Genomic DNA, 144179 nt, shown 5'->3' with positions numbered 1-144179 from the left:
ACGTAAAACTTTTACTAAATTCTTTCATAGATACAAAGATTTGACTAGTAAATTTGGTATTACCTGTAGAAAACTGATTAAAAACGGTATTTCACATCCTAAATTTTACAGTAATATTGTACTTAAAGCGCGGAAATCAATATGTGATCCGTGTAAACTCATCGAACTTTTAAACAAACTTATTAGTAAAGGTTATCTTACCAATGTTGTAATCAGATCTTTGAATATAGTTTACATTGGCACTAACATCGATTTTATCATCAGCAAATTAAAACATAACTAAATTTATATTCTTTTCAAACGGGATGTATAAAGACACACCCACGTTCATTTTTATCTATAAAGAGGTTAACTCCTAACTATCCTACTACCTGTCGATACATTTATTTTTGGCATTGCACAAGTCATGTCTTCTTTGACTGTCCATGACGTAAAAATACTTAATCCCTGGGATGTGTTTTAGTTGATTTTAGTCTCTGATGCATAATTTTTCATTATTAATTGTTTTTGGCTTTTAACTAGCTGTCAGTAACTGCAAGTACTCTCAAATCGTACTTTCTTGTTTATTTGACCTGTTGATACTAATTGTAATGCTTTTTTGTTATTTAATGTTATTCAGGGTTATATTTGGTCTATATACCAGCTTTGATAAGTGTTTGGATTTACTATAAATTTTCACTTCTTCGTACTATGAACATCAAAATTATTTATTTTGTAAAAATATTTCCTTTCTCCATTTGAACTGTTCACGTATGCCTAACAACAAAATTAATTTCATTTACCTGTGTTTAAAGTGATTGCAAATGGCTGATATTTTTGTTCAAACATATTGTTTTTTAAATTGTTAAACATTTCACAGCGGTATAACATGTTACTTTAATTATTCTTCCCTTAGTTTATTTATTTTGTATTTACATTGTATCATAGATCAAATTTATTTGTTCAGTGTATGTTCACTGGTGTTAATATGTCTTTTGGTTGAGTTAAGCCATTTCAATTGATATTTAATAGTGTGTCTTTCTATGTTGTGATGTCACACTATTGTTTCAGATAAGGGCAAAGGTTTAGTTCCATTAAATCGTTTAAACTGCAATTGTTTGAACCTGTCCTAAGTCAGGAATCTGATGTTCAGTAGTTGTCGTTTGTTGATGTGGTTCATAAGTGTTTCTCGTTTCTCGTTTTTATATAGATTAGACCGTTGGTTTTCCCGTTTGAATGGTTTTACACTAGTAATTTTTGGGGCCCTTTATAGCTTGCTGTTCGGTGTAAGCCAAGGCTCCGCGTTGAAGACCGTACTTTGACCTATAATGGTTTACTTTTATAAATTTTGACTTGGATGGAGAGTTGTCTCATTGGCACTCATACCACATCTTCTTATATCTATGTAGTACCGTGAAAGTTTATATGTGTATAACAATAATATTTAGTATGGTTTTAATTTACTGATAACAAAATCAAAATTTATACTAAAAAAAAAAAAGATTTAATTACAGTTTTGAATAGGTAAACTTTAAGAATAAGTTTATCTAAATTTCCGGGTTCGGTTAACAACATCGCCGTAAAATTTAGGATGTGCTATTCCGTTTGAAATAAGTTAATAATAATCCGTATTCTTTAAAATGTTCATGCAAACGATTTTACAATTAAAATTTTCTGTAATTAGATGATTTCTAAATCGATACGTCGTTCATTTCTGTAATAATGCAGTATTATTATTAAATAATTCTTTTATTTTCTACTGTTATTCCTTATACTTTTGCACCCCATTATTCTCTATTCTTTATACTTTTGTACCCCATTATTCTCTATTCTTTATATTTCAGTACCCCATTATTCTCGATTCTTTATACTTTTGTACCACATTATTCTCTATTCTTTATACTTTGTACCCCATTATTCTCTATTCATTATACTTTTGTACCCCATTATTCTCTATTCTTTATACTTTTGTACCCCATTATTCTCTATTCTTTATACTTTGTACCCCATTATTCTCTATTCATTATACTTTTGTACCCCATTATTCTCTATTCTTTATACTTTTGTACCCCATTATTCTCTATTCTTTATACTTTGTACCCCATTATTCTCTATTCTTTATATTTCAATACCCCATTATTCTCTATTCTATATACTTTTGTACCCCATTATTCTCTATTCTTTATACTTTGTACCCCATTATTCTCTATTCATTATACTTTTGTACCCCATTATTCTCTATTCTTTATACTTTTGTACCCCATTATTCTCTATTCTTTATACTTTGTACCCCATTATTCTCTATTCTTTATACTTTGAACCCCATTATTCTCTATTCATTATACTTTGTACCCCATTGTTCTCTATTCTTTATACTTTTGTACCCCATTATTCTCTATTCTTTATACTCTAGCACCTCATTATTCTCTATTCTTTATACTCTAGCACCCTATTATTCTCTATTCATTATACTTTTGCACCCCATTATTCTGTATTCTTTATACTTTTGTACCCCTTTATTCTCTATTCTTTATACTCTAGCATCCCATTATTCTGTATTCTTTATACTTTTGTACCCCATTGTTCTCTATTCTTTATACTTTGTACCCCATTGTTCTCTATTCTTTATACTTTTGTACCACATTATTCTCTATTCTTTATACTTTGTACCCATTATTCTCTATTCATTATACTTTGTACCCCATTATTCTGTATTCTTTATACTCTAGCCCCCATTATCCTCTATTCTTTATACTTTGTACCCATTATTCTCTATTCATTATACTTTGTACCCCATTATTCTGTATTCTTTATACTTTTGTACCCCATTATTCTCTATTCTTTATACTTTGTACCCCATTATTCTCTATTCTTTATACTTTTGTACCCCTTTATTCTCTATTCTTTATACTTTTGTACCCCATTATTCTCTATTCATTATACTTTGTACCACATTATTCTCTATTCATTATACTTTGTACCCCATTATCCTCTATTCATTATACTTTTGTACCCCATTATTCTCTATTCTTTATACTCTAGCATCCCATTATTCTCTATTCTTTATTCTTTTGCATCCCATTATTCTCTATTCATTATACTTTTGTACCCCATTATTCTCTATTCATTATACTTTGTACCCCATTATTCTCTATTCTTTATACTTTGTACCCCATTATTCTCTATTCTTTATACTTTTGTACCCCATTATCCTCTATTCTTTATACTTTGTACCACATTATTCTCTATTCTTTATACTTTTGTACCCAATTATTCTCCATTCATTATCCTTTTGTACCCCATTATTCTGTATTCATTATACTTTGCACCCCATTATTCTCTATTCATTATACTTTGTACCCCATTATTCTCTATTCTTTATACTTTGCACCCCATTTTTCTCTATTCTTTATACTTTTGTACCCCATTATTCTCTATTCTTTATACTTTGCACCCCATTATTCTCTATTCTTTATACTTTTGCATCCCATTATTCTCTATTCTTTATACTTTGTACCCCATTATTCTCTATTCTTTATACTTTGCACCCCATTATTCTCTATTCTTTATACTTTGTACCCCATTATTCTCTATTCTTTATACTTTTGCACCCCATTATTCTCTATTCTTATTACTCTAGCCCCCCATTATTCTCTATTCTTTATACTTTTGTACCAAATTATTCTCTATTCATTATACTTTGTACCCCATTATTCTCTATTCTTTATACTTTTGCACCCCATTATTCTCTATTCTTATTACTCTAGCCCCCCATTATTCTCTATTCTTTATACTTTTGTACCAAATTATTCTCTATTCATTATACTTTGTACCCCATTATTCTCTATTCTTTATACTTTTGCACCCCATTATTCTCTATTCTTATTACTCTAGCCCCCCATTATTCTCTATTCTTTATACTTTTGTACCAAATTATTCTCTATTCTTTATACTTTGTACCCCATTATTCTCTATTCTTTATACTTTTGCACCCCATTATTCTCTATTCTTATTACTCTAGCCCCCCATTATTCTCTATTCTTTATACTTTTGTACCAAATTATTCTCTATTCATTATACTTTGTACCCCATTATTCTCCATTCTTTATACTTTGTACCACATTATTCTCTATTCTTTATACTTTTGTACCCAATTATTCTCCATTCATTATCCTTTTGTACCCCATTATTCTCTATTCATTATACTTTGTACCCCATTATTCTCTATTCATTATACTTTGTACCCCATTATTCTCTATTCTTTATACTTTGTACCCCATTCTTCTCTATTCTTTATACTTTTGTACCCCATTATCCTCTATTTTTTATACTTTTGTACCCCATTATTCTCTATTCTTTATACTTTTGTACCCCATTATTCTCTATTCATTATACTTTGTACCCCATTTTTCTCTATTCTTTATACTTTGTACCCCATTATTCTCTATTCTTTATACTTTGTACCCCATTATTCTCTTTTCATTATACTTTTGTACCCCATTATTCTCTATTCTTTTTACTTTTGTACCACATTATTCTCTAATCATTATACTTTGTACCCCATTATTCTCTATTCATTATACTTTTGTACCCCATTATTCTCTATTCTTTATACTTTGTACCCCATTATTCTCTATTCCTTATACTTTTGTACCCATTATTCTCTATTCTTTATACTTTGTACCCCATTCTTCTCTATTCTTTATACTTTTGTACCCCATTATTCTCTATTCTTTATACTTTTGTACCCTATTATTCTATATTCTTTATACTTTTGCACCCCATTATTCTCTATTCTTTATACTTTTGTACCCTATTATTCTATATTCTTTATACTTTTGCACCCCATTATTCTCTATTCTTTATACTTTTGTTCCCCATTATTCTCTATTCTTTATACTTTGTACCCCATTATTCTCTTTTCATTATACTTTTGTACCCCATTATTCTCTATTCTTTATACTTTTGTACAACATTATTCTCTAATCATTATACTTTGTACCCCATTATTCTCTATTCATTATACTTTTGTACCCCATTATTCTCTATTCTTTATACTTTGTACCCCATTATTCTCTATTCCTTATACTTTTGTACCCATTATTCTCTATTCTTTATACTTTGTACCCCATTCTTCTCTATTCTTTATACTTTTGTACCCCATTATTCTCTATTCTTTATACTCTAGCCCCCATTATTCTCTATTCTTTATACTTTTGTACCCCATTATTCTCTATTCTTTATACTCTAGCACCTCATTATTCTCTATTCTTTATACTCTAGCACCCTATTATTCTCTATTCATTATACTTTTGCACCCCATTATTCTGTATTCTTTATACTTTTGTACCCCATTATTCTCTATTCATTATACTTTGCACCCCATTATTCTGTATTCTTTATACTTTTGTACCCCATTATTCTCTATTCTTTATACTTTGTACCCAATTATTCTCTATTCTTTATACTTTTTTACCCCATTATTCTCTATTCTTTATACTCTAGCATCCCATTATTCTCTATTCTTTATACTTTTGTACCCCATTATTCTCTATTCTTTATACTTTTGCACCCTATTATTCTGTATTCTTTATACTTTTGTACCCCATTATTCTCTATTCATTATACTTTGTACCACATTATTCTCTATTCTTTATACTTTGTACCCCATTATTCTCTATTCTTTATACTTTGTACCCCATTATTCTCTATTCTTATTACTCTAGCCCCCCATTATTCTCTATTCTTTATACTTTTGTACCAAATTATTCTCTATTCATTATACTTTGTACCCCATTATTCTCCATTCTTTATACTTTTGTACCCCATTATTCTCTATTCTTTATACTTTTGTACCCCATTATTCTCTATTCATTATACTTTGTACCCCATTTTTCTCTATTCTTTATACTTTGTACCCCATTATTCTCTATTCTTTATACTTTGTACCCCATTATTCTCTTTTCATTATACTTTTGTACCCCATTATTCTCTATTCTTTATACTTTTGTACCACATTATTCTCTAATCATTATACTTTGTACCCCATTATTCTCTATTCATTATACTTTTGTACCCCATTATTCTCTATTCTTTATACTTTGTACCCCATTATTCTCTATTCCTTATACTTTTGTACCCATTATTCTCTATTCTTTATACTTTGTACCCCATTCTTCTCTATTCTTTATACTTTTGTACCCCATTATTCTCTATTCTTTATACTTTTGTACCCTATTATTCTGTATTCTTTATACTTTTGCACCCCATTATTCTCTATTCTTTATACTTTTGTTCCCCATTATTCTCTATTCTTTATACTTTGTACCCCATTATTCTCTTTTCATTATACTTTTGTACCCCATTATTCTCTATTCTTTATACTTTTGTACCACATTATTCTCTAATCATTATACTTTGTACCCCATTATTCTCTAATCATTATACTTTTGTACCCCATTATTCTCTATTCTTTATACTTTGTACCCCATTATTCTCTATTCCTTATACTTTTGTACCCATTATTCTCTATTCTTTATACTTTGTACCCCATTCTTCTCTATTCTTTATACTTTTGTACCCCATTATTCTCTATTTTTTATACTCTAAACCCCATTATTCTCTATTCTTTATACTTTTGTACACCATTATTCTCTATTCTTTATACTCTAGCACCTCATTATTCTCTATTCTTTATACTCTAGCACCCTATTATTCTCTATTCATTATACTTTTGCACCCCATTATTCTGTATTCTTTATACTTTTGTACCCAATTATTCTCTATTCATTATACTTTGCACCCCATTATTCTGTATTCTTTATACTTTTGTACCCCATTATTCTCTATTCTTTATACTTTGTACCCCATTATTCTCTATTCTTTATACTTTTGTACCCCATTATTCTCTATTCTTTATACTCTAGCATCCCATTATTCTCTATTCTTTATACTTTTGTACCCCATTATTCTCTATTCTTTATACTTTTGCACCCCATTATTCTGTATTCTTTATACTTTTGTACCCCATTATTCTCTATTCATTATACTTTGTACCCCATTATTCTCTATTCTTTATACTTTGTACCCCATTATTCTCTATTCTTTATACTTTGTACCCCATTATTCTCTATTCTTATTACTCTAGCCCCCCATTATTCTCTATTCTTTATACTTTTGTACCAAATTATTCTCTATTCATTATACTTTGTACCCCATTATTCTCCATTCTTTATACTTTTGTACCCCATTATTCTCTATTCTTTATACTTTTGTACCCAATTATTCTCCATTCATTATCCTTTTGTACCCCTTTATTCTCTATTCATTATACTTTGTACCCCATTATTCTCTATTCATTATACTTTGTACCCCATTATTCTCTATTCTTTATACTTTGTACCCCATTCTTCTCTATTCTTTATACTTTTGTACCCCATTATCCTCTATTCTCTATACTTTTGTACCCCATTATTCTCTATTCTTTATACTTTTGTACCCCATTATTCTCTATTCATTATACTTTGTACCCCATTTTTCTCTATTCTTTATACTTTGTACCCCATTATTCTCTATTCTTTATACTTTGTACCCCATTATTCTCTTTTCATTATACTTTTGTACCCCATTATTCTCTATTCTTTATACTTTTGTACCACATTATTCTCTAATCATTATACTTTTGTACCCCATTATTCTCTATTCATTAGACTTTGTACCCCATTATTCTCTATTCTTTATACTTTGTACCCAATTATTCTCTATTCTTTATACTTTTGTACCCCATTATTCTCTATTCTTTATACTTTTGTACCCCATTATTCTCTATTCTTTATACTCTAGCACCCCATTATTCTCTATTCTTTATACTTTTGTATCACATTATTCTCTATTCTTTATACTTTAGCACCCCATTATTCTCTATTCTTTATACTTTTGTACCACATTATTCTCTATTCTTTATACTCTAGCCCCCCATTATTCTCTATTCTTTATACTTTTGTACCCCATTATTCTCTATTCTTTATACTTTTGTACCCAATTATTCTCTATTCTTTATACTCTAGCACCACATTATTCTCTATTCTTTATACTTTCTTTTGCACCCCATTATTCTCTATTCTTTATACTTTTGTACCCCATTATTCTCTATTCATTAGACTTTGTACGCCATTATTCTCTATTCTTTATACTTTGTACCCCATTATTCTCTATTCTTTATACTTTTGCACCTCATTAATCTCTATTCTTTATACTCTAGCCCCCCATTATTCTCTATTCTTTATACTTTTGTACCACATTATTCTCTATTCATTATACTTTTGTACCACATTATTCTGTATTCTTTATACTTTTGTACCCCATTATTCTCTATTCTTTATACTTTTGTACCACATTATTCTCTAATCATTATACTTTGTACCCCATTATTCTCTATTCATTATACTTTTGTACCCCATTATTCTCTATTCTTTATACTTTGTACCCCATTATTCTCTATTCCTTATACTTTTGTACCCATTATTCTCTATTCTTTATACTTTGTACCCCATTCTTCTCTATTCTTTATACTTTTGTACCCCATTATTCTCTATTCTTTTTACTTTTGTACCCTATTATTCTATATTCTTTATACTTTTGCACCCCATTATTCTCTATTCTTTATACTTTTGTACCCCATTATTCTCTATTCTTTATACTCTAGCCCCCATTATTCTCTATTCTTTATACTTTTGTACCCCATTATTCTCTATTCTTTATACTCTAGCACCTCATTATTCTCTATTCTTTATACTCTAGCACCCTATTATTCTCTATTCATTATACTTTTGCACCCCATTATTCTGTATTCTTTATACTTTTGTACCCCATTATTCTCTATTCATTATACTTTGCACCCCATTATTCTGTATTCTTTATACTTTTGTACCCCATTATTCTCTATTCTTTATACTTTGTACCCAATTATTCTCTATTCTTTATACTTTTTTACCCCATTATTCTCTATTCTTTATACTCTAGCATCCCATTATTCTCTATTCTTTATACTTTTGTACCCCATTATTCTCTATTCTTTATACTTTTGCACCCCATTATTCTGTATTCTTTATACTTTTGTACCCCATTATTCTCTATTCATTATACTTTGTACCACATTATTCTCTATTCTTTATACTTTGTACCCCATTATTCTCTATTCTTTATACTTTGTACCCCATTATTCTCTATTCTTATTACTCTAGCCCCCCATTATTCTCTATTCTTTATACTTTTGTACCAAATTATTCTCTATTCATTATACTTTGTACCCCATTATTCTCCATTCTTTATACTTTTGTACCCCATTATTCTCTATTCTTTATACTTTTGTACCCCATTATTCTCTATTCATTATACTTTGTACCCCATTTTTCTCTATTCTTTATACTTTGTACCCCATTATTCTCTATTCTTTATACTTTGTACCCCATTATTCTCTTTTCATTATACTTTTGTACCCCATTATTCTCTATTCTTTATACTTTTGTACCACATTATTCTCTAATCATTATACTTTGTACCCCATTATTCTCTATTCATTATACTTTTGTACCCCATTATTCTCTATTCTTTATACTTTGTACCCCATTATTCTCTATTCCTTATACTTTTGTACCCATTATTCTCTATTCTTTATACTTTGTACCCCATTCTTCTCTATTCTTTATACTTTTGTACCCCATTATTCTCTATTCTTTATACTTTTGTACCCTATTATTCTGTATTCTTTATACTTTTGCACCCCATTATTCTCTATTCTTTATACTTTTGTTCACCATTATTCTCTATTCTTTATACTTTGTACCCCATTATTCTCTTTTCATTATACTTTTGTACCCCATTATTCTCTATTCTTTATACTTTTGTACCACATTATTCTCTAATCATTATACTTTGTACCCCATTATTCTCTAATCATTATACTTTTGTACCCCATTATTCTCTATTCTTTATACTTTGTACCCCATTATTCTCTATTCCTTATACTTTTGTACCCATTATTCTCTATTCTTTATACTTTGTACCCCATTCTTCTCTATTCTTTATACTTTTGTACCCCATTATTCTCTATTTTTTATACTCTAAACCCCATTATTCTCTATTCTTTATACTTTTGTACACCATTATTCTCTATTCTTTATACTCTAGCACCTCATTATTCTCTATTCTTTATACTCTAGCACCCTATTATTCTCTATTCATTATACTTTTGCACCCCATTATTCTGTATTCTTTATACTTTTGTACCCCATTATTCTCTATTCATTATACTTTGCACCCCATTATTCTGTATTCTTTATACTTTTGTACCCCATTATTCTCTATTCTTTATACTTTGTACCCCATTATTCTCTATTCTTTATACTTTTGTACCCCATTATTCTCTATTCTTTATACTCTAGCATCCCATTATTCTCTATTCTTTATACTTTTGTACCCCATTATTCTCTATTCTTTATACTTTTGCACCCCATTATTCTGTATTCTTTATACTTTTGTACCCCATTATTCTCTATTCATTATACTTTGTACCACATTATTCTCTATTCTTTATACTTTGTACCCCATTATTCTCTATTCTTTATACTTTGTACCCCATTATTCTCTATTCTTATTACTCTAGCCCCCCATTATTCTCTATTCTTTATACTTTTGTACCAAATTATTCTCTATTCATTATACTTTGTACCCCATTATTCTCCATTCTTTATACTTTTGTACCCCATTATTCTCTATTCTTTATACTTTTGTACCCAATTATTCTCCATTCATTATCCTTTTGTACCCCTTTATTCTCTATTCATTATACTTTGTACCCCATTATTCTCTATTCATTATACTTTGTACCCCATTATTCTCTATTCTTTATACTTTGTACCCATTCTTCTCTATTCTTTATACTTTTGTACCCCATTATCCTCTATTCTCTATACTTTTGTACCCCATTATTCTCTATTCTTTATACTTTTGTACCCCATTATTCTCTATTCATTATACTTTGTACCCCATTTTTCTCTATTCTTTATACTTTGTACCCCATTATTCTCTATTCTTTATACTTTGTACCCCATTATTCTCTTTTCATTATACTTTTGTACCCCATTATTCTCTATTCTTTATACTTTTGTACCACATTATTCTCTAATCATTATACTTTTGTACCCCATTATTCTCTATTCATTAGACTTTGTACCCCATTATTCTCTATTCTTTATACTTTGTACCCAATTATTCTCTATTCTTTATACTTTTGTACCCCATTATTCTCTATTCTTTATACTTTTGTACCCCATTATTCTCTATTCTTTATACTCTAGCACCCCATTATTCTCTATTCTTTATACTTTTGTATCACATTATTCTCTATTCTTTATACTTTAGCACCCCATTATTCTCTATTCTTTATACTTTTGTACCACATTATTCTCTATTCTTTATACTCTAGCCCCCCATTATTCTCTATTCTTTATACTTTTGTACCCCATTATTCTCTATTCTTTATACTCTAGCACCACATTATTCTCTATTCTTTATACTTTCTTTTGCACCCCATTATTCTCTATTCTTTATACTTTTGTACCCCATTATTCTCTATTCATTAGACTTTGTACCCCATTATTCTCTATTCTTTATACTTTGTACCCCATTATTCTCTATTCTTTATACTTTTGCACCTCATTAATCTCTATTCTTTATACTCTAGCCCCCCATTATTCTCTATTCTTTATACTTTTGTACCACATTATTCTCTATTCATTATACTTTTGTACCACATTATTCTGTATTCTTTATACTTTTGTACCCCATTATTCTCTATTCTTTATACTTCAGTACCCCATTATTCTCTATTCTTTTTACTTTGCACCTCATTAATCTCTATTCTTTATACTTTTGTACCACATTATTCTCTATTCATTATACTTTGTACCCCATTATTCTCTATTCCTTATACTTTTGTACCCCATTATTCTCTATTCTTTATACATTGTACCCCATTATTCTCTATTCATTATACTTTTGTACCCATTATTCTCTATTCTTTATACTTTGTACCCCATTCTTCTCTATTCTTTATACTTTTGTACCCCATTATTCTCTATTCTTTATACTCTAGCCCCCATTATTCTCTATTCTTTATACTTTTGTACCCCATTATTCTCTATTCTTTATACTCTAGCACCTCATTATTCTCTATTCTTTATACTCTAGCACCCTATTATTCTCTATTCATTATACTTTTGCACCCCATTATTCTGTATTCTTTATACTTTTGTACCCCATTATTCTCTATTCATTATACTTTGTACCCCATTATTCTCTATTCTTTATACTTTTGTACCCAATTATTCTCTATTCTTTATACTTTTGTACCCCATTATTCTCTATTCTTTATACTTTTGTACCCCATTATTCTCTATTCTTTATACTTTTGTACCCCATTATTCTCTATTCATTAGACTTTGTACCCCATTATTCTCTATTCTTTATACTTTGTACCCAATTATTCTCTATTCTTTATACTTTTGTACCCCATTATTCTCCTTTCTTTATTCTTTTGTACCCCATTATTCTCTATTCATTATACTTTGTACCCCATTATCCTCTATTCATTATACTTTGTACCCCTTTATTCTCTATTCTTTATACTCTAGCATCCCATTATTCTCTATTCTTTATACTTTTGTACCCCATTATTCTCTATTCTTTATTCTTTTGTACCCCATTATTCTCTATTCTTTATACTTTTGCACCCCATTATTCTCTATTCTTTATACTTTGTACCCCATTATTCTCTATTCTTTATTCTTTTGTACCCCATTATTCTCTATTCTTTATACTTTGTACCCCATTATTCTCTATTCTTTATACTTCAGTACCCCAATATTCTCTATTCCTTATACTTCAGTACCCCATTATTCTCTATTCTTTTTACTTTTGCACCCCATTATTCTCTATTCTTTATACTTTGTACCCCATTATTCTCTATTCTTTATACTTTTGTACCCCATTATTCTCTATTCTTTATACTTTGTACCCCATTATTCTCTATTCTTTATACTTTTGTACCCCATTATTCTCTATTCTTTATACTCTAGGACCCCATTATTCTCTATTCTTTTTACTTTTGCACCCCATTATTCTCTATTCTTTTTACTTTTGCACCCCATTATTCTCTATTCTTTATACCTTTGTACCCCATTATTCTCTATTCATTATACTTTGTACCCCATTATTCTCTATTCTTTATACTCTAGCACCTCATTATTCTCTTTTCTTTATACTTTTGTACCCCATTATTCTCTATTCTTTATACTCTAGGACCCCATTATTCTCTATTCTTTATACTCTAGCCCCCCATTATTCTATATTCTTTATACTTTTGTACCACATTATTCTCTATTCTTTATACTTTTGTACCACATTATTCTGTATTCTTTATACTTTTGTACCCCATTATTCTCTATTCTTTATACTTTTGTACCCCATTATTCTCTATTCTTTATACTTTTGTACCACATTATTCTGTATTCTTTATACTTTTGTACCCCATTATTCTCTATTCTTTATACTCTAGCACCCCATTATTCTCTATTCTTTATACTTTTGTACCCCATTATTCTCTATTCTTTATACTTTTGTACCCCATTATTCTCTATTCTTTATACTCTAGCACCCCATTATTCTCTATTCTTTATACTTTTGTACCACATTATTCTGTATTCTTTATACTTTTGCACCTCATTAATCTCTATTCTTTATAATTTAGCCCCCCATTATTCTCTATTCTTTATACTTTTGCACCCCATTATTCTCTATTCTTTATACTTTTGTACCCCATTATTCTCTATTCCTTATACTTTGTACCCCATTATTCTCTATTCTTTATACTTTGTACCCCATTATTCTCTATTCTTTATAATTTTGCACCTCATTAATCTCTATACTTTATACTCTAGCCTCCCCCCCCCCTTATTATTCTCTATTCTTTATACTTTTGTACCACATTATTCTCTATTCATTATACTTTTGTACCCCATTATTCTCTATTCTTTATACTTTTGTACCCCATTATTTTCTATTCTTTATACTATAGCACCCCATTATTCTCTATTCTTTATACTCTAGCCCCCCATTATTCTCTATTCTTTATACTTTTGTACCACATTATTCTCTATTCATTATTCTTTGTACCGCATTATTCTCGATTCTTTATACTTTTGTACCCCATTATTCTCTATTCTTTATACTCTAGCCCCCAATTATTCTCTATTCTTTATACTTTTGTACCACATTATTCTGTATTCTTTATACTTTTGCACCTCATTAATCTCTATTCTTTATAATTTAGCCCCCCATTATTCTCTATTCTTAATACTTTTGCACCCCACTATTCTCTATTCTTTATACTTTTGTACCCCATTATTCTCTATTCCTTATACTTTGTACCTCATTATTCTATTCTTTATACTTTGTACCCCATTATTCTCTATTCTTTATAATTTTGCACCTCATTAATCCCTATTCTTTATACTCTAGCCCCCATTATTCTCTATTCTTTATACTTTTGTACCACATTATTCTCTATTCTTTATAATTTAGCACCCCATTATTCTCTATTCTTTATACTTTTGTACCCCATTATCCTCTATTCTTTATACTCTAGCCCCCATTATTCTCTATTCTTTATACTTTTGTACCACATTATTCTCTATTCTTTATAATTTAGCACCCCATTATTCTCTATTCTTTATACTTTTGCACCCCATTATTCTCTATTCTTATTACTCTAGCCCCCCATTATTCTCTATTCTTTATACTTTTGTACCAAATTATTTTCTATTCATTATACTTTGTACCCCATTATTCTCTATTCTTTATACTTTTGTACCCAATTATTCTCCATTCATTATCCTTTTGTACCCCATTATTCTCTATTCATTATACTTTGTACCCCATTATTCTCTATTCATTATACTTTGTACCCCATTATTCTCTATTCTTTATACTTTGTACCCCATTCTTTTCTATTCTTTATACTTTTGTACCCCATTATCCTCTATTCTTTATACTTTGTACCCCATTATACTCTATTCTTTATACTTTTGTACCCCATTATTCTCTATTCATTATACTTTGTACCCCATTTTTCTCTATTCTTTATACTTTGTACCCCATTATTCTCTATTCTTTATACTTTGTACCCCATTATTCTCTTTTCATTATACTTTTGTACCCCATTATTCTCTATTCTTTATACTTTTGTACCACATTATTCTCTAATCATTATACTTTGTACCCCATTATTCTCTATTCATTATACTTTTGTACCCCATTATTCTCTATTCTTTATACTTTTGTATCACATTATTCTCTATTCTTTATACTCTAGCACCCCATTATTCTCTATTCTTTATACTTTTGTATCACATTATTCTCTATTCTTTATACTTTAGCACCCCATTATTCTCTATTCTTTATACTTTGTACCACATTATTCTCTATTCTTTATACTCTAGCCCCCCATTATTCTCTATTCTTTATACTTTTGTACCACATTATTCTCTATTCATTATACTCTAGCACCACATTATTCTCTATTCTTTATACTTTCTTTTGCACCCCATTATTCTCTATTCTTTATACTTTTGTACCCCATTATTCTCTATTCATTAGACTTTGTACCCCATTATTCTCTATTCTTTATACTTTGTACCCCATTATTCTCTATTCTTTATACTTTTGCACCCCATTATTCTCTAATCTTTATACTTTAGCACCCCATTATTCTCTATTCTTTATACTTTTGTACCACATTATTCTCTATTCTTTATACTCTAGCCCCCATTATTCTCTATTCTTTATACTTTTGTACCCCATTATTCTCTATTCTTTATACTTTTGTACCCAATTATTCTCTATTCTTTATACTCTAGCACCACATTATTCTCTATTCTTTATACTTTTGTACCACATCATTCTCTATTCTTTATACTCTAGCCCCCCATTATTCTCTATTCTTTATACTTTTGTACCCCATTATTCTCTATTCATTATATTTTGTACCCCATTATTCTCTATTCTTTATACTTTGTACCCCATTATTCTCTATTCTTTATACTTTTGTACCCCATTATCCTCTATTCTTTATACTTTGTACCACATTATTCTCTATTCTTTATACTTTTGTACCCAATTATTCTCCATTCATTATCCTTTTGTACCCCATTATTCTGTATTCATTATACTTTGTACCCCATTATTCTCTATTCATTATACTTTGTACCCCATTATTCTCTATTCTTTATACTTTGCACCCCATTTTTCTCTATTCTTTATACTTTTGCACCCCATTATTCTCTATTCTTTATACTTTGCACCCCATTATTCTCTATTCTTTATACTTTTGCATCCCATTATTCTCTATTCTTTATACTTTGTACCCCATTATTCTCTATTCTTTATACTTTGCACCCCATTATTCTCTATTCTTTATACTTTGTACCCCATTATTCTCTATTCTTTATACTTTTGCACCCCATTATTCTCTATTCTTATTACTCTAGCCCCCCATTATTCTCTATTCTTTATACTTTTGTACCAAATTATTCTCTATTCATTATACTTTGTACCCCATTATTCTCCATTCTTTATACTTTTGTACCCCATTATTCTCTATTCTTTATACTTTGTACCCCATTATTCTCTATTCTTTATACTTTGTACCCCATTCTTCTCTATTCTTTATACTTTTGTATCCCATTATCCTCTATTCTTTATACTTTTGTACCCCATTATTCTCTATTCTTTATACTTTTGTATCCCATTATCCTCTATTCTTTATCCTTTTGTACCCCATTATTCTCTATTCATTATACTTTGTACCCCATTATTCTCTATTCATTATACTTTGTACCCCATTATTCTCTATTCTTTATACTTTGTACCCCATTCTTCTCTATTCTTTATACTTTTGTATCCCATTATCCTCTATTCTTTATACTTTTGTACCCCATTATTCTCTATTCTTTATACTTTTGTACCCCATTATTCTCTATTCATTATACTTTGTACCCCATTTTTCTCTATTCTTTATACTTTGTACCCCATTCTTCTCTATTCTTTATACTTTTGTACCCCATTATCCTCTATTCTTTATACTTTTGTACCCCATTATTCTCTATTCTTTATACTTTTGTACCCCATTATTCTCTATTCATTATACTTTGTACCCCATTTTTCTCTATTCTTTATACTTTGTACCCCATTATTCTCTAATCATTATACTTTGTACCCCATTATTCTCTATTCATTATACTTTTGTACCCCATTATTCTCTATTCTTTATACTTTGTACCCCATTATTCTCTATTCCTTATACTTTTGTACCCATTATTCTCTATTCTTTATACTTTGTACCCCATTCTTCTCTATTCTTTATACTTTGTACCCCATTATTCTCTTTTCATTATACTTTTGCACCCCATTATTCTCTATTCTTTATACTTTTGTACCCCATTATTCTCTATTCATTATACTTTATACCCCATTTTTCTCTATTCTTTATACTTTGTACCCCATTATTCTCTATTCTTTATACTTTGTACCCCATTATTCTCTATTCCTTATACTTTTGTACCCATTATTCTCTATTCTTTATACTTTGTACCCCATTTTTCTCTATTCTTTATACTTTGTACCCCATTATTCTCTATTCATTATACTTTGTACCCCATTTTTCTCTATTCTTTATACTTTGTACCCCATTATTCTCTATTCTTTATACTTTGTACCCCATTATTCTCTTTTCATTATACTTTTGTACCCCATTATTCTCTATTCTTTATACTTTTGTACCACATTATTCTCTAATCATTATACTTTGTACCCCATTATTCTCTATTCATTATACTTTTGTACCCCATTATTCTCTATTCTTTATACTTTGTACCCCATTATTCTCTATTCCTTATACTTTTGTACCCATTATTCTCTATTCTTTATACTTTGTACCCCATTCTTCTCTATTCTTTATACTTTTGTACCCCATTATTCTCTATTCTTTATACTTTTGTACCCTATTATTCTGTATTCTTTATACTTTTGCACCCCATTATTCTCTATTCTTTATACTTTTGTTCCCCATTATTCTCTATTCTTTATACTTTGTACCCCATTATTCTCTTTTCATTATACTTTTGTACCCCATTATTCTCTATTCTTTATACTTTTGTACCACATTATTCTCTAATCATTATACTTTGTACCCCATTATTCTCTAATCATTATACTTTTGTACCCCATTATTCTCTATTCTTTATACTTTGTACCCCATTATTCTCTATTCCTTATACTTTTGTACCCATTATTCTCTATTCTTTATACTTTGTACCCCATTCTTCTCTATTCTTTATACTTTTGTACCCCATTATTCTCTATTTTTTATACTCTAAACCCCATTATTATCTATTCTTTATACTTTTGTACCCCATTATTCTCTATTCTTTATACTCTAGCACCTCATTATTCTCTATTCTTTATACTCTAGCACCCTATTATTCTCTATTCATTATACTTTTGCACCCCATTATTCTGTATTCTTTATACTTTTGTACCCCATTATTCTCTATTCATTATACTTTGCACCCCATTATTCTGTATTCTTTATACTTTTGTACCCCATTATTCTCTATTCTTTATACTTTGTACCCCATTATTCTCTATTCTTTATACTTTTGTACCCCATTATTCTCTATTCTTTATACTCTAGCATCCCATTATTCTCTATTCTTTATACTTTTGTACCCCATTATTCTCTATTCTTTATACTTTTGCACCCCATTATTCTGTATTCTTTATACTTTTGTACCCCATTATTCTCTATTCTTTATACTTTGTACCACATTATTCTCTATTCTTTATACTTTGTACCCCATTATTCTCTATTCTTTATACTTTGTACCCCATTATTCTCTATTCTTATTACTCTAGCCCCCCATTATTCTCTATTCTTTATACTTTTGTACCCCATTATTCTCTATTCTTTATACTCTAGCACCTCATTATTCTCTATTCTTTATACTGTAGCACCCTATTATTCTCTATTCATTATACTTTTGCACCCCATTATTCTGTATTCTTTATACTTTTGTACCCCATTATTCTCTATTCATTATACTTTGTACCCCATTATTCTCTATTCTTTATACTTTTGTACCCCTTTATTCTCTATTCTTTATACTTTGTACCCCATTATTCTCTATTCTTTATACTTTTGTACCCCTTTATTCTCTATTCTTTATACTTTGTACCCCATTATTCTCTATTCTTTATACTCTAGCCCCCCATTATTCTCTATTCTTTATACTTTTGTACCCCTTTATTCTCTATTCATTATACTTTGTACCCCATTATTCTCTATTCTTTATACTTTTGTACCCAATTATTCTCTATTCTTTATACTTTTGTACCCCATTATTCTCTATTCTTTATACTTTTGTACCCCATTATTCTCTCTTCTTTATACTTTGTACCCCATTATTCTCTATTCTTTATACTTTTGTACCCCATTATTCTCTTTTCTCTATACTCTAGCACCTCATTATTCTCTATTCTGTATACTTTTGTATCCCATTATTCTCTATTCTTTATACTTAAGCCCCCCATTATTCTCTATTCTTTATACTCTAGCACCCTATTATTCTCTATTCTTTATACTTTTGCACCCCATTATTCTCTATTCTTTATACTTTTGTACCCCATTATTCTCTATTCATTATACTTTGTACCCCATTATTCTCTATTCTTTATACTTCTGTACCCCATTATTCTCTATTCTTTATACTCAAGCACCTCAATATTCTCTATTCTTTATACTTTAGCACCCCATTATTCTCTATTCTTTGTACTCTAGCCCCACATTATTCTCTATTCTTTATACTTTTGTACCCCATCATTCTCTATTCTTTATACTTTTGTACCCCATTATTCTCTATTCTTTGTACTCTAGCCCCACATTATTCTCTATTCTTTATACTTTTGTACCCCATTATTCTCTATTCTTTGTACTCTAGCCCCACATTATTCTCTATTCTTTATACTTTTGTACCCCATTATTCTCTATTCTTTGTACTCTAGCCCCACATTATTCTCTATTCTTTATACTTTTGTACCCCATTATTCTCTATTCTTTATACTTTTGTACCCCATTATTCTCTATTCTTTATATTTTAGTACCCCATTATTCTCTATTCTTTATACTTTTGTACCCCATTATTCTCTATTCTTTATACTTTTGTATCCCATTATTCTCTATTTTTTATACTTTTGTACCCCATTATTCTCTATTCTTTATTCTTTTGTACCCCATTATTCTCTATTCTTTATACTTTTGTACCCCATTATTCTCCATTCTTTATACTTCAGTACCCCATTATTCTCTATTCTTTATACTTTTGTACCACATTATTCTCTATTCTTTATACTTTTGTACCCCATTATTCTGTATTCTTTATACTCTAGCACCCCATTATTCTCTATTCTTTATACTTTTGTACCCCATTATTCTCTATTCTTTATACTTTTGTACCCCATTATTCTCTATTCTTTATACTTTTGCATCCCATTATTCTCTATTCTTTATATTTTTGTACCCCATTATTCTCTATTCTTTATACTTTTGTACCCCATTGTTCTCTATTCTTTATACTTTGTATCCCATTATTCTCCATTCTTTATACTTTTGTACCCCATTATTCTCTATTCTTTATATTTTAGTACCCCATTATTCTCTATTCTTTATACTTTTGTACCCCATTATTCTCTATTCTTTATACTTTTGTACCCCATTATTCTCTTTTCTTTATACTTTGTACCCCATCATTCTCTATTCTTTATTCTTTTGTACCCCATTATTCTCTATTCTTTATACTTTTGTACCCCATTATTCTCTATTCTTTATACTTCAGTACCCCATTATTCTCTATTCTTTATATTTTGTACCCCATTATTCTCTATTCTTTATACTTTAGCACCCCATTATTCTCTATTCTTTATACTTTTACCCCTTTATTCTCTATTCTTTATACTCTAGCACCACATTATTCTCTATTCTTTATACTTTGTACCCCATCATTCTCTATTCTTTATTCTTTTGTACCCCATTATTCTCTATTCTTTATACTCTAGCAACCCATTATTCTCTATTCTTTATACTTTTGTACCCCATTATTCTCTATTCTTTATACTTTTGCATCCCATTATTCTCTATTCTTTATACTTTTGTACCCCATTATTCTCTATTCTTTATACTTTTGCACCCCTTTATTCTCTATTCTTTATACTTTTGAACCCCATTATTCTCTATTCTTTATACTTTTGTACCCCATTATTCTCTATTCTTTATACTTTTGCATCCCATTATTCTCTATTCTTTATACTTTTGTACCCCATTATTCTCTATTCTTTATACTTTAGCCCCCCATTATTCTCTATTCTTTATACTCTAGCCCCCCATTATTCTCTATTCTTTATACTCTAGCACCCCATTATTCTCTATTCTTTATACTTTTGTACCCCATTATTCTCTATTCTTTATACTTTTGTACCCCATTATTCTCTATTCTTTATACTTTTATACCCCATTATTCTCTATTCTTTATACTTTTGTACCCCATTATTCTCAATTCTCTATATTTTAGCACCCCATTATTCTCTATTCTTTATACTTCAGTACCCCATTATTCTCTATTCTTTATACTCTAGCACCCCATTATTCTCTATTCTTTATACTTTGTACCCCATTATTCTCTATTCTTTATACTTTTGTACCCAATTATTCTCTATTCTTTATACTTTGTACCCCATTATTCTCTATTCTTTATACTTTTGTACCCCATTATTCTCTATTCTTTATACTTTTGTACCCCATTATTCTCAATTCTCTATATTTTAGCACCCCATTATTCTCTATTCTTTTTACTTCAGTACCCCATTATTCTCTATTCTTTATACTCTAGCACCCCATTATTCTCTATTCTTTATACTTTGTACCCCATTATTCTCTATTCTTTATACTTTTGTACCCCATTATTCTCTATTCTTTATACTTTTGTACCCCATTATTCTCTATTCTTTATACTTTTGTACCCCATTATTTTCTATTCTTTATACTTTTGTACTCCATTATTCTCTATTCTTTATACTCTAGCACCCCATTATTCTCTATTTTTTATACTTTTGTACCCCATTTTTCTCTATTCTTTATACTTTTGTACCCCATTATTCTCTATTCTTTATACTCTAGCACCACATTATTCTCTATTCTTTATACTTTGTACCCCATTATTCTCTATTCTTTATACTTTTGCATCCCATTACTCTCTATTCTTTATACTTTTGTACCCAATTATTCTCTATTCTTTATACTTTTGTACCCCATTATTCTCTATTCTTTATACTTTTGTACCCCATTATTCTCTATTCTTTATTCTTTTGTACCCCATTATTCTCTATTCTTTATACTTTTGTACCCAATTATTCTCTATTCTTTATTCTTTTGTACCCCATTATTCTCTATTCTTTATTCTTTTGTACCCCATCATTCTCTATTCTTTATACTCTAGCCCCACATTATTCTCTATTCTTTATACTTTGTACCCCATTATTCTCTATTCTTTATACTTTTGTACTCCATTATTCTCTATTCTTTATACTTTTGTACCCCATTATTCTCTATTCTTTATTCTTTTGTACCCCATTATTCTCTATTCTTTATTCTTTTGTACCCCATCATTCTCTATTCTTTATACTCTAGCTCCACATTATTCTCTATTCTTTATACTTTGTACCCCATTATTCTCTATTCTTTATACTTTTGTACTCCATTAATCTCTATTCTTTATACTCTAGCACCCCATTATTCTCTATTCTTTATACTTTAGCACCTCCTTATTCTCTATTCTTTATACTCTAGCCCCCCATTATTCTCTATTCTTTATACTTTAGCACCTCCTTATTCTCTATTCTTTATACTCTAGCCCCCCATTATTCTCTATTCTTTATACTTTTGTACCCCATTATTCTCTATTCCTTATACTTTTGCATCCCATTATTCTCTATTCTTTATATTTTTGTACCCCATTATTCTCTATTCTTTATACTTTTGTACCCCATTATTCTCTATTCTATATACTTTTGTACCCCATTATTCTCTATTCTTTATACTTTTGCATCCCATTATTCTCTATTCTTTATATTTTTGTACCCCATTATTCTCTATTCTTTATACTTTTGTACCCCATTATTCTCTATTCTTTATACTTTTGTACCCCATTATTCTCTATTCTTTATACTTTTGTACCCCATTATTCTCTATTCTTTATACTTTGTACCCCATTATTCTCTATTCTTTATTCTTTTGTACCCCATTATTCTCTATTCTTTATATTTTAGCACCCCATTATTCTCTATTCTTTATATTTTAACAACCCATTATTCTCTATTCTTTATATTCTTTGCGCATTTCCTCTATTCATTATTTATTTTGGCAATTATTTTCTATTCTATTAACCCCATCCAGACCCTCATAATTTTATGTCTTTTTACCTATTCTTTCTATTTCCTTCAAGGTTCCTTTTATGTGTTACTGAAAACAACAGATAATAATTATTTCAATGCAAAAAGCACACGAATTTGTTATGTTGAAATTTCGTCTTTACTAAAGACATTTTTATAATTTTAATATAACAGATTTACTAATGAAAAAAACAAAGCCACTAGAATATGGTATTGATTTACGGTAGGGTTGGTAAACTGAACAATAAATTGTTCTAGAAATGACGAAACTCTGCTTGTTTGAATAACATGAGCGATAATTGCAAAATTAATGATGGACATAATACATATAATTGTGTACGTTTATCATAAATAGTTATTTTGTTCCATACCAAAACATTGACGACAATTCTATAAAGGAAAAGAAGAATTGTGACAAGGGACTGGTAAGATTTTTGTATTTTAAACAAATCTATTAAGATATTAATTGGCAATTTCTTTCTTTATCAGTTAGTATGTAATTAATATTATTTCATCAAACTATTTTTTTAGCGTTCCTGAAAAGTAATTCCAGAAAAGCGCTTTGGACGCACGATATTTATCATGTGCTTATTTCATTTAGTCTTTTATTATTATTATTAGTAGTAGTATTACTATTATTATCATTATTATTATTGTTTAATCTCGTATGCGAATGTGTGAACAATGACTAATATAAAGTAAGAAGATGTGGTATAATTGCCGGTGAGAAACCTATCCAACAGAGTCCAAATGACGTGGACGTCACCGGTGTCTTCAACCTATGCCAACATTTGATAAAAATATATTCAACCTATGCCTACAAACAAAATACAATAGGTGTTGTTTTAACAATTATTAATTTAAAACAGGTAAAATACAGTAAGTATTTTTAAGCACTTAATCTTACTCTTTAAAAATTTAGAAACAAAAAATAAACTATATGCAAAATTGTGTTTTAGTAAAAATGAAATTAATAAACAAAATAAATAAAAAAGACAAAATTTATAAAATATAACACTTGATCTTGCAAAATTTATGACAAAACAATGAACGAAAAACAGATATAACAGACAGCAACCATCGACAACCACTCAATTACAGGCTCCAAACATGGGGCAGTCACATAGAGAATGGAGCAGGGTTAAGATCCTTTAATCAAACGGTAAACAACAATATTATCAATAACTTCTGATCAATCACTACACATGCAAAAAAGAGAGAAGAAAAACCTAAAAGTTTTAAAGCCTATGAATTGATGGCCTTAGCACGGTTTGAAACAACTTTTGGCATTTTTGCCCTTTAACTTATTTATTGGTTTGGTCTTCCAACTTTTTTTTAGTTCGAGCGCGACTAACGAGTCTTATGTCCACCAAACGGAATGTGGCGTACTAAATTATAAGCCTGGTATCTTTGATGAGTATTTATTCCTCTCACACATATTTCTTTAAAAAGACAATTGCTAGTTAATTTAATTGGAAACAGCTCATTATCTTAAAATCTTTAAAAGTAAGTTCATAAAGCTTTACACATATTGAAACAATTGCGATAAGTTGATGTTCGACTTGAAACTTAGTTTTTGTTTGCTACTTTGGTTTTGTCTTCTTTATCGAATTCCTTGATTTGTTTTGATTTTGATTTTTGGTGTTTTAACGCCACTTTTAAGCACCGTTTTTGGGCTATTTCGTTGCGGCCAGTTTTTATTGGTAGAGGAAGCCGTAGTGCCCGGTGAAAACCACCGACCTTCGATAGGAAAACTGACAATCCTAGTCAATTAAGATTGGAGTCGAGTGCACCCGCACGAGCGGGGTTCGAACTCACAACCTCAGTGTTGACTGGCTAGTGATTACAGTAGTATCTACTTAGACCACTCGGCCACCGAGGCCCCATCCTTGATTTGAAGGAAATTGACTAATAATATTGATACATGTTCAAATGTTTGGTTAAGGCTTCTTCTAATTTCCCAAATTCAAATAAAAAAAAAAAATTCATCATATGATTTCAAACTTGAAATTTTTAATTGTATGAGGACCTCAGTAACATTCTCTGATTGAAAAAAATATTGAAATAAAAGCTGAATTGTAATGTTATTTATTTTTTGTACATGTAATTACTTTAAAATATCATGAGCATGTACATGTTATTGTGTTTATGGCGATTTCATGTAATTAACACTGTATTGATAACCGATAATAGTAAATAAATACTGCAAGTCTGTCAGTTAACAATATTATTATCATGTTAAAAATGTTTAAGTTGGCCATATTCAGTAATACATAGTCTCTGTAATCGATAACAGTAATTTACAGTTAATCTTTCACATGGTTATTTTCAAGAAGGTTCAACCATCTGTATAATTTCTATTATTTGTTCAAATATTTTTTTTATTAAAAAACGAAATGTTTTGAAAATGAGATTTTAATTTATGCAATTCCATTTAAGTAATCGTGTTTCTCAATCTTTAGTTTTCTATGTAGTGTTTTGTAGACAGTTGTTAGCCTTTTCGTCGTTTTTCGAGTTTTTTGCCATGGTATTGTCGGTTTACTTCAACTTATGATTTTGATTGTCCCTTTGGTATATTATGCCTTCTGCAAATAAGTATATAACATTGGAAACGGGTAACAACTGCAAATCGTGGCTCAAAAGTACATGAATGTCAATAACTTTTTGTATAGACTGTAAGTAAAAAAAAAGCTTTATTTACTGGCTATAAGAACAAAAGCAAGCGTGTTGTACCCGAGACACTGTTCAGAGAAGGTAAAAAGGCAATATCCTTGTGCAGATAACCCGGCAAAAATGAAATACAAACAATAATAATCTTTATAAAAGAAAATACATGAAAAATACACCAGCTTTCATTCAATCAAAATTCAGGATACTGATATTAGATGTATATATGAAAATAAAATATCAGCTGCTTGAAACAAATTGCACTTCTTTAGCATTTTCTCACTCAAAAAGTTCAGTGATTTGGTTACAAGTTACTTATGACTACGAAAGATTCCTCAATTGAAACATACTTATTGAATCTTCAAAGTAATATTTGTAACAATAAATAGCTTCTCGTAAAAGATAGCCATCTCATAGCTGATGAAATTGGAAAATATTTTTTTTTGCATTTTGTAAAATGCCTGAACACTTTAGGCATTTTCAAAAATGCCTGTACGATTCAGGCATTTTATATATTGATTAATTTCTTCCGGCATTTTATAAAATGCAAAATAATATTCTCCAATTTTATAAAGTGCACAATTAAAGATAACTCATTTCAAAATTAAGATATAATAATGTCATTAATGGTTAAATTTAACGATGTAAAGATTGTGCCATTTAATTATCTATCTTTCAATATTACTGATTCATCTGTCATCTAGAGATAACATCAACTTCGTATGCCGTTTATTGAATTTTCAACGTTGTCCTTCTATCATGAGTCTTATAGATGAAAAAAGCTGATAAAAAAATAAGTTGCCGTTTTGATTAGAGTTTTTCGATTTCTTAGTATACGAAAATGATCTTTAATATGTAGATATTGCTCAGCATTACATTCATAACCCATAAACAGTAACATTGTATTGTTTACCAGATACCAGGCTTCAATTTTGTACACCAGACGAGCGTTTCGTCTACAAAAGACTTACGAGTGACGCTTGAATAAAAAAAAATTAAAAAGATCAAAAAAGGTAAAAAATTCGAAGAGCATTAAGGAACCAAAATTCCTAAAGGTTTTGCCAAATACAGGTAATGTAATCCATTCCTGTGATAGAAAATCCTTATTATAGAGAAAAATTCAAAGTTTTGTAAACAGTTACTAAGGATACCGATTACCGATATCACAGTTTCCTGGAATTATCTGTATTTGATATGCTAGAGACACTATTTGAGAATAAAAATACAAATATGTTTTCACCAAACAAACCTAAAAACGCCTTCACGGCACAACTTAGCCTTCGTCGCCACATTACCAAGAGGTGCAACCTTATTTTAATAACAATCACATAACTTATGAAATGAAAATTTAAAGCCAAAACTTATATTTCAAATCATGGCAGTACCGAAAAACTGTCTGTTTGGTGTATTGAATCATAGTCCACCAGTGTAACAATTCAGTGGCATTAATAATAAAATACCGATTTCCGTCTGCACGCCACTTGTTTCCTGAAGAACCTTCGTTAGTGACCGACGTAAACCGTATTGAGTCAAAACCTAGCTAAAACAGCCAAAACCTACAATGGTAAAATTACCCCTTAGAGTTTCAAACATAGATTCAGTACAGTAACGTAATTTTTGAACTTGAAATTAAAGACAAAATGAATCATACATGTAACAAAGACTATTATACTCTGGCATTTTGAAAAAGGAGGCAATCGAATTTCTTTATCAGCGCTGATCCATTACATTGATCTGAGATCATTCTTACATGTAGATCAGAAATAAAGCTTGTAATACATTTAGTTTAATATCATACGAAATATCATATCAAATATCGTTGATTTTATTTTAACAGAAACTATCAGATGATGGAAACTATGAAGAGAAAGAATGACGTCGCAGTATATTTCAGTTCATCATCAAGTTCAGTATTTCGTGGTTCCTCAGGCTTGATTGATGCTCTTCAACCAACTTTTATGGGAAGAGGTAAATGTATAAAATTTTGGAAATATATTTGTTAAAAAATAGGTAAGATCATTGTTTAAGAGTTCCAAAGTAGAAGCTTCACTAATTTATAAACACAATATTTCCTATATCGGTTTTAATTCCAGGAATATGCCGTGATGAGCCACTGTCTCAGTCTGGTAAAAGAATCCAGCTATTCAAAATGCTCTGTTTGAATGTGCTGCCAATATTAGGCCTCTGGGCTTATACGGTTTATACCCTTGCTGATAGTGTAGGCTTCAGGGAAGAGTATTACAAGGTAAAACTAGAATATTGTGTGTACACAGGTCCAAAAAATGTTTTGTTTGAATATACCTATTTACTAAAAAGATTCCCTTTGTTTACATAAAAAAAACTGTAAAACAGATTTCTGATTTTTGAATTAATATTGTCAGTTTCAATAACGATATAGAAATACAAGTGTCTGAAAAATACCTTTTTTGAGTACATTATTTATCAGTTGTGTATTTATATTTCTCTAATTCTTCGTCAATTTATCCCTTTCTGCACCCATTGTATAAAAAAAATTTAATCAACGTGTGGTTCGTTTGATCTCAGTTCTTCATTGGTTAAAATCCGATTATGACGTCGAGTTTTCTTGCTTTCCTCTGAATTTCCTATTGTGACGGCATGAAAAAAGGCGACCATGCCTGATGACGTCACATAGAAAGAACACATCTTTTTGCAGATCATTCGAAAAGAAGGAATAAATTTGCCTGCGTATTGTTTGAAAATCATTAGGGAAACAGATTCCACCACCAAATCTCGTGTAATACGATATTTATCCACTCTCGGCAGTTAAATTTTAAATATTTAAAACGCTCGGCGAGCCTCGCGTTTTAAATTTGAAAATTTAACTGTCTCGAGTGGATAAATATCGTATCACACTCGATGCAGTGGTAGAATCTATATAAACTTACCCGTTATAGAGGAAAATACTCATAAATGACCTTGTTGACTACTAATTTATTATATTAACAAGTTAATTGTAGGATATTATGTATACTGTAAACCAACTTAATTTTGCGAATATTTTATTTTGCGATTAGCCCTTTCTAGCCCATTTCGCATCGATTTCATTTTGCGATTTTAAAATTTACGCAATGTAGTCAAATAAGGAAAGATCCAAGTATAAAATATTCGAAACGATTTATATTCGCGTTATTTTTCTACTCGCGAAAGTCGCGAAAAACAAATCGCTCGCAAAAATGTCGCGAACACAAATCGCTCGCAAAAATTAGTTGGTTTACAGTATTTAAAATTTATTTTTCAGAGACGATCTGCACTATACTTCAGCATCGATATAGGAAAGCTCGTACATCGCCTCCAAGTTGAACGAGACATGAGTGTGCTTTATTTAAGCGCCATTGGACCGGAAACCAAGTCATTTCTTCTGTCCGAGTACGCGAAAACGGATGAAGTTACACTGGATTTGACCTGGCCAAGCGATATCGACAATTTGAATGTTATGTTTTTATCAAAGGAAAATTTTCTTGCCTTTCTACAAGAGCATCGAAGGGTCCTCAATCCAAACGTTCTATCAATCCAAAATGAAATTGATTTCTATTCGAAAAGCATTGATACTATAATAATATGGCTATATAATACCATCACTGAATCTAAATTTTCTCTTATCTGGAAATTGCTAGTAGCTTATCAGAAATTATCAAGTGCTAAGGAAAACTTAGGAGTCGAACGTGCTCTTGGTACAATGTTTTATGCTCGAGGAGGATTCGAATCGCGTACTTATTTTGAAAATTATAATTTGAGGTTACACAGCTTTCGTGCATACATGAGAAGTATTGGAATGTATTCTACTGTGGTCGATGAAATTTATATTGAAAACATAGAAAACCTTCCCATTAATTTTTTAGCCACGATAGAGAAATTTCGAGCCGAAATTCAATTCATAAATTCAACCATTGCTACCGTAGACGTACAAAAAGCTCGTTTCTTTTTCGATAACATGACAATATATTTAGATACCTTATTCAACGTGCAGACAGAAATGGGTGCATTTGTAATTGCAAAATTTAATAACGAAATTGATAGCCTCACGCAACAACTCGCTATTAACGCCGTACTTCTTGTCATCGTTATCCTTGTCTGTCCTGTTGTTATCGTAGCAACAGAGAGCTTAACCAGCAGTATTCAGACATACGCGCTAACCCTTGTTGATAAAACCAAAGAGCTCACGAAGGAAAAGAAAAGGACAGACGGACTATTATACCAAATGGTCCCAAGACAGGTTGCAGATATGCTAAAAAAGAAGAAGAAGGTTGACGCTGAATTTTTCAAGATGGTCACTGTTTGTTTCTCTGATATGTATGGGTTTGACAAACTTACAGTCGATCTTACACCAATGGAGATTGTTGAGCTATTGAATGCTTTGTACAACACAGTAGATGATATTTTGGATGATTTTGATGTTTACAAAGTGGAAACTATCAACGACTGTTATATGGTTGCATCAGGTTAAACTTTATAGCATCATTAGCAAAAAAAAAGTTTTATTTCCTCTTCTTTTTATATAATTAATATTTTAATAAAAAAATTGAACTAAACGACTGTAACACAGGTACATCAGGTTTTGATATTATTTGCATTATAATAAAAATAGAATGATACCCTTTCTTCCATTGTGATATTAAACATTTTATTAAGACTAACAAAACCCTCAAATATTCGTGATTAAAATTATTTTTATTCTGTAAAAAAGAATAATTATTGCAATAAAAAAAACAACAAAAAAAAAAAAAAAAAAAAAACAGTACCTAAAAAGAACAACGCAGCAAAGGAATGGTAAATGCAGAATTGTTGCTTCTGCATGCATACCATACATTAGCTTTATGATTTTTACATATTTAAATATTTAAGGGTCTGGATGGGGTTCCTTTGTTTTTGTTTTTATTTTTTAAATTTTACCGCATTTTGTTTTATCTTTAAAAATAACGTTATTCTGTAAAGTCCTTATATAATGATTTGACTATGTATTATATGATTATTTTATTCTGTACATCATTCATTTCTGTAATCATTATTTCATTACCTTATATTTTAATTTTCCACAGTTATTCTTTATACTTTTGCACCCCACGATTCTCTATTCTTTATACTTTTGCACCTCATTATTCTCTATTCTTTATACTTTTGCACCCCATTATTCTCTATTCTTTATACTTTTGCATCCCATTATTCTCTATTCTTTATACTTATGTACCCCATTATGCTCTATTCTTTATACTTTTGCATCCCATTATTCTTTATTCTTTATACTTATGTACCCCATTATTCTCTATTCTTTATACTTTTGTACCCCATTATTCTCTATTCTTTATACTTTTGTACCCCATTATTCTCTATTCTTTATACTTTTGTACCCCATTATTCTCTATTCTTTATACTTTTGTACCCCATTATTCTCTATTCTTTATACTTTTGTACCCCATTATTCTCTATTCTTTATACTTTTGCCCCCTATTATTCTCTATTCTTTATACTTTTGTACCCCATTATTCTCTATTCTTTATACTCTAGCACCCCATTATTCTCTATTCTTTATACTTGTGTATCCCATTATTCTCTATTCTTTATTCTTTTGCACCCCATTATTCTCTATTCTTTATACTTTGTACCTCATTATTCTCTATTCTTTATACTTTGTACCCCATTATTCTCTATTCTTTATACTTTGTACCCCATTATTCTCTATTCTTTATACTTTGTACCCCATTATTCTCTATTCTTTATACTTTTGTACCCCATTATTCTCTATTCTTTATACTTTTGCACCCCATTATTCTCTATTCTTTATACTTTTGTACCCCATTATTCTCTATTCTTTATTCTTTAGCAACCCATTATTCTCTATTCTTTATACTTTTGTACCCCATTATTCTCTATTCTTTATACTTTTGTACCCCATTATTCTCTATTCTTTATACTTTTGCCCCCTATTATTCTCTATTCTTTATACTTTTGTACCCCATTATTCTCTATTCTTTATACTTTTGTACCCCATTATTCTCTATTCTTTATACTCTAGCACCCCATTATTCTCTATTCTTTATACTTGTGTATCCCATTATTCTCTATTCTTTATTCTTTTGCACCCCATTATTCTCTATTCTTTATACTTTGTACCCCATTATTCTCTATTCTTTATACTTTGTACCCCATTATTCTCTATTCTTTATACTTTGTACCCCATTATTCTCTATTCTTTATACTTTGTACCCCATTATTCTCTATTCTTTATACTTTTGTACCCCATTATTCTCTATTCTTTATACTTTTGCACCCCATTATTCTCTATTCTTTATACTTTTGTACCCCATTATTCTCTATTCTTTATTCTTTAGCAACCCACTATTCTTTATTCTTTATACTTTTGTACCCCACGATTCTCTATTCTTTATACTTTTGTACCCCATTATTCTCTATTCTTTATACTTTTGTACCCCACTATTCTCTATTCTTTATACTTTTGTACCCCATTATTCTCTATTCTTTATACTTTTGTACCCCATTATTCTCTATTCTTTATACTTTTGTACCCCATTATTCTCTATTCTTTATACTTTTGTACCCCATTATTCTCTATTCTTTATTCTTTAGCACCCCATTATTCTCTATTCTTTATACTGTTGTACCCCACGATTCTCTATTCTTTATACTTTTGTACCCCACGATTCTCTATTCTTTATACTTTTGTACCCCACGATTCTCTTTTCTTTATTTTTTTGCCTGTTTTTCTCTATTCATTATTTGTTGCCAGTATTTATTTTATCTTCTGTTAACCCCATCCAAACCCTCATCTATAGTTGTGTGGTAGTTTTCGTCTTTGCACTCACAATTTCAGCAATTTATACATTGAATCAAGTAATATTGACCATTATAGGATTGCCAAAACGAAACAAAGACCGCCATGCATTCGAGATTGCTGAGTTTGCCCTCAACATGCTTCGTACTGTGTCTGTAATGAAGGTTTTGTCCAGTAATAGATCTATTCAGTTGAGAATAGGGATTAATTCAGGTAAACTTACTAAAATTCATTGACCCCTTTATCATTATATAGTCAGTGAAGTGACTATAACTCTCATTTTCAACACTGTGTCGAGAAATTGGTGTACTAACTATGTAAATAAAAGGGCAGAAAAATACCAAAGAAAATGTAAATAAAGACAATAAAATTAAGAGAACGATTTTAGTCGGTATTCCAATGGGTATTGTTCACCCTACTAGCCGAATTGATCTAAATAACATATGGATAAGAATATCACACGCCTTCTTAAAGACAAAAAAAAAAGGAAAAAACATTTAGTACAATTCCATTGTGAAACTTTCAGATATGTTGATGATTCCATACACCGGATAATTTTTTTTTCACTGAATACTTGTATTACATATATCACTGTGAAGTTGGAATTTAGAGACAAGAGTGTATGTCAATCTTTTTCTTAATATTGGTGTCGTTGGACAAACTTAAACTCTTTAAAAAAAAATTATGACAAAAGCGATTATTTCAGTTTTCTGATTGTTAATTTTACACAGTCTGCTGATAGTTGATATGATCTGTTAGATACTTTATCATTATGGCAAACTCACTTACAGAGGTCAACTCTTAACTCAAAAACTACTCCAACAAACTTATAAAGAAGAACGATTGGGAAAATCAAAAACTCAAACATATCAAACGAATGGAAAACAACTGCCATAATTCTAACTTGGTACAGACATTTCCTTATGTAGAAAATGGTGGATTAAACCTGGTTTTATAGCTAGCTAAACCTCCAACTTGTATGGCAGTTGCATATAATTCTATTATGATGACAATAATGGGCTTTTACCTAGCACACAACTCGAATTAACATTTTCAAAAAGGCAGTGCAATCAAAAGAGTAATGGGATTGTATCTTTTTTCTTTAACTGTGCTTGAAATCTTAAAATGTGCTCCTTTAATCATTTTGGAAACTGATGCTGACGAAATCATCATTTTTCAATTAACAATCTTAATCTTAAAATCAAAGAATTGAGATGACGAATCTGTGTTTTTGTTAGATGTTTTTCTGCTTTGTATCGGTATCACTCAGATGAGTTAAGCCATTTTCAACTGATTTTTATAGTTGTTCTTATGTTGTGCTGTAACACCATTGACCCAGGTTAGGGGGAGGGTTGAGCTCTCACAAACATGTTTAACCCCGCCACATTCTTTATGTGTCTGTCCCAAGTCTGAAGCCTGTAGTTCAGTTGTTGTCGTTGGTTCATGTCTGTCATATTTGTTTTTCGTAAATTGTTGTGTTACAAATGAGGCTGTTAGTTTTCTCAATTGAATTGTTTCATATTTTTCATGTCGGGGCCTTTTATAGCCGACTATACGGTATGGATTTTTCTCATTGTTGAAGGCTGTACGGTGCATATAATTTCTTACATCCACTTCATTTGAACTTGGGTGAATAGTTATCTAATTGGCAATAATACCACATATCCTTAGTTTCATGTTTAATGAGGGTTTCACACAATACCATTTTGGATTACATTTTACTTACTTATTCTCTTTTATTATATAACTGATTGCTGTGTGTGTATTCTTCTGTCAAAAAGTCGAATAACATGTTGTTTTAAAAGACAGTTAAATTGAAGTAAACATTACTATCATAAGAAAACATACATATTACTGTAAATTCAGAAACTATTGCGAGGTTTTTATTATTGCGAATACTTCGACTGGGCGAGTATCGCAATAAATAAGAACTCGAATTCTAAAATCTGACACATATATATTTGTGTGCAGCTTTTCATGTAATCGCAATGATAATTCCCACATTTTGGTCTGTCATGCGTAATCGCAACAATAAATGCTCTATAAAATTTCTGAATTTACAATGAATTTGAAAACAATGAAAGTTAAACGCATTCAAAAATGATTGAGGCATTACTAATGGTATCTACATAATTATTAGGTCCATGTATGGCTGGGATTGTGGGAACATTGATGCCACGATACTGCTTATTTGGTGATACTGTCAATACTGCATCAAGAATGAAGGCACACAGCGAACGTAAGTTAAAACAACTTCAATCATATTCTTAATTTATGTGATTTTTTAAAAAAGTTTTTTAAAGATGATTTCATATTTTTTGTTGTCAACTTTCCTTTTGTAAATAGTTATATAATTATATGCAGTATATATCTCGCTGTTGTTAAGCTTTTCCAGAGCTTGTGTATCCTATAATGATTTTCATGATATAAGGTTGCTATTTACAAGAGATATCTTTGGAATATCGATGTCATAGATGACCGTGTATATGTTCCGCTTGTAGTAGCTATAATCCCATCATCCTTTTATATAGATTATGACCGAATGCGACTTATAACCTGTCATGAGCAATACTCTAAACTTCAGTACCAAAACAATTCTTTGGACGCAACACATCTTTACACATCATATATTGAAGAACATAACGGGGTCAACTCTAAAACCACCCGATCCGTCTTCCTTTAGCAAGAAAAAATCAATTCGTGATGTTTAATATGCAGTTAGTTAAGAATAAACCATTTGCCTATGTAATTTTCAAACAAAATGTGTAGACTTTTAAAAAAAGTGTTTATTTTTCAGCAAATAAAATACATATCAGCTATTCTACATATCAGTTACTGAGGAAGACGAAATCGTTCACTATCAAGAAAAGAGGGAGCGTTTCAGTTAAGGTAGTATACATTGAAAGTGTATTGTATAAATGTGACGGGATTGCTTCCCTTTGTACATGTAATAGATACTTAGCCAGCCGTAAGTGGTTGAACTAGGTGGCACGGTAGTATTTACATTCCGGAATTTAGGTTGCTCTTTTGTGTAGTCTACTTAAGTCAATGTATTGGACAAAAAATACATTATCTACTGAACATGCTTTCCCAAACTGAGGGATGAATCAGGTGAATAAAAATATGAAATAATTTTACATACATGTGAAAATAAATTTTTGAAATTATGTATTCGCTGCATGATAAAAGACATAAAAGCACTAGTGGCCTTAGGTTTCTAAAAATAGCAAAAAAAGTAAACGGTCATCATACATATTCAAATTAATTCTGAATATAATAATGATAATACTTCAGGTAACTGTGTATGTAGAACTTTGGGCAGTGTTAGAAAGTGTTGAAAATTCAAAAAATGCTACCATTATCCCTATGGGCCAGGAAATTCTACCGTGCCAACATTAGGGAGGTACTGCCTTGTAATAAAGTCCCGGGCTCGAGTTCCGAAATTTTGTAATATCAATCATGCTCTCCGGTTACATAAGAATCAAAATGGGTGGTCAACTTTTAAAAAACGAGGTTGAGAATGTAATCAATGTTGTCTTACTAATTGTAGGTGAAAACGTAAAAAAAAAAAAAAAACAAAAAAAAAAACAGTTTATAGAAAATGTAAGAAGTGAGTAATAAGAAACCAACTCTGACAAAAAAGAAATCCGAGATAATGTGATGTGAATGGGAAGGGGGAAACAGTACTCGTAATGTCACACATCTAATTCATCAAGACATGTTGGAAAATATTTTATTTTGATTTTATTTTAAGCCATCGAGGTGGTAAGAGCGACAGCATTCCGATTACCAAATGTGAAATTCTGAAGGTTAATTTGTGACAGAGATATTATGTCATGTCCATCTATGCAATGATGATGACCCAGTTCTAATTATCGATTGCACAAACAGGTTAAGTTTAATGAATTAGCTTCTTAAATTCGGCAAATCATTTGACCAATTTCAATTTATATCAATCGCTTACATATACCTATTTCTGTCACGTAACATTGTCATTTAAGCGGTGTTTTTAACATTGCCATATAAGCGGGAGGTTTGGCTAACCATAAAACCAGGTTCAACCCACCTTTTTTTCTTTCCTTTAAAGTGTCCTGTACCAAGTCAGGAATATGACAGTTGTTATCACGTAGTCCGTTTTTTATGTATGTTGACGTTTGTTTTTATAGCAGTTCAGTGTTTCTGTTGTTCCGTTTTGTTTCCTCTCATAGTTGATGTGTTTCTCTCAGTTTTGGTTTGTGACCCGGATTTGGTTCAGTTTAATCGATTTATGACTAATGAAAAGAGGGTATACTACTATTGCGTTTATTTACAATTGTATGACACGGCTTTGTTTACTTTCTGTTTTAAGGACGTTTCGGGATTCTCGAGTTTTGTCGTAACGATTCGTGCCTTCAAAAATATAGAAGTAGAAATATAATTAGTTAATGAGTTAATGACAACATTATCCTTCTACATTTTTATGCCCCCGCCGCAGCCGACGTGGGTATTGAGTCCATCTGTCTTTCCGTCTTTCCGTCCTTCCGTCTTTCCGGCCGTCCCATTTTTGTTTCCGCACTATAACTTAAGGTTGCCTCATGCAAATTTTATGAAACTCATACACAATGCTAAAAACTACAACACACAGACAAAGTTCGAATTAAGGCAGTAAGTCTTTTACCGTTCTAGAGTTATGCTCCGTTTTAACGTGGAAAATTGTAAAGCTTGAGCGGGGGCATTCGTTAACTCAGTCACATTCTTCTTTTTTTTTCTATTAATTAAGTCATTTGATTGATTGAAAAATTTAATCCAATGACATTATCATCCTTATACATGTATGTTTTAAGATGTTTTTGCAAAAAGAGTAATTCATTTATTAGTGTTAGACACTTTGGAGGTTTAGAGAAAAACGCTGCTTTACTATAAGGTTAAAATGGTGATGTTGCCATTATTTTCGCACTTTCCACATTGAAATCTTTCTAATTAGTTTTTACTACACATTTCTTCTGTACCAAGTATGTTCGTCTTAAACATTTCTTTCACTCTTTAAAGGTAGTTCTTGGTAAAAGTAATTATAATTTAATAAAAAAATTAAAAATAAAGAGACGATGTATGATTGCCAATGAGACAACTATCCATTAAAGACCAAAGGAAAAAGATGTCAACACTCTATGCCTTTTGCATTGAGCAAAGCCATTTCAGTTTAGTACGCTTAAAAGCCCTGAGGATATCAGAATGTAAAAAAAATTATAAAAAAGGAAACCATCGACTTGATTTAAACGACAACAATGAAAATCATTAACCAATGATAACCATGCTTTCTGGCTATGGACAGTATTAGTGTTAAGTGTGTAATTAACAAATGAACAACTTAATGTCCAATCATTGCCTCTTTTTGCCTTGTATCGCTGACGAGCTTTTACTTTTTTCTTTATTCATTAATTCTTACCCAAACCGTCATATATTGTGCAAGCCCTAGAAATAATATATTTACAACTTATTCAAAACTTTAGAATAAAATTTCATAATCAATTAATTCGCTTGAAGAAAAAAATGCGCGATACATGTATAGTATTCGTTACACTTCCTGTTGAAACGCCTAAATCATCAAAATGTTTTGTTTGATTATATCTTTGTTCGTTTGGGGGTAAAAATAAATGAAGAAGATGATGACGTTTAAGGAAATGTCAAAGAGTACCACTAATATTAAAAACCCTAATGGAAAATGAATCTAGAATTCATTAAACCATATTCAACGAATTAAAATCAATAGAGAAATCGACATGAACAGCAAATACCCAAAAGGACAAAACGTTGTAGAGTTATGCATGAAATTATTGATTTGGGGCGCAAGAAAACAACTGAAAAGTATTTCTAGCAGTTCTGAAATTAGATGGAAACCTCTGTCCTTAGTTTTTGAGCCCTTGTCTTTTTATGATTACCGGAGTAAACATTATGTCAGGTGTTTTATTTCTATTAAAGTTAGTTTTTTGAATGAAAAAGAAAGAATTATTGAAAACTTAAAAAGCAATTTGTAAATGTGTACGTTCAGGGGCAAGAACATCCGTGATCGTCTGTGTTTATGCCTTATTGTATATTTGTTTCTTTATGCAACTTTGTGTTAAATGAAGATCTTTAAGAGTATGGGACTCATTGTAAAAAAACATTTTCTTTGAGTTTATGGCCATTTGTTGGTCTATATATGTCTGCTCTATGGTCGGGTTGTTGTCTCTTTGACACATTCCCCATTTCCATTCTCAATTTTATTTTTTACAGAGTTTGTCTTTAGTGCCGTGTGGAGACAGTAGAGTGCTTCAGGTTTATGCTTTTATAATATACTAGATTATGGTGTGTGTGTCCGAGCGAGAACTTTTGGAGTGTCAAAAACTCGTTGGAAGTACTTGATAAATTGCATGCATATATTGGTGATTTTGAATCTGTTCAAAGTTTTGATTTTTCTACCCTATATACCACTTTGCCTCATATTCTTATTAAGAAAAAACTCACACACCTAATTAAATGGGCATTTAAAAAGTCGGAATGCGAATACATACGTTCAAAATCTTTTAGGTCATTTTTTAGTAGCAACAAACAAAAGAACTATGTCAATTGGACATGCTTTGATACAATATCTGCCCTTGAATTTTTACTTGATAACATTTTTCTTCGCTTTGGAGATTCCGTATATCGTCAAGTTATCGGAATTCCAATGGAGACTAACTGTGCACCACTTATTGCGGACCTGTTTTTGTATTGTTATGAGTTACACTGTGCGTACTGTTGTGCGTTTGTTTTTCTACATTAGCTAGAGGTATAGGGGGAGGGTTGAGATCTCAAAAAACATGTTTAACCCCGCCGCATTTTTGCGCCTTCCCAAGTCAGAAGCCTCTGGCCTTTGTTAGTCTTGTATCATTTTTAATTTTAGTTTCCTGTGTATAATTTGGATGATTATCACTGAACTAGTATACATATTTGTTTAGGGGCCAGCTGAAGGACGCCTCCGGGTGTGGGAGTTTCTCGCTGCATTGAAGACCCATTGGTGGCCTTCGGCTGTTGTCTGCTCTATGGTCGGGTTGTTGTCTCTTTGACACATTCCCCATTTCCATTCTCAATTTTATCTTGTTTGTAGTATGATATATTTGCAATTTTATTCACGTTCAACTCTACCATTATTTGTTCCTGGTATATGACTTCAATCTTGACAAAAGTTACTCAAAACACAAATAAACACATTAATAACGTTTAGCGGATTAAAACAGTGTACTTTTGGGACTATGTACTTTAAATATTTCTTTTTTTATTCATTATTGTTTTATCATTATCTTGTATTTTATCTTTATTTTGCATATTTGTGTTCAATAGGGAAAAGGTGATATGAGAACATTCTGGTTGATGGGAAAAGTTGAAGATTTTGGCACAGTTGAAATTGAAGCAGACGTAGAACCTCACACAAAAGCTTTTGATATAACTGACATGCCTGGAGAAATTGCATCAGTTGAAAATCTCTCGTCCGGTTTCTATGGCTCTGCGAAGGACAAAAAATCTTTTGGGTCACCAAGCAGCCACGGTGATGTAAACAAAGAGGATCTTCCGGGTGAGATTACAACCATAGAAAGTCCAACTTACAGTGCTTCTCTTCAATACCCAATGCCGGGTAGGCAACCACAACGAAAGAAGCCAATACTGAAAAAGTCGACTAATCCAAATATTGAAGTCACCAAAGATGCAGAGACGGAACTTAAAGCCCCTGATGTCCGTGAAAAAACATGATTTTATTGTCAGCGAGTATACACAGTTCAAAATAACCTAGTTTGTTGTTTAAATTGTTTTAGTGTATTTAAATCACCTCCTGTGAGTTAATGTATTTTATTCATTTCAACACATAGAGTAATGTACTCAAAGAAAACTATTAATAATTACAAGTTGGTGAATATGTGGTTATAAATGCAACTTCATTTAGATATAGTTTGACTACATTGATAAAAATAAGTGGTGATAATGCACCTTTTTAAGGGGGTCTCATTGGGGGGTTCTCATCCCGGATCCCGCTTACTGTTTTGTCAGATTCCCGTATCCCGCTTACACTATGTACGTAAGCAATTCTCATTTTTTTTTTGTAATTTCCCGTGTCCCGTTAGACTTCATTTCCCGTTTTCACGACACAATAATTTGACTTTCACGTGTCACGCTTACAAAAAATCGGCAATCCTGGGTCACGCTTAGACCCCAATTAGACCCACTTTTAAATAGGTTTCTGTGTTGAATATAGTTTTGACATTATTGATAAAAAAAAAGTTGCAGTTTGAAAGTATAAAATGGACAATTAGTGGTGAAAGTGCAACTTCTTCTGTTGGTTACCTTGTTAGATATAGTTTTGACGTTATATATAAGAATAAGTGGTGATAATGAAACTTCTTCTATTGGTTCCTCTGTTAAATATAGTTTTTTTACTTTATTGGTAAAAACATTCAGTTTGAAAGTATAAAATGGCCAATTAGTGGTGAAAGTTCAACTTCTTCTGTTGGTTACCTAGTCAAATATAGTTTTGACGTTATAGATAAGAAAAAGTGGTGATAATGAAACTTCTTCTATTGGTTTCTGTGTTAAATATAGTTTTTAACTTTATTGGTAAAAAAAATTCAGTTTGTAAAGTAATGAATGGCTAATTAATTGTTAAAATGCAACTTCTTCTGTTGGTTACCTTGTTAGATATAGTTTTGACGTTATAGATAAGAATAAGTGGTGATAATGAAACTTCTTCTATTGGTTCCTGTGTTAGATATAGTTTTTTACTTTATTGGTAAAAACATTCAGTTTGTAAAGGATAAAATGGCTAATTAATTGTTGAAATGCAATCTCTTCTGTTGGTTACTTTGTTGTATATAGTTTTGACATTTCTGATTAAACATTTCGGTTTATAAAGTAGAAAACGACTGATTGGTGGTGAAAATGCAACTTCTTCTTGTAGTTACTTTGTTACATATAGCATTGACTTTATTGATTAAAAGATTTCAGTTTGAAAAGTTTAAAACTACTTACTAGTGGTGAAAATACAGGTTATTCTGTTGGTTACTTTATTAAATATAGTTTTGACTTAACTGATAAAAACGTTTGAGTTTGTAAAATATAAAACAGCTAACTAGTCATGCAGATGCAACGTCTTCTGTTTGTTACTTTGTTTAGATATATTTGATTTGAGTTTATATCCATTACATAGAAATATCATTATGTATACAGTATATTAAAATATATATTCTAACAACCAATGTTTAATGATTGTACGTCTATACATGTGTAGTTGAGTTTATATAGTCATACCAGAGAGAAATTATACACATACATGTATACAAAATCACACTATTTCTAGTATGATACTTCAATATCTTTTTCTTCGAAGATACTATGCTTATTAATAAGAGTCCTTTACGTTGGTTTTGTCAACACCAGACTAATCAGTGCCGCTCGAAAAAAAAAAACAATTGCAAGATGCAATAGTTGCCACGTAGAAATGAATTCGAAACCAAAATTAAAAAAAACAAACTGTTGGGATGAAATGTCAACCAGTCGTTTTACTTGAAAAAAGATACAATAGAGTCTGAAATTGAAAATCTGTAACACTATTCCTGTAGGTAGACACAACAATTGACTAAAACACGCAAAGTAATTAAATCAAATGAATAGTGAACAATCTGTGATCTCTGTTTACATTCTGCATTTAGGCAAATTTTAGCTTGACCTGTTTGTAACCAGAACATACTATTTCTTGATGACGAGGAATAACATTTACACAAAAGCTGACATCTACATTCAGGTGGGTTTTTTTTAAGGAACAGATAATAAATGACAGCCTTATTTTATAAACTTCATACTTTGACATGTTCATATACATCATGGAGAATCATCTTTATAACAAAAAATACAGTTGTTTTAATGTTTTCCATTACATAAATAGAAAAATCAATCAGTATTGAAATCAAATTATTAAAAACTGTTTAGACTAAACCCAATTTCATGAATTTAATAGTTAGACGAACTGACTGGGTCTATGAATACACATGCTACATCGATCTTTAGAGCTCCAATGTTGGTAAGCACATGGTCAACCTCCATGACAAATATTTGTTGTCCCCGTAGACAAAGCCCAAACAACATAGTTTTTGTGTGTAAATCGCATTCATAAACTGCTTGATGAAAGACTTGCAACTCATCATTTACCCAAACGACACTTACCAAGGAGAAAATCCTGAACAATCATAGGTCTGGTCTGTGTTGCCTTGGAATTTCAACCAAAAATGAAGGACTGGATCTTCCATCACTGTATTTGATTCCTAACTTAAATGTGTGTCTTTACAAACAACTTTATTATGCTAGGAATTCCAAATGCTCAATGAAACCTCGTTCTAAATTTTTAACATCAACTTTATCAACAATAAAAGCTGTTTTTAAAAGATATTGTGAAACTGCATATTTTAGGGGAATAAATCGTACATTGTAAAACATCACTCTTATTCAAACAATGAATTCTATGAAACTGACAATATCAAGATGCTTGATTTCTTGATTGACAACATATTTGGAGGACGGGTTTTTCATTTCCCATGAAACTAACTGTGTGCCTCTTTTTGTCGATTTGTTTCTTCATTAATATGAGGCCGACATCATACAGGAGCATTATCCTTTAACTTAAAGTTTGGCTATATATATGATGTCCTCTCACTAAATATTTCACAGTTTGGTGACTATGTTAAAACCATCTATCCCACCAAACTTGAAATAAAAGATACAAGAGATAAGTTAAGTCTGTCTCATACCTTGACTTACATCTAGAAATCGACAATGAATGTCGGTTGAAAACATAACTTTACGACAAAGAAGTGATTTCAGCTTCCCAATTGTGAACTTTTCATTTCTATGTAGCAACATTCCAGTAGCACCTGCATATGGCGTATATAAATCCCAGTTGATACGATATCCCAGATTTTGCATTTCCTGTCATGATTTCCTTGATAGCAGGTCGCTGCTTATAAAGAAGATATTAAGCCAAGAGTTCAAGTCAAGTTGTGAAGTTGAAATCTTCCATTCATTATTTTCACGAATGCCATCACGAGTTGGATGCCCGTTATGAAATATCTGTTTTACAGATGACGACGGATATGATCCAATTATCGTTACACCAATCAAGTCCTATTTTTATCGAAGGTGACTTATCACCGGGTTCGTACTAACATGAGCAACACTATGGGTGCCACATTTTGGTTCAGGTTACCCTTCTAGAGCATCTGAGATGCCTTGGTTTTTTGTGTTGTTTATGTTGCGCAGTTTTTAGTTTTTTATGTTGTGTTTAGGATATTGTTGTTTGTATTTTGATCGTTTTTGTTTTTTGCCATTTTTTGGCATTGTCAGTTTGTGTTCGACTAACGCTAACCACAATCCTTTCCTTAACCCTAACCATAACCCTAATCCTTACCCTACCCTAACCTTAAACCCCAATCTTAACCTTACCCTAACCCCTAAACATAACCCTCACCCGTAAAAAAGAAAAAAGTTTGTAGTATAATACTTCAATATCAATTTCATCGAAGATACGATGTTTATAAATGAGACCATCATTAACATTTATGTCAGCACACAATTGACCTCTTGGATGATGATACCCTCGAGGATGAAATGTCCACCATCCGTTTAACTCGCAAATAAATATAGTGCAGAGTCTAAAATTAATTAAAACTAACGATTTAGTAACAACATTCCTGTAGGTAGAGACGACGATTAACTTAAACACAGAAAGCAGTTAAGGCAGATGAATACTAGCAGTAAACAATACTAAATCCCTGTGATGTTTTTTAGTTGATTTTAGTCTCTCATGCAAGATTTTTTATTATTAATTATTTTGGGCTTTTAACTAGCTGTCAGTAACTGCGAGTACTCTCAAATCGTACTTTCTTATGTTTTTTTGTTATTTAATGTTTACTTATTCAGGGTTATATCTTGTCTATATACCAGCTTTGATAAGTATTTGATATTACTATAAATTTTCACTTCTTCGAACTATGAACATCAAAATTATTTATTTTGTAAAAATATTTCCTTTCTCCTTTTAAACTGTATACCTAACAACAAAATTATTTTCATTTATCTGTGTATAATATTATTGTAAATGGCGGATTTTTGTTTAAGGTTATCGTTGTTTTTCTGAATTTGTTTAACATTTCACAGCGGTATAATACTGTTACTTTAATTATTCATTCCTTATTTGATTTTGTATTTACATTGTTTCATAGATCAAATTTATTCGTTCAGTGTATGTTCACTTGTGTTAATATGTCTTTTGATTGAGTTAAGCCATTTCAATTGATATTTTATAGTGTGTCTTTCTATATTGTGATGCTACACTATTGTTTCAGATAAGGGTGAAGGTCTGGTACCATTAAATCGTTTAAACCCGCTGCAATTGTTTGCAACTGTCCTAAGTCAGGAATCTGATGTTCAGTAGTTGTCGTTTGTTGATGTGGTTCATAAGTGTTTCTCGTTTCTCGTTTTTTATATAGATTAGACCGCTGGTTTTCCCGTTTGAATGGTTTTACACTAGTAAATTGTGGGGCCCTTTATAGCTTGCTGTGCTATGTGAGCTAAGGTTCTGTGTTGAAGACCGTACTTTGACCTATAATGGTTTACTTTTATAAATTTTGACTTGGATGAAGAGTTGTCTCATTGGCACTCATACCACATCTTCTTATATCTGTGAACTCTGTTTTCATTCTGCGTTTAGAAATTTTTTAGCTCGACATGGTTGTAAGCAGATCATACTATTCTATATGTTATATTTCATTCCATTGGAATTTCAACCAAAAATGAATCACTGGATCTAAAATCACTGTACTGGATACCTAAATTAACATAAATGTCCTTCAAACAACGTTATGTTGCTTGGTCTTTTAAGTGCTCCACGAAACCTCTTATTAGCATCAATATATCCATAATAAAATCCGGGTTTCAAAGTTATTATGAAACTACATACCCTAGGGGCGGCGTGAATCAGATGCAGATACTAAAAAGTTCCAAAGTTGTGTAAGAGTACGTCACTTTCCTCTTGCAATGGTATTTTAACATCTGACTTTTTCCCCTTTACTCCTTGTTTTCTCTTATCCAAACTAAAAGAAAAAAATAAAATATTGGCCTTCTTTGTTTCTTAAAAAAAGAATGGCCAACGTAGATACAAATATCTAGTCCCAGGGAGGGATAACTCGTTCTTTGTAAAATATCCATCGGATTCAAACAATGAATTCTATGAAACTGACAATATCAAGATGCTTGATTTCTTGACTATTTTGAACCCATCTATCCCACTGAATTTGAAATAAAGGATGCAAGAGATAAGTTAACTCTGCCTCATACCTTGACTTACATCTCGAAATTGACAATGAGTGTCGGTTGAAAACAAAACTTTACGACAAAGGAGATGATTTTAGCTTCACAATTGTGAACCTGTCATTTCTATGAAGCAACATTCCTGCAGCGATAATTTAACAGACGTCGTAAAGAGTTGGCTGATCGTTATGAAGTATCTATTTCACATATGACAACGGATATGATGCAAATATCGTATCCACAATTGCATCATCTTTTCATCAAGTTTGACCTACCGGATACGACTTATTACTGGGTTCGTACTTATATGAATAACACTAAGGTGCCACATTTGGTTCAGGTAACTCTTCTAGAGCACCTAAGATGCCTTGGTTTTTTTTGTTGTTCGTGTTGCGCAGTTTTTGGTTTTCTATGTTTTGTTTTGTATACTGTTGTTTTGTGTATTGATCGTTGTTGTTTTTTGCCATGGCATTGTCAGTTCGACTAACACTAACCCCAATCCTTTTCCTTACCACTAACCCTAACCCTAAACCCTTACCCTACCCAAACTCTCAACCCTAATCATAAGCTTACTCTAACCCCTAACCCCTAAACCTAACCATAACCCTCACCCTAATAAAAAAAAACTAACTCCTATGGTTACAAAATCATCCGTAAAAAAGAAAACAAATTGTAGTATATTACTTCAATATCAATATTTCATCGAAGATACGATGTTTATAAACGAGACCATCATAAACATCTCTTTTGCTTGTCCAGTAGAAATTGCTTTGTAACATGATGTATTATGATTGCACATTTAGAGTTTATTGCTTTTACATTATACTACAACTAAGGAAGCCTAACACGGACACGGATTTGGTTGTCCCCTGGTTGATATTTTTCACTTATGTTTACTATGTTCTTATCGCTTACTGATTTATCCTCCAAATGATGTGTTCTAATGCTTTTCTGATTTAGGTAATTTTAGAAAGTTTACATCCTGAAATCAGTATCATAATTCATATTTCTACTACTACTGCACAGCTACATCAGTACAAGCAATTTCAGAGTATATTTGTTAACATGTTTTTTGCCGAACTGTACATGTGTAAAAATGTATACAAACTACATGTGTTCAGATGCATATAAATTAAAGCTATTGTGTTGTAAATAAATTGACTGCATCTGTAAAGATATGTATAAGATGTGTATCTGTAAATTTGTAAAAATATTTATCTGTTTAAATTCATCTTTACAGATATACAATTTTCTTTTATATTCTCACAAAGATATACATTTTATAAAGAGTTTTACATATTTACAGTTTGAATGCGCTTCAACCGATACACAGCTGATTATACTACATTTCATAGATGTTTCAGATTATTTACGTCCTTACAAATGTACAGTTTATATGCATCTTAACAAATGAACATCAAGAATGGCTTATACTAAAATAGCTGTGTTTTAGTAGACTATGAACCTTAGGCACTTTTGGGACATAGACAGTTCTTTCATGCTTTTATGATTGAAATGAATGTTTCAATTAAAGATGTTAGTTATGTGTAATTTTGTTTAGATATCGTCTAAAAATCATTAGAGAAACAGATTCCACCACTATAACTCGTGTATTACGATAATTCCCCACTCTAAACAGTTAAATTTTAATTATTTAAAAAGGTCGGCAAGTCTCGTGCTTTAAATATAAAAATTTAACTTGCAAGGCGTCATAATTATTTGGATTTGAATAATACGATAATATTGAAAGAAAATCATAATAAATGCAATAACTACTTACCATTTCATGAAATTATCTTACAAATCATGTGGCCAACCATGCTTGTTCGATTAATTCTACTTTGGTTTGAAATTCGAATTTATTTTCAAAACAAATGACGGACTAAAATCCGTTTTTTTCTCTTTTGATCGTTTAAGTGTCACCAAATATGTATATGTATGTGTGCTCGTAGAAATACTTTGTAAAATGCAACTAATACAGAATATAAATGTATGATATGTTTGCTCATGAAATCCCCTGGTTTCATAAGAAATTAACAACACAGGGAGGAACCTTAGCTTCATTGTTGTAACTCTAAGGGGCATTGTTCACAACTATAAGTGCAATAAAATAATGGAAGTTGGTTTAACAAAAAAAATAATTAACTGTCTTGAGTGGAAAAATATCGTAACACACTTGATGCAGTGGTGGAATCTATATTGTTATAGCATTACTCCAGATGCGTATTTCGACAATTATTGTTTCTTCAGTGATGCTCGAGGTCAGCCTATTTGAAAATTTAACACTAAATACAATTTTTGAAGAATTGGTAAAACAAAAAAGATCGTGAGTAAATCCAAACCCAGACAAAAAATTAAAGCTCGAGGGAGATACATTCCATAATTCAAAATGATTAAAAAAATTGTATAAGTGCACATGAAAAAAAAATGATATTTAAATGTTAGCTACTGTTTTGTGATACATTTTATGTTTGTTTTGCTGCTCTAAAAAAGTTTGATGCTGTTAAACGTTTTATTTTGTTAATTTCAAAACCTTTTGTCATAGAACATATATATTTTATAGTCCTTTACGGTTTGAGTTTAATCATTGTTGAGGCTGTACGATGACATCAAGTTATTAAATCCCACTTCATTTGGAATCGTACGGTAAAGTCAGCCATAAAAGACCCCGACATGACAAATTTTGAAACAGATAGAACGGCAAAAACGCTTTATATATGATAATATAATAACAATACGCGATGACAATTATAAGATTAAACCAACAAAGGACATGCACCAATTTACAGGCTCCTGACTTGAAAAAGGTATAATAGAATGCGGCGGGATTAAACATGTTGGTAAGTGCTCAACCCTTCCCTAACCTGTGACAGTAGTGTACCAACACTATATAAAACAAACTAAAAGAACAATGCTTAATGGCTTGCCACATCAGTTTGGCACAAAGCGCAAAAAATAATAGCTAACATTAAGACAAAAGAAAGATAAAAAAAAAAACGATCTAAGATGACTGAAAGCTAGTTCAAAGCCAATAACATCCAATACAAAAATAATTATCGCAGGATAATGTAACAATCAGTACACATCCAACATATGAAATTTAAAGACGTTATAAAAGTATGCTCAAACATAAGCACATAATATTGACAGGATGTAGACAAAACAATACATTTTCAGTTGTTAATCACCAAAAACAAAATCAATGTTAGTACCGACAAAAACAATATCCATAAATGTCATTACGGTAATAAGCTAATATCCTTTAAAAATAAGTTTATCCACAGGATCAATGAGTTAACATGGATCGTATCGAAAGTAAGGGGCTTTTTCAAACAAAATTTCCGCAAAAGTTAGGATGTGATTATCAAGAGCAAAACTATCAACCTAACTGTAAATAAACTCATCGCAGATATCAAGCTTATGATTTTGTACGCCAGACGCACGTTTAGTCTACAAAACACCCATCACTGACGCTCGAATAAAAAAACCTAAAAGGCTAATAACAGTACGAAGTAGTTGAGTATTAAGGACAAAAATTTTCCAAAAGGTTTTGCCAAAGAGAGGCGAAAGATACCAGAGGGACATTCAAACTCATAAGCTGAAAATAAACTAACGCCATGGTTAAAAACAAGACTCACAGACAAACAATAGTACACAAAACACAACAAAGAAAACTAAGACTAAGCAACACGAACCCCATCAAAAACCGGGGGTGATCTCAGGTAAGGAAATCCAAATACAGATTAGGAAATCCATCTATTTTTGGAGTAGACATACTTAGAATTTCGAACAAATCAAAGCAAATGTTGTTAAATTTTCCAATCAAATGGAATTTATACTGATTTTCATTGAGTTTTGCCAATTAATATCAATACAGAAACAAGTCTGCGGTTTAAGTGCGCATTATGCGCTCATATGAATACCTACATCGAATTGATGATTTAATTCCCGAAACATACATAAATTTAGTCAAGGAGAAAAACTAAAACAATCTCTTCCGTTATATGGATGGATAAATAAATAAAATTTTGATTTAAAAAGACAATTTGGAATTTCTTATACTGGGTTTACATTGTGTGTTCGTTTAAATATACGGCTAAAGGCAAATATATTCTTTCTGTTTTTTTTCATATTAAAATAAAAAGATGTAATTTTGTTGGTAATATTACCTACATTCCGATTATTTCAAATTGATCATGTGATCCTATGTATAACAGATGATTTAAATAACTGTTTTGGCCTTTGAAAAAATTTAAATGGCGAAGAAAAAGAATGATGTAGTTGTATATTTTGGTGAATTATTAGATTCAAGATAAAATCGAAGTAAACAGAACAATACCTCAAACAGTACGTTTATTTTTAAGTTTCAAATATTAAACGTTTTTGTCAAAGTCTTTATGAGTAGATAGACGATTATGTTCTTATTATAACTAGCATGCCAAGTTTGATTATTCTCGTTAAAGAAAGTTCTTCTTAAGTCCATTTTTATTTTTTGTAATTATACGACAGTCTGTGTATGGGCCTCCAAAATATTTTTATGAAATGTAACGAATTTAAGACAGCACTGTGATAGACACCCATTATCTCTCTTTGTTGGAATATGAATACATCTCTGGGAAATCTCCAGAAATAAAATATCCGTAAAACCACATACAGAAGGTATTTAAAACGCAATAACCATATGCATAAAGCCAGTGATGTTATTTTGCAGAATTATATTATATAATGACCCGAAGTTACAATATGACTTACTTCCATTTTCTCATAATCATTGATATGAATAAAAAGGTTATCCAATGGTGTGACATATTGTTATTCTACGTTTCTTTTTTTTTTCTTCTTATTTTTGGGGTCGGGTAAATTTATGTCCAGACTAGTTCTCAGAAATTGTATTGTCCAATGTTCATGAAACTTTGCCATTATGAGGACCACCAAGCGTAGTTATGCACGTGACTTTAAAATGTGCAAGATGACCACTGTTTACTTAAAAAATCAAAAATTCGAAATTTAAAAGCAACATTCTAGAACGCCTCTGTTCTTATTTGTCCATTAAAATTCTCAGAAACTGATATACCGATAATAATGGAATTATGTCATAATACGACCCATCATGTGAACTTGTGATCTTGACTTTGGAATGTGCAAGATCGATTCGGTTACCATGGAAGCTGCAAAATGTGGATGTTTTTTAAATTTATAAATCATTGTAAATCTTATACTTTTAGACCAAGCTTAATGAAATGTTATGGTAATATTGCTCAGAATGTAAAAATGTGCAAACAGTATTTTATATTTTCAAAACGGCTGCCATTGCTATGAAAACAGAGGAAATATTTTACATTAAACCCTATTGGAAAAATATCAAAAGAGCATTTTCTCACAGAATATGGTGGATCAAAATCATTCTTTGCAAATTATTAAGATGGCAGTCATTGCCATTAAAACAGCAAAATTGAGAAAAGTTCAAAATGCTACAAACTTAATGAAACCACAGATACATATTAACTGGTATGTGTAGATTTGTCTTCACGTGAGGCTCCTATAGAACGTTTGCCTTATACGATAAAATCAGCTCATTGACCCTTTACCAATTGAAATATTATCCCAAGACTCGCCTTTCCAAAAGTTTTACAATTATTGTACTGGGCTTTCACTATCATCTAAACGCACACAAAAGTATAAAACCTGCATTTTTGGAACAAGCATATATCATATTTTTCACTTTATATATAAATACATGTATATATATTTGAAAAAAGAATAACGGAAAAAAAACACAAAGATTAACGAGTTCTGTGCCACAGGGCCGATTATCGGCCCAAAGTCATACTCCTGTCAGTGCCAAAGGGCCGATTCATCGGCCAATTCAAATAATGTTATGATCTACGTAATGTACTATGACGTCGCCGTTTTTGCGCTAAATTTAATTCCTCTATCCTGTAATTTTCGCGCGTTTTTTTATCAATATTAAAAAATATGCATGATGAAATTTATGAAAATAAAACTATGTAAGGATTCTTTTATAAATATTATAGAATAATAGATATAATAATTTTATTATATTTAGAAGTATAGAGTCTCAAATTTACTCTCTTTTTTTCGGCGCTTTTGCAGTATATTTATATATGCATTTTAGGCTTACTTTCCTGAAATTTTCAAGGGTTTACTTTAAAAAATGTATCATAGTAAAAAGAATATAAGTAAAAATGTAAATACATAAAATATGGAAGATAGAAATTATTCAAATAAGAACAAAATACCTTTACAAAGAACGGATGAGAAAAAACGCAAGTAAAAAAATAAAAAAAAACCCTCAAAAACGCGAAAAGATGAAAATTACGCAAAAAAGTGCAGTACACATTAATGACGTAATTGAGCTAATGACGTCATCCATTAATGCATCCATCGGATTATGGCTTATCCTAACCCTTGGTTTCGAGTTTATCCTCCGGCCGAAGTTAGGGATCACACACAATTTTAGAAATGTAGGACATAAAAGAATGCTGCCGAGAAATGCCAGACCCATTGCCTATTTCATGCTGATTTTCAACAATTCATTCAATGAAGAAGTTTGTCTTGAAAACAAACAGGTAGTTTTAAGCCCATGTTCCTTTAAAAAAAAACACCAGTGAATGTTTATGCATGGAATAAATTTTAATGAAAAAACTTTACTGCGTTCAAATTTTTGAGACTATATTTATATATACGGCATACGATAGGAAAGGCCAAACAGTTAAACAGAAATAATAAATCAAGGGGTTGGATACAAGAGATACAAATAATCTAACTTCGATCGGTTCATGTGTTAACTCATTTATTATTTTGTCCCTTCTCTCAACGTATTATCCCTCCATACTAGTCTTTTTTTAAAAAAAGAAAGAAAGAAAAAAAGCGCACACAATCCTAAGAACTTTGTGAACAATTATAAAATTTTAAATTACAGTGAATAATTATTGTACGCCTGTCAAGAATTAAGAACACATTATTTTTCATATTAAGGTACGATAGAAGTTTTATATTAAGAGAACTCTCACAATGTTAGATCTCGCCTCCATTTTATACAATTATTCATTGATGACATTTTCCGAAGATCATATGACAAGAAATCGTGCCTCTCTTGAGGTCTTGAATGATGAAAGAAATAACCAACATTTGAGAAAATTGCCGGGTCGAAAAGAAAGAGATTGTTCTGTATGTTCTGTACGATATGTTCCTGGTGGCAGGAAAAGGTCGAAACATATATAATTATATGTATTCTCTGTCGTAAAGTTGTTCATAAAACATGTTATAAGAAACACAGCAGACGATGTAACGCTGATGAATAAACAATCTTTCTTGATAAATGATTATATGATATGAATCTTGACTATTGTATCCCAAGCTCGTGTAATGAAATTATCCATAAAGAATAATCACAAACTTTCTTTTATAAGTAGTGATAACTTAAGTTGCAATAGTTCTTTTTCATATTACCGACTTTTGACTCTGAAGTATATGATTTTTAGACAGGTTACCTTCTCTGTGGTAGGACATTTCTGGTCTCTATTCAAGTAAGATCTACTTAAAGAAGTAGGGTCAAGCTTACAATCAGTGAAATTAGTTTGTCATGTATAGAAAACATAAATCAGTTTACCCCCCCCCCCCCTCCAAAAAAAAAAGTTTTACCAATTGTAAGCTTGATTTTACTTTATCTAGTTGCTCTTACTCGAACGGGGACCAGAATATCTTACAACAGAGTAGGTAACCTGTCTAAATATTATTAACTCCGGAGTCAAAAGTCGGTAATATGAAAATAAACTATTAAAAGGTTGAATTCCCGCCAATTTTCAGTTAAAATCTTTTGGCGCTATCAAACCTGTACTATGACGTTGACGTTATTTGCGTAATCGTAAAGACAATAAAAAAAAAAGCCTTGGCATTGAAGGGGTTTTGTTTACAATTTGTTAATATCTGTTAGGGCTTTCAGCCATCGAATCGGCTCTTCAGACAGTTTATGAACGTTACTATTTGGTAACGTAGCGACAATTATGTTGTGATGTCACGTCAGCAGCATTTTACTTTTACTTTCGGTTTAGCTTTGGCTGAATTTTCCGAATGAAGTATTCCTCTTTAGATATTCGAAAGGATTTTTTTTTCATAAAGACTTTAAAAAATGAAATTATACGGAATTTTACAATTCCGCATTGTTCAAAATGTTAACTGCAGTGTGTATTTCTGTCTGAAGGGTCCCTTATATGTTGTTTATGTACTCTGACCCTTTTCTGGTCGGGATTCGAACTAATGCTACTGAGATATCGTGGCACCAAATCGCCTTCACTATGCCCGGTGCGCCAGACCACTAGACCACATAGCCTCGACAAAAATCAAGCTTTCCGTGGCCGGGTGTCCCAGGTTAGGGGGAGGGTTGGGATCCGGCTAACATGTTTAACCCCGCCACATTCTGTATGTATGTGCCTGTCCCAAGTCAGGAGCCTGTAATTCAGTGGTTGTCGTTTGTTTATGTGTTACATATTTGTTTTTCGTTCATTTTTTGTACATAAATTAGGCCGTTAGTTTTCTCGTTTGAATTGTTTTACATTGTCATTTCTGGGCCTTTTATAGCTGACTGTGCGGTATGGGCTTTGCTCATTGTTGAAGGCCGTACGGTGACCTATAGTTGTTAATTTCCGTGTCATTTGGTCTCTTGTGGAGAGTTGTCTCATTGGCAATCATACCACATCTTCTTTTTTATATGTAGAAATAATTATATTATAAGTACCTCTGAATCAGTGACAACTATACGACAGATTTTATCCATCGGATCACCAGTGATGGTGATACAAGGCTGAAAACACATTCTGTATACATAATTCGTCTGAATAACTGAACAACAATGTTAGATCTGTAAATTTGAGGAGGCAAACTTTTTGTTATTCCCTGGCCGGGTTTCGAACTCATGCTACTGAGATATCGTAGCACCAAATCGCCTTGCACTATGCCCGGCGAGATAGACCACTCGACCACCTAGGCTCGATAAAAATCAAGCTTTCGGTGGCCGGGTGTTACCTTTCCTCGTCAGTTTTTATCTAGCGTCGTAACACAGTACATGATATATAAGGCATGAAGATGGAATATTACCGATCAGCTGAATTATCTATCGTAGAGGATCTTACAAATTATGTAGGATGCAGTCACAGAAATAATTATATTATAAGTACGTCTGAACCAGTGACAACTCTACGACAGATTTTATCTATTTATATATATATATATAAGTCTAAATTGAAAACAACGTTCAAACCAATGATTTTTATACGTGTGCATGCAAAACAAATTTCTTGGTAGAGGGGTCTAAATATAGCACAAACAACATTATATATATATGTCTCTAGGAAACGGCTATAAGTGACAAACAAAATGGTACCTTTTTACGTTTTAAATTTCGTGATTTTTTTAACTTGCTAATTTTTTACCGTTCCCTCAGCAGGATTCAATCCCGGGTTGCATGTATAAGAATATTTCCTCCGTTGTTTAGGTTGAAGATATATATAAATTTCGATTTAAAATGACAATTTTGAATTTCTAATAGTGGTTTAACTTTGTGTGTTCGTTGAAGTATAAGGTTAAAACAAACCTTTTTTTTTTTACTCTAACACACTTCAAAAAAAAAGAGGCATTTTGACTAGAGTGTTACTATTTGCATGCGATATGAGTATTGCAATTTATTCCTTTGATGAAAGAGAGATCCGACGTTTACATAGTTGGTGACATTACTTACATTCCGAATTTGTTTTATTGACCTGGTGATCTTATGTTTAACGGATGACTTGAATTACTGTTTTTGCCTTTTGAAAATCAAAATGGCGAAGTAAAAGAATAATTGCTAAAATATTAGATTCACAGTAAGTTTATTTGTAATTAAATTCTAAATATTTAACGTTTTTGTCAAAGTCTTTATGAGGAGATAAACAGTTTGTTTCTAATGATGCACTTATCATGTCAAGTTTTCCGTTTTATCATGCACGTTTACTCTCTCAAACCTTAAAATTGTTTCTGAATTCATGAAGAAGAATTATACCCCATAATACCTTACAAATGCATAATGAATTTATGTCTCCGATTTCCGTCAGAACAGACTCTGCTGAACTTATAGATCTTATTATTTTGTAATTTACAGTGACCGAATAGTCAATTCACGGACCTCCTAAATAGATAATAACGAAATGACGACATTAAAGCAATACCCCTCCACTGTTTCGATAGTGATAAAAAATTCCAGAATCTTTCATGTTTTGGTATAGTACATCTCTGTGAAGTCTATAGAAACGATATACACCATTCAACAGAAATAAGGTATTAAGAAAACAATACCCATAAAGCCAGTAATGCACTTTTGCAGAATTTAATAAGGCAAATATGACCTGAAATTAATATATGTCTTACATTCATTTTCTAAAAAATATTGATATATAACAAGGTTAATTGTTTTGCAGATCTTTCTAAAAATCGCCCTTTATAATTTAAATATAGCATGCGTAAATAACCTGATGGAATATAATAGCTGTATATATTTAAACGTAATCAATGTTAATGGGTCGGTAGTTTTCTATTGTCTTTTGTTCACAATATACATATGACACACTAGTCAGTATTGTGTTATGAGGCCAATAGAAAGACGGGGTTATGTTTTGAAAGGATGGTCCATGTCAACATGTTACAAACAGCAAAAGGTAATATTTCAAATTCAAAATATCGTGCAGTGTAAATTATTCTAACGATTTTGAAAAGTTTGGTATTTCCAATTTGATGAAATTGTCGCGAGTGATTGAAACAAATCTAATTGTAATATTATCCTATGTTGTGGTTTTTTTGTACTGCTATTTGTCTTTTGGTCATTTCCTTTTTCTTGCCAGTTTATTTTTTGATTGATGAGTTTGAATGCCCTTTGGTATCTGTCGAATCTCTTTTATACTAACACTTTTTTCATTATATCTTTAAGGACACAGGTTATATATAATGAGAATCACTTCCAAATAAATCGTTAGAAGATACGAAGGGGATCAAAAAAGAAGAATAGCAAAGAAAACTTGAGTTACTGGAAAAACAATTGGTTTTGCCTTAGTTTTTCTCGTTTCAATAGTTGCATTCGTCGTATTATTCATGTCAAATGAAATAGCGTTTCGATATCTAGCATTATTGTTTTAAGTTAAATGATATTGCTGACTTGTTTCGTTCGTGTTTTATATTACTAGGTTTATCACACATTCCATAGTCGTTTTAATTATGTGAATAACATGGTTACTTTGAAAAAGGTTTTTAAATATAGGATTGTGTATATAACTATGTTTAACGTTTTCGATTTTTTAATATCAAACAAGGCTGACAACTAAAAGCAATAAAAATTACATTGCAAAATATTAATGGAAGTGACATCCCCGACATAGACATAAAACAATCGGAAAAAAACTTTCTCCTTCAACGCAATTGCTATTTGTATTTTATCATGACATTTCTTTTAGCAAAAAGATAAACAATATACCCAAAAAGCATGTTTTTCTGTTGCGTATTTTAATAGCAATTTAAGTAAATGTTATATTTTACATAACTGTGTAATATTGCTCTCTAGATACAATAAGGTTTCTTTCTGGATATTATTCGAAAAAATCCCATTGTACCAGTAATGACTTGATTTATTAATTTTATACATTCATATGTTATGCTTTGTAATTGTATTTAAAATCATAAGGTCAATGCAGGAGCATACTTATACCGTTAAAATGTTGACTTCGATCACGAAATGAAATCTATATTTGAATATCATTCAATCTAAACTGAAATATTTCTATTTTCGTGCCAATCTAATTAAAATATAGATCTCGGATTTCGTTATACTACGTTATACTACATACGAAGATCTAACAACTACCCGTATAAGGTTTCACTTCTGAAGGATTTTGCATGTGACTTTTTCAACCAATCAGAATTCTAGTTATCCAATCTGAACAGCGCACGCGGAACATATTTACTTGGATGAGGTTCATTGAAAGGTCCCGAGGGTATCCAAAAATAAAAACAATGGGACTTAAAATTTATCGTTTCGATTGTTAATCGTTTGGAAATAGTTTTTAAATCTCTTTCGTCGTCATATTGTAACTATAGCCATGAATATTTGAAATATGTGACGTTTGTCAAAGTTTTCAGATGTGCCTCATATGCTTTATGACTTGAGGTCGGATCGTAATCGTGGAAATTAAAGAGTACAGTAAACACTGTTAAACTGTACACTATAGCACTGTCAGTGGCGGATCCAGGGGGGGGGGGGGGGGGGGCTTCCGGGGGTTGGAACCCCCCTTTTTTTTGACGATCAATGCATTTGAATGGGGACATATAGTTGGAACCCCCCCCCCCCCCCCCCTCTTTATCCTGGGTTAGGAACCCCTCCCCCCTTTTATAAATGGCTGGATCCGCCCCTGACTGCTTCCCTCTGCCAGACGTGGATCAAGGATTTTGATAAGGGGGTGCAAACTATGCATAGTTTGAATGGGACATGTAAAAAGTCTAAGCATTGATAAACCATACATATATATGTTTAGCGCCACAAGCACCCCCCTCGGCTTGCATACAAGAAAAAAAAACTGTCCTCTATTAGCTGCTCTGGTGAAGTTTTTTTTAGCTCAGTTGGTCGAGTCTACTAGAGAGGTGCCTTACTGTACGAATTTTTGTGAACTGTCAGGGTGGGGGCTCTTTTATTTTGTATCTAGTAAGAAAAAAATCTTAGGTAGTAGGCTATATATTTAAATACATGTGTATTTCCTATACAATTCCCATGCTGAAGCAGATACATATATACAAAAAACCAATCCTAGTCTATCATTGACATAATAATTGATAAATAAAATTCGAACTTGATCTGTAACTTGTCATGATAAAACAATACACCAAAAAACCAAATCAATATCTTCAAGCACGAAGAAAAAAAGTGTGGAAAACTGATATAAATAAATCCTTACATTTACAGTTACCAATAAACCTGACTTCCAAATAACCTTGCATTTTGTAAGATCAATATATGATTGAGATAGCTGTAGAGTTTTATTAAAATCCAAGTTAATTTGAAAAAAGTTATATAGGGAGCTACCATTTGATTTTTAGGGGGGGGGGGGGGCTAGGATGAAATTTGAAAAAAATAGGCAGGACAGGAGTTTTGAGTAAAAAAAAGGCAGGATGAGACACTTGCAAAAAAAAAAGTCAAGCCACACTTAAAAATATTTTGGTTTGCCCAAACCCTACCCAAAGGTAGAGACAGTGGGTAGGTAGGTAGGCATTTTCTTTTTTTTCTCTAAAGAGTAATTGAAGTGTCAGATGATTTTTAGTCTTCATGCCTATCTGATTAAAAAAAAAACTTTTTCACATCAGGACAATAAAAGATTTTGAGTAGGCAGCTATTATATGGGTAGATAGGGTTAGGGCAAACAAACCCTATTCTTTTTTAAGGCCTCAGGATGACAATTTAGGTTAAAAAAAAATCAGGATAAACTTAAAAAAAAAGGCAGGACCGAATAGAGTGAAAAATAAAAAGGCAGGACAGATATTACAACTAAAAAAAAATGCAGGACAAAATTTTTCATCCTAGCCCCCGACCCCCCATAAAAATCAAATGGTAGCTCCCTTAGTCCAAAATGAAAATTCTAGCTTTTTTTACCTTTTAATCAAATTTTTAAATTTGAAAGCAATAAACTAAATTATCAATAACCTGTCATTTTTTAAGATCAATATATACTTGACATAGAAGGGCTGCAGAAGTCATATGCAGAATATAGTGGCCCTATTGCTTCAAAGTGTCTGCAAAATAGACCAAAATCACAAATAATAAATCATGAAAACGGTCAAGGTCAGAAAAAAATGCCTGTGTTGGACATGTTCACCTTAAAATCATTCCATACACCAAATGTAGAGGCCTTATTGCTAGTTTGAGAAATAGACTTAACCACAACAACTAAAGAATGAACCATGAGAAAGAGGTCAAGGTTCGATAAAAACTGCTAGTCCAAAATGCACATGTACATCTAACAATTATTCTATACACCAAATATAGTTGACCTATTGCTTATAGAATCTGAGATAATACATTTGTAAAGTGAAAATTTCAAATGAGAAAAAAAAGCATAATTTTTAATCAAGCAGTCACTGAACCATAAAAATTAGGTCAAGGACAATGGACATTTGTTGGACAGAAACTTAGTGACTACACATATAAGGTACACAAAAATGTATCTGTGTACAAGGTATAAAACATCCAGGTCATCTATCTTCTGAAATATCAAACTTTATTCAAATAGTTTATGCTGCTGCACAATTATGCTGATTGTAATCCCTAAGTGTCACATTTTGCAACAATGGTCTCAGGTGACACAAAAACTATTTCATTAAATTCAATCACATTTCATGTGCCTGTACCAAGTATAAACCCTGTTGTATACTTGTAGTACATGTTGCATGGCTTATAGTTTTTATTTTTTTATTTTCAGAATTGTGTATTAAATGCATATGACAGATCTATATAAAATAGATGTGGCACATTTTTGTACATGCAGTGATGTGATGTACATGTACATGAATGATTATCACAGACACAATGAACAAGATATTTCTGCTGAATTTATTCACTACTTTTATAGACACATTAAAGAGTAGAGCTTGACATATTGCATAGACAATTGCCTTTCCTTCTATTGAAGCCTTATATATACATGTAGGTTTCATTCTAGATGTCATTTAGTTATTTTTTGCTATTTTAGTTGCTGTCGGTCTATAACAAAGCAGGGTTATTATTCACATCACATAAACATATTCTGCATATTAATTTGCCACTGGACTGTAAGCAGCTATCCATCATCATTAACATATATATAAACATTTCATGTATAGTATCTCTTCTTGTTCATATGTAAACTTTGACCTACTGCTTTATATACATTGTGTAGAATCTGAGAAATGGAATTAACCACAATATATATTAATTTGCACAAAAAAATAACATTAATCACTGATGGGTAAAATGAGGTTGGGGTCACATGAACACCGTCTTTTGTTTGATTTTATTTTTACCTAATGTATATACCTTAATTTTTTATTTAGATATCTGTAGACTTATAAGTTGAAACAAGAGTGCACACGCTGAAATGTCTCGCCTACTATACTGACCATTGATTTTATGTTGATAGTCCTACTTATAAAGTTTTACTACAAGTATCACATTAACATTTATAATCCAAGAAAACGAGGTCAAGGTCAGATAAACCAAGGCGGAAATACATGTACACCTTTAATACAATCATTCCATACACAGAATATAGATGACCTATTGCTTGTCGTATAAAACAAACAGACCAAACCATGGAAATTCCATATGGACCAATGAACCATGAAAATGAAGTCAAGGTCAGATGATACCTACCAGACATACATACATGCATACACCTTACAATCATTCCTTACACCAAATATAGTTGACATATTACTTAAAGTTTAAGAGAAACAGACCAAAACACAAAAGCTTAACATTGAGCAATGAACCGTGAAAATTAGGTCAAGGTCAAATAAAACCTGCCAGACTGATTGCCAGACTGATATGTACATTGTAAAATATTTCCATACACCAAATATAGTTGACCTACTGCATACAGTATTAGAAAAACAGACCAAAACACAATAAAATGCTTCGCTGGGGCGCAGCTTGATACGACCGCAGAGGTCGAACCCTGAACAGTTGGGGCAAGTATGGACACAACATTCAAGCTTGATACAGCTCTGAATTTGGATTGTTATTAAATATTTGACACAGCATAGGTTTCTGACACAGAAAGAATGTGGTCTAAGAACTTGAATTTTTTTAATTTACCTATTATGGTCCAATGTCCGAAATCAAAATACATGGTTAGATTCAGCATATCAAAGAACCCCATATATTCAATTTTTGTTAAAATCAAACAAAGTTTAATTTTGGACCCCAACTTGGACAAACTTGAAAACTGGGCCCATAATAAAAAATCTAAACACATGTTTAGATTCAGCATATCAAAGAACCCCAAGAATTCAATTTTTGCTAAAATCAAACTAAGTTTAGTTTTGGACCCTTTGGACCTTAATAAAGACCAATTTAAAAAACGGGACTTAAAATTAAAAATCTAAATACACGGTTAGATTTGGAATATCAAAGAACCCCAATAATTCAATTTTTGATGAAATCAAACAAAGTTAAATTTTGGACCCTTTTGACCTCAATATGAACCAATTTGATAGCGGGGCCCACAAATAAAAAATATAAATTCATGGTTAGATTCAGCATATCAAAGAACCCCATATATTCAATTTTTGTTGAAATCAAACAAAGTTTAATTTTGGACCCCAACTTGGACAAACTTGAAAACTGGGCCCATAATCAAAAATCTAAACACATGTTTAGATTCAGCATATCAAAGAACCCCAAGAATTCAATTTTTGTTAAAATCAAACTAAGTTTAATTTTGGACCCTTTGGACCTCAATGAAGACCAATTTAAAAAACGGGACCCAAATTAAAAATCTAAAAAAACGGTTAGATTTGGCATAACAAAGAACCCCAATAATTCAATTTTTGATGAAATCAAACAAAGTTAAATTTTGGACCCTTTTGACCTCAATATGAACCAATTTGATAGTGGGGCCCACAAATAAAAAATCTAAATACATGGTTAGATTCAGCATAGCAAAGAACCTCATATATTCAATTTTTGTTGAAATCAAACAAAGTTTAATTTTGGACCCCAATTTGGACCAACTTGAAAACTGGGCCCATAATCAAAAATCAAAATACATGTTTAGATTCAGCATATCAAAGAACCCCATACATTCAATTTTTGTTGAAATCAAACAAAGTTTAATTTTGGACCCCAACATGGACCAACTTGAAAACTGGGCCCATAATCAAAAATCTAAACACATGTTTAGATTCAGCATATCAAAGAACCCCAAGAATTCAATTTTTGTTAAAATCAAACTAAGTTTAATTTTGGACCCTTTGGACCTTAATGTAGACCAATTTAAAAAACAGGACCCAAAATTAAAAATCTAAATACACGGTTAGATTTGGAATATCAAAGAACCCCAATAATTCAATTTTTGATGAAATCAAACAAAGTTTAATTTTGGACCCTTTTGACCTCAATATGACCCAATTTGATAACGGGGTCCACAAATAAAAAATCTAAATACATGGTTAGATTCAGCATATCAAAGAATCCCATATATTCAATTTTTGTTGAAATCAAACAAAGTTTAATTTTGGACCCCAATTTGGACCAACTTGAAAACTGGGCCAAAAATCAAAAATCTAAATACATGTTTAGATTCAGCATATCAAAGAACCTCATATATTCAATTTTTGCTAAAATCAAACAAAGTTTAATTTTGGACCCTTTGGACCTTAATGTAGACCAATTTGAAAACTGGACCCAAAATTAAAAATCTAAATACACTGTTAGATTCGGCATAACAAATAAATAAACGTGATCAAAGATTTTACAAATCTTATGCGCCATACTGTGCAATTAAAGATTACTTCTTAAAATTTTTCAATATTTGAAATTTGAAAAAAAAATAATATTTGAAGAATAATTCTTTTTAATTTCTGAAATCTGAAATGAGAAAAAATTGACCCCCCACAATTTCTTTTTATCCCCCCCCCCTTTTTTCCCCCAAAAAATTCTTTCCCTCAAGATATGGTCATAATCTCATTTCAAATTTCCAATGGAGTTGGCAACCATAATTACCCATTTAAATTTACCATAGTGCTAACTTAATCTATTTTATAATAGAATTAAAAATATAGTGTCAAATCTTTCATATGGATTTTTTTGTAAAAAAAAAAGATGCAACATTTGCAGATATTTTTACTGGTCTTCCTTTATAAATATGCATTTCTTTAAACATAATTTAAAAGCAGTGTAAGGGAAGTAACCAAAACGTTGTATTTGGATTACCTCCCTTACACTGTTTTAAATTATCTTTATTGTTCATTAACCATTACTTTATACATAATTTAAAAGCAGTGTAAGGGAGATAATTTCAATGATGTATTTGATTTATCTCCCTTACACTGCTTTAAATTATGTTTTGTACTAAAGTATTTGTCCATTAACCAGGACAACCTTGTTTTTCCCCCTTTTTTGCCCCTCATTCCTAAACGGTTTGAGCCATAACGCCCAAAGCAAATCCTAACCATCCCTTTGTGGTATGGAAACTTGTAGTATAATTTCAGAGAGATCCATACACCGTTCCACAGTTATTGTCTGGAAACTAGAAAATGCTTATTTTTGGCCCCTTTTTGGCCCCTAATTCCTTAACTGTTGGTACCATAACCCCCAAAATCAATCCCAACCTTCCTTTTGTGGTATTTAACCTTATGGTCAAATTTCAAAAAGATCCATTCACTTAAACTAAAGTTAGAGTGCGAAAACCAATGTGTCTTCGGACGACGACGCCGGACGACGACGACGACGCCGGACGACGACGACGACGACGCCAACGTCATACCAATATACGACCACAAAATTTTTTTGCGGTCGTATAAAAACTAAACTAGTACCACTGAACCATGAAAATGAGGTCAAGGTCAGATGACACCTGCCAGCTGGACATGTACACCTTACAATCATTACATACATGTACGCCAAATATAGTAGACCTATTGCTTATAGTATCTGAGATATGGACTTGACCATGAAAACTTAACCTTATTCACTGATCCATGAAACGAGGTCGAGGTCAAATGAAAACTGTCTGACAGGCATTAGGACCTTGCAAGGTACGCACATACCAAATATAGTTATCCAATTACTCATAATAAGAGAGAAATTAACATTACAAAAATTCTGAACTTTTTTTCAAGTAGTCACTGAACCATGAAAATGAGGTCAATGACAATAGACATATGACAGACGGAAACTTCATATCATAAGGCATCTATATACAAAGTATGAAGCATCCAGATCTTCTACCTTCTGCAATATTAAGCTTTTAAGAAGTGAGTTAACGCCGCCGCATCACTATCCCTAATTACACAAAATTTAGATTATTTTTTAACTTTTGTGATAAAATGGTGATATACATGTATGTGCTCAGTTGATACAACATTTTACAATTTTCATGCATCTTGGGACTCGCAAGTTTTGAAAATGATGAGTCCAGACTGATTATGATGAGTCCAGGACTCGCCTTAATGAGAACACGGGGCTCGACAAAAAATTGAGAGACAAGTTGAACCCCGTCTGACAACACATGTAAACCTTTGATCCCATACATGTATACCAAATATCGTATTACTTATAATAAATATGCCACAAATTCACTTGATAAAATCACTACACATGTAGTTTTTTAAGGAGCACTGAACAATGAAAATGGAATAAGGACAATGGACATATGTCTTGACAGAAACTTCTAAACATAAGGATTCCTTATACATTATCATGATTATGATTTTAAGTATGACAAATCCATGATTTCTACCCTCTGAAATATAAAACTTCATATAAATAGTAAATGTTGTTGTCCGATTAGCATTTCATGTCTTGCATGTCTTGTATTCTGAAACTTTTGTCACAGACAGGACATAACTGGAGACCTTGGAGGAATTAAGCCTACTTATACATGTTATAAGCCTCATGGTGATAGTCAGTAATTTATCTGGAGGAAAATGAACAAGGAAGATACAAAAAGTGAAGGTAGTCTTCAGTTCCAGAACAGACATAGTTGTCAGAATTTTTTTTTTAATTATCTGGTTTATCCGTTCAAATAAAGACAGAAGAAATCTATCTATTACTAAAATATAACTGTTCTGAACTGCATTTTATTTAATAGACGTATAGCACTGTCAACATGTACAATGTACCTGACAACAACCAAGCAACAATCTTTTAGTTCACAAGTACAACAGCTTGATCCATATGTGATCCAAAATGTGCAGAATGCTATTATGGTGTGAGGTTCAAATTCACTTTATACTTCTCTACTTTGAATATTATATCCTATATCACCTTCATTGCTGGTGATCATCATGTCATGTACATGTAGAACTTATTTTTAAACTTCTATAAATGGAAACCAGATTGGTCAAATATGTCTTCATAACGAGTTGAAAATATGGAATGTCTTGGACTAGGTACTGTGGCTTCCAAAGATTTAAAGATTGTCTGATGGTCTTAAATCTGTATTGTATATGACTGTTACATGTATAAATGAAAAAGGCTTTTATATCTTTGCTTTTGTACAGACATCACTGACATTTATATTAGCAAACAATTTGCATTTCCTGGCATATCTATTTGTTTGGCGGCTGAACATTTCCAAATGCTTGTTTCATGTTTTTCACATCCTTTTTAGTTTTCTGATGAAAATGCTGTTGCTTCCAGTTGATACAGATTCTATAGCTGAGCCTGTGTCTGGCCATTTCTTTATGTCTAGCATGTGTGTGAATTATTCACAGTGACTCTCAATTTCATTTCCCCAAACTTTCTGTGTCTGATTCCTTTCAATGAAGCTATATAGACCAGGGAAGAATGTCTGCTCCTGAAACATGTGAAATATCAATTTAAATATATTTATGGAATATTCTGATTTCAAAACAATGCTGACTCCATTATAAAGCTTATTTAAGATTATTTAACATCCGTTTCAGAGGAACTCATTTAATTTTTTTCTTTAATAATTATTACTAGCTTTTCCAGACTAAAAGATGAAGAAAAAATGTACATGCATGTTTGTTTAGGTTTTCCCTACCTACATGTACATACCCTGTTACTTAATACTAGTGTGTATTCAAACACATTTTAATTGATATGTTCCTCTGGTTAATGACAGAATGTTTTATTAAATAAATGTTACTTACAGATAAACATGTAGGTTATCTAAAAGTAAATTTATAAATTGACACTGTGAATCCATTTCTAGGATCCACATCTTCTTATCTTTGAACATTTTTTGGGGAAATAAAAACACTGGCCCTTGAGTAATCCTTTCTGGGATTAGTCCTTGAGGTGTGGATTCCCTAATCAAATTTGTACATACATGTATTTATTATCAGAATCTGTACACAAATCTTTAAACTTGTATTTCATTTCATTTCACATTTTTTTACTTTTTGTTTAGCATCATCATTTCCAGACATTAATCTTATAAGATACCTATTGATTTTGTTTGATGGTTGGTTGTTTTCTGAACAATTTAACATACATGTATGTACTATGATAGAGATAGCCTCGTCTGTCTTGTTCTATATATTGATCAAGTATATGTATTAGACATGTTGAATTTAAAGATAGAGTATTCTATCAGTCAAGAGCATAATTACTTAATCAAGTCTTCAAAATTATTTATACTAGTAATGTTACAAATGAAAACAAAGCAGTGGCGGACCCAGAAATTTTCTTCATAATGGGGGCCTGTACAGCCATGCTTCAGTGATTCCCTATATAAACAACCAAATTTTTCCAAAAAAGGGGGCCTGAGCCCCCTGAGCTCCCCCTCTAAATACGCCTCTGCAAAGTTACTCAATCATGTAGTTAAAGCTAAATATTTGAGTATAAAAGACTACAATAAATGTGGAATGTGTCCATAGGACACAGATGATGCCCACTCTTGCAGATCATATAAAGTTATAAAACGACATAACTGAAGAACGGTAAAAGTGATGCTACCCAAATTTGTGCTTGATCTGAGATTTTTTGGTAATAAGTATTGTGTATAAGTTTCATAACATTTGGTTGAGGCAAACTAAAGTTAGAGAATGGAAACGAAAAATTCAGCAATTATACCATTTGTTCTGGAACGGTTAAAGTAACACTTTTTGCCTCTTTCAACCGATTTTTATAGTTCGTTCTTATATTGTACTGTTACACCACTGTCCCAGGTTAGGGGGAGGGTTGGGATCCCGCTAACATGTTTAACCCTGCCACATTCTGTATGTATGTGCCTGTCCCAAGTCAGGAGCCTGTAATTCAGTGGTTGTCGTTTGTTTATGTGTTACATACTTGTTATTCGTTCGTTTTTTTTGTACATAAATTAGGCCGTTAGTTTTTCTCGTTTGATTGTTTTACATTGTCATTTCGGGGCCTTTTATAGCTGACTGTGCAATATGGGCTTTGCTCATTGTTGAAGGCTGTACGGTGACCTATAGTTGTTAATTTCTGTGTCATTTGGTCTCTTGTGGAGAGTTGTCTCATTGGCAATAATACCACATCTTCTTTTTTATATGTACATAAACAGGATGAAGTTATTTTTCTCACAAAGCATTAAACTAATATTTAATGAACACTGAAACACTAATTGCCATTCTGACCCACTGTAGCCGAGTCCAAGAATAGTGAACAATTAATTTCTTTCTTGGCAGAAAATTTCCCCTAACAATTATCTGGAGCACCACATGATATCAACATGTATCAGTGTGTGACAGAAGTAAAAAAAGTATGCTGATATTAAAACTTCTTCTGCATGTGCTGGCATAAGTATACATGTATATCTTTGCAAGTACACAGTAGAATATCATTAATAAGATGACATTATGATTTATATACTATTACCAATGAATTTAGATTTATCTGATCCCATATCTTCATTGACTTTGTAAATTATAATTTTTTGGTAGGAGAATTAGGAGAATGAAGACTTGCAATGTATTTTCTGGGATATTGTCATGTTTTTTTAAAGTACACTGTGAATCCTCCACAAAGATTTTTTTAAATAAACACTCGAGAAGTTGCCCAATGATAGAAAAATGTCAACCTTTAATACTCTATTTTCGAGAATTTACCTTTGAATGCAGACTTGATAATCGGGTAGCAGATATCTGGTATGTAAACTCCTTTCCATGGCCCGTTTGAAGCATGTTGGAAGCCTGACCATGCAATCTTTGATTTCCAAAATTTGTCTCTTCTCAAATTTCAATTCTTTCACTTTGTACTAAGGCAAAATTTCAGTTAATGCATTTTCTATGTTGTTTTCCATTTCTACGTCGCCATCTTCAACATGTTCCTAGGTCGCGTTTATAAGGAGCATTCTGATTGGTCGATATAAATACTTTCTGGGGTCAAATATATCGTTATATAAGGTCACAAAAGTGAAACCTTGTAGGGTACTTGTTAGATCTTCGTATGTAGTATAACGTAGTATAACGAAATCCGAGATCTATATTTTAATTAGATTGTTTTCGTGCGAAACTTTCAATACTATATATAACACTATATAATGCGAAATAACACGCATTAACAATCCAACAAAAAAATAAACACATTTAACGGCATTTAGACTGTTCATATCTTCAATTTCAATGTTCAGGGCTAAGTAGCTTTCTATTGAATTGCTCTCAAAATGCATATGATGGATGCACTACGGTATTGTTTAATTGGACCAATGTATACAAATTATTTATTTCGATTTTTCAGTTAAATTTTTTCATGTTTAAAGCAAACACTGTGGAATATTAGTTGAAGTTTAAGTAAGTTGTAAATGCGCAATCTCACGGATTTTTCTGAAATTGTGCAGGCAATGAGGGCATATGTTTAAGAGCAGATATGTATAAAACCACATGCAGCCCTAGTGAATGAAATAATAAACTATAATTTGTCCTGTTTAGATTCTTAATCATAAAGAAATGGACCTTGCTATTTAATAAGCGATAAATGTGGATGAATAGTTTCCTTTTGTTTTTAAATATACGACTCTTGAACGTAGTTCATCTGGATTTAGATCATTGCAATATTCTTTTTCCATAAATTCTTAGCAGACATATTGGACATTTGATATACTAGCCATCATTGTACGCATACATAAACGGAAGATAAGAGGATAAAGAGGGTAAAGTTCTTTAATTTCATTTGGTTCACGTTTTAAACCTGTTTTAACTTGTTATTCTACGCTCAAGAAATAAACTTTTTCCATTATGACAAAATAAATAAACATGTTTCAATCACAAAATTACTCATCACAGACAAGTTATTCTATTTTATTTCAAAACGAGGATCTCATGATACATACATGTACTAGACAAAATTTAAATTTTTAATATTTTATTCCTACATAATATTCAAATATTTGTTTTTGCTTAAGTAAACAATTGCATGTCTTACGCCATTTACTATATTTTGTTGGTGGGCTGGTAAGTTGAGGATACAGTTTTATCTAATTAACATGATTATAGAAATTTTCAAAAGAAAAACTTTTATTTTGAAAGTCACTTCCAAAATGGGAAATTGTACTCTTTAACGTTTAATAAATGACGAGTTCGAGGTAAACCTTTTGTTTTTTTAGCTCCCAAACGCTTGAAATTCTATGCTTTCCAAACTATTGATCACGAGCGTTTGTAATGACGTTTGTTTGAGAGATACATGTTTTGCACACATAATATCCTATGTCTTCTCAACAGTTTGAATTTCATTGGGATTTTGTCTTGTTGCTACCAATTGTAACACGGTCAAATGTTTTATGCACATCATCATAAAATATAAATTTCATTCAGTCAAGTCACCAGAAATATTTATAAATCAACTCGAACTAAAATATTCAGAAGAAGCTTCATTGAACTCGAATATCAAAAGATATTATAAATCGAGCAATCAATATGACACAAAGCTGTCAGAAATTTGTATTTATATATAAGAGATCTGTCTGATGTATTTGTTTTAGGCACTGAAATAACTTGCATCTAGGTCAAATCTTTAAAAACTGATACACGAATAGTGTCATCTACATACTTTAAATATATTATATAAGTAAACTTTATGATTGATGCTAATAAAGACTCAATAATACTTGAAAGCAATGTAAGTAGTAACTATTTCATCTTGTGGCTTTTGACATCTTTTCATATTCAGTTCATCCTGTCATCAGCATGCTTAAAAAGCAAACAAAAACATAACCATTTTTGAAACCGCTTGTAAAAATATATTAAAAGGGATCGAAATCAAAATAACAAAGGTAGAGATGTAACCCTCATGGTTTATTTGAACAAGATATTGGATGCTAATTATTATGAGGATACCACATTTTTTTTTATCTGCTAATGGATGACTTAAGGCTTTTACCTACTATATTTTGTTTGTAGATGGATACCTTTGAGGTAGTTCGACATAACACATTGCGTAACATCTATTAGGTTTTGTCTGTAAGAAATAAAGTGTTGATACTATAATATAGCATTATGTCCGATATATTTAAAGATCGACATGCAAAGTTAGGATGCATGGTCCTGACATTGTTTCCTAAAGTTGTGCAGACGATTTTAAAATATTATGTAACTCCACAGTGGTTAAAAAGAAAATATTTGAAGAAAGATATTCATTTTATTTTTACGGAAAATGAAATAGTTTTAATGGACAAGCTTCCAAACATGGATGACTTAACAATTGAAATATGCTACAAAATACTAAGATCTGAAGATATGTTAGATGAACCTAAGTGCAAATGGGGAAATGTGCCCCATGATACAGAATTAGAAATTGCCGATGACATGCAACGGCTAATTAATGCAACAAATTCAATAATTAGCATCAACTCTGAGGAGGTCACCAAGAAGTATTCCGAAAAGTTGCACGAGGAAATCCAATTGATGGTCACAAGAATTGATTCTTTTTTGGAACAAGACGCTTTTGGAAGTATGTACAACAGTTTGTGTAAATCTGAAAGAGATTCTATTTCCATCCTACAAGATCTTACAAGGGTAAAATCAATTGACGGTAAGTTTCAAATAAATCAGAATAATAAAAGGAAAAATTTTAATGTAAATAAATGTGTATATTAAAAGTGAAACGGTAACAATTTCAGGGTCATATATTAAACCCATGTACAATAATTTCCCCTTCACTTCAAAAACTGATGATTTCGAACATTTTGTCTCGAACAAATCAAGAGGCGGAAGAAACCAAGCGGACATCAAAACACATAATTCAATCAAAAACTGACAGCGCCATTGCAACAAACGAAAAACGACGAAAAGACGAACAAATCCACAAAACACTACCTAGAAATAACTAAAGATTGAGCAACACGAATCCCATCAACAATCTTCCCCATATGGCACTGTCGTGTTCACATCTCATTAAAAAGAATGTCATAAAATCTTTTCTTATTAAATGTATTCTTTACTGGAATTTATTTCATTAGTTAAAAAGTTCGATAAAATTGACGATTTCTAATATGTTTAATTTAGTAATGACAGATTCCCTACTGAATTCTGAGAGTGAAAATGGAGAAAGGTATTCTAGGATCTCGATGGCCATCATAGAAACTTTTCCAAACATTTTACGAGATGTCGTTCAATCACGTATTTCGGCAAACCAATTATATCAAAAGTGTGTCCAAGTTTTAAAATACTTCTTACCTGAACAGCAGATAAATCTTGCAAAACTACAGCATTCTAATACATACGATTCGTTAGATATTACATTAATTTACAAACTTTTAAGACAGTTCTCGTTGATACCCCCACCCACAAAAGGCTGGGGAAGTATTCCAGATAAAGTAGCTATTAAATTAGGAGATGATATCGAACGAATACGAGACTACAGAAATCAACTTGCTCATCGATGCGATACCAATATTGATAAGAATGTGTTTGATGATTATTTCGACAAGTTTCGTGATATTGGTCAAAGAATGGATCTTTATTTTTACCAAAGGACGGATTATGAACGGCGGATAATAAGGCATAGAACGTGTATGATGGATACAGAAATGCAGGCAAAATATGAAAATGCAATGAAGGAGATAGAAAACATAAAAAGTAAGGATGCATTTAATCTAAAAGTGATTGCCTTGGTAAAATTTGATTCATTGAATTTTCCCTAAATTTTTTATACATGTATATGTCTCTAAAAGTTACAAACGTTGATATTTTAATCGTAACATTGTATTTATATGAAATGAGAATATCGCTTTAAAATGTGGTGCGACTAAAACAATTGAAAGTCATACTTTAAGGCCAAAGAAATGTTTCATAATATGCATGATTGAGATAGGGAATCTTCGCTTCTTGATAGTTTCTTAATTGCCCAACGGATAATTTAAGAAAAGTCTGTTATAAATCATTTCATACCGAATTACTGACTACTGAGGTGACGATAACTTCGGGTATAACCGGTATAACAGTCGGGGTATCAACCAGAGCTAGGAAACGAAAAATAGCACTTTATAATTATGTGAAGTATTAACCTTCATAATGAACTATGTTTCCTAACATTGGAAAGCCAGGATGCATACAAAACTGAATATGGAAGAATTGTATAACAAAATCATCTACATAGAATAGGCAAATTCACATAAGGTCATGTTTCTTTCATATCTTTTCTAACCTGTAACAATAAAATAGGTTAAACAAAGAATATTTTGAACATAAAAACAAGTTTCATTTATAAGAGAATGTGTGCCTGGTATCTCCGATTAGTTTAAACTACTGGAGATTGTTTGTACTTAAATTTTGATAATTAATTCAATAATAATGATAATGAACTTGTCAAAGGATCGTTTATTATTATATTTAGATTATTTAACTCGACCTTGATATTAATTAACATCCAAGTACCCTTGTTATGAAACCGATATTTGTTGGTTTAATATAAAGAAAATATATAAAATTAAAAGTGTGTTACTTGGGTTCTCTTTCATTTCAAAATTGCCCAAAATTTCCCAAAAATGAATATATATATATATATATATATATATATAAGTGCCTATAAATAGCAGCACATGACATACAAATCTATGGGAGTGTGGATTAATCAGTACAGATTAATTCAATTACACAAATAAAATTATAGATTGCCTAACAATGTAATTTTAACACACTATTTAGTATGTAAATATAAGAATGTTTAAAATATTTACAAAATGATGAAAATAAACGCAATATTTCGCTAGACTAACTAGCTTTATCAAGCGTGCATCTATCCAGGTGAAATCGGATGTAGATGATAAGAAACTTTTGCAGCTCAATGTATATGTTGCACTTGAAGGAATAGCAGCGTGTGAAGAGGTATGGAACACTCGTAGTGAAAAAAATCCTCCAACTGAGTGCCTTGTTACACTTCTGAAACTAGTGCTAGAGAACAACAACTTCTCTTTCAATGAAAAACATTATCTCCAGATAGACGGTACTAGTATGGGCACAAAAATGGCCCCGTCATATGCCAACATATTTATGGGCCAACTTGAAAAACGCCTCTTGGCTAGTGCTCCATACCAGCCCTTATCATGGTTCCGATTCATTGACGATATTGATTTCAAATGGACAGATTCACAAGAACATCTTAATGAATTTCTAGGACACTGTAACTCTTTCCACCATTCAATAAAATTTACATATGAATCATCTATGGAGAAAATAAACTTCCTCGACACTACGAGTTACATCAAGAACGGAACCATTATAACGGACCTTCATACCAAACAAACGGACAAACATCAATTCCTTTCTCCTAAAAGTTGCCATCCTAAACACTGCTCCCGTGGCATCCCATTCAGCCAGGCATTGCGAATCAAGAGAATATGCTCTACTGAAAATACGCAAAATGCTAGACTTGGACAACTACGTAAACATCTAGTTGTTCGAGGATACAATAACAACATCATTGATAGCGCTTTCGAAAGAGCAAACAAAACTAGTCGCCAAGTCTAGAGTACAAAGATAAGAATAAAGCAGCTAACAGAACACCCCTTGTACTCACTTACCATCCTGATTTTAAAAATGTGTCTTCCATTGTTCAGAAGCATTGGAAAATTATAGAAAATGATTCAAATCTTAAAAAAGTATTTTCCTCACCACCAGTCATGGCCTTCAGAAGACCTAAAAACATCCGTGACAAATTAGTGACATCTGTATTAGCAAAGCAGCCTACTCCATCTCCCGGTTGCTACAAACAATGTGGTCGAAGGAACTGCTTGTGTTGTAAAGCTGCCAATACAGGCAGTTCTTTCATCAGCTCCGTTACTAAACAAAATTATACCATCTACTCAAATTCCAACTGTAAAACGGAGAACTCAATTTATATATTAACATGTGACACATGTGGCATTCAGTATGTGGGAGAAACAATGGACAAATTTAATATTCGGCTCAATAACCATCGTTCATGGTACAAAACCAACAAAAACTGTCCTCTCACAAGACATCTTCGTTCAACGAAACATTCTTTTGATAATGTTACCTTCCAAATCATAGAAGTCAACACCGAGTGGGACACCACGGCGAGAAGGAGAAGAGAAAATTTTTGGATCCACCAACTCCACACTTTAGAACCTGATGGTCTTAACGAAAAAGATGAGAAAAGATACAGGAAAGATAAAGAATAATTTAGTACACAATATCATCCTTTTTATCCTGTAATATTGGCCAATGGACGTTGCTAACTTCAACTACCAATTTTGTAAAAATCTTGAACTTCATCCAAATTATGTATTATTTTCAAGGCAGCTAAATTCAAGTGCAACATATACATTGAGCTGCAAAAGTTTCTTATCATCTACATCCGATTTCACCTGGATAGATGCACGCTTGATAAAGCTAGTTAGTCTAGCGAAATATTGCGTTTATTTTCATCATTTTGTAAATATTTTAAACATTCTTATATTTACATACTAAATAGTGTGTTAAAATTACATTGTTAGGCAATCTATATATATATATATATATATATATATATATATATATATATATATATAAACAAGTCTAAATTGAAAACAACGTTCAAACCTATCTATGATTGCGTTGGATAAAAACCGCAATTTTTATACGTGTGCATGCAAAACAAATTTCTTGTTAGAGGAGTCTAAATACAGCACAAACAACATTTTCCAAAAGACCAAAAAAGTGAAAAGGTATATTTTAACAAAACGCATTTGACTAACAGGTCGAACAACAAATGTTCTTAAACCCTGCTGACTGCCATTGGCGATTGCCAAATAAACGGATCACCGATGTAATAAATGGATCTTAATAATATATATACATATGTCTAAATTAAAAACAACGTTCAAACCTATGATTGACCGCAATTTTTATACGTGTGCATGTAAAACAAATTTCTTGGTAGAGGGGTCTTAATACAGCACCAACAACATTTTCCAAAAGACCAAAAGAGTGAAAAAGTATATTTTAACAACACGCATATGACTAACAGGTCGAACAACGGATGTTCTTAAACCCTGCTGACTGCAATTGGCGATTGCCAAATAAATTGATCACCAGATTTAACAAAATGGATCTTAATATTGATTTAATACCAAACAGAAAACAAATAACTTGCGGAAAGATGATATTCCACAAACTTGAGGTGCAAAAATTTGTACACCATATCCGGATTTCGACAATTAATGTCTCTTCAGTGATGTTAGGGATCGAAACGGTATTTGGAAGGCCATATAATTTACCTCAATTTAGGATAGACTCTTGAATTTTAAAGAGTCGAAATAGGATAAACGGGTCATATAAACACTAAGGAAAATATAATACAAGCCCAAACGAAAAAATATAAATATGTCTAAATTGAAAACAACGTTCAAACCCATGATTGCGTTGGATAAAAACCGCAATTTTTAAACGTGTGCATGTAAAACAAATTTCTTGGTAGAGGGGTCTAAATACAGCACAAACAACATTTTCCAAAAGACCAAAAGAGTGAAGAAGTATATTTTAACAAAACGTATATGACTAACAGGTCGAACAACGGATGTTCTTAAACCCTGCTGACTGCCATTGGCGATTGCAAAATAAACTTATTTTGGATATAAAATATTAAGGGCATGTTTAATACAAAATATAAAAATATTAAAATCAGTCTCAAGAAACTTATTTAGAATCTTTGCAGCATTATGTAAAATGAAGGCAACAATAGTTTACCGATTGTGAAATGTTAATTTATCGACGTAGAAGACATAAATTTAACAAACAAAAAAACAGAAGGAATCGTTCGAACTCCAAAAAAGGTGCAAAACCGGTTTCGTCTACAGGGTAAGCCTATCTTATTATGTATGCATCACCAACCATGCAATTTTTCACTCATTCAAAATGTCAATATCAGGACTAGGACACAATTGGTAAAAATTAAAGATTACTCGAGTATTCTGGAATATAAAGATCTAACACTGCGAAAAAATAAGATACTGGTTATGTTAACATAAAGCGTCTGGCGTAACTAGTTATAAGTATTTTTCATATATTATTGAGACAGACGCAGTTGAGATATACTCATACATTATTCAGACTGATGAAAATATGTATATATGTACTGATATACTGTACAGACTGTTGATTGTGTGTTCAAACATACATAGAAATCTTTATGAAAACCAAGAATCATTTAGTGTATAATTCAGACATTTTCGAGACCCTTTGAAAGGATTCGAAGACATTGAAATATAAAACTCGCAGACTTTACGAACTTTTTGCTTTTGAATTTTTCGTGAGACAATCATGAAACAACATCAATAAAATCATAACGGAACATAGAAAACAGTTCAAACACACGTGGTGAAAAAATTAACAAAATCGAAACTCTCTCAGGAAAGTGTGATCTTTGACAGTTTTGTCTGTTCTGTAAAGAATTGTGATGTAAAAACATATAAGGATTTCAGTGTCAATAACGAAGTTTATCCAATAACCACTGATATCAATATAATACTTTGCAAAGCATAGGACTTTAGTGTCAAGAACGAAGCAATTATACATCCTTGGCTTTCAAATATTTGACTTTGAGCGTTTCTAATGGAGGTTAGTTAAGAAAAGCGAATCGGACGCATGAAATTTATAAAGTGTTGTTGTTGTATTTTTAGATCATTTTTTATGATTTATTTTATTTTAAATGAATAAAAGGACATGTCAAACCTTAAATAATAAGTAAACACAAAACTTTAATTCAAAATTATGAAAACAAAATCGAAAAAAAACCCCGAAATATAGACAATTTGAGCACGAAATCAGCAGAAAAAACGTATTTGAATTTAACAAAAGAAATCTCTGTATTACTGAAAAATTATTACACCAGAATTGTAGATATCAGAAATTTTTACTAAATTTTATCATCGGTAAAGGGACATCATTCGTAAATATAAATCAACATGCAGACAACTTATACGTTCATGTATTTCACATCCCCATCTTTTATGGTAATATTCTATACAAAGCACAAAAATGTCGTCATTCACCTAAAAAGCTAACCAAACCTTTAAACAGACTTATTCAGAAGGGATATAGTTAAGATACTGTTGTCATGTCATTAAAGATTTTTTTGAGTTAATATTTATCTCTCATAGGGTCTTTACATCGAAATTAACACATTTATTCTAGACCCTGTTGTTGGCATGATACGGGTTGTGTTCTACTCATATAATTTATTAATGCATGATACTTAACCCCTAACGGGAGGGATTGTGGTTGATTCTAATATGACGTTCTATTATCGTAAACCAGTATAATCACAATATATCTACCTTTAGCGCAAACGCAGTAATACACAAAAACGGCTGTTCCGCGTTACGACCAACTTATTTATACTACCAGATATTCTCAATTTTCTACATCAAAACCCCAAGTTTACGTAGGCAAAGATTCAGATACAATATATTTATCTCTATTCTACAGCAAAATAAACAAATCAGTCCATTTCAATTTATTTTTCATGATAAAATTTCATAAAACAAAAATTCCGCGAAATGATGTCATTGTCTTGGCATGGCAACGAAACAAGGTGACGTCACAAGTATGTTGTCGTAAATAAAAAATCAAATGTAAATACCGGGCGCTTTAAAGATTCTTGTACGCCTCAGAACGAATAAAATTATATTGGAAAAAAATATATAAGTGAAAAATGCGATTAAAAAAAAAAAATCATTGAATTATATGATATTACTAATATTATCAAAATTGGGTAAAACGGAACAGCCAAAACAATATCGTATGTATAGGGCTTTCACGGTTAACAAAATTACCGAATTTGTCCTATTAGAATCGAAATAATTCATGGCAGCCGTAGATTTGTTTTCATTTAACCATGGGTTGGGCATTTATATTCGTATTTTACCCCTCGCTAACGCTCAGGGTAAAATAATCGAATATAACTTTAATTTTCGTATGATAAAGACAGAATCTTTCTATCATTTTGATTGAGGTCTGGAGCTGGAATGTCAGAAACTGCTATTATTCTTTTGTTAATTTATGTTGATCATTGTCTTTTTGCTTAGTTTCTTTTGTTTCCTATTTTAACATCTGACTCTGACTTCTTTTTAACTGAGTTTTACTGTGCGTTTTGCTGTGTGTTTGTTTATTCCACATTGGCTAGAGCTATATGGCGGGTTGAGGTCGCACAAAACATGTTTAACACCGCCGCAGTTGTGTGCCTTTGGTCAGGAACCGCTAGCCTTTAATATTCTTGTGTGTTTCCTTTAAAATTTTGGTTTATTTTTATCTTTCGGAGTTTAGTGTGGCGTTTATTTCACTGAACTAGTATACATTATTGTTTAGGGGACAGCTGAAGCCCGCTTCCGGTGCGGGATTTTCGCGCACCGTTGAAGACTCATTGGTGGCCCTGGGCTGTTTTCTGCTCTTTGGTTTGGTTGTTGTCTCTTTGACATAGCACACAATATTCGTACAGTATTTTTGTTATGTTTACCTTTATGTGCACATTGTTTATCTGAATGTTTGTATTGTTTCTATATTTTGCAGCGACATTGGCGATTAATTCATGAGGACATGTTTTTTTTAACATGTTATGTGTTTATGTCCTTTAAAGACAGTTTTAGTTTAATTTCTTACCCAGATTTGTATAATCGAATTATGACTATTGAACAGCGGTATACTACTGTTGCCTTTATTTATTACGATGAAACATACATCCTTGAAATACCCTATATTACATACTCAGTATGGAGACCGTTCCAAAATGAATGTAGAGATACTAGTAATCAGGAAGACGTGGCATTCTCCGAAATTGCCCCTATGACCACTTTAAAAACATGTAAACATAACGCATTTGCAAGTAAACATAGAGAAAGTCTAGACCTGTAACAGAAGGTTACAAAATCAAAAACAACCTGTACAATCTAGAATTTACCTCTTTCAATTTCAGTTAAGCCAGGTGTTTCTTCTTGAAAGAAAATCCAAGTATTAGTTTATAGTATAATATACTAGATCGTTTTGGAATAACTAATAAAATGACACACCGAACAACAAAACGCTCTTCTAGATAATTTTGAATTCATTTCTAGACGGGAACACATTTAATGGAATATAAGTTTAAAATGTTCAAGTTTTGGCATTTACATTTTACACTAAGTAAACGAAATTTAACGTGTCATGATTTCCATTCCTATTTTGTGCCTCAAATTTTATAAATATTTTTGTACATTTGCTTTGTAAAGTGAGATTTGAAAAGATGCCAATAAAATTTTACTGGGGAGAAAGCTTTGATAGATGTTTGAAGAATCTTAGATCAATGTTAAAGGACGAGAAAGCTAAAGGTAAGAAATCTAACTGTATTGGCTTTATCTGTAAGTCTTTGAAGTAAATAAAAAAGTGTGTAGAAACGAATACACTTAAGTTTATAAAGAAGGAGGCACAAAACGTGAAACAATTCAAACCAGAAAACCAATGGCTATTAGAAAACAATTAACAAAAAACAAATATAATAAAAGCAGCCAACGATAACCAATTAATTACTGCTAGGCTCTCGACTTAGAAAAGGAACACAAATAATGTTTTTTAGCAATCAATCATCCCGCTTACCTGTGAAAGTGGCATGAGCAATAAAAGACACGAATACAAATCATAAAAATGGAAATGGCTCAACTCAACAGATTGTTATGATCATAAAGAAACAACAAACATAAAAATGAAGGACAACAAAAGTTCCGATCTAAAAATCCCAGCTAGTAATTTTGCCTTGGCTAAGTATATAACATCGTCTTTCGTATGTAACGTGATGATATTGATAAAAAGAACATGATTATAATATTTAGTTATTACTTATTTAGGTAGAGAGAAAGTTCGTGTACAGATCACCTTTCAAAATGAGGAAGATGTCGAAACAACTATTAACATCCTAAATTCGCTGAAAGTCGAGATAAATGAAGGCTTAGCTGGTATAGAATTCATTGTTGCCACATCAGGGAGTGTAATACTGAATGTAGATATAATGCTGAAAATGTTGGAAACAGATGAAAGATTACAAACGACCATGGCCTTATTCATAGAAAAGATTTTGGAGCTCTTTACGACGACCCCTACTGAAAGTATTGCTATAGTTTTGTTACCTGTAGAAGGTTTGTAATTAATCCCCAGTTAATGTCTTAACCACGAATTTTACATATGTTCAATGAGTATATACTCGATGTTACAATTACGTTGTTTTGGCGGTTCCATGTTGGTCTAAATATCAACTGAATTTAATTAGAAACACACAAGTTTAACATGTTAAAGTGATAAACAATATTAATTTAACCTAAGGATATTCCTTAATTGTGAGTTGTTTGTTAAAAATAAAGTTGCAGATATGGAATTCAGCCCGGTGACAAGAGTCAGAATTTTCAAAATTTAATTGTCAAAACTACTACACGGCTATATCATTTATCATTTTATTTGAAAATATGTGTACTTTAAAACTGATTTGGGCGTCAAAATCAAATATGGTGCATTTTTTCAGAAATCAAGATCAAAAGTCACTAACCATTTTCATGAGACAATAACAGTGAATATTTATTTCCAATTTAAGTACCCCTTTTGCAGTAGAATTATTGCAAACTGGCATATTTTTTTTCTTATTAAATTTTTCACCAAAAATGTGGAAAACCATCATTAAATGAGTTGTCCGATTAAACGTATCCTATTTGACAAAAAGGGGATGATTTTCATTTTAAAAAGATGTATTTTTAAAAATAGTTAGAACAACGGCCGTCAAAACTATACAAAATGTATAAATTATAAGACAAATATGAAAAAAAATATGTATTTGTTAAAATATGAATACATGTTATACCTCATTGAAAGAGGAAAATTTGAGTTTTGGGCATATAGGTTGAATTCGGTATATGCCAAACTGACAACAAAGGTTCTTTCAAAACAGACGTTATATTTGAGTTTAAACAATGTTATGACTATTTTTTTTTTAAATAAAGTGTATCAATAGTAACATACATCATTATAGAATAGACGTACAGTTTTAAAATGCATTTTGGTGACTAGAACCGCCTTTTATCCCTTTAGAAATTGTGAATGTTTCGATTGTTCAATCCCAAATTAACTTAGTTACATAAGACAAGAAAATCTCTTCTAAGAAGGATAATTTAACATCGCACTAAACATTCTAAAGACTTTACTTCAATAAGTAATTCAGACCTTAAATGACTTCTGTAGTGTTGGAATGTTATTTCAAGGTACTGAACCTTGACTGGAACATATAATATTCGTACATGAAAGGTTAAGCTAAATAAATCACGAATACCAACATTGGTCCAAAGTTTCAATATAGTGGTTAACGGTCAAGACAAATTCTTAAACCACAAATCCTAATAATATTGCGATTATGAACATTAAGTTTCTGACATTCGACTTGTTCTGCAATTGAAAAGAGTGCTGGTCGAATGTTGTGTACAACATGTAGCGTGCTTTGTCTTGCATCATGGGACATTTCAAAACATTTCAAAATTGCAGAATACACTTTGGGCATATCAATATAAAATTATGGGAATATAAAATAACTAGAGTGGCGCTTCTAGGGCAAATGACAAATGAACCCTGTTCATAAAGGTATAGTTTGTCCTGCTTGCAACTCTTAATATCCCTCAACAAAAGTCAAGAAAAAATCCATCTCTGATCGACAGTATACGCTTGCTATGTTTACATGATTGTAGTTTGTCGAACATTTCCGTTGTCGTGATTGTTCTGTCCCACAGTCTGATCTGTATAAATTGATTTGATATCTTAACTATGGTTAGCATTTATATCGCACTGCTAGTGATAAAACGCTTGTTCTGTAAAGTTGTATTTGTAATTAATGAATGAAGTTAGAATCCCCGTAAAGGTTTAGAGTGGTGGTAAAGCAAGTTACCCTTTACCTGAATATATTTTTGAAGAGCCCGTAATCCCTTGTCTTACTTGAATGTAGCTTTTTTTATTACAATATATGCAAGCATATGAAAAAAATATAGATTGATTTACACTTTGTTATTCGTTTGTTTTCAAACAAAAACTGAGGGAATCCCATGAATTCGAACTTCAACAAGCATACGCGTCATTTGCTATGCAGGCTTCACACGCTATGCAAATCACAATCAATTAAAATGTCACAAACAGGAATAGGACACAAATAGAAAATTTAGTTTCTTCTTAGTTTTTAAATATCGTAAACCGCAAAAAAAGATGTTGCTAGTGAGTTGAGACACGGTAAAGCTTAAAGGTAACGCAATTCGTGATGGTGACTTACTTGTATAAACATGAGGAGATGTGGTATGATTGCCAATGAGACAACTATCCACCAAAGTTCAAAAGAAGATGCAGGCAATTATAGGCAACCGTACGGCCTTCAACAATGAGAAAAACACATACAGTATAGTCGGCTATAAAAGGCCCCGACATGAAAGATATGAAACAATTTAATTGAGAAAACTAACGGTCTGATTTATAACAAAACAATTTACGAAAACAAATATTATTTGTGTCCATTTCAGTCGCCTGTTCTTGCTCATAACTCTCTACATATAACCGAATTCGTATTTACACGAGCAAAACACACATGTGCCACATTTGGAGCAGAATCTGCTAACCGTTCCTTCACAGGTTCGTGTTGATCAGTCTTTATTTTTTTTATGTAGTTTTTTTTTAATTTTATTTGTCTTCACGTTGTTCTTCGATTTTTGCCATGGCATTGTGAGATTTTCTTCGACTATTAAGTTTGAATATCTCTTTGGTACATGTATCTGCCGCCTCTTTTTCAAGTAGTTGTGTGTCAGAAGACAAAACACCCTTGTTCATGAAGTGGGTACTGTGTCAACATGCACGAGCTTAAGGTATCAATTGAGATATGTAAACGCAATACAATGGAGCAGAGGGTATGCTACTTTTGAGAACCTGGACATTTACATTGGAAACTTTAACTCATCATGTGACGTTTGTAATGGATTTTTGTTTGAAGTCCTCAATTTGTGTCAATATCAAAGAAAGGGTCAAGATATGAAGCAGCCATTCTAGATTCGGTAGTATCCTTTATCACAAGCTCTCTGGGATATATGGAATGTAAGCACTGACTTAAATGTGGGTTATAGAAGGACTGGACATCTTGATGTATCTAAACTTTTCTTTTTTAAGGTTTTGTATTTCCAATTGCAATTAGGACTGTAAACACCGTTATGTTATGTTGACTTATGCATCATTCGTATCAACTGTTATAATAAACAATTTCCAAACTTTCTTTTGGTATATCATCTTTGAATGAAACAAAGTCACAATCATCAATTTCGAGTTATTTTTATCTTTACACCTATCAACTGTGTCAAAATATACCGATTAACTGTTATGGGTAAATAAAACAACTGACCAACTTCTACTTTTCAGAAAAAAAACAATATTCAAAGGATTAAACTTAATGTATGCTTCTTTGAAATGTTAGATCCAAGTTTCAACGGACTTCACAGTTTTGTCATCTTTTGGGATTTTGTCCGATCCCAATTTCCTAGCTATACAACACAAAAACTTATTTTGCCTCTTATATAAATAAAACTATACCAACACAACCTCAGAAAGAATTACGAACACCCCCAAAAAAAAAATCAAAGAAACAATAAAACATCAACAAATACAATAAATATCAAGTCCTAACTGTATGAAGAAAACTAAGCACTCTGCCCAATCAGGGACCGGACACAACTTTCCGGATATTATTTAAGATAATGATTTGATAGTAGATATTTTGACAGTTTAAAAAAATTCGTTCAAAAAAATCTTATTCCATAAAAGAGAAATTGCAGTTTTATTAATTTATAGTAGCTACGAGACAATTTATACACGAGAGCTTTATTATATGATGTTGGAATCCGGTGAAACACAAAATGTCCCCGTTTACAGTAATTTGTACTTTCATAATTTGTCGTCAAAAGACTTTTATGGTTAGCCTTTTCGATTAATGAATAAAGCATTGTATGTGATGTTTGAATGAAATAAAAAAAGAAATATAATTGAGTGCAGCCTTTGAAAAACAAGTCAAACTGCATGCCACTTATGATCTGCATTTTAGTCAAATTTGCTAGCTAAACGATAAAATTAAAAATAAATGCACCATACGACTTTTTGACGACCAATCTCAAATTCAAGTAATATCATTTTTCTAGGACTGTGCAAATTTTTAGCAGTGTAATATGAAGTGAATTTACACTCTTTAAATAATCGACTTTTTCCTATTCCGTCACCGCACTAATTTATCTGTAAGGCAAGAACAAATTTACAATCAACACAATATGTGGTTTGGTAAGATAGATCTACCGAAAGTAAAGGCGAACAATTGGACTGCCATTGGAAAATGTAGCTGTGGAGGACAGAGAAAGAAATGGTACCTTGCAACGAGCAACCTACTGACCCATCAGAGAGTTGTTGCAATGTACCTTTAATTTGCCGAAAGCTTAGCTTTGCCTCTATTCAAAACATTGGAATCATTGTCCCCATTTCAACCGGATACGGCTACAAATTTTGCCATTCTACACAGCAAAACGGAGACCCCACTCTAGCAAGAATATTACTTTCAGAACAAGAGAAGGCCGGGGATTATTGTATTTGTATACCCAAATCTACCCTTAGGGTACCAACGACATTCATGCAAGCACTCAGCTTTATCGTACTAATAGGACTTAATATATTGTACCGTAGCTTAGTGTTAACAATCCACTATTCTGAATTTTTAAAACAAAAGTACTTTCGAATGATTCAGGTAATAATCTGAAACAAGAGAAGTTGCAAATATGTATCTGTTGAGGTTGGCATATAACTGTGTCTACCCCATCATTTTGGATTCAGCATTTTCTTACCACATATATCTGACGACATATTGCTAGTTTAATTAAACTTGATATGCATCATTTTCCTTTGTAATTTTTTTTTTTAAAGAATGAAACGGTCCTTTAAATCACGTCAATTCAACTTTAGCTTTGTTGTAAATAATTAAGACAGAAGATAACAATTACAAAGTACGAAAAAGCGAGACCGGATCGTAGGGATTTAGAGATCCTTACTATATGCATAGCTCATTTATTTTTAGCTACGACACGTTGCAATGATTTGCGCACCTTTGTACTTTTCGTGTATTCTGATATTTTGATCAAAAGTATATACATAAATGTCTATTAAAGCATTTAAACTGAATTTCGCCTGTTTCGTAATATATAAATGAGTAAATAATCTAGAATGATCAAATTGACGATGTTCAAATCTCATAAAACGACTAAGAAGCTATAAATCAAGGTAACAAGCAAAACAATGATTGAATCGAATGAACCCCAACAGAGCAAGATTGGATGTATCGACAGGGTAAGTGTCTCTTGCTATGCATTCATCACCCGCCATGCAAATCCACACGCTGTCAAAATGTCACAATCGGCAAAAGGACACATTGTGTAAAACTACAGATCAAAAGACTCCCAAGATTTAAAACCACGTAAACATGTCGCTAAGAGACGGACACATCTCATCGGTCAACCAATTCGTGATTGTGACAGTATATATTTCAATTTCAACCAATTGGTAGCCGAGATGTTTCGTTTAATTACTTGATATAAATGACAAATTACTTACATGAAGGAGGGGGCAAACGAAATAGCAAAAAGTCATAGATAACTTTATCAACCAATTCCATATGTGAACAAATAACAATAAATTAGTCTATTTAAACTCAATAAAAAATTGAACTAAGTGAGCAATTGAACATATATTCTGGAGACAAATTTGCCAAGCATTGATGCTAGAAAAAGAAATCACTTTCAATGAATAGGTTAGCGTCCCAGCAATGACGTAAACAAAAATTTTTATTGACTGCTAGAAGTAATCAAAATGTTTTTTTCTATTTCATTCTTACAGAGTTCACTCAATGGAATAAATCAAAAAACATTGGAGAACCAGTTTACCTTGACTTTGATATAGAGGCTCAGTTATTTGAAACCGACGATAAAATAGAAGAGCAATTGGGTCAAATATCTGACGCCGTCATCAAACATTCCAGCGGAAGCGGAACAAACCGTAACATTACTGCAACACTCCTACCTATTAGTCTTGGTAACTAGTTTATTATTATGATTTTATGATTTGTTTAAATACAATCTACCTGCAAATATTCATGAAAACATTTGTAAAACAAATAAGAACATAAAATCCGTTATATTGGTTGCAAATAAATATTTAGATTTCCCAGTAAAATAGAACCGATTATTTCACACGTGAAATTAATCCAACAATTTCCTTCCACTCGGGTCATAAAGCAATGTCGACTACAATCCATAATTAAAATAAAGTTCGTTGCATTTTTCTACTTTATTTTTATTAAAAGAGGATGCTCAATGTAATAAAAATTAATTGGGGATTAGCTGTCAAATTCATGTTCGGCGATTTGACCCAAATTCTCATATTTTATTCATAACATAATAAAACAAATATGTATCCAAATTACAAAAAGTTTAAAAGAAACGATTAACAATGCTTCATCTTATGTATCCGCATTCCGTACGTATTTCAGACCAGACGCCAACTACCTAATTATCCATCGAGATGGCTTCCGTAGACTGCCGACGGCCATATAATCCGATATAAACATAAATATAAATATATAGCGACCACGTGCAATCGGATTTTCTAGGTCTGTTTGATTTCATTTTCTAGGTTAAAAATATATGTTAATCATCGTTTTACCTGTATAAGAATGATTATGTGGGCCGGATCAGTCAACGAAATGGTTATTCCTGGTGGCTCCCTTTCACTTTTTAATGTTACATTAATGATTGAGCTACATGATAAACACATGCGCACACATCTCATCTGAGGGTTTAATTAAAAGGTTGCATAAATACGGATTCGAATGTGCTTGAAACAAAAATGTAAACTGACGATATACTATTTAATAATCAATATGAAACAGCGACTTCGTGTATGTTGATTTCATAGTTATTCTTGGTGTGAACAGGTATTCTGAGCGGATTTTCGTTTCCGTTTGGGTCAACAAATGTTCAAAAAGCTTGACTTGGTACAGGTTCAGAATATGGTGGCGTTAAACCAGTTTTACATTCGCACAAACCCCTGTGACTATCTTGACTATATGTTGTTAAACTTAAACTAGAAATTAAAAGGAAAGTGCAGTTACAAAAAGTATAACCAACAACATAAAGAAGAAAAGAGAAATGGCATATAATTTGGTATGCAGGGTGTAAAGGTGTCGCTACTATAGGATGCTAGCTAGAGTAGCTAAAGCTTCTGTTTTTGGGTACTGCCGCTCTAAAAACAAATAAAAAAACAACAATCCTAGCAGGATAAAGAAGGTCACACAAATTTGATGTCTAGTTCGTCGGACACCTGCTCCAAAAAGCGAAATATTTTTATTATTATTTTTTTTTTTGAAAATGAGTTTTCAAAGGCAAGTGCTCTACAAGAGAAGCTTTATTTTAAATTTTGTGATTTATAAGTTGTGCAATTTATGTACATGTTATTACTGGGTTTCTTCATCGAAAAACTAGGAAGACAACAGATGCTCTAATGCATGTAGTTTGATTTATTGGTGCCTGTACAATATCAGACTTCTTGTCTCACTGTGGTTTGGTTCATTTTGGTTATTTTCGTCAAGTCAGCTTTTGTCTGCCTGAATTTTCATTTAAATCCATTTATATATTTAGGAAGTATAGCAACCACTACAACTTTATACCCCTGCCGTAGCGGAGGGGGCGTTAAGTGTTACCCTTGACCAACCTTTCGTCCATCCGTTCGTCTCATTTTGGTTTCCGCACTCTAACTTTAATTTGCCTCATCCAAAATTTATGAAAGTCATGCACAATGCTAACGCATACAGAGTTTGAATCTGGGCAGTGAGTCACTGTGAAACGTGTGTTTAATAACTGTCTATCATTGGCAATGAATTGATACAACCGCATGTTGGCATCCCAATTTTTGACCTTTTTTTTTACAAATTGATTTATCACATGTGCGTTTGAAACGATTGGACCATTGTATGCAATAGAAAAGCGTCTATGTGAGAAAGGAAATTTCAAGAAATTTGAATTAGAGCGGCATGCGGACTACAAATTTGCGGAAGCGGAAACGTTCTTTTGTTTGAAAGTCATTTTCTTCAAATTAGGAGCGGGAAAATATAAAGAACAAGGAATAAAATTTGTGTGGCCTAATGACGGTTTCATCATTAACAATTGAAATCGACAGTTTTGTGAGACACTATAAAAAAAGAATAATTTATACTGATTCGGTTAGCTATACAGTATATGACGCCTGTAGTCCTTCTTGTGAAAAGATTTAATATATCGTTTTTCAATGTTAAGGTTCTTTTAACGACATTACAATAGACGATGGGATGAGAAAAACGGTCTTTTTTTAAGTGAAAAAGATCAGATGCTCGTACCGACTGTAAACATCTTTAAAAATATTCAAAAGTCTATAGCATCTATAGTCCTGTAAAAGTAACCTTCTTTACTTTCATTTTAACCAGTCAGCGTCATTCAGTCATATTTTTCAAACCGTTCAGTTTAAGTTTTGAAAATGTACACACCATAGGATGAGGAAATAGGTTCACAACCGTCCGAAATAGTAAAATTTGTGATGGCAAATCAAAGTTTAAATAGTCTTATTTGTTGTTTATCAATACAGTTGTCTTTAAAAGGAGTATACAATACTGACTGTCATTATAAACTTTATAAAGCTAAAGTTATTAAAAGTATTTAGCATTGTTAATAAACTCTATGAACAACAGTAAAGACACCATCATGACATATTCGAATTTTCTGGATTTTAATTTACCCATCATAAAGTATTTCCTTAAAAGAAGATTCATAACAGTAACGAAAAATATCTCCCATTAGAGGTGTATATTAAGTACCCATAGGAATTCTAATAAGTTCATGATTTACAATACAGCCATAACTTTTGAAGGAACAGAAATATTGTACAGCAAGACATTGACACCCTGTGCATGTTTAGGAAAACATATGGGAAACGTAATTTGAAAGTATTGTTATAGTAAACGTTTAACAAATAAATGATTCCATAAAGCACCTGTTAAATATTGTGAAGAAGTGCGATACTAGAATGTGTGATAGTTCCGTTAAATTGTCTCTTAGGTAATGTGGGTTCTTATTTCTATCTGATTCATGCTACGATTCTGTTTAGGTTTAAAACAACCCCAAATACCACCGCCGAGAATTCATTTTGAATATAGGTTCCAACAGATAACAGTTAAACTGTTGTGTTTCCAGAATTTTGCCATTACAAATTAAACCAGTCTTCTTGAACATTAAACAGAAGAAAATTTAGAAATCCACCTTCTTCTTAAATGAGGTATGCCTATGTATATCATAAAAAAAAACAGAAAATCAGTTCACGTTTTGAATTTAATCTCTTAAAAAGCAAGCAACGTGTCTGTTTTTTCCAATATACTTAATCATTATCGAAGTAAAGGATATTATTGTGCGATGTATTAATTGAAATTGAAACAACTGGTGGTTAAACTTCTTGAAAAAAAAATTTATCCTACTTATGATGCCGCGTTGTCATTCAAGCTTAGTTAGACATTGAAACGGGGGTCTATGGAACGCCAAAGCTATCTTATGTGGAACTCTGGTATTACTTTATGTTGTTTTATTATTACTTGATGATATTTTGTCTTTACATAATATGGTTTTGACATTACATAATGATGTTTTGATATAACTCAATATGGAATAGTCATTACTTAATGATATTTCGATATTACACGATATGGTTTCGTATTGACTTGATATAGTTTTGTCATTACTCAATATGGTTTTGTCATTACTCGATGTGGTTTCACCATTATTTAATGTGGTTGTGTCATTAGTCAATGTGGTTTTAACATTACTTGATGTGAATGTGACTTAACGTTATGTAGTTGTTTCATTACATGATGTGGCTTTGTTATTTCGTAATGATGATTTGCCTATTCTTTATATGGTTTTAACATTACGCAATGATGTTTCAAAATTTGACGATTTTACACTACATGATGTGTTTGTTTCATTATTTGATGTGGTCCTGTCATTCTTTGATGTGGTTATCCCATTACTTGATGAGGTAAAACCACGTGACCAATTCGGAAAAAAATATGTTCTATTTTTAAACAGATTTCTATATATCATTTGTTTAATGTGCTTTAGATAGGTATCGCTATCCATTGAGTTAAAGTTCAAATTAAAGTTCGAGTGGTTGTTCAGAGTTATTTGGTATTAAAAGAGGGAACGGCAGACAATAATAAGAAAAAAAGTATTAAAAAGTTTACAGTATTTCGGACATAATTGGGATATCCCCAAACCACTTGGTCCTGTTGTTTTTATACGACCGCAAAAAATTTTGCGGTCGTATATTGGTATGACGTTGGCGTCGTCGTCGTCGTCGTCGTCGTCGTCCGGCGTCGTCCGAAGACACATTGGTTTTCGCACTCTAACTTTAGTTTAAGTGAATGGATCTCTATGAAATTTTACCATAAGGTTCAATACCACAAAAGGAAGGTTGGGATTGATTTTGGGGGTTATGGTACCAACAGTTAATGAATTAGGGGCCAAAAAGGGGCCAAAAATAAGCATTTTTGTAACTTCCAGACATAACTTGTGTGTTAGTGTATGGATCTCTCTGACATTGTACCACAAGGTTCCATATCACACAGGGAATGCTGGGATTGACTTTGGGGGTAATTGCCTCAAAATATTAGGAATTAGGGGCCAAAAAAGGGACAAAAAACAAGCATTTTTCTAGTTTCATGACAACAACTTGTGTGTAAGTGTATGGATCTTTCTGAAATTGTACTACAAGGTTCCATATCACAAAGGGAAAGCTGGAATTGAGTTTGGGGGTAATTGCCCAAAACGTTTAGGAATAAGGGGCCAAAAAGGGGCCAAAAATAAGCATTTTTCTAGTTTCCAGACAATAACTTGTGTGTTAGTGTATGGATCTTTCTGATATTGTACTGCAAGGTACCATAGCACAAAGGGAAAGCTGGGAGTGAGTTAGGGGGTGATGAATCATAAGGGGGTTCAAAAATTTTGAGGGGGGGATTTTTTTTTTTTTCATTTTTTTTCTTTTTTTTCCTTTTTTTTTTTCTTTTAAAATTTTCCATTTTAAGTTGGTTATTTCTGATTTATATTTAAAAGCAAATAATAATGATATGGTAGGAGATACACACCAAACAGGATGTGTAAATTATTATATAATAAGTATTGTGCAATAGCAAGAAATTTTCAACTGCACAGTATTGCACAATAGCAAGAAATCTTCAATTGCACAGTATTGCGCAATAGCAAGAAATCTTCAATTGCACAGTATTGCGCAATAGCAAGAAATATCCAATAGCACAATATTGCGCAATAGCAAGAAATTGTCAATTGTACAGTATTGCGCAATAGCAAGAAATATTCAATTGCACAGTATTGTGCAAAAAAAGATACTTCGTATAAATTGCTTATTTCTTGACCAATTTCAATCGGGTTTTTGGGCCCCGTTTTTAAATTGGTCCACATTGAGGTCCAAAGGGTCCAAATTTAACTTTGTTTGATTTCATCAAAAATTGAATTATTGGGGTTCTTTGATATGCTGAATCTAACCGTGTATTTAGATTCTTAATTTTTGGTTCCGTTTTCAAATTGGTCTACATTAAGGTCCAAAGGGTCCAAAATTAAACTTAGTTTGATTTTAAAAAAATTGAATTCTTAGGGTTCTTTGATATGCTGAATCTAAACATGTATTTAGATTTTTGATTATGGGCCCAGTTTTCAAGTTGGTCCAAATCGGGTTCCAAAATTAAACTTTGTTTGATTTCAACAAAAATTGAATATATGGGGTTCTTTGATATGCTGAATCTAACCATGTATTTAGATTTTTGATTTTTGGGCCCTGTTATCAACTTTGTTCACATTGAGGTCAAAAGGGTCCAAAATTAAACTTGATATGCTGAATCTAACCATGTATTTAGATTTTGGATATTGGACCATAATAGGTGAATGTCCAATTTAAAATTTTTAAGTTCTTAGACCACATTCATTCTGTGTCAGAAACCTATGCTGTGTCAAATATTTAATCACAATCTAAATTCAGAGCTGTATCAAGCTTGAATGTTGTGTCCATACTTGCCCCAACTGTTCAGGGTTCGACCTCTGCGGTCGTATCAAGCTGCGCCCTGCGGAGCATTTTATTATCCTATGTTTTCAAACGGAAGCAGTATTTTCGTAATAGATTTGTAAAATATTCCACGGAACCATGTGTCTCGCCTGATATTGCTGCTGTAAGTGTAAAAGCTTCATGTTGATCGGCTGTACATTTATCTATACATTTATCGGTAAAAACAAGATTAAAAAAACAATGTTTTTCTGTAGATGTTTTTTCTTGAAATTGAGGAATAACTCCTATACAAGTTTTAAAACACTTCATGGAGGTTTACAAATTTATCATGTCAAAACAGTTTAATTCGGTTTTATTTAACTAAAACAAAACTGTTTTGTTTTGAACAATGAGCAAAACCCATACCCTATAGTAAGCTATAAAAGGTCCCGAAATGAAAAATGTAAAAAACTAGAAACCTAACGATCTATAGATAGATACATAGATACTTTATTCTCTAAAAACTAAATACAAGTTTACAGAGAAACATACAATATAAATACAGATACAATAGTCGAGGTAAACAAATACCGTATGATATTCTAAAAGTACAAATTTATGATGGCATACATTATAAGTAACATGTATAATGAAAGGTTAAACTCAATAGAAATTAAAAAAATGGAGATGGAGACGCCGACGCCACTATCGACGACGAAATATAGGTTTGTTGTGTCTCACTGCCGCTACATTGATGTCGCAGGCTCGACACAAATCAAATTGTTAACAAATGAAACACTTCAAATCAACTCACACTAAAGTTACAGGGAAACAGAGGGATGGGGGCTCGGACTAAGCGACAAAGCATCAATACTATAAAATAGAATTCTCCGAATTTTTTTTTAGCGTAAATGATCATTTGAACTAATACGAATATCAATCTTTTATTTGTAATCAATTGAATTCCCTGATCTACCTCGCACTAATTGAAAAATAAACTTTTTGGAATATCTGTTTCACATGTGACGATGGACATGTTCCAGTGGTCGTAACCATAATACCGTCATCTTTTCCTTGAATGTAAACTACCAAATAAAACCAAATCACTGGGTTTGTACTTTCTCGAATAACACGACGGGTGCCTTTCTGGAGCATCCGAGATCACCCCGATGGATTTATATTACCCAGTCATACCGATCTATTGAATCAGCCAAATGAAACTGTTTTGTATGCAACCGCGGCTGAAAGTTGGGGGGCATATTGTTTTACCCTTGTCCGTCCGTCCGTCCGTCCTTCCGTCCGTCCGTCCGTCCGTCTGTCCGTCCCATTATGGGTATATAGTTATTCCGCATTACTCCTCCTACAGTTTGAATCCTAGGAAGTTTTCTCTTTACTGTCTTTTTGTACATATATTGAAGGTGTGCATGTGGTCAGGGTTTAATGTTTATTAATATTTGCTTTTTTGGGAGATAGTTGAACTTTGTAATTTTTTCGGAAATTTACTTGCATAAGAAGAGCGTTTCCAGATAACTCCTCCTACAGTTTGAATGCTAGGAAATTTTCACTCTGCTGGCTGTTTGTACATATATTGAAGGTATGCATGTGGTCAGGGTTTTAATTTTTTATTATCTTTTGCTCTTTATGGGAGATAATTGAACTTTTTTTTGTCATTTTTGGGGTATAAGCGGTTAAATGAGTTGAGTGCAGGGGTATCACGTACTCTAGTTTACATCTTTTTCTCGTGTTGTGCTGTTACACAACTGTAACAGTCCGATGTAAGGTTAGGATTTAGCGCTCACATACATGTTAAACTCCGCCACGTGCACTTTCTTTATGTACCTGCCCCAAGTCAGGAGCATGAAGTTCAATTGTTGTCGTTGTATAAATGTGTGTCATTTTTTTTGTAGATTCTTTATTTGTAAATAAGACCGTTTGTTTTTTCGTTTGAATTTTTTCACATGGTGCATGGTGGCCTTTTGTAGCTGACTATACGGTGTGTTGAAGGCTGTACGGTTGCCTATTACTATATATGATTTCTTACATCCAGTGCATTTAAACTCTGGTGGATAGTTGTCTCATTGTCAATCACACCACATCTAGCTTTATTTCAACTTCTATGTTGCGTTTTGTATACTGTAACATTGTTTATCTTTTGTACGCATACCCCGGCCGGAGCCCTCTTTTCGGAAGCCCGAGCAAAAGTCCTTGTTCCGCGATAGAAAATTTAATTACGAACTCATATAAGATAGCTCGAATTTCACCTCATAATCTTAATTAATCTAAATGAGACTTAAATTCGAATCTTACTCAAACTCTACCTCAAAAAGTGACTCAAATTCAATGTTGTAACTAGAACTCTACCTTTAAATGTGACTCAAACTCGAAGTCCAACTCGAAACTCAATGCTAACTAAAACTTTAATTCTAATAATGACTTGAATTCGAAATCGAAGACTAACTCAAAGTTTAACTCAAACAGTAACCCAAACTCTAATTCGATGGATGGCCACACTCATCCAAGGCACATACAACATGGAAATCTATCTAAAAATAGAACAGGGTTTTCCGAATTGGTCACGTGATTTTACCTCATCAAGTAATGGGATAACCACATCAAAGAATGACAGGACCACATCAAATAATGAAACAAACACATCATGTAGTGTAAAATCGTCAAATTTGGAAACATCATTACGTAATGTAAAAACCATATAAAGAATAGGCAAATCATCATTACAAAATAACAAAACCACATCATGTAATGAAACAACTACATAACGTTAAGTCACATTCACATCAAGTAATGTTAAAACCACATTGACTAATGACACAACCACATTAAATAATGGTGAAACCACATCGAGTAATGACAAAACCATATTGAGTAATGACAAAACTATATCAAGTCAATACGAAACCATATCGTGTAATATTGAAATATCATCAAGTAATGACTATTCCATATTGAGTTATATCAAAACATCATTACGTAATGTCAAAACCATATTAAGTAAAGACAAAATATCATCAAGTAATAATAAAACAACATAAAGTAGTATCAGAGTTCCACATAAGACAGCTTTATTATTTTGAATATAACTTTATTATTTTTCTGATTATCAAACCGTTAAAACGTTCATCCCTGTAGAACTATAAAGCAAGTCGATAGTAAATGGTAAGTTGACTGTGGTAAGATATATAAACGTGTATACTCTGAACAATAAATGTATTGAGTTAGATTTAGTACATGACTCATACATGATAACATATGAAAGAGGACAACTACGAAATATTTTGAAGTCGTAAATGATTCCAAATAACATAGATAGTGTGCAAAACAAAATACATGTTTCAATATTCAATCCCTTGTTCCGGTTAGCTGCATTATAATGTAACCAATTATTTGTTGAAATAATAGATTCAATGCTTCATTATCTTTTTTAGAAAATATATCAACAACAGAGAAAGCATTCGCCCAAGCACAAACAACTGTAAGATACAACCTTCCTGTTTCTGTCACTTTGCGTCAACAGCTAAATGTTAAAAAGTCAATAAATGTGAATCAGAACATTTGGGACTGTATCAAAATAGGAGATACATTAGCGTTTACCGAATCTTTAAATAACCAACTTATCATTTGTAATGCAGACAGCACTAATATTCATCACATTCCTCTTCACTATAAACCATGGTATCTAACAGAGGTGGATAGTACTACTGTGGCAATATCCTGTATGATTGACAGAACCATACTAATGATAAATATATCTACCGGTAATGTCATCGATAAAATCGAAACCAGTGATTACTGCTACGGAATATCGTATAATGATAATACATTATACGTTGTTATTGGTAAGAGTATAATACATGTAATGGATCTGAGAGGTAACGTATTCCGTACTATATATTTACCTGCAGACAGTACCGTTAACATTACAGCAGACAGAGACAGGTTGGTTTGTATAGACAAAAGATCAATTTTCTGCTGGTCGTTAGATGGAAAACTGATTTGGACGTTTGAAAATGGAAAATATGAAAGTTTACGTGGTGTGACAACAGATAATAAAGGGAATGTGTATGTGACTGATTATTATACCAACGCGGTAGTAGAAGTATCTGATGAGGGTAAGCATCATAGAGAAATTCTTACTAAATCAGATTCACTGAACCATCCGTGTGGAATTTATTTTCAGAAAAAAGAAAATGTACTGCTTGTTTGTAATATAAATGATATAAAGGCTTTTCTTTTTGATGTCAACAGAAACATAAATGAACAAGATTAATTTTTTTAAACATGTGCTACAGTAAAACAACTTTATATAGAAATTTCTAGAAATTTGTATACGTCAAAGACGTATTGTTGTTTTGTTTACTTCCATTTGCTGGAGGAAAAAACCACACATTAAAGATATATTTCAGAACTTTTTTTCAAAAACCACATAAAAATTGTCTTAAAGGACAAATCAATTCAAGTCATGTGTTTGTTCTCATTAATGTTTAGTCTCAGAATAAGTTCTATACGAATGTGTAATTTTCTTAATAAAATATGAATTAACAAGTGTATTTCGTCGGTGGGTTGCTGTCTCATTGACGTATACCCCTTTCACAACGGAAGACTTACATGTATTTATATATTCGTCCTTAATATGCATGATCTATATGCCCTCGGCGATAACTAATCATTCTTTTTATATCAAACTATAAGTTTCTCTCCTGGTTTGATTGTAACTTTTGAAAATCTTACGCAAATCACTTAAAAGCACACATGCTCTTACATCATACAGACTGATATGAGTATGTGCAAATAATTTAGTGTTCTGCATTGAAAACCAAATTTCAACAAACTAAATACAATGATATATATGGCATTTTTTTTAAGTAGCATCTTTTCCCCGGCTACTCTTTGATGCATGTAGTTCCAATGCTAATACATATAAAATACTAGTACCAAACATATCATATGTGGTTCTATTTAAACTGACCTAAACACAAACTTTAACATGTAACATATTCAAAGTTTCAAAGTCTATGAACTATGATGAGGACCTGGGCCTACTATGTGGTTCTTCTTAAACTGAACTTATCACAAACTATCACATGTTAGCTATTCAATTGTTTCAGTCAACAGAGAATGACTGTTTGGTCAGGGCCATATAAACTCTATAATAATGAGATATGCCAATGCTTAGATACTTAAATGTCAATTTTCATTGATTAACCATTATAAGATCTCCTTAAACTGATTTAATGAAATACTTAAAATTGTAAACGCCGAAACTGGAAGCTACCGCTGGCTATAGAAACAGCATATCGATTAAAGTATCACTTTTTGACTCCATAAAAGGCGAGATGAAAAGCACTCAACTCAATCCAAACAGTTACATTGTTGGTCATGTTTGACATCCTCAATAACATTGCTAACATCATACCGTGAGCCATCTTTCAAAATTTCAAAATATGATTCCTGTTCCAAATTTCACTAACTTTGAAATGATTTTGTAAAAGAGAACCAAAATGCCTTTCTTATCTCTTTCCAATCTTTCATACTTCATAATCATGCTCAACAGCTTGCCAGTTTGTCGACATCAGCTTATTCACTTCCATATAAAAACATTACCCATGTTGATTTTGTTAGTTGTTTTGGACTTCCTCTTTATGAATGTACCTTGGAGTCGGTATTTATGTTAATACTATTACAAATAATTAGAATTGACATGACTTCAACAATACTGTTTATGTTTTGGGATGTTTCGGGGTAACTATGGGTAAATATATGAACAAATTATCATGTGGTATGAAAGAAAAAGAGCTCCTTGGAATTAGAACGAACGAGCGATTGACTTAATACGTTTGAATTAAGTAATAAACTCGATCAATTGTTTGTTTGTTGCTTAACGTCCAGTGGCAAATATTTCATGCATGTTCAGGACGAGAACAAATTAACAATAAATACAATATGTGTGTCCTCTAGTAGATGCCGTCTGTCATGGTTGTCGGGGGAAATTTGAAAAACTACTTAAAAATGAGGGTATATTGGATAGGGACAGACATTTTGTCTTGCAACAAGCCACCTACGGACCCTTCTCACAGGTGTAACAATGGGTTTTTAATGTGTAGAGAGCGTGGTACTCTCTTTACACGAGGCATCGTGTTTAACTTTCCCAATCTGATGTGGCTGTGCACATCTCGAACAGCCAAACGGACACCCCACTTTGACAAGGGTTTTACCTCCGGTCGGAATACCTATGTGACAATATTTCTATTTCCCAGTCACCCTTAAAGGTGGGGGGAGGGGGTGCTTTATACTCCGAATTTTGACTACAGCAGTCATCTCAGTACCAGAATCTAGAACAATTTTTAAAATCATTAATATTTTGCACCATATCAGCAATATAACAACTTCACCCGCGTATAGATTACTAAGCATGCATTTTGCAACTCATACGAGATTCCAGAGCTTGCAGCTGCTACTATCTGTCTGATAAAACAGCTAATGAGTCAACGTTTTGTCAAAGAAAGTGTCCTTCTTTTTCTGAAAAAAGTTCATCGGAGAGTACAAAGATGTTATAGATTAATATTCAATGTCTACTTCACGAATAATACAAGATGGTCTTCAGTTGTAGATTCTATTTCCTGAAGTTGTGTATCTTTTTATTTACTTTACAGTTTTTCCTTTATTTGACTTTGTGCTCTTATGTTCCATTTGGTCGTACGACTCTAGAGGTGACTCGGTATTAATGCATCAAGCTATTGGACTTTTGGCGTTGGTCGTTCCTGGTGCACGTTGGCCCAGAGATGCGATTCAGATACAAGAGATTTTTACAGTGTTGATTTCAGTTTGCTTTATATTTTACTTAATTTGTACTTTCTCGATAAACTATGTACTGAGTGCACTATTAGCTACAAAAACATTTTGTTGTCGTCTTTGTCAATTTTACTATAAACTGCAACATTTTTGTTGGTGTCCTTTAGATTTATTTGTATTTTTTTCAAAATTTTTTAGTCAGTTGTGTTGCTTGTCTATGATGATATTTACATAGTTTTGGCTGCTTGATCCCAATTATTGTCACTTTAATCTATTGTGTCTGTTTGGGTTGTGCATCCATTTTTTGTCAATGTGACGGAACTAAAAACAACTGTCATACAAGTGGGGTTTAACCCACCATTTTCTTCGAAAAATGCATGTACCAAGTCAGTAATATGACAGTTGTTTTCCATTTGTGTCGTTGTTTGATGAAGTCTAACGTTTGATTTTGTCATTTTAATGGACCTTCCCGTTTTTTTTAATTTAGCTTCGAAATCGGTTTTTTTTACCATGCTTTGAATCTCTCGATACACGAGGAATTGATTTACAACGTCTCAGTGTCAGCTTGACGTGATTGCGTATTTATAGATCACGCACAGATTTTCAACAATTACAGAAATTTGCAATTTATATAGTTTAGGTATATGATTTTTTTTCATCATTTTACAACGCAGTTTATGTTGATTGTTCAAGAAACAGCCGTCTATTTAAGCTTGCCCAATATACCATCCAGTGCATGCAGGGATCTTTTTTCTTTATATTTTTAGATTGATTGATTACTTGTTGCTTAACCTCCAGTGGTATTCATGTTCAGGACGAGAGCAAATTTACAATAAATACAATAGGTAATAAAAAGCCGTCCGGGATGAGAGTCGGGGAAATTTGGACTGCCACTAGAAAATGAGGGTATATTGGATAGGGTAGAAATTTTGCCTTGTAACAGGCAACCTACGGACCCCTCAAAAAGTTGTTGCAAGGCTTCTTAACTTGCAGAAAGCGTGGTGATCTCTTTACACAAAGCATCTGATTTAACGTTCCCATTCTGATCTTACTTGGCTGTGAAATTCCCACACAGCCACGTAAGATCATCGCATTTCAACGTCAGACCATCGCACTTCAGCGTGACTACCACGGTTCAGAGTCCAACATATTTATGCTATAAAATTGAGAATGGAAATGGGGAATGTGTCATAGAGACAATAACCCGACCAAAGAGCAGAAAACACTGTATATTTACCACAAAGACTTTTAAATCATTATTTTTCCTTAGTCGCATATTAATATTGTCACATATTTTACTTATATCTTATAACAATGTATGTATACAAATGTAATGTAGTCTGAACAAAAAGATCAATAAGAATTAAACAAAAACCAAAAACACAACAACAACAAAAAACAATCAGTAACTGGGATTTAGGAAACTAGAAGGTATGCTACGTATCTTGATCTTTTCCTCGATATTGACACAGATGGCCGACTCAAACTAGACTGTATGACAATTGTGATCATTTTCGACTTCCCAATTGTCAACTTCCTATTTCTCAGCATTAAAATAACCTTAACTCTGTTATATGGCGCTTAACTATTTCATTGAATATCGTATTCTTGTTCGTGTTCACACTATAAGGACTTTGTTAACAGAAATGTGCTCCTAACATAAAAGCTGTTCTAACAATGAAATGAGGAAGAAAGACTAAAAATGACAAGGCATAAGTTTTACCGTCACCATCAGGCATTGGTTGACCAAAATGGTATGTCGCTCTCTGAACTGTCATGCTTTTACGGTCTTTGATCTTTATTCGCCAATTTTGTCTTATTCATGATTGTGACATGTTGATGGAGTGTTGATTTGTAAGGCGGATGAAAAGTAAAATACTAGTAACAAAAGTACTGAACTCCAAGGAAAATTCCAAACGAAAAGTCCATTATCAAATGGCAAAATCAAAAGCTCAAACACGTCAAACGAATGAAAAACAACTGTCATATTTCTGACTTGGTACAGGCATTTTTTTATGTAGAAAATAGTGGATTAAACCTAGTTTATAACTAGCTTAACCTCTCAGTTGTATGACAGTGGCATATAATTTCATACATAGCATACATAGCAGGAGATGCTTACCTTGTTGGCGCACTCCGTCTCGCTCCTTTTGAGTAAAACGCATGTATAAAATTAGAAATTTTTAATTGATGTTTATATTAGTGTTTCATGTTCTGTCCGACTCGGCTTCTGTCAAAAATCCATTATTTATTTAGGTGGACGATACACATTTTATTACTAGATTTATGATGTCTGTGGTCGAGACGGCAATGTTTTCTTAACCGTCTCATGAACTTGGTGCACGTGTTAATTTTCAATCTTTGTCAGGATTATTCAGTCAGTTGCATTAATTAGCTAGTAGCAGTAGCAGTGCAAAAAATTCAAATCAAATTTTTCGGTTATTTCATAACTATTCTTACAATGCCAACATAACTATACGAATTACGACAGTATACTTATTGTGTTTATATTATACACCCGCAACATTTTCAACAAGAGGTATGAAGATTTAGAATTATACTCGATATTTGACACTTTAGATTGTGTCGAAACGGATCCGGATGGGAATAAATGCTTTATTCTGCAATTTGTGAGATTACATTTACTTGGAAACGAGTAGGCTGATTACTAGTGATGTGTTCTATTAGACGCTACGCAATTATTTGTTCATATAGAAATGGATGCTAAATTTCAAATGGTAACAACTATGTATATAAATATACCTAGTATACAACACTAAACGTACGTCAGAATTTTTCACTAGTTTGTTATTTACGCTTGCGTTTCTGTCAATGCCGATATTTTCTGCTAATGACTCGGAGTGGATATTGGCTTACAGATAAGATTGCACTGGTATACCAACATTTTTAGACGTGTCTTGAGAATCTGGTACAAATTTATCTTCTAGACAGGTCAGTTTATTGTATATTTCAGTTTCTAGATTTTTCATTGATTCTGAAAGCTATCGTTAAAATAGATATTTTTAAATGATTAATAATCGATAGACATGTCATCTCAATTCATATTTTGGTCATACAACAAATTATGCGTACAGTTTGAAACTGACGAGCAGCAATTTAGCATGCTCATTTGAATTATCTACACATTCACATGATATAAGATCTACAGAAGAGAATTTATTGCGCCTAATTGAGTTCACGATGTTGTAAATATATTTTCGACATTCATAGAACGTACGCGTGTAGTCAAGAGACAGAAACAATTACTTTCTATTTATTTATATATACATATATATATATCTTTTATTTTTAAAGAATTGTTGTGTTACACAAGGTTCGCAAGTGCATAGGTTCATCTTGAATGTGAAATTTTCTATTTAATATTTGTTTTATCATTGACATGTTTATGGTGATCACCTGATTTAGCACGTGCACATAGACTTCAGATTTTGTATACCATGTACATATGGAACTATGATTACAGAGATGTTACACCAGGTTGTATTTAGTAAACGTTACACTATACTCTTATAGATCATGATACATTATTATTGTTAACACTCAACAAGACTACGTTCTGCATTGAGGCTCTTACTTGACACTATGCTACGGATTCACAAGAATCATGAGAATGAGAGTAAAATCATCGGACTACAACACATTTATTATATGGTACTAGATGATGCCCGCGAAATCGCGGTACAATTGGGCAAGCCACGGGGTTCTTCCTATGCATTGGTTTAAAAATGCAATTTCACATTTACAATTTTACAAATGTATGTTCATACATGTATATATACACTTTACCAAATTTACATAGTTAAGCAGATACATGTCCATTCGCTGTAACTATTCATACTCGACTCTCCCGCATGTCATATATTATATTCACTTCATGAAAGTTTTCGACACTTTCTACATGTAACACCCATCAAATATCATTTACCTCTAGTCCACAAAACTACTTGTACATTAAACTAACAGTCATTAAGACTGTCTGTTATAGTTCATCAAACAATTAACCTTCAAGTATTCAACAACGACGACCTTATCAATTTACCTATACGTAAATCTGATTACAGATTAGGAAAATTAACGAAATTAAGGTTCCATGACACAATGAATGATAGACAAGTCATGCAACATAACGTTTTATCCTAATATATATACATTTGTCCCCGACAACGATTACATACTATGAGCAAGTAGAAAAGGATATGGTAGATATCAATTCATAACACAATATCACAATATGCTTTTATTGCCGTCCTTTATCTCAAGTCACACTGACACTTCAACATAGGGCAAACACCTAACTCATCACAAGTTCAGATGTCACGATACAGTAATAGTTGGATTGATTGAAACTATTATTTTACTACTTACTAGTAGTTGGTTTTTTTTTTGTAATTTGGTTGATTATTACTTAGTAAGGTTTAGTATGTTAAATGATACCAGATATTGTGCACACAGTTACATTCGTTTTTTCTTTATTTCATATTTGGAATATGGAGGAGAAGCTCTTTGTCTGTTGTTCATTCAACCAATTGGATAAGTGATACTTATAGCGTATTTATGTGAAGAACTGACATCATGATCAACTGAAGTTATTGAAGAGGCCTAAATACATACGATCGCGTGAAAAACTGCAATTTAGAACTTTTGCTGACAAATTATCTTCATCACTGTTTATATTTACATTTGACATATTGTTAGCTTACTATTTCACCGACGTAATTTTTTCAAATACATTGTATCAACTACAAGAATAGTATTTATTGTCCGACCGAAGTCCATTTAGACTGCATAGAGATATTTTGTCCAGTAACACAATTATACAACGATTTTAGCGGACATTCCTTTCAGTCAGGCGTGGCTAGCAGCATTATAATTTCATTGTTCAAGATTGATGGCATCGCCTGTCCGTATTAATTGCTATTTCAGATGTTTCGTTTCAGAAAGCGAAGTAACTATAAATTTAAAAGCTACAAAGACAGATATTTTCCGACAAGGTATTAATTTCATTGTTCAGGATTGATGACATCGCTTTTTCGTATAAATTGCTATTCCAGCTGCTGAGTGTAAGACGAAACCTATAAACGCAAAGCATAGTGATTCGTTTTTCGTTGAAGAAATATCGGAAACCCAGTTTCCCGGAACTATTTTATAAGCAAGCTTAAAACAATACTCATGGCATTAGGATATTGTAAAAGGATTATAGCGGACATTCCTTTCGATCAGGTGCGGCCACAAGCGCTAGTTCTAAAGGTATTGAGGACAGCATGATACAATCACTGGGACTTTGGAAAACAGATAGTTTTAAACGCTACAGTAGAACATTTAAATCGGATATTAAATCCGCGATCGGTTATGACTTTGTAACATGTCCTACATCCTAGCCTTGTGTCTTTTCTTTTCACGTTGATCTCAATATTGTGGTTAAGGATTTTTATATTGACATTAATTTTCTCTAGATCAACTTTAATTTTAACAAGACACAAGGCTTCATCAGGCACAACATCTTCAAATTTTGGGGTTACTCAATATGCAACTTGGGCAGGCAACATAACGTTACATATTTCGTTTTGGGCTATGATATTTTATTTTGGCCAAATATAATATCGTTCCCCAAAATTTTCTGAGTAGTTAGGGTGCCTACGTACCTTAACGAGGAATAGTCTCATCTTGATTGCTCAACAGCTCTATTTCACGTCGGTCTATGCCCACAAAGATTTACTCTTATGCGGTACCACGTGGAAAATCAAGTAAGGCTATACCGCTCGGGAACGGCTTGCTAAAGTACTCTGAGACAAGTAGACTGGTAGACGTACACACACGTGTATGCAAATACCCCTATGGTGACGCATTTCTGTCAAAGATATGTGGCTAGCTCAGGCACAGTATTTTAGCGGCACATTATCCTTAATTATCTGAGAACACACTATCATTTTATGTACATACTGTGTGCTTTGTGTCAACTGCAGGTAGCATGTAATTTGTTTTGTTCCTGATTTACAATATGACAGAACTGAGTGAATTACATGATACTAAAGAAAAAATATCCTCAAGCATTCACACAGTGTGCCGCGCACACTGCTCGGATAGTTAAGTATAATGTTGGCGTCAGTTAGTTTACATTCATCGCTTCTTATTCAATGACGCCAAGGAAGTTTTCTGTAACATAACGTGTTGCCCTTAAGCCCAAATATTTGCATAATAAAAATAATTAGTTTATCATGTTTTATATTTTTTCAGTACTTCAACAATATCAGACTGGGTATCTGAAATACTTCCTGCTGGACGTTTACAGGCTTTTATATCAACAATAACTACTTTTGTAATTATGGTATAGTGTCTGTGATCGTTCTTATAAGAGTGGTCGTTAATAGCTATCAATTATCTGCGGTCAAGGTTTATTTATATTTAGCTGTATATCTCTAATCATTGTTCACGCTAGTAATTCTCTTATCAATTGGTCTATTAAGGTCAACGCATTGAGGTTTTATTAGTTAATTGGCTTTGGTCTGCTGTGTCGGTACTTACTTAGATCATACGCTTGGTGTGTATTTTATTATTTTTGAAACATGTTATATAAATTAGAAATTTTTAATTGATGTTTATATTAGTGTTTCATGTTCTGTCCGACTCGGCTTCTGTCAAAAATCCATTATTTATTTAGGTGGACGATACACATTTTATTACTAGATTTATGATGTCTGTGGTCGAGACGGCAATGTTTTCTTAACCGTCTCATGAACTTGGTGCACGTGTTAATTTTCAATCTTTGTCAGGACTATTCAGTCAGTTGCATTAATTAGCTAGTAGCAGTAGCAGTGCAAAAAATTCAAATCAACCCTCCAGCCACCCCAACACCGCCGAATTTTTTTTTTTTTTTTTTTTTTTTTTTTTTTTTTTTTTTTTTTTTTTTTTTTTTTTTACGAAGATGTTGTGCCTTTATGGTTCACGTTATGTTACTATTATAAATGTTAAGGCCAGACATTTATGAACATTTTCTGAGTAGTTAGGGTGCCTACGTACCTTAACGAGGAATAGTCTCATCTTGATTGCTCAACAGCTCTATTTCACGTCGGTCTATGCCCACAAAGATTTACTCTTATGCGGTACCACGTGGAAAATCAAGTAAGGCTATACCGCTCGGGAACGGCTTGCTAAAGTACTCTGAGACAAGTAGACTGGTAGACGTACACACACGTGTATGCAAATACCCCTATGGTGACGCATTTCTGTCAAAGATATGTGGCTAGCTCAGGCACAGTATTTTAGCGGCACATTATCCTTAATTATCTGAGAACACACTATCATTTTATGTACATACTGTGTGCTTTGTGTCAACTGCAGTTAGCATGTAATTTGTTTTGTTCTTGATTTACAATATGACAGAACTGAGTGAATTACATGATACTAAAGAAAAAATATCCTCAAGCATTCACACAGTGTGCCGCGCACACTGCTCGGATAGTTAAGTATAATGTTGGCGTCAGTTAGTTTACATTCATCGCTTCTTATTCAATGACGCCAAGGAAGTTTTCTGTAACATAACGTGTTGCCCTTAAGCCCAAATATTTGCATAATAAAAATAATTAGTTTATCATGTTTTATATTTTTTCAGTACTTCAACAATATCAGACTGGGTATCTGAAATACTTCCTGCTGGACGTTTACAGGCTTTTATATCAACAATAACTACTTTTGTAATTATGGTATAGTGTCTGTGATCGTTCTTATAAGAGTGGTCGTTAATAGCTATCAATTATCTGCGGTCAAGGTTTATTTATATTTAGCTGTATATCTCTAATCATTGTTCACGCTAGTAATTCTCTTATCAATTGGTCTATTAAGGTCAACGCATTGAGGTTTTATTAGTTAATTGGCTTTGGTCTGCTGTGTCGGTACTTACTTAGATCATACGCTTGGTGTGTATTTTATTATTTTTGAAACATGTTATATAAATTAAGATTTAAGATAGAAATGTGTTTATATGGCTGAAAAGACATCCCAAATAACAGTTCTGCACTTAATTGACTACACTATATCATTTTTTCGTTTTTAGTATGATTTTCTGTTTCTGTCTTGAGGAATTGATTATTTGTGTGTTTGTCAAGTAAAATCTTCCTTCTTGATTTGGTTTATTCATAACTCCATTTAAGCTGGTGAAATTTTGTGGATTTTGGTGCACTGTCAATGCAGATGATATATGTAAATATAAATATATATGACCTAGAAAGAACCTTGATTATAAAAAGATGGAGAAGTGGTTAAAGTTATTTGAGTTTTTCCGATCGTTCTCTTTATTGGAAACAGTTTGTATGAATGTCACCATTTAAGATTTACGTTTAACCTTTTACTTAATTCCTATAATTCTATAATGATAGTAATGAGCGTTTATCTTTATAAAGATATAAGATAGGGTCTGATTAACAATGCAACTATTCACCAGAAATCCAACGACGAATATAAGCAATTAAAACTACCGTAAAGCCTTCAACAATTAGAAACACCCATACCGTGTAGTCAGCTACTTACGGAACCCACATGAAAAATTTGAAACAATTCAAACGAGAAAAATAACGGCTTATTTTATAAATGATAATACAATTTACGAAAAACTTATATGACAACCATGACAACGACAACCACTTTATTACGGACTCCTGACTTTACACAGGTACATAAAGAAAGTGGCGGCGTTAAACATATTTGTGAGCGCTCAACCCTGATGAATGATAAATAAAAACTTCTGATTTCTAAAAAACCACATATAAATTTAATTCAAGAAATTGTTTTGTTCTCTCGTTTGAATTGTTCCACAGTTTTCATGTTTGGTCTTTTTATTGACGGTTATACGGTATGGATTTTACTCATTGTTGAAGGCCGTACTTTTATACCAAATAATTGACTCAAAAGACACTTTCTTTATTTATTATTTAGTTTCCATTTTAAAAAGAAATGGATTTTACCATGTGATTCTGTACCAATTGGACACATCCCATCTTTTCTTTGTATTTTAATATACATAAATGTATTTACCAAATTCAACTAAAAGTGGAGGGGTGGATGAATTAATGAGAGCTTGTTTTGCTAGTCTTATAGTCTAGAGCTAAGAATGTTTAATGAATGGAATTTTGTAGTAAAATAAAAAAAAATGGCAAGAATAGGGGTGTCTGGCATAGTTCTTACGCCAGATTTTGTTTATCTTTTTTATTAATTTATCCAATTTCATACCTATCGATCCTTTGTGAAATTATCTGAATAAGTTTTATATGTAAATAAAAGATGAAGTCTATATACAGGTTGTGTATCAGTTATCAGAACTTGTAATAGGTTTAGATCGGTGGAGCATAGAGTAGTGTTAAAACAGCATGTAGTCATACCTGTATTACTGTAACAATAATATACTCCTACCTCACATGTGCCCTCGGCAAAACCTACATCAAGAATGTACACAAAGTAAGATCAAGTATAAAGTAATATTGTGTAAGAATTACGTTTTATCAATCACCCCATGTGGCTTGACACCTACAGCTTCCAATTTCAAACAAGACCCGAAATTGCAAATCACCTGTACATCAAGCCTGTGACCTATGATGGCTTCATCGATCACGATTGTAATATGCCTTGTAAAAGTGAACGAAACACAGTTTGTGGTTAGGGGTTTGAACAAAGTCCCATCTCCACGCCTTCTAATTCTGTAGGTTATTCGAAAAACGGAAAATATGATTTTAATATTATTCTTAATTCTATTGTTGCATCCAGCAGCAGCACATATAACCGTTGTATGCGACTTTGATACTTTTTCTTCGTAAATAAATGAAGCTAAAATTTTGCGCTATTCCCTACTGTCAATATTGCTGATTGTCACCAGTGACGTAGCAGCCTCGTTCTGAGTGACTTTCGGGAAGGACATGTGCAGATCAATCAGGTCGATAGATTGATGTATTTGATTACATATTTTACCAATTATTTGACACGTATACTTCAATCGATGTATTTTTGGTGAAAGTTATTTATGAATAAACATATTGGAACACAAATTGAAAATCGTGTCATGTCTCTAAACTTTTTATAATCTCATAACGTTTTTTAAATCTCTTATATATGACAGCTGAGACGTTTCAAATACTAGTATACTCACAGGCTCCTGTCCTAGGACAAGCACATAAAGAATGTGGCGGTGTTCCCTATTTCCCTGTTCCACACCTAGATTTGGTGATGTCTGTCAGAACTGTTTTTGATTGAATGTTATGAGCTTAGGTCGTTGGTTTCTCTTTTAAAAAGATTTACCTTTTGAAGCATATATATACTATATATTATCAATCCGTCTATATGTTATAGGTTTATCTCATTGTTGAAGGCCGTACGGTTGCCTATAATTGCCTACATTCACTTTATTTGAACTTTGGTGGATAGTTGTCTCATTGGCAATTATGTTGCAGGGCTAAACATGTTTGTGCTACTTAACCACAATAAGTTCTGAATATGTTTAAAATAATATATATGTATGTTAGACGTGAAACGTACATTTATAAAAAGATTTTTTTTAATTTCCGTTATATAAATACAGGAATCTAAGTATAAAGGAAGTTTTCGAATGTGTAACTATTTAATTTGTTTAGAATGACAAAAATAATATGAATACAATTAAGAAATATAATTAGGTGGACTCAACACATGAATTGCCTTGTTCGATATATTTGTCAGGACATTCGCATGTATACGCTGGTTCTCCTGTAGGATTCGGTAAGCACAAGTGAGTGCAGCCACCGTTGTTGCTGTCACAGGGATTTGTACCTGAAATTTGAATAACATTATATCATATTATCATTAATTGAGTTGAAATACTATATATAACAAATTCAGAGTTTATGTTTTCATTGCATACTTTATTAAGTTCCAACAAAAGAACTTAAAAACGTAGAGTAAACTTGTAAATGCTGTTGAAGATTTAATTTTCTGTATTGGTCGAGTAAAAGTTACCATCAGTTACCTGTTACCGTCAGTTGGTGTTTTATTTATTAACAGAAGCGTTACATAAGAAGATCAAACTGCTTATATCTTCAGCCAACTATTTTTACTTCATTTGTAAAAACTCAGTTTTGTTTGAGCCGATTAAGATATTGAAACGCCTAATAATCTTTCTGTAAATCAAACGCGTCGTGGGAAGATACACATGTTGGGACATGACGTCAACGATGTTGAAAAAACATTATGCTTTAAGACAAAGCAATATCTAACCTTGCTTTAGAATAGATAATTTCTTTTCCAAAAATTCGAAAAGATTTACAATTTTCAAAATTATAGTCTATACGTCTCTTTAATACAGTGTAAAAAGTAAACAAATATACCGAACTCCAAGGAAAATTTAAAACGGAAAGTCCTTTTTCAAATGGAAAAATAAAAAGCTCAAATACATAGTGTAAATCATGTAACATACAGTTGACATTCAGACAAGAAAAGAAACCTTCCAACAAAATGGACCCCAAGGGTGACTGCATGGGGAATAGACATATGGTCGCTTAAGATCATCATTCGACTGGCAGTAAAACCCTTACCAAAATGGCGCGTCAGTTTGGCTGTGCGGGATGTACAAGTACACAGCCACGTCTGGTCAAAATGGGGACGTTAAATCCGATGTCTATTGTAGAGAGAGTGCCACGCTCTCTGCACGTTAACAACCATTGTAACAAATCTTTCAGGGATCTGAAGGTGGCCTGCTGCAAGGCAAAATTACTGTCCCTATCCAATATACCCTCATTTTTTTTCAGCAATCTAATTAATATATATATCTCTGATTTCGTTGACGCAAGTTATGATTGATCGATATTTTAATTAGATTGATTTTCCAGTGGCAGTCTAAACTTCTCCGACCTTTTTCCCGGACAACCTCTGTTACAGGACCTTCCTATTGTATTTGTAGATCCTAGTCTTGAACAGGCAGGAGATATTTGCCACTGGACCATAAGCAACCAACAATCAATCAATCCAAATAATCGTCAGTATGGTGATTTGTTAGGTTCAATTGACATTCCCTCTTCTCTTTTTGATAACATCAGTGTCCCGTTTAAATGTACATTTTATCATTTAATGGGAAAATTCAAAAGTGACGATAAGTGGGGAATTAAAGTCCAAGGATATGGTGATAAACCCAACTTTTGGTGACATTTTTTAAGCTTAAAGAAAATTTCTACAAAAAGTTCCTGTTTAAAATCATCTACGAAAAATTGGGAATTTCTGACGGTTACTGGTACTCGAGCAGTACAGAAACAAATATCTTGTAATTTTTTGAAAAACATTTAATCTACACATTGAATATATGGATGTCCATGTAGCCGTTTGTTTTAATTTTTGTATTACATCAGTTTTTAACAATTGACCCCATCATACTGTTTCTAAATATTCTTAGCAATTGGTTTCAAGTAATGTCATTACCTCAATTTTAGAGTTAATCGTTGTTACTTTTGAATAATAAATGTATTTTTTTAGATGTTCTATTGCCCTTTTGTTCAAATAGTTTTGTTCGTCTCATAATTTTATCAACTGTAATTAATGCGAATAATTTCTTTAAAAAATCATAACTATTTTATTTACTAACCTGATATCTGTGCGAATGGATGGTATATCTTATAATCCCAAAAAATTTGTCCAAGGTCTTGCTCAGTTGTCGTTCCTGTTGACGGATTGTAGCGTATAAATGTGTCCAAGCTGTACTTTTTACCAAGGTAATACAAGTTACCCTACAAGAACAAACAACGACATATAATTTACTCTATGATTTAAAGCTTTTTTTTAAATAATCGCTTCGGTGCTGACTTTTTTCAGATAGATAGTATTGTCATAATTTCCTTCAATTTCATGATAACTGTTTTCAACATTAGTGTGTTGTTATTTTAAGGACCTTTTACGTCATAAAAAAGTTACCCAAAGACATAACGGAGGGTCTGAATAGTGGAGTTGAAGGTGGTACATAACACTACAGGGAGATAACTCTGTCCAAATCAGCTCAACGTTTTAATCACGTTCTATTGTTAAGGAAATATTAAGCTTTTCAATGATCAAAATTAGTTTTTGTCAAACTGCTATTGATCCAATGAAATTTTTCCTATAAAGTGTGTGGTTCAAGTTTTTTGAAATTTTTATATTTTTGTCAAAGGGTCAAAGTAAATATTTTGTCAATATTTTATGAAAATTAAACGAGCCAAATTAATTTTAGTCAAGGTGTTTGGTACCACCTTAAAGAATGGAAAATAATGGTAAAAAAGTACAGAATAGACGGCAAACATGCAAAATACATAATAAAGAAAAATAGGCTACAATAAATTGAAGAATAGAGAATAATGGGGGTTAAAATGTATAGATTAGAGATTTATAGTAAAAATGAATAAAGAATAGAGAAAAATGGTCTAAAAAATTGTAAGAATAACGAAATGGATGAGCATCATAACGATGTTCATAACATTTACATGTAATATTCGCATCAAAAGTAAAATCAATAGAAGCACAAGCAGCAAGTGATAAAATGTACCACTAAGATGGTTTAGTAGAAAGATGAATATGCCTTAAAATACTGATCATTTTATCCTTTGATCTCTACAATACTGTTCAAATCATGCCACTGTTATTATAAAAAATTTTTAATATAAATAGTTTGATCTACTGTCGACAACCATCTCTTATCCTATAGATGTCTTGAGTCGTCTGGTTGCTGTATCGTTGTTATTAATCCCGTATCCCCTTTTATTTATAGAAAAAGAAAAATAGAACAGTAACTGAAGACTATGAAGTATTTATAGATTAAGGTTAAGCATTGGCTATGTCTTCAACCGAGGCTACTATTTCAATGTTAGACACAACATGATTGTTCTTAGTATTATAAATGACTGTCATTTCTAACTGAAACAAGTATGAAAATAATTTCAAAATATCCGTTATGTAAACTAAAGCATGAAACGGAAAAAAGAAATCCTAAAATCTTGACAGACTATAAACAACGTTTCTTTTGAATTTCTTGTACTTCAGATTTAAAGAATTATTCCTTCCATAAAGCGCTTTGATGATAAATGTATATGATCACGTGACTTATGCGAAATGGACATACATTTACTTGCTCTCATAAATATTCCTTGATATTGTTAAAGAACCTCGGATTGTGAGTAAAACATATTGAAATACTGATAAATGTTGACATACGGGATATCTCATGCCATAAACGGGGGAAAGATATCAAGGACAGTAGCGGTAGTGTTTCCATACAATAATGTAAACCAAAACATTTGTAAGACTTTCCAGAAAAAAAATCACAAAGTCAAATTGGTCATTTTGGAACCTAATTTACCTTATTTCTCATACAATGATTGTTGAAATTATTCACAATATGGTGTATATATAAGTGTAAATTAGCTGTATTTGGCAAAAACTTTCGGATTTCTGAGCCTTAAATGCTCTTCAACTTTGTTTTTGATTCAAATATCGGTGATGAGTCTTTTGTAGACGAAACGTACGTCTGGCGTAAAAAAATCTAATTCTATTATGATGAGTTTACTAGGCTTTAAGATCGGTACTTTGTATCGTGTGTCTTTAAGTTCGTTTTTGTTTTGGCTTAGTGTCGATCTGATGAGTTAAAACATATTTAACAGTTTGTTCATATGGTGTTGTATCACTACTCTTCATGTTTTTATTGGCCTGTTCCAAGATAGGGAGCTTATGATATAGTGCTTGTCGTTGGGTGTTGTCATTCATAATTGTTTTTCGATTATTGTTGTAGTATACATTTGGCCGTTGTTCTTTTTCTTCTTTTGAATTATGTCTCATTTTATCAACCAGGAGCATTAAGCTTACTATTCAGTTTGGATTTTTATTATTGTTGAAGGCCGGAAGGAGATTTCTCGTTGTTCATATATTTGTCCTTTGATGCCTCATTGACAATCATACGACATATTCCTGTTTTTATATTGTACATGTTTTCGTTGGGCTGACATAAAACGTTGACATTGACGTAAACCCAACTTCGACTTTTTGTCAGATATTCAGAATCCACAGGTTTATTCCTGTGTTGACAATAAGAAATTTTGCCCGCTAACCTCGACTTTTCCTTTCAAAATTTTATAACATATTGTTTAAATAGCTATTCATGAAATTTAGTAAAATCCTTGTTTTTTTCATATTTTTTTTAAAGAAAAAAGGTGCCAATGTTAATTGTATGAAAAATCGAGAGAGAACCATTCATGTTATTTTGAAACAGAGTAGCGAATATCCTTAATGTTCAAATGTCTTTGAAGAATTATAATAATAGACATATCAACTATTATATAAGCTACTTACCTGATAACATGTGAGAGATTTAGAATTGTACACATTTGTCAATTCTTGTCTGTTATCGCTTCCATCCGATTTCATCGAGCTAATTCTAGCATACAATTGTTCTTTGTAGTATATCCGATCAGTTTGGAGATCTTAAAGTAGATAGATGTTATAATATGATTATTTAAACTATTATTTGTGAAACTCTTGATTGTTAAAGAAATTAGGAAATTTCGCGTAAATAATGCCCCAATTTTGCACGACTGTTAACATACCTAAACGAGAAAGTGTGCGTCATCTCGTAAAATCTTTTGATTAACATTTAAAGTAGTTTATGAGATTTTACAATATCAAAAGAACTAGTAATTTTATCGTATGTTTTTTAAGTATTGATATTTTTGCTGTGTATCAAAAAAAAATCTTTTTAATTTCTTTTCCTAATTGAAGAATTCTCAATGTTAATAAAAAAACATAACTAAACTGGTTTGAAGGCTGAAGGTCATTAAATTGATCAAACTCCTTATTCACTTTTCAAGGGGAAAAGCTCTGTCCAATTATATATAGTCACATCGGTTTTTTGAAAGTCAATTTCAATGCAATTATCCAAACCTCAAACGGTAAACTACATATTAAAAGACCCTATACAATCGATACAATTCCTGATGAAAAATGATTTATTGTCCGTTTCAACTGTGAAAATCCTAAAACGCCCTTCCGTAAGTGCATATTATGTAAATACAACATCCAATATGAAAAGCAAATCAAAATAATGTTTAAGCATATCAAAATAATATTTTCAAGATTTTTACAGAAGGTACAAATCACAAAAGTCAAATTGTATAACTTACCAATAGCTATATCAGAACCTACATCTGTTGCAGTGAAGTAAACATCGCTATAAATAACCTTTCTGTCACGTCCGTTCATTCCTATTCTCTCTATTCCATTTGAAGAAGTAAAATAAATATATCTAAAAGGAATACATTACAGTCAAATTAAACATTGTCAACCGGTGCATGTACATTTGTTATTTTATCATTAACCCATCTATTTATATGCAGCTTTTTTTAAGGATGTTAATTCTTGTTATTAATTTTATCCGTTTTTTGTGTTTAATTTTTTTGGGGGAGGTGGTTTTTATTTCAGCTTGAAATCCCATAATATTTAGTGCTTTTGCATTGTTGAACTTCTTCATCGTCGATAGGAGGCTCAATTTAACAAAAAAATATATTAGAAAACATTTTGTCTTGGAATAAACATGTTTATATTGTCACTGAAATCATTTCTTACGTGTTTTCTTTGGCAATATACAATATAACAGGATATTTGATGAAACTAATGTAAGAAATGTTTTCGTCATTAATGTTCAAAAACTAAAAATTCAAAATACGTAAGTATAAAAAGAAACAAAAAATAACATTTAAGAGAAAACAAAACAAAACAGTTAGAATTAAAACCCCGATAAGAAACGTTTGGGCTTTCGGAAGATGGTGACTTCATTTTTTTCAACTGAAAATATATTTGAAATATCATTATTTGAAATATCATAAGTAAACAAATATGACAGCGTTTTGCATGGCTACCAGGTAAGTGATACCCTGAATGTGTTCACCGGCAGATACGTCGATCCAGTGTTAGAAGTACAAATATATCCAGGTTAATCTGAAGCTAGTTTAGCTATTCACATGAAAATAACGCAAACAGGACCTCGAAACTTGAATGATAATTTAAGCAGTACGGGCAAAAATATGACTGAACCACTGATGTCAAGAGGATGATAGGCGTTATGTTGCATCCATAACAAAATAAACATGTTTTTGCATGACAGTTTAAGACATTGAGTCAATGTAAAATGACGATCAACAAAAAGAAAAAGCGATAAGAGATAAGGCAAATCTGTATATTGAATTCGATTGTTCTTCTCATTAATTTGTCAAATAAGTTTTTTTATATTAAAATTAAAATTTTCCCATTACGAAGAACAAATTTTTTTACGTCATGAAAAAAAGGCCTCAGCAAAGATATCAGACTTATGATTTTATTACATCAGATGCGCATTTCGTCTTCAACATCCATCAGTGATGCTCAAGACAAAACAGTTAAAAGGGGAAATAAAGAACGAAGTTGAAAAACATTGAGGACCAATAATTTCGAAAGGTTTTCGAAAACATCCATAAATAAAAATAAACGTTGGAAAACTTTTGTTTTGTTTGAATCAAACACTGAATCATACATAGATACCTAAATAATATACACTCTGTTTTAAATTTTTGTAGTTTTTGTGTCAACCAAAAAAAAAAAACGATGGTTCAAAATGTATTTGATCTGTTTAAATTTTCTTTATTCTAAATTTCACTTAAAATTCGAAAGCTTTTATTCCAAAAATCTGGTTAATAATAACTTTTCATGGAAAGTTTTTAAAAAAAAGTTTCGACATAAAAATAAGATGTGGTAAGATAGCCAATTTGACAACTATCTATTGGAGACCATATGACGTTGATTGAAGCATTTGTAGTTAACCGTACGACCTTCAATAATGAGCAAACCCATCCATTTGGAAAGCTATAAAAGACACCAAACTTCACAAAAGTTTATTTTCTGCAACAAACCAGTTCAGACATATTCAAACTTTCAGTTAGCAATACAATTATTTTTGTGCGCTTGGCAATTTAATTTTTGAGATTGTAAATCTTCTTAATATTCAATATCATATACGGAAGCTTATAATTTTCAATGAAAGTAAGTACCGACCGGTTTGCTTGTCGAAAACAAAATTAAAAGGGCAATTTTTTCAACCTTTAAACAAGGTATTACGTTATAGAGAAAGTTCAAATAACTGTCCATTCCTTGGAAATAACGGAGCGGAGGCCGGTTGATCTTTAACTTACTATAAATTCACCTAAAATTTAAAAAAATGAATCTACAGAATATAACATTTTAAAGAATTTTATTTCATTTTGTAATGATTTTCTTTTCATTATTTCCTTGTTGTACCCATTAATCCGCAGGCAAAATTTTAAGATCGAGTTGACCATCTACTCACTTAACGAAGTATCTATGAACAGTAGAATCATTACTACAGAAATATCTTGAATAAAGTTCATCCAGATTTATGTTTTAAATCATTTGATAAGCACGTCTTTCTTGTAGTGGGATCGAAAGGATATTTATTTTTTGTCTTTAAGAAGTATTTCAGGAGAAAACAAACCAAAAGTTTGTGCATTTACGTAAAATCCGCATGATTAAAACATTTCTGAATTCCGTTTTTTATGTTTTTAACTTAAGTGAAAAACTACTTTCTCATTTCATTAAAAAAATTCAAGATTAACTCCGCCAATGTAACTGTAATATATGCCACTGCCAATATAACTGTAATATTCGCCACTTGAAATTTAACAACAGTGAATGAATTTGATTATGTTACGCGTTTCTGTAATCGAAAATTGAATATAAACAGCGCCTCATATTAAACAGAAGCCTTATTAAAGTTTTATTCATGCCCTCAAATTCTATTCATTTGTAAATTACATAAATTATAACAACGAACATTTAGATAATATACCGAATATGCTATTTTGACCTATCAGTTTCTTGAACAATTTATTCTTTTAAACCACAATATTATTGAAGAAACTATCCGAGTAACTCTTCTGTTTTCGATGTGTATATTAAAACGCAACACATGATTTTTGCTGTACAAAATCAAAATGCAACATTATAACTTTCAACAAGATGGATATTTAAAAGACAGGCGAAAGATACCAAAGGGTCGTTTAAACTCATATAAGTCGAAAATAAACCGACAACGCCATAGCTAAACAAGTAAAAAGACAAACAGACAAACTACAGTACACAAAACACAACATAGAAAACCAAAGACTGAGCAACAAGAACCCCACCAAAAACTGCGGGTGATATCAGTTGTAAAGTCAAAAGCAAATCCTTAAGTGGAATGTATTTTTTTCTCTAATTTTCATTATTGAATAAATTAAATGTTTTCAATATTACAAAAGAATTCAACTGAGTTAACAAGGTTAATATTTTGCAGATGAATAGAAGAGGAATGGCACGCAATGAATAAAATCTGTGGCAGAATTTCAGCCAAGTTTTGCATCGGAAAACAAACTGCAGATACTGTTGTTGAATTTTATTTAATACGATACTTCATTTTACACGATGGAATTACGAATCGCAAATAAAAGCTTTTTTTTTTTATAATGAAATATTTGATGTTAGTTGTATTACTACAATCCAACCTAAAAAGAAAACCCTTACCAGCCGTTCTACTAAGTTTTCATGTTCATTCAATATCGAGATACGCCCGTTAGAATTTTTCCATTGATGAACACTTCTTTTAAATGCCCATGAAACTATCCATGAGGTAAAACGTCCGGATGAATGAAATGAACAATTTATAAATAACACATAGCTGAGAGTGTGATAGAGCAGATTGTTACCCCGAGAAAACAGTGTCAACTGAGGCGAAGCTAAGGTTGACAATGTCTTTTCGAGGGGTAACAATCTGCTCTTTCACCCTCTCAGATATGTGTTATTTAATTTATTATACTGAATGTTCTGTTATTACTGTCTATAAAATTTCAAATTCAAAGTAATAAACTATGACGTCTTGTACATAACAACCATCCGTATTTAATAAAGCGCACACTTGATCAAGCGTCTCCGTAAAGGGTAATAGAGTATATACCATAGAATAGAGTAAATTAACACCCTCGTATAAGCCAATCAAAATATTGTATTTTTACGTGAAGTATAATAAAGTAAACTGTCTCCCTCGTATTAACCAAATCTGGCATTTTGACCTGAAGTATAATGATAAAAAATATCTGTCCATTCCAGAAAAATAATGGAGAGTTGAACAAAAGACTTACGTCACAGGTGTATTTCCATGAAAATGATTTTATATACTTGATAAAAACATATTTTTTCTATGCAAGAAAATTATGATAAGCATACTTTTTATACGGATCCAGTACCGGTTTCTTTATACTATTTATATCTAAAACAGCAAGAGTCTTTGCCATTGTTCCATCAAGGTTTGAAACATACAAAGTATCATTCTTCTGTAAGTCTATCCAGAAAATTTTGTCATGAACCCAGTCTACAGCATATTGATAAAAGTCAAAAAGACTAGTAGCAATGATCGTTTCTTTGGGTGTAAAACCACCATCATCTCGAAGTTTTACCCTACAATGTAAATATACAAAAAATTGTTTTAAGTTTAAGAAAGAGGCATTTATTGGTTCCTTCGAATAACAAAAACAAAAGATATCTTTAGAGGCAGTAAAAGATCCTATATCAAAGAAAAACAGAAATCACGGCAAAAAAAAAGAAATTAAAAAAAACGACGAAAAGAACTTTTACTATAAGTAATATGGTGCTACTGACCCCATACGGATCCATAGAGGGTTTGTAAAATCACTAAGGAGTTAATAGTGAACCGTATAACGAATTTATCGCACACTAGACACTCGGCCAAGTTGTTTATAAAACAATCCAATGAAATACAATAACATTGATAGATAAAGTCACCATTTAAAGTAGACGTGACGTCATGATACCCTATGCAATCTTCTGAACAACTGTGGATCCATAAGGTGTCACAACGTGACGGCGTGAAACCAATCACAACGTAACTAATACACCCGAGGATCGATAAAAAAAAACATTTTTAACGAGAAATTACGTTTAAAACTTTTCTTTTTTTAATTACTATTTTGCCCAAAATATTCGTGACGATTAATACTTGGGAAACAAGTTATAAAAGCATTATTTGACACATACTGCGTCACTCATTCATGTTTTCAATCTTATTTCTACCGATTAGAAAGGGAATAATTTGAAAAGGAAGTTTTATCATTCTGTTTTTTTTTTTTAAGTTTTTGGATTGGTGGACAATTTTTATTTTAACAAAGATAATTACGTCAATTAAAGTATGTAGGTATACGGCAATTGAGATATAATACGATAATTGAGATACAATAGGCATAACAGCATTGCATTACATGTCTTTTTGTTTAATTCAATATACTCAAAAACTAAGATAATTTTCACCTATATAAGACTCCATCTGGTACTCCAGAATAGTATATGAATTTGTTTTGCCAGTGATAATCGACCGAAACAGCAAAAATAGAAGATGATTTACTAACAATATCCTTTGTATTCCAAGAAGACTCCTCTTTGATGCTGACCCCATCTTTAGCTATCAGCAAAGGTGGTTTATCTATGAATAAAAACAAAAATGTTAATTAAATGGCAGACAAAAGAGTGCAATGTAAATAAGAATAACAATTTTGCATCTTTGAAGAGTGTTATTGCGTCAGAACTTATTTTCAAATTAGTCCATGTAAAATAACAGTTCATAAATTACGTGCGTCCGAAACGCTATTATGCATTTATCTTAGTAAGGAACGTTCAAATCTAAACATTTGTTAGCCAGGGATTTAGCATTAAGTAGCAACTTTGTGAGCTATACTGACAACAGCATATCCAAAGAGAAAAGCCAAAATCATCTAAAGAGTAAAATTGCAAAAACTACCGCATTCCAAGGAAAATTCAAAACGAAAAGCCCCTTAACAAATGGAAAAATCAAAAGCTCAAACACATAAAACAAATGGAAAACAACTTTCATATTTCTTACTTGGTACAGGTGTTTCCTTGTGTAGAAAATGGTGGATTAAACCTGGTTTTATAGCTAGCCAAACCTCTCACTTGACAGGCGCATTAAATTCTATTATATTGACAACAATGTGTGTGCAAAAAAAAATAAGGTCAACTTTACCTGAGAGTTTGAACTTATCCATCAATAGAAGTATGAATATTAAATACCATCATGTATATCTATTATATAGTAATTTTTATAAATTTACTGTTTGCAAAAGTATGAATTATTCTAAATACTAAAGATTTTCTTATCCCAGACATATCACCTTAGCCGTGTTTGGAACAACTTTTTGGAACTTTTGGTCCTCAATGCTCTTCAACTTTGTACTTGTTTTGGCTTTCGTACTTTTTTTTATTTGAGCGTCACTGGTTAGTCCTGTGTGGACGAAACGCGCGTCTTGCGTATAAAATTTTAAACCTGGTACCTTTTGTTGGCTATTATTCGTATGTTTCTCTGTCCTATATGTTCTCCCATTTATTTGTATTGTAGTCCTGTCATGTAATGTTGTCATTTTAATGTTATATTTAACATTCCCATAAAAGCGGGAGGTTTTGCTAGCCACAAAACCAGGTTCAACCCACCATTTTTTTCTTAAAAATGTCCTGTACCAAGTCAGGAAAATGGCAATTGTTATCGTAAAGTTTGTTTCTGAGTGTGTTGCATTGTCGTTTGTTGTTTGTTTACTTCAGTGTTTCTGTTGTTTCGTTGTCAAAATGTACTATATTGTATAGTTTATTTGCGTAATTCTCTGTCCGTAATGTTGTACTGTATTCATGTCATGTAATGGTGTCATTTTAGTGTTATATTTAACATTGCCATAAAAGTGCGAGGTTTGGCTAGCCACAAAACCAGGTTCAGCCCACCATTTTTTTCTTAAAATGTCCTGTACCAAGTCTTGAAAATGGCCATTGTTATATTATAGTTCGTTTCTGTGTGTGTTACATTTTAATGTTGTGTTTCTGTTGTGTCGTAGTTCTCCTCTTATATTTGACGTGTTTCCCTCAGTTTTAGTTTGTAACCCGGATTTGTTTTTTTTCTCAATCGATTTATGAATTTCGAACAGCGGTATACTACTGTTGCCTTTAAATACCACATTTAACATTGTAACACATACCATTTACTAAAAGCAATACTAAAAAATGTATGCTTTTTTCACGTATTTCAGTTACAATTTTATATGTATTTCCTGAATATAGAATTAGAGTTAAAAGAATTTTCGAAAGTTATTTCCAGATGGTGGTTTGTGGTAGCTTGTTTGCCTCGAGTTCAGGAGTCTCTGAGTTTGAATACATGTCGGGTCAAACCAAAGACTTGAAAATTGTAATTTACTGTTTCTCCGTTAAGCACACGGCATTAAGAAGTAAGAGCAAAAGAGTGGTCGGCTCGGAGTCGGAATAATGTGTCCAGGTAAGATGACTTGTCTCCCTATGTACTGTTACTTTGAGAACTAGCTCGTTAAAACTCCGGCTCGGCGTGACGGTATAAGTTCATAGCATAGTTTATATATTCATTTCACATTATCATGTTCTTGTCCTAAATATGTATTTAATTTGCAACTGGACGTTAAACAGCCATCCTTCTATCCACCCCTCTGTACAATCGTATGACGTGTCCATCCTCCCAAACGTGTCATATTCCCCCAAACGTGTCTATTTCGCCCAACATGTCCGATTTCACATCCCCTAAACGTATTCGCCAAAAGGTGTCCAGTTTAAAACGTCAAAACGTCTCAAACTCTTAGCGCTAATATGTGCTCAATGAAGTCAATAACGTTTGCGACAATTCAATGATGGGGGGCACGGTAGAAGACGTCGGGTTTCGGTTGGATTAAAAAAAATAATCGAAGCAGCTATCCAAGAAAATCTGGAGGAAAAGTTTAGTTAATCGTAAAGACAAATGTCCAAGATATGGTACACTGTGCACAGTGACGTCTGCTTTCAAATAAACAGACACCATTAAAAAAAATGAATGGCACATAAAAAAGTAATGTTTACTTCAAGCGGTTTTATTAATTTTTTATCAATATAATTATCATTGTTTTAAATTTTTGATGGAGGTACTTCACAATTAAGAAATCTAATACATTTTATCTTTCAAGTTTTCTGAGACATTCACTGTTAATAAAGTGGTCCTTTATTAGCATTAGTTTGTTCAACGCCGGTTGTTTATATTAAGCCTAATTGGAAGCTTAATTTGCAACACATAATTAACTATTTACTGTTGATTTCTTACAGTCTAGTTGCAAATATTTCATGCATATTTAGAGCAAACATACAAATTGCAATTAACTAGTTTTGTACATTTTATATCATCGTTTACTAAGTGAATTCTGTTGTACTAATATACTCCGATGATGTCTAAATAAAGGAAACAGTAGTATATCGGTGTTCAATCGATTGAAAGAAAACAAATCCGGGTTACAAACTAAAACCGAGGGAAACACATCAACTATAAGAGGAAAACAAAGGAACAACAGGAACACCGAAGTGCAACAAAAACAAACTCCAACACACATAGAAACGAACTATTTGAAAACAACTGCCATATTTCTGACTTGGTACAGGACATTGTAAGAAAAAATGGTGGATTGAACCTGGTTTCATGGCATGCCAAACCTCCCGCTTTATGACAATGTTAAAAAAATATGGCTAAAACACTACGTGACAGAAATACAGCACAAACACACGCAAGAACATTCATAACAGAGAAACGCACAAACAAATAATATAATAGTCGACACAACATGCAAACCACAGAACAACAACAAACATATTCCATCAACGAAAAACACCACAGGATATCAAAAATAGTGACGCGCTCATGTAACTAACATGCAATCTCAAACTTTATACAATTATTTTCACAATATTCGTCCGAACAATTTTCATGACAATGATGGTATGGAAAGGCAATTTTATAATTATTTGGATTACAAACGATAAGACATAAAAGATTATCCAACCGAAACCATAACAGAAATATCAAAATAAATCCATTAATGTTGGATGTACAAAACACCGAGGCACGCCGCAAAACAATGCAAATTCATTTTCAGTATAACAGTCATATCCGGGAATATGACAAAGATGGTATTGAAAGGCAATTGTATAATTATTTGGACAACAAACGGTACGACATCACGCATTATTGAACCGAAACCATAACAAAAACATCAAAAATAAATACATGAATGTTCAATGTACAAAATACAGAGACACGTCGTGTAGCAATGTAAATTCAGTATCGGTATAACAGTCATATTCGGGAATAGGTCACGTTCTGTACTTAGCAGACAGACAACATAGATGTTAAACCACAATCTAAGACGTGGTGAATATGTTTGTAATTTATGAGGGTATTGCACGACCGGCTGCCTGCAGAAGTGGTTTCAGACGTTTTTGTTTCAAAAGGACTGGACACGTTTTGGGGATTTGACACGTTCTGGCGTTTTAAATAAATGGACACGATTGGACGTTCATAAACAGAACACGTTTTGGCACCCTTTAGTAACTAGACATTTTGCAGTCCATTGACGTCATATATACACGTTTGGGGGGTGGACACGTTCTGAGTGTTACATATATATCTATATATATCTATGATGCGTTAAAGCATGTGTTTACACTTTACAGCCTTTTTCTTAGTCAAAAGTCCCATGCATTGATGACGTGATAGCCAAGTGATGCATTTACTAAGATAAAATCGTTAGAAAATTACATATTCAATAACAGACATCATGGATAATTAACATGGTTAACAGAATTAAATTTTCACAGGGCACAACCACATAACTAAGGAAAACGCACGTGAAATTTCCCAGGTAAATAGGTAGCAACGTCCGGGTATATGGGTTAGCAACACCGGGAATTTGGGTTTTTTTAACGACGTGTCATTAGCCAATCATATTCCGAGAAATAAATACTATGAGTTAAGCCTTTTTCAACTGATTTTTATAGGTTGTTCTTATGTTGTGCTGTTACACCACTGTTCCAGGTTAGTGGAGGGTTGAGAGCCCACACACATGTTTAACCTCGCCACATTCTTTATGTGCCTGTCCCAAGTCAGAAGCCTGTAGTTCAGCGGTTCTCGTTGGTTCATATCTGTCATATTTTTTTCTCGTAAATTTTTTTGTTATAAATTAAGCCGTTAGTTTTTTTATTTAATTGAAGTTTTTCATATTCTCATGTCGGGGCCTTTTATAGCCGACTATACGGTATTGGTGTTTCTCATTGTTGAAGGCTGTACGGTTGCCTAAAATTGCTTACATCCACTTCATTTGAACGTTGGTGGATACTTGAAAATATGACGTAATCTTTTATTTGGTAATCTAATTAATTTATAAAATGATACTAGAAAAGGAAACAAAATGGCGTTGACTGCTTAAAACAAATTAAATATGAATGCACATTATCATTTTTTATTTACTTTAATGAGTGCTTGTGTCTCATATATATCATAGTGAAATTGACGTTAAGTATACTAAAAACATGAATAAGTATAGAATATAATTCATATTCAGATCATCATCTTAAAACTGACACAGACTTCAAACCAGGATCTGTGACAGACGTGACGATTTAAATTTTCCAATTGTTAACTGACTTAATTTCGGTAGTGGCATACTCGCTGTCACATCGTATGACGTTTTTAAGATCTCAGCTGATACGTCTCGCGTGAGCATTTCTCCTAGCGGGAAGTTTTTCACTATGTCTGGATTGATTGTAATTGGCATGAGGTAAAAGTGTCTCATGTGTCTTTTAAGGCAGGAATCTAATATATCTGTATGCTGCTTTTATCTGTTGTATAATATACTATGTATAATTTTAGATTGTGACACTGTAATAAATTATTGACTTACTTACTTACTCTAATGCATATACAGCAGTAGACGGTTAACCTGTCGACCACACGATCTAGTTCCGTTTGAATTTCCTGCGTTTCCGTCAGGGCTTTCTTTTGTTTCGCTCTTAAATGTTTTGTCTTTGTACAAATAACATTGAACGACATCATATGTATATTTTTAGGCGAAAATAAAACACTGTTAACGAGTTGTGCATTACATACACTATATTTATCAATAAAAAGTGTTTGCTTGCTTTATTCAAAATTTCACAAATACTCATAAACATGATTTATCATGACATTGTAATCTTATAACTTCTAATCTAACATCAATGCTTTTCAACTTCGTACTTTATTTGGCCTTTTGAAGTTTTTTCGATTCGAGCCCCACTGAATCTTTTGTAGATAAAACGCGTGTCTGGCGTATACAATTTTAATCCTAGTATCTAAGATGAGATTATTAACTATTTTAGCTTTGATTCAAAATTTAGTTTTTTGAACAGCATTATATGGCGAACAAAATGTGCATTAATTTTGCAATGGGAATATATTAGAATAATGTTGATAGGAGTCAAGTATCTTTTAGAGTAGATACAACTCATATATCTCAGTAAAACTTGGTTTTTAATGATACTTCCAGTTGAAGGTCTGCTTCGTGTTTTTTTCAGATCATTTCCTAGATATTGCCACGGATGGATGACTTTAAAATAGAATTTATGACAAACGTGATGATTTTAACTTTCTAATTGTCAACTTCTTAACTCTCGGAAAGAACCAGTCAACATTCCTTCCGCTCCGTTGTTTAGCGTTTACATGTCTCATTGGGTTCGTTTCTAACGTGTATGTTAACACTATGTGGACCTTGTTAACAGGAGTGTGGTCCTTACATGAAAACTGTTCTAACAGATTAATGAGGAATAGTTACTTAAAAAGGTCTCATGGCAAACGCAAAAACCGTAATCAACGTATTAAACATCGTATAAATTATACACTTGCTGATCTGTTATCTATAATAAAAAATAATGGCAGATATCAAGTATTATGCAAACTGGGTCAGATACTAATAAGTAAATTATATGCTAATTTCTGGAGTGTGATACAATTTCTTTTTTTAGCTCAATGTATGAATACAACCGTATTATTACAGCCTTTTGTCATCATAGGCAATTTCCTAGTATCGATAAACCCGAAAATCATAAACGGCATTTTCTTAAATTAAAATAAATAAATAGAGGTATTGATTTTATTAACTTATTTAGTATATTCAATGACTCTACCATCCAAAGCCAAATACCTCCATATTTTGATAATATAGAACCACCTATTATTTCGTATTCTTATAAAAAACCCAGCAGAAGTTTGATTTTTAATTATACGTCAGTTACATCAGACGTCAATATAAAAAATAATGTTCCTTCCACTTGAGATGGTGAAACATCTAGTTTTAGATATGTTCCCTATGGTCATGTCCTTACAGGAGACCTCAACATCGTCGAAGACCGTAAGGTAATAACTTTTCTTAAGAAAGGACCGAAATATCGTCCTCCATCTAAAATAGATTGGAAACAGTGTCGTCAGATCATTTAAGACGCTCTGTCTGTCTACTGTAAAAATTGGTGTTAACGTGAAAAATCTGATAAAAAAATCTCTAGACAGTTATTTGAATAAAATTATGAATACTGTTAATATTCGTATATCTCATTTTGAAAAAAATTCTGAAATTAGTAATAGGGTCCATGATATTCCCATTTCCAGAATAACGGTTTGTTTTCGTACCGGCAGACAAAGCAGCAAATAATGTAGTGGTGGTGTGACGCATATACTACACGGAAGTTCTCCAAAACGAAATTACAAATTCATCTACATTCAGGTCCGTACGCTCCACAGAGAGTCAAATTGTAAATAAGCATATCACTGCCACTACCCAGCTTAAAGCCTCTTCCGAACATTTGAAAGTCCCTACTATGTACTGGTTACCTAAATTGCACAAAAAAACATTTAAATTCTGTTTCATCTCCGCATCTAGTAAGTGTTCTACTACCAATCTATCACTGCTTCTAACTACCTCTCTTACTATTTCAAAGAACTTGTTATTAACTTTTGTAATAAAGCTTATGAAAATAATGGTATTAATTATTTTTGGAGTGTTAAAAATTCTTTAGAGGTTTTAGATAAAATACATGCTTTTGATGGCCCTTTTAATTCTGTTGACAGTTATGATTTTTCTACTATCTATACTACACTTCCACACAATCTTATCAAGAAAAAGTTTTCATATTTAATTAAATGGTCTTTTGAAAAATCTCATTACAAATTTATTTGCTGTAACTCGTTTAAAGCCTTTTTCTGTAACGAAAAAGGAAAGTATGCTAGATACACTTACTGGAAATGTGAAGATATGATTGAAGCTTCTAAATTTTTAAATTTTCTCCTGGACAACATATATGTACGTTTCGGCTATAAAGTGTATCGACAAGTAGTAGGTATTCCTATGGGCACTGACTGCGCCCCTTTAATAGCAGATTTATTCCTGTATTGCTATGAATCTCAGTTAATGACCAAACTCAGTAAAGACACGTCATTGTTACATTTGGTTGATACATTCAACAATACCTTCCGTTATCTAGATGATATTTTTTCGTTAAATAATCCAGAGTTCTCTAAATATACTACCGGAATTTACCCAATAGAACTTACTTCAGCTAAATCTAACATAAACAGCAGTAGTTGTCCTTTTCTGGATTTGGACATTTCAATCTCTAAAGGAAAACTCCATACGAAAATTTACGACAAAAGAGACGATTTTTCATTCCCTATTGTTAATTTTCCTTTTTTAGACGACAATGTTCCTTTGGTGTTTATATATCCCAACTCGTTCTTTATGCCCGTGTGTGTAGTGATGTCATAGATTTTAACGAACGTAATCAATGCATCACTGGTAAATTATTAAGTCAGGGATTTCGTTACCATAAATTACGTAAAACTTTTGCTAAGTTCTTTCATGGATACAAAGATTTGATTAGTAAATTTGGCTGTACTTGTAGAAAACTGATTAAAAACGGTATTTCACATCCTAAATTTTACGGTAATATTGTACTTAAAGCGCGGAAATCACTATGTGATCCGTGTAAACTCATCGAACCTTTAAACAAACTTATTAGTAAAGGTTATCTTACCAATGTTGTAATTAGATCTTTGAATATAGTTTACATTGGCACTAATATCGATTTTGTCATCAGCAAATTAAAACATAACTAAATTTGTATTATTTTCAAACGGGATGTATAAAGACACACCCACGTTCGTTTTGATCTATAAAGAGGTTAAACTCCTAACTATCCTACTGTCTGTCGATACATTTATTTTTGGCATTGCACTAGTCATGTCTTCTTTGACTGTCCATGACATTAAAATACTAAATCCCTGGGATGTGTTTTAGTTGATTTTAGTCTCTGATGCATGATTTTTTATTATTAATTGTTTTGGCTTTTAACTAGCTGTCAGTAACTACGAGTACTCTCAAATCGTACTTTCTTGTTTATTTGACCTGTTGATACTAATTGTATTGCTTTTTTGTTATTTAATGTTATTCAGGGTTATATCTGGTCTATATACCAGCTTTAATTAGTGTTTGGTATTACTATAAATTTTCACTTCGTACTATGAACATCTAAATTAATTATTTTGTAAAAATATTTCCTTTCTCTATTGGAACTGTACAACAAAATTATTTTCATTTACCTGTGTTTAAAGTTAATGCAAATGGCTGATATTTTAGTTCGAGCATATTGTTTTTCTTTAATTGTTTAACATTTCATACCGATATAACATGTTACTTTTATTATTCTTCCCTTAGTTTATTTATATTGTATCATAGGTCAAATTTATTTGTTCAGTGTATGCTCAATGGTGTTAATATGTCCTTTGATTGAGTTAAGCTATTTCAGTTGATATTTTATAGTGTGTCTTTCTATGTTGTGATGTTACACTATTGTTTCAGAAAAAGGGTGAAGGTTTGGTACCATTAAAACGTTTAAACCCGCTGCATTTGTTTGCACCTGTCCTAAGTCAGGAATCTGATGTTCAGTAGTTGTCGTTTGTTGATGTGGTTCATAAGTGTTTCTCGTATTTCGTTTTTTATATAGATTAGACCGTTGGTTTTCCCGTTTGAATGGTTTTACACTTGTAATTTTTTGGGGCCCTTTATAGCTTACTGTTTGGTGTGAGCCAAGGCTCCGTGTTGAAGACCGTACTGTGACCTATAATGGTTTACTTTTATAAATTTTGACTTGGATGGAGAGTTGTCTCATTGGCACTCATACCACATCTTCTTATATCTACTTAAATCGATCCCGCATAAGATGCATGATCTTTATCCCGTAATGGTTGACTAATATAACAAGTCCCTGTCTCATGAACTCTCAAATGACATCTGTTCACGGTTTTATACATTAATGCCATCATATTAGTTTGTTATATAATTTGGCGGATTATGTTCACATGCCGATTGTGACATTTTGACGGATTGTTGATTCGTATGTCGGCTGATGTAGGAATTGCAGGAGACCTTTCCCCTGTTGTCGCACCCCATTTCACTCCTTTTAGAGTTCATGCAGTTCCTGAATTTAGTTTTTACATTTTTTTTGTCTTCTTAATCGATTTACGAGATTTGAACATCGAAAAACTACTGGTGCCTTAATTTGGTAAAGCTTTTATTAGTTTGTTTTGTACATAACTTACGCATGACAATTAAAGGTTAAATACGTATTTTTTTTAGTGTTTATTTCGCATGAAAGACATCACAAATGACAGCTCTGCACTACATTTACTACACTATATCATTATTTTCTTTTTAATTATGATTTTCTGGAGGGATTGTTAGATTGATTGTTTGTCTAGAAACATATTCCTTCTTGATTTCGTATAGTCTTTTAAGCTGGTGACATTTTGATCACTTTATTGCAATGACAATATATAACCTATAAAGAAGCTTAATTGCAAAAAGATGGAGAAGTGGTCATTAGCAGATAAAAGAAAGCCATTTGAGTATTTCCGATTGTTTTCTATATTTGAGATACAGTTCCCAGCTTGAAACATCCGTTTAACTTTTTTTGTAATTCCATCAATTCTATAAAAATAGTAAATGCGTTTAACTTTATAAAAAAAAGGAGATGTGATATGATTGTCAATGAGAGACTATCAACCAGAGTTCAAATGACAAAGATGTAAGCATGTATAGGTCACTGTACGATCTTTCGACAATTGAAAAAACCCATACTAAATAGTCAGCAAAAAACGACACGACATAAAAAATATAAAACATTTCATACAAGAAAACTAACGTCCTTACTTATGAATAACAATACAATTTACGAAAACAAATATGAGACACAAACCAACGACAACCAAAATGTAAAAAAAAACCAGTTGGAGATTACTGAACTTAATAGATAGAAACGAAGCCAAAACAAAAAGTAATAAAAAACAATAGACACAAAGCATTGGTAGAACAGAACTCACAGTTATTGAAAGCTAGTTCAAAGTCGATTACAACTCATAGATAAATCATGTTCTCCCTGACAACAGTATCAATCAGTTCACATTCAACGGATTTATTGTAAAGAAAGTGTCTGAAAAACGCATAACCTTTAGCAATGCCAAAATATAAGTCAACAGTATCGACATGATGTAGAACCATGTGTACTCATAACTGTACATGTATAGCAATATATATTTAGTTATGTTTAAATTTTTCAAAAACTAAATCAATGTTAGTACCGATAAAAACAATATCTTAAGATTTTACTAATGTGTTAAATTGATAATCTTAAGAATAATTTTATTCAAGGATCAATGAGCTAACATGGATAGTATTTAGATTGATGGGCTCTTTAAACAACATCACCGTAAAGTAATGAGTTAATAATCCGTTTGCAATGAGAATACTACAGGCACAGCCAAACTTTCTAACTAAATCTTTGTGTGAAATGAAAGAATTTGTTAAATCTTTCAATTGATTAGTAGTAACGAAATCAAAGACTCAATCATTTACCAGTTAAACATGATATACGTTCATTGAAATCTGAAGCGCGACAAATAGACACGGACATAGCAAACAAGTTATAATATACAATCCTTAAGAAGGGGGCAAAAGAAAATTAGCAATAAGGAACGAAAAATTGTCTTTTTTGTTCCCGTCTGAAACTGAAATAGCTGAATCTAAGAATAAGACAATTACTGCTGTCTGTATAAGATTATTTTTGAAAAGGTCCCTTGTGTAATTTTCCGCAGAAAAAATAAGTAAACTCCTCAATACGTAAAGCAAAAACATTATCAAGCTAACGGTTAATGTTTTTAAATTGTCAATTTAATGAGTATTAGGAATAGGTCTGCTATTATAGGGGCGCCTTTAGTACTCATAGCAATGCTTGCAACCTGTCGATAAACTTAACTGCTGAAACGGACATAGATAATATTAAGGAAAAATGACAGCTATATTCATTTCATCACATTTCCAGTAAGAATATTTAGCATATTTACCTTTTTCATTACAGAAGAATGCTTCGTTTGAGTTGCAACAAATAAATTTGCAATAAGGACCATTCAATTAAACAGAAGAACTTCTGTTTGATAAGATTTTGTGGTCGTGTAATATACAAAAACGTCAAACAAAATGAATGAACCATCAACAGCACTTGCTTTATCCAACACCTATTAGACACAAAGATTAAGCGAAATTTTAAAGTTGTGTGTGTAGTTTGGGTAGCCAATACATAGAAGGGACCTTCAGATATTCAGAGGAGGCATTAGCTGAGATTTGGTGTAGTGACATGATTATATACTATTAGATTCTCTGTGGAGCGAACGGCTTTGATTGAAGAAAAATGTATAAATTCATTCTTAAGAACTCTCGTGTAGTATTTTCTTCATACGACCACCCATAGTTGGCTGCTGTGTTTTTGCCTGTACGAAACAAAACGCTTTGCAAGTACTAGAATTGTACATACCGACTCGTGCTTATACCCATTTTATTGTCATCGATTGCGTTCGGAAAAAGCATTCAGACACGATAACTAATCTACAGTACACACAAAATATCAGCTTCTGTAAAAAAGATAGACGTCGTTTGACGTTCTCATTTTTCTGTTTGATGGAAAAGTAATCGTTTCATTTTGTGTTCCCAAAGGAATACCTCATTGTTTGTCAAAGGTTTATGATAATATGTTTAATATTTTATAAAATATAGAATGCATATTATTCCACTGTATGTTAAATTTGATAGCTAAATCAATGTTTGATTGGTTGAGACCATTCCACGTGACACTAAACAAAACTTCATATTCCCCTCTGAGTATCATATTCCACTCTGAACGTCGGGACTTGCTTGTTCGACGTTACGCGCGTTTACTGCGTAAGTAACGTTTTGAACGATTTTGAATTGCTATAGTAAAGTTACTATAGTGTTCAAAATTATTTCAGACGTAAAATCAAAACTTAAATAATAGATATTTATCTTTTGATCAGTACTGTTTATCCGTGTTTTAAATTATGTCGTGTTTAGTTATGAAACAAGTGGTTAAGAAAATGTATGTAAATTAATGTTTTATGTTCAGGTACTTAGTAGTAAACAAATAATAGGCAGTGGAATAAAACATTCATTTCCCTTTGCATCGGGAGATATGAAGATTTGCTCACCCTCGAAAAATCATATTTCCTTCGGGCAGAGCCCTCATGAAATATGAATATTCTTGGGGGAACAAATCTTCATATCTCCCTCCGGCACGGGAAATAAATGTATAATATTAAAGCGAAGAGATGTGAGCAAAATATCTGATAGATTGGGTGTCTTATGTCTCAGATAATTCTTTCTAGCACATGTACACCTTATTCTACTTTTGGAAGAAAAGAAAAAAATATGTTGTTTCATTGCAGTCTATATATACTTTTTGCCGTTTAAATTTTTATATACATAGTATAGTACAATGTAATATAACTTACCTAATGAGATCATATTGGTCAGCAACGTTTTCAACAAAAGATTGAAAAAACCCATTTCACAATTCGATGATGTTCACTTGATGACTCACGCAGATATGATGAGATGATTTTGAAATAAATCTTATTTAACAGACAGATGTCCCTTCATATAAATACTTTTAAGTAGCAGCGCATTAGTTTAATAGTCCGACGCTTTGTATAAGTACATCACGACATATAGGGTAAATAGTAGATAATTGGTAGATGCCACTGCAGTGGTAAATTGGTAATTGGGCAGTAAAATTATCGTTTAAAAATATCTTTAAACTATCATCAGTAATGAGTAACTTCCATTTGAAGTAAAGTTATATGACATTTTAACATAAAATTTAAAACAATCCCTTCATCATAGGATTGTGTACATTCATTCTTTGACAATAAACAGGTAGCTCTACAAAATGTCAAGCTATCATAAATCCTTAATGGCCATTAGCGCTCTTAGATCAGTTCTTTGTTTCTTAAGTAGTTGTTTGCGGTTTACATCGATATGATGAGTAAGGCCTTTTCCAAATGATTTTTACAGTTTGTTCTTTTGTTGTGATGTTACACCATTGTCCCATGTTAGGGAAGGGTTGAGCGCTCGCAAATAAGTTTAACCCGCAAAATTCTGTCTGTGCCTGTCCCAAGTAATTTGTGTTGTCTCTTCATGTCTTGTTGAGGGTAATAATATCCCTTCATTCTTAGAGTAATGATCTCTTTTCCCGTTTAATTAGGGTGGTGGTGTCTTTTTATGTTTTACTTAAGTTTATATTGTCTTAAACTATGTGTTTTGGTAAAGTTTGGTTTTTCTTAAGTTTCTTACCTTGTTATGTTGTGATTAATTTAAAATACGGCAACTATGTGTAAGAATATATAAGTTTTCGGTAAATACAAAAAATGGTGATTTGATTTAACGTCGTTATTTAGAAAGTCAAAATCTTAAAACAGTACCTGATTCAAACCTTGAAGACAACCAATTCAGCCCAAATAACAAGTAATGTCCGTAATTGTATATTATCTACATTTAGCCGGCCCATAAATAATATCGTAATACAAAAAACCAATATCTAAACGAAAAAATAATTGAATGTCATTTGACAGCATGTGCAAGACAGTTGACAAACAATGGCCGAATTCATTCAATCAATTATGCAACGAATAAAGTAGCACGAAATATAAAATCTTATCTATATGAACTATTAAAGATCTGTCACTTTGTGTTCATTGAAACAAATCTTAATGTAGTCAATTTCCGCTTACAACTATAGTTTCGCGGCTACCATAATGTCAAAATTAAGAACAAATGCGTATATGAAGGCAAAAACATAACTCATGGTTGAAACTGAAATACCACTGCAACGTTTAAGCCATTTGTATTAACATGTTAAATACAAGTTTGCATGTACATTTTTGTAAATTTTATTCTCAAACAACAACAACACAGTTAATTAAAGCGTTTCAAAAACCAAACAGTATATCCAGGTTTAATCTTATAAGGTAATAAAAGATGTTCATTCAACTTTAAAACAACTTGAATATTATTTCCTTGTTCGCGCATCAGATAAGTTAAATTGAAAACAATCCAACCATATCTGAATACCGACTTTGCATTTCGTCTGCAATTTTCCCGTTTTGATAAGAGATGTTTTGTCTCTAAAATGTTATAGGTTTTTAGTTGTTGTAAGGTTGTCATGTTTTCGTCGAATATGACATACCGAATAAGAGTTATTACCAAGTGTGTACTTAAATGAGTAACACGTCGGGTGGCGCAAGATTTGCTTACCCTTCCGGAGTACATGAGATCATCCTCTGTTTTTGGTGGGGTTCTTGTTGCTCCGCCGTAAGTTTTTATTCGTTGTCCTAAAGTCTTTGTTTTTTGCCATAGCGTTGTCAGTTTATTTTCGACTTATGAGTTTGAGTGTTCCTTTGGTATCTTTTGCCTCTCTTTTTCAAGAATTTCAATTATGGTCAGACAGAGATCACATATTATAACAAATTTTCCAAGCAACACAGGTATTTCAATTAATGACATACAATATTACGTTAAAAGAACACAAAAGAACATCTTCCAAGCTTTGCCGAAAATATCGCCCATTCTTACCCGAATATTTAAAATCTTAACACGACTTAAAACGATCTTACAAAATCTAAACAGCATGTTTTACCTTTGGTCGGAATTGGCCTAAACGTGATCTGATGAAGTCTCAATCGTCTGCTAGAACCTGCCGTCTTGTTTATTGTAACATGACTGAACGGCCTGAATACTACCGACCGGAACTCCGTCTGAAAGTCTGATAGTGTCTTAGCGTTTTTTCTTGCGTTAAATTCAGTCGATTAACACTTGATCAGACCAAAATGGCCGTTTCAGACTGAAATCTTGTTACTAGTGAAGTGTTTAGTGAAACATAATGCTGTAGAATAGCTCTAGTTATAGAGATGTTTTTGCCAACTGGCTATAATTTCATGGAACAGGGTGGGATGTGTTCAACGGTTTTATTAAAAACTAAGCGCAAGATGTCCTCCTCGTGAAAATTTTAGAAACCATTTACTTTATATGGCTGAAAGTTTTAATGAGAATTTAAATGAGAAATAGGGCCAATTTCACCATTTATTTACTACTAGGACAATTATCAAGAGTTCTATCTAAAGTTAAATTTAAAGTATCACAGTCCAATATGCGTACTTTTAGATTCTATCAATATTTTGGCTTATTTCTACACAGGTCATCAACTTATACATGTTATACACGCAAAAAGAATGGCCAAAACCGTAAGTTTGGAAGAATTTGGCCATTTTTGTATTTATCCAAAACACAAGACATAACAAAAACCATAATTCTTTGAAAGCTACGTATTGTCTTTCGAATGTAAATTATTCTATTTGGTTAGCGATGTTTGTAATTTTGTAAGTGAGGCTAATTTTTTTCTTTCTGATACACAGTAGTTCTATTGGTTAGTGATGTTTGTCATTTTTGTATCAACATGCCTTCAACAGAAACATATAGCGCTGAATAACCTTTTTGGTTTTATGGATACATGTAAAATTGTGAAAAATTAATTACTGTATACGATATAAACTCTTTCATATTTAATTTCCAATAAGAAATGATAACTTTTAAATTTTGATCCAGTGAGTTGAACAAATGCAGGGGGATTTCTCCTATATCTGACATACAAACATAAGCGTTTTTATTCTTAGAAGTAATTTTGCTATATTGTACGCGTACATGTATGTGCCAAAACGTGTTATTAATTGTGATTTATTATTTTTATGTTTTTTGTACGACCGGGCAAAACAGAAAGTAAAGATAATAAGCTTTCAAATAATATATAATTCTTTCTAGCACATGTACACCTTATTCTACTTTTGGAAGAAAAGAAAAAAATATGTTGTTTCATTGCAGTCTATATATACTTTTTGCCGTTTAAATTTTTATATACATAGTATAGTACAATGTAATATAACTTACCTAATGAGATCATATTGGTCAGCAACGTTTTCAACAAAAGATTGAAAAAACCCATTTCACAATTCGATGATGTTCACTTGATGACTCACGCAGATATGATGAGATGATTTTGAAATAAATCTTATTTAACAGACAGATGTCCCTTCATATAAATACTTTTAAGTAGCAGCGCATTAGTTTAATAGTCCGACGCTTTGTATAAGTACATCACGACATATAGGGTAAATAGTAGATAATTGGTAGATGCCACTGCAGTGGTAAATTGGTAATTGGGCAGTAAAATTATCGTTTAAAAATATCTTTAAACTATCATCAGTAATGAGTAACTTCCATTTGAAGTAAAGTTATATGACATTTTAACATAAAATTTAAAACAATCCCTTCATAATAGGATTGTGTACATTCATTCTTTGACAATAAACAGGTAGCTCTACAAAATGTCAAGCTATCATAAATCCTTAATGGCCATTAGCGCTCTTAGATCAGTTCTTTGTTTCTTAAGTAGTTGTTTGCGGTTTACATCGATATGATGAGTAAGGCCTTTTCCAAATGATTTTTACAGTTTGTTCTTTTGTTGTGATGTTACACCATTGTCCCATGTTAGGGAAGGGTTGAGCGCTCGCAAATAAGTTTAACCCGCAAAATTCTGTCTGTGCCTGTCCCAAGTAATTTGTGTTGTCTCTTCATGTCTTGTTGAGGGTAATAATATCCCTTCATTCTTAGAGTAATGATCTCTTTTCCCGTTTAATTAGGGTGGTGGTGTCTTTTTATGTTTTACTTAAGTTTATATTGTCTTAAACTATGTGTTTTGGTAAAGTTTGGTTTTTCTTAAGTTTCTTACCTTGTTATGTTGTGATTAATTTAAAATACGGCAACTATGTGTAAGAATATATAAGTTTTCGGTAAATACAAAAAATGGTGATTTGATTTAACGTCGTTATTTAGAAAGTCAAAATCTTAAAACAGTACCTGATTCAAACCTTGAAGACAACCAATTCAGCCCAAATAACAAGTAATGTCCGTAATTGTATATTATCTACATTTAGCCGGCCCATAAATAATATCGTAATACAAAAAACCAATATCTAAACGAAAAAATAATTGAATGTCATTTGACAGCATGTGCAAGACAGTTGACAAACAATGGCCGAATTCATTCAATCAATTATGCAACGAATAAAGTAGCACGAAATATAAAATCTTATCTATATGAACTATTAAAGGTCTGTCACTTTGTGTTCATTGAAACAAATCTTAATGTAGTCAATTTCCGCTTACAACTATAGTTTCGCGGCTACCATAATGTCAAAATTAAGAACAAATGCGTATATGAAGGCAAAAACATAACTCATGGTTGAAACTGAAATACCACTGCAACGTTTAAGCCATTTGTATTAACATGTTAAATACAAGTTTGCATGTACATTTTTGTAAATTTTATTCTCAAACAACAACAACACAGTTAATTAAAGCGTTTCAAAAACCAAACAGTATATCCAGGTTTAATCTTATAAGGTAATAAAAGATGTTCATTCAACTTTAAAACAACTTGAATATTATTTCCTTGTTCGCGCAACAGATAAGTTAAATTGAAAACAATCCAACCATATCTGAATACCGACTTTGCATTTCGTCTGCAATTTTCCCGTTTTGATAAGAGATGTTTTGTCTCTAAAATGTTATAGGTTTTTAGTTGTTGTAAGGTTGTCATGTTTTCGTCGAATATGACATACCGAATAAGAGTTATTACCAAGTGTGTACTTAAATGAGTAACACGTCTGGTGGCGCAAGATTTGCTTACCCTTCCGGAGTACATGAGATCACCCTCTGTTTTTGGTGGGGTTCTTGTTGCTCCGCCGTAAGTTTTTATTCGTTGTCCTAAAGTCTTTGTTTTTTGCCATAGCGTTGTCAGTTTATTTTCGACTTATGAGTTTGAGTGTTCCTTTGGTATCTTTTGCCTCTCTTTTTCAAGAATTTCAATTATGGTCAGACAGAGATCACATATTATAACAAATTTTCCAAGCAACACAGGTATTTCAATTAATGACATACAATATTACGTTAAAAGAACACAAAAGAACATCTTCCAAGCTTTGCCGAAAATATCGCCCATTCTTATCCGAATATTTAAAATCTTAACACGACTTAAAACGATCTTACAAAATCTAAACAGCATGTTTTACCTTTGGTCGGAATTGGCCTAAACGTGATCTGATGAAGTCTCAATCGTCTGCTAGAACCTGCCGTCTTGTTTATTGTAACATGACTGAACGGCCTGAATACTAACGACCGGAACTCCGTCTGAAAGTCTGATAGTGTCTTAGCGTTTTTTCTTGCATTAAATTCAGTCGATTAACACTTGATCAGACCAAAATGGCCGTTTCAGACTGAAATCTTGTTACTAGTGAAGTGTTTAGTGAAACATAATGCTGTAGAATAGCTCTAGTTATAGAGATGTTTTTGCCAACTGGCTATAATTTCATGGAACAGGGTGGGATGTGTTCAACGGTTTTATTAAAAACTAAGCGCAAGATGTCCTCCTCGTGAAATTTTTAGGAACCATTTACTTTATATGGCTGAAAGTTTTAATGAGAATTTAAATGAGAAATAGGGCCAATTTCACCATTTATTTACTACTAGGACAATTATCAAGAGTTCTATCTTAAGTTAAATTTAAAGTATCACAGCCCAATATGCGTACTTTTAGATTCTATCAATATTTTGGCTTATTTCTACACAGGTCATCAACTTATACATGTTATACACGCAAAAAGAATGGCCAAAACCGTAAGTTTGGAAGAATTTGGCCATTTTTGTATTTATCCAAAACACAAGACATAACAAAAACCATAATTCTTTGAAAGCTACGTATTGTCTTTCGAATGTAAATTAATCTATTTGGTTAGCGATGTTTGTAATTTTGTAAGTGAGGCTAATTTTTTTCTTTCTGATACACAGTAGTTCTATTGGTTAGTGATGTTTGTCATTTTTGTATCAACATGCCTTCAACAGAAACATATAGCGCTGAATAACCTTTTTGGTTTTATGGATACATGTAAAATTGTGAAAAATTAATTACTGTATACGATATAAACTCTTTCATATTTAATTTCCAATAAGAAATGATAACTTTTAAATTTTGATCCAGTGAGTTGAACAAATGCAGGGGGATTTCTCCTATATCTGACATACAAACATAAGCGTTTTTATTCTTAGAAGTAATTTTGCTATATTGTACGCGTACATGTATGTGCCAAAACGTGTTATTAATTGTGATTTATTATTTTTATGTTTTTTGTACGACCGGGCAAAACAGAAAGTAAAGATAATAAGCTTTCAAATAATATATAATATATCCGGGTGTTAGGTGGGTGCATTATAGTCCTTAAATAATGGTCTTTTAAAAAAATATCACTCGACTATATACCGCACACTAAACAATTTCATTCTGCTATGTCCTTTTTTCAGCAATATCTTGTTTTTAACATTTTCCAAGACTTATTGAAAAAAATATTTTTGATCCGATTGAGATTGATATTCTCGTCGAACAATTTCAGGCAATTACTTATCTGGATCAAATTAAAATTATTAAGATCAGCAAACCGATCAACGCAGACACAATATTCAGTGATGAGTATCCAACCTAGCATGAGTGAAATACAATAAAGAGAAAATGTCAAATGTTCTAATTAAACTTACTGCACAACATAGTCTTGTCCGTTATTTAAGATAAGTAAATAAGTAGGTAAATTTTTTTTTTGAGTAAATACTAATGTACATGTGATCAAGTTTTAACGAATCACAAAACTGTTTAAAAATATTCGATGAATAATATTATAGCATATTGTAATTTAAAACTGACATTTTGTTCGCTCGATTCACCATCTGATTCTCGCTGCCTTATCTTTACATTATCAGCTTCAGCATAAAGTTTTTCAAATATAATATATGACAGCTAAGGCTTTCCATATAAACGTACAGGCTTCTGTCAGTAGATAGATGTCAGGCACATTTAGATTGGTGTAGTGTTAATCATTTCCTTGAAAAATATGTTGTTTCATTGCAGTCTATATATACTTTTTGCCGTTTAAATTTTTATATACATAGTATAGTACAATGTAATATAACTTACCTAATGAGATCATATTGGTCAGCAACGTTTTCAACAAAAGATTGAAAAAACCCATTTCACAATTCGATGATGTTCACTTGATGACTCACGCAGATATGATGAGATGATTTTGAAATAAATCTTATTTAACAGACAGATGTCCCTTCATATAAATACTTTTAAGTAGCAGCGCATTAGTTTAATAGTCCGACGCTTTGTATAAGTACATCACGACATATAGGGTAAATAGTAGATAATTGGTAGATGCCACTGCAGTGGTAAATTGGTAATTGGGCAGTAAAATTATCGTTTAAAAATATCTTTAAACTATCATCAGTAATGAGTAACTTCCATTTGAAGTAAAGTTATATGACATTTTAACATAAAATTTAAAACAATCCCTTCATAATAGGATTGTGTACATTCATTCTTTGACAATAAACAGGTAGCTCTACAAAATGTCAAGCTATCATAAATCCTTAATGGCCATTAGCGCTCTTAGATCAGTTCTTTGTTTCTTAAGTAGTTGTTTGCGGTTTACATCGATATGATGAGTAAGGCCTTTTCCAAATGATTTTTACAGTTTGTTCTTTTGTTGTGATGTTACACCATTGTCCCATGTTAGGGAAGGGTTGAGCGCTCGCAAATAAGTTTAACCCGCAAAATTCTGTCTGTGCCTGTCCCAAGTAATTTGTGTTGTCTCTTCATGTCTTGTTGAGGGTAATAATATCCCTTCATTCTTAGAGTAATGATCTCTTTTCCCGTTTAATTAGGGTGGTGGTGTCTTTTTATGTTTTACTTAAGTTTATATTGTCTTAAACTATGTGTTTTGGTAAAGTTTGGTTTTTCTTAAGTTTCTTACCTTGTTATGTTGTGATTAATTTAAAATACGGCAACTATGTGTAAGAATATATAAGTTTTCGGTAAATACAAAAAATGGTGATTTGATTTAACGTCGTTATTTAGAAAGTCAAAATCTTAAAACAGTACCTGATTCAAACCTTGAAGACAACCAATTCAGCCCAAATAACAAGTAATGTCCGTAATTGTATATTATCTACATTTAGCCGGCCCATAAATAATATCGTAATACAAAAAACCAATATCTAAACGAAAAAATAATTGAATGTCATTTGACAGCATGTGCAAGACAGTTGACAAACAATGGCCGAATTCATTC

The 144179-nt window shown here is 32.0% G+C and overlaps 3 protein-coding genes and 2 long non-coding RNA genes across 8 annotated transcripts; 2 read left to right on the top strand and 3 right to left on the bottom strand.

Annotated features, from left to right (window-relative positions):
* Positions 1–28196: 28196 nt before the first annotated feature.
* On the top strand, positions 28197–40813 carry LOC127720814 (uncharacterized). Its single transcript, XM_052227565.1, has 7 exons — positions 28197–28227; positions 28353–28504; positions 29519–30719; positions 33146–33280; positions 35208–35306; positions 35865–35956; positions 40406–40813. The coding sequence occupies exons 1-7, from the start codon at positions 28218–28220 to the stop codon at positions 40811–40813; spliced, it is 2097 nt and encodes a 698-aa protein (XP_052083525.1). The 5' UTR covers positions 28197–28217.
* A 20889-nt stretch (positions 40814–61702) lies between these two features.
* On the bottom strand, positions 61703–65649 carry LOC127719721 (uncharacterized). Its single transcript, XR_007990466.1, has 2 exons — positions 62932–65649; positions 61703–62533 (listed from the first exon to the last, which is right to left on the bottom strand). It is a non-coding gene; the product is annotated as an uncharacterized LOC127719721 (long non-coding RNA).
* Positions 65650–66257: 608 nt separating this feature from the next.
* On the bottom strand, positions 66258–69615 carry LOC127719720 (uncharacterized). Its single transcript, XR_007990465.1, has 2 exons — positions 69236–69615; positions 66258–66996 (listed from the first exon to the last, which is right to left on the bottom strand). It is a non-coding gene; the product is annotated as an uncharacterized LOC127719720 (long non-coding RNA).
* A 3019-nt stretch (positions 69616–72634) lies between these two features.
* Positions 72635–98264, top strand: LOC127719719 (uncharacterized). Its single transcript, XM_052225958.1, has 5 exons — positions 72635–73201; positions 80827–80925; positions 81439–81726; positions 87521–87715; positions 97198–98264. Exons 1-5 carry the CDS (start codon positions 72691–72693, stop codon positions 98037–98039), a joined length of 1935 nt encoding a protein of 644 aa, XP_052081918.1. The 5' UTR covers positions 72635–72690; the 3' UTR covers positions 98040–98264.
* Positions 98265–111163: 12899 nt separating this feature from the next.
* LOC127719718 (very low-density lipoprotein receptor-like) lies at positions 111164–143149 on the bottom strand. Of its 4 annotated transcripts, XM_052225957.1 has the most exons (8): positions 143021–143147; positions 122679–122737; positions 121949–122120; positions 120851–121081; positions 116725–116846; positions 115898–116028; positions 113172–113313; positions 111164–111370 (listed from the first exon to the last, which is right to left on the bottom strand). In XM_052225957.1, the coding sequence occupies exons 2-8, from the start codon at positions 122698–122700 to the stop codon at positions 111234–111236; spliced, it is 957 nt and encodes a 318-aa protein (XP_052081917.1). In that variant the 5' UTR covers positions 122701–122737; positions 143021–143147; the 3' UTR covers positions 111164–111233. The 4 variants fall into 4 exon arrangements, with proteins under 4 accessions (XP_052081917.1, XP_052081916.1, XP_052081915.1 ...); XM_052225956.1 differs by lacking the exon at positions 122679–122737 and having other exon boundaries at positions 143021–143149; XM_052225955.1 differs by lacking the exons at positions 122679–122737; positions 143021–143147 and adding an exon at positions 138889–139016.
* Between the last annotated feature and the right edge of the window lie 1030 nt (positions 143150–144179).

The sequence above is a fragment of the Mytilus californianus genome, unplaced genomic scaffold (genome assembly GCF_021869535.1).
Source record: "Mytilus californianus isolate M0D057914Y unplaced genomic scaffold, xbMytCali1.0.p SCAF_11, whole genome shotgun sequence".
NCBI classification, from domain to species: Eukaryota; Metazoa; Mollusca; class Bivalvia; order Mytilida; family Mytilidae; genus Mytilus; species Mytilus californianus.
This window is presented reverse-complemented; position numbering and strand designations above follow the sequence as displayed.

Bases quoted from the DNA above. Each gene is read 5' to 3' on its own strand.
- LOC127720814 (XM_052227565.1), top strand. The intron at 28,505-29,518 runs GTAAAACTAGAA...TTTATTTTTCAG, and splicing joins TCAGGGAAGAGTATTACAAG to AGACGATCTGCACTATACTT. The intron at 35,307-35,864 runs GTAAGTTAAAAC...TTTATTTTTCAG, and splicing joins AATGAAGGCACACAGCGAAC to CAAATAAAATACATATCAGC.
- LOC127719719 (XM_052225958.1), top strand. From the start codon at position 72,691: ATGGCCATCATAGAAACTTTTCCAAACATTTTACGAGATGTCGTTCAA. The intron at 73,202-80,826 runs GTAAGGATGCAT...TGCTTTGTAAAG, and splicing joins GGAGATAGAAAACATAAAAA to TGAGATTTGAAAAGATGCCA. The intron at 80,926-81,438 runs GTAAGAAATCTA...TTACTTATTTAG, and splicing joins AAAGGACGAGAAAGCTAAAG to GTAGAGAGAAAGTTCGTGTA.
- LOC127719718 (XM_052225956.1), bottom strand. From the start codon at position 143,075: ATGGGTTTTTTCAATCTTTTGTTGAAAACGTTGCTGACCAATATGATC. The intron at 116,847-120,850 runs GTATGCTTATCA...TATTCCTTTTAG, and splicing joins GTACTGGATCCGTATAAAAA to ATATATTTATTTTACTTCTT. The intron at 113,314-115,897 runs GTAAGTAGCTTA...TTGTTCTTGTAG, and splicing joins AATCTCTCACATGTTATCAG to GGTAACTTGTATTACCTTGG.